Source organism: Callithrix jacchus, chromosome 5 (assembly GCF_049354715.1).
Source record: "Callithrix jacchus isolate 240 chromosome 5, calJac240_pri, whole genome shotgun sequence".
NCBI lineage: Eukaryota > Metazoa > Chordata > Mammalia > Primates > Cebidae > Callithrix > Callithrix jacchus.
This window is the reverse complement of record NC_133506.1, coordinates 121,869,462-122,002,219: the sequence shown is the minus strand read 5'-3', so window position 1 is coordinate 122,002,219 and position 132,758 is coordinate 121,869,462. Positions and strand designations below refer to the sequence as shown.

At 46.1% G+C, this 132,758-nt stretch overlaps 2 protein-coding genes and 3 pseudogenes across 15 annotated transcripts; all 5 read right to left on the bottom strand.

Annotated features, from left to right (window-relative positions):
- Positions 1-25,174: 25,174 nt before the first annotated feature.
- On the bottom strand, positions 25,175-26,723 carry LOC100390011 (17-beta-hydroxysteroid dehydrogenase type 1-like; annotated as a pseudogene). Its single transcript, XR_013535961.1, has 3 exons — positions 26,327-26,723; positions 25,602-25,779; positions 25,175-25,515 (listed from the first exon to the last, which is right to left on the bottom strand). The product of XR_013535961.1 is annotated as a 17-beta-hydroxysteroid dehydrogenase type 1-like (transcript).
- Positions 26,528-27,207, bottom strand: LOC108591843 (17-beta-hydroxysteroid dehydrogenase type 1 pseudogene; annotated as a pseudogene).
- Positions 27,208-30,446: 3,239 nt separating this feature from the next.
- NAGLU (N-acetyl-alpha-glucosaminidase) lies at positions 30,447-38,912 on the bottom strand (the record flags this gene model as incomplete). The annotated part of the gene is given in 7 exon segments (XM_035297958.2): positions 30,447-31,451; positions 31,453-31,852; positions 33,719-33,975; positions 36,287-36,372; positions 36,549-36,695; positions 37,297-37,444; positions 38,188-38,912. Coding segments are annotated over 7 exon segments (2,553 nt in total), but the record flags the coding sequence as incomplete, so codon positions are not given.
- An 8,383-nt stretch (positions 38,913-47,295) lies between these two features.
- ATP6V0A1 (ATPase H+ transporting V0 subunit a1) lies at positions 47,296-117,988 on the bottom strand. 12 transcript variants are annotated; one of them, XM_035301572.3, is made up of 23 exons: positions 117,549-117,988; positions 115,273-115,436; positions 105,511-105,589; positions 102,821-102,918; positions 101,087-101,215; positions 94,107-94,210; positions 93,712-93,838; positions 91,287-91,369; positions 88,926-89,019; positions 84,287-84,499; positions 80,803-80,953; positions 76,872-77,011; positions 75,850-76,004; positions 75,026-75,116; positions 71,917-72,035; positions 69,735-69,951; positions 69,347-69,454; positions 67,835-67,909; positions 63,062-63,169; positions 61,647-61,664; positions 56,010-56,127; positions 55,534-55,705; positions 47,296-48,824 (listed from the first exon to the last, which is right to left on the bottom strand). In XM_035301572.3, the coding sequence occupies exons 2-23, from the start codon at positions 115,387-115,389 to the stop codon at positions 48,731-48,733; spliced, it is 2,610 nt and encodes an 869-aa protein (XP_035157463.1). In that variant the 5' UTR covers positions 115,390-115,436; positions 117,549-117,988; the 3' UTR covers positions 47,296-48,730. The 12 variants fall into 12 exon arrangements, with proteins under 12 accessions (XP_035157463.1, XP_054112352.1, XP_035157462.1 ...); XM_054256377.2 differs by having other exon boundaries at positions 94,107-94,189; XM_035301571.3 differs by having other exon boundaries at positions 117,932-117,988.
- Positions 117,989-125,105: 7,117 nt separating this feature from the next.
- Positions 125,106-125,869, bottom strand: LOC100411778 (small ribosomal subunit protein eS6 pseudogene; annotated as a pseudogene). Its single transcript, XR_008481659.2, has one exon. The product of XR_008481659.2 is annotated as a small ribosomal subunit protein eS6 pseudogene (transcript).
- Between the last annotated feature and the right edge of the window lie 6,889 nt (positions 125,870-132,758).

Here is a 132,758-nt window from a genome sequence, read left to right as displayed (position 1 = left end):
TGGCCTGGAACTCCTGATCTCAAGTGATCTGCCCACCTCGGCCTCCCAAAAAGTGCTGAGATTACAGGCGTGAGTCACTGTGGCCAGAAGGTACATTATTAAATTGGCTGCTGCTAAATGTGGCTGACATTCAATCCTGGGGACTGTCCTCCAACAAATCACCTCATCTGCATGTTAGGATAGTCATTCTAGAGTAAGAAGCAGGAAAGACGCCATCCCAAGCTCCCTTCCCCGATTGGTCAAAGCTTTGCCTCATGGTATGCTAACACCCCCTGCGGTGGCACAGGCTTGCACAGGTGCCAGGCTGGGTCCTGCTCTGTTCTATGTCAACGGGGAAGCCCTAGGAGTGGGATGGAAGTGATAATGCAGACCCATGGCAAGACAGGGTGTGGCCACGCCAGCTTGGAGTTGTTTGACGTTTACGCAGAGGTGACAGTTGGAAAAGTAACAGATGAGGCTGAAAATACCTGAGGGGATTCATAAGAGGTATTGATGTATCATCTGTACAGTAATCGGAACTGTCATTCCAAAGAATGCAGTAGCCAGAAACAACAGTAAGACCTCGTGTCTTTCAGAGAACAACTGAACCATGATGTGTGTTTAAGAGTGTTTGCAGCAGCACTGCTTGTAATAGGGAAAAAAAATCAAAATCAAAATCAAAATCACGAACGGGAAAAACCATTCAAACAATGGGACCTGGTTAATAAGTGATGGTATTTAATACACCAAAGAATCTAAGCCTTCAGTGAAAAGAAGGATGGGCTGGGCGCAGTGGCTTACACCTGTAATTCCAGTACTTTGGGAGGCCGAGGCAGGTGGATCGTGAGGTCAGGAGTTCAAGACCAATCTGGCCAAGATGGTGAATCCCGTCTCTACCAAATATACACAAATTAGCTGGGCGTGGTGGCGCATGCACCTGTAATCCCAGCTACTCATGCGGCTGAGGCAGGAGAATCACTTGAACCCAGGAAGCAGAGATTGCAGTGAGCCGAGATCATGCCACTGCACTCCAGCCTGGTGACAGAGTGAGATTCTGTCTCAAAAAAAATAATATAATAAAATAATAAATAAAAATAAAAAATTTAAAACTATAAAACCTGGAAACTACCATTCAGTCATTAGGGGACTAGTGAATAAATAGTGGTATTTAATACATTAAAAATTTTGGCCAGGCATGGTGGCTCTTGCCTATAATCCCAGCACTTTGGGAGGCTGAGGAGGGCAGATCACTTGAGGTCAGGGGTTTGAGACCAGCCTGGCCAACAGGCAAAATCCTGTCTCTACTAAAAATACAAAAATCAGCTAAGTGTGGCAGTATACACCTGTAGTCCCAGATACTCAGGAGGCTGAGGGAGGAGAATTATCTGAGCCCAGGAGGCGGAGGTTGCAGTGAGCCAAGATCATGCCACTGTACGTCAGCCTGGGTGACAGAGGCAGACTTTGTCTCAAAAAAAAAAAAAATATGTTGGGTGCGGTGGCTCACGACTATAATCCCAGTACTTTGGGAGGCCGAGGCGGGTGGATTGCTTGAGGTCAGGAGTTCGAGACCAGCCTGGCCAACGTGGTGAAACCCCATCTTTAGGAAGACTGTACAAGGAGCTTTGGAAACATTGCCCAAGATATATTAAATGAAAAAAGCAAAGTACAGAGCGATGCTTTTGTGTTCAGTTTTGGAGATTGACACATGTGGGCATGCTAGAACATTAGGGGCTAAACAGCAACAGAAAACTAAGATTGTAAATGGCTTAAACAATCAAATTTTCTGGTCTCTTAGAACTTATAGGATCAAAAGTGAGGTGGGTTCCAGGCCAGGGGTTACTAGTGGCTCCAGGAAGCCATCAAGAAACAAGATCTTGGCCTTTGTTCCACTGTTCTCCACATTACGGCTCCTAAGACAGGGCTCCTTGGTCATGGGATGGCCTCCAGTAGTGCCTGGAGCTACGTGCTTCCATATTAATATGCAGCAGGAAGGAGAGAAGAGCTAGCTCCCTAATCATAGAACAGAAACCCTTCCTCTGGGTTTGATTGGGCCAACATAGAGTCTAACAGAAGTCAAACCTGTGGTTGAAGGTAGGATCCCACTACTTGTGAGAGGAAAAAGAACACTCGGTGGGCAATCAGAAGAATCTACTATGGTACGTTCCTAAAATTTTTCTGTAAAAGATATTTAAGAACTTGGGCTGGGGGCGATGGCTCACACTTGTAATCCCAGCACTTTGGGAGGCTGAGACGGGCAGATCACCTGAGATCAGGAGTTTGAGATCAGCCTGACCAACAGTGAAACCCTACCTCTACGAAAAATACAAAAATTAGGGAGCTGCAGTAGCTCAGGCCTGTGTTCTGGCACTTGAGGAGGCAAGGCTACGTGTTCGAGGCCAGCCTGGGCAACATAAAAACCTCTCATCCATTAAAAAAAAAAAACAAAAGAAATTTTAAAAACCACATTAGCTGGCATAGTGGCAGACACCTGTAGTCCCAGCTACTTGGGAGGCTAAAGCAGGGGAATCACTTGAACCTGGGAGGCAGAGGTTGCAGTGAGCCAAGATTGCGCCATTGCACTCCAGCCTGGGCGACAGTGTGAGACTCCATCTCAAAAAAAAAATTGCGAAGGGGATTAAAGAAAATGTGTGCAGGTAAGAATCGGTGTGCAGTTTTATGAAGATTAGAATTAGAGCTATGTAATAAATGAGTTTATTCAGTAAGTTCAGTATTTTAGCCTCGGCTGCATAACAAACTATCCCAACAACTTATTGTTTTAACTACAATTTCTTATTTCCCATTTGACCGTTGACTGAGAAGTTCTTTTGCTGGTCTGGCCTGGGCTCACTCACCATTACGTTCAGCTGCAGGTCAGTTTGGGACCAAGGTCAGGTTGATGGCTAGATAGTGGGCCTCCCTCCGTGTGGCCTTTCCAGCAAGATGGCCTAGACAGGGTTCCAGGAGGACTAGCCCATTCAGAGGCACTTGTCCAGTTTCTGCTGGAACTACACTTGCTATTGTCCCATGGGCCAAGCAAGTCACATGGCCAAGCCCAGAGTCACCATGAGGGGGGATTACACCAAAGCATGAATATTAAGAGGTGTGATGCACGCGGCGGGGCGGGGGTGGGCGTTATTATTTGTTATTACTATTACTATTATAACTATTCCTACAACTACACTCTAGGTAAAGAACAACGTCTTCAAATAAAGGAGACACTCAGTTTTGAGAGACATTTTCTTTTCTTTTCTTTTTTGTTTTGAGACAGAGTCTTGCTCTGTTGCCCAGGCTGGAGTGCAGTGGCACGATCTCAGCTCACTGCAATTTTCACCTCCCAGGTTTAAGCAATTCTATGCCTCAGCCTCCCGAGTAGCTGGGATTACAGGCACCCACCACTATGCCCGGCTAATTTTTGTGTTTTTAGTAGAGATGGGGTTTCACTATATTGGCCAGGCTGGTCTCAAACTCCTGACCTTGTGATCCACTCACCTCAGCCTCCCAAAGTGCTGGGATTACAGGCGTGAGCCATCACGCCTGACCTTGAGAGTAATTTTCAAAACCCCAAATTATATACTCTTGTGTTATTGTTAGACACAAGCTCTGTTCAGACAACATAATTTAACCTGTGTGATAAACAAATATTTGGCGTAATGAGGAACTGAAAGCAAATTTACACAATAAATATCGAAAGAAAAAATATTAATGTAAATATTAAAACAGGCTGGGCCTGGGCAACAGAGGGAGACTCCATCTCAAAACAAATAAACAAAAGCAAAAGCAAAAACAAACAAACAAAAAAAACCCAGTCTGGGTGCAGTAGCTCATGCCTGTAATCCCAGCACTTTGGGAGGTCGAGGTGGGAGGATCGTTTGAGTTCAGGAGTTCAAGACCAGCCTGGCCAACATGGTGAAACCTCGTTTCTACTAAAAATACAAAAATTATCTGGGCATGCTGGCAGGTACCCATAATCCCAGCTACGCGAGAGGCTGAGGTGGGAGAATTGCTTAAGTCCAGGAGGCGGAGGTTGCAGTGAGCCATGACACACCACTGCACTCCAGCTTGGGCAAGAAGAGTGAGACTCTGTCTCGAATAAATAAATAAGTATTAAAACCACACCAAATCCAGTGTCTCACAGGGGAACAGCTATGACTTCACGATATTCTAGCCCAAAGTCCTACTTTCTCTTCTTTGTTGCTGCCAAGTTGATAGTTTCCTAGATGAACAGTGTGGAAAATTGGGCTGAACAGCTCATCAGATTTCACTCGATATGAACAGCCAATCTGAATTAATCAGATCTAAACTCATCACTCCCTGTGTTTCTTTGATTCCCCTCCAAGAGTACAGTGAAGGAGAAAAAGTGAGAACTAAGTTATTTAGCTAATTCATTTTAAGAAGTGTGGGCAAACATCTATACGATATATGTTGTCAGGAAACAGACGAGGCATATGATAGTCCTTTCCCTCAACAAGCAAACAGTCCAGCGAGAACTAGGCTTAATGCTAACTGGCCGTGGTGGCTCACACCTGTAATCCCAGCACTCTGGGAGGCCAAGGTGGGCAGATCACCTCAGATCAGGAGTTCGAGACCAGCCTGACCAACATGGTGAAACTCCAACTCTACTAAAATACAAAAAGTAGCCGTACGTGGTGACATGCGACTATATTCCCAGCTACTTGGGAGGCTGAGGCAGAAGACTTGCTTGAGCCCGAGAGGCAGAGGTGAGCTGAGATCACACCACTGCACTCCAGCCTGGTCAACAGAGCTAGACTCCGTCTCTAAAAAAATTTTAAAAGAGCTAGACTTAATGTCAACAGGCCAGGCACTGTTAGGTGCTGATGTGGAGAAAAGGGAGGGAAGGGGAGGAGGTGCTGTGGCTCACACCTGTAATCCTAGCACTTTGGGAGACTGAAGCAGGAAGATCGCTTGAGGTCAGGAGTTCAAGACCAGACTGGACACTATAATGAGATCCCATCTCTACAAAAAATTAAAAATAAAAATTTTGATGGGGCACAGTGGCTCACGCCTGTAAACTCAGCACTTTGGGAGGCTGAGGCGGGAAGATCATGTGGTCAAGAGATAGAGACTATCCTGGGCAACATGGTAAAACCTCGTCTCTATTAAAAATACAAAAATTAGCCGGGCATGGTGGTGTATGCCTGTAGTCCCAGCTCAGGAGGCTGAGGTAGGAGAATCGCTTGAACCCAGGAGGTGGATGTTGCAGTGAGCCAAGATTGTGCCACTGCACTTCAGCCTGGGGACAGAGCAAGACTCCATCTCAAAAAATAAATAAAAATAAAAATATTAGCCAGGTGTGATGGCATGCACCTATAGTCCCAGCAACTTAGGAAGCTGAGGCAGGAGGGCTGCTTGAGCCAAGGAGTCTGAGGTTGCAGTGAGCCGTGATGGCACCACTGCACTCCAGCCTGGGCCACAGAGTGAGACCCCATCACTAAAAAATAAAAAATACATCATGCCAACCGACACTTGAGAGACTGGCAGATGTTGGAAGGATAATAGGAGCAAGTCTGAATTATGAAAAATCAAAATGTGAAAGTAAGATGAGGAAGTAGAGATTAAAAAGATATGCGGGATAGAAGGGGAGAGAGTCCAGGTGCAGCAAGAGCGCAGCTGTCTCCTGGTAACTGATGCAGAGACTGAGTGGGCAGGGAGGCAAGGAGCTTCCGTTCCAGGCTTCCATTTCCAGACTCCCTGGAAGTCTGCTTCCTGCAAACCCTGCCTCCCTTAAAGCCTCATCAGCCTGCTTCATGCATCCTCTCCCCTCATTCCAAAGAGTTGGAGACCTTCTTTTCCTTACAAAAAACTAAATAAAAGCTCTTCAAGATAGTGCCATAGGTTGAATACCAGCCCCCCCCCCCAACAAATTTACATCCACCCAGAACCTCAGAATGTGACCTAAGGTCAGATTGGATCAGGGTGGGCCCTAAATCTCATAACTTGTGTCCTTAAAAGAATAGGTGAGGATGCACAGAGACTCCAAAGAGGCACAGGTAGAAGGCCATGAGAAGCCAGAGGCAGAGACTGGAGCAATGCAGCCACAAGCCAAGGAGTGTTGGGGCCACTGGAAGCTAGAAGAGACAAGGAAGGATCTTCCCCTGGAGCCTTCAGAGGGAGCATGGCCCTGCCGACACCTTGGACTTTGACCTCCAGACCTGTAAGAGGATAAATTTCTGTTGTTTTTATTTTTATTTGTTTATCTTTTGAGACAGGCTAGCTCTGTTGCCCACGCTGTAGTGCAGTGGTTCGATCTCAGCTCACTGCAAACCCCGCCTCCCGGGTTCAAGCTATTCTCCCGCCTCATCCTCCTGAGTAGTGGGGATTATAGACGCGTGCCACCACACCCAACTCATTTTTTGTATTTTTAGTAGAGATAGGGTTTCACCATGTTGGCCAAGCTGGTCTTGAACTCCAGACCTCAAATGATCCATCCACCTCAGCCTCCCAAAGTTCTGGGATTACAGGTGTGCGCTGCCACACCCAGCCCAATTTCTGTTGTTTTTAAGTCACCAAGTTTGTGGGCATTTGTTACGGTAGTCCTGGGAAATGAATTCAGTTCACCTGTGCTGAAACCGGAATGCAGCTCTCTTTTCAGTTGAGCTCTTTGACCACAAGAACACAATTCATCCAGGTTCTAAGGCCTGGTTCAAAAAGTCTACACGTGAATTAAGGGGTCACATAGCAGGTTTGTAAGTTTGAAAAAGCACTGCCCTGATGACCCAGAAACTCTGGTTTAAAAAATAAAAAATCAAGGCTGGGCACAGTGGCTCACACCTGTAATCCCAGCACTTTGGGAGGCCAAGGTGGTCGGATCACCTGAGGTCGGAGTTTGAGACTAGACTGACCAACATGGAGAAATCCCGTTTCTACTAAAAGCACAAAATTAGCCAGGCGTAGTGGCACAAGCCTTTAATCCCAGCTACTTGGGAGGATGAGGCAGAATTGCTTGAACCCAGAAGGCGGAAGCTGCAGTGAGTTGAGATGGTTCCATTGCACTCCAGCCTGGGCAACAAGAGCAAAACTCCGCCTCAAAAAAAAAAAATCAAGGGTCCCCAGTAATTTGGTAACTTGTTCAGAGAATTCTGAGTCTTAGAACTAGGAAGGCAGATGACCTAGTTCAGCCCTTGCCTAACACAGTAGATATAAATTCAGTCTCCCATGCTTAGTTCAGAAATCATCCTACAACTTGATTTTTGTTCTAAGTCAAATGACATCCTATTAGGCCTGTACTACTTTACAAAGTAAATGAGAAATTTCAAGATGGATTACTCCTGGGGATGCTCTCCCTCTTGTCTGGTTCCTGTAAGAATTTAAGCTTGCTCAATTCAAAAACCAGCCTGTAATCCCAGCACTTTGGGAGGCCAAGGTGGGCGGATCACCTGAGGTCTGAAGTTCAAGACCAGCCTGGCCCACATAGTGAAACCCCGTCTCTACTAAAAATATGAAAATTATCCTAGTGCGATGGCGCGTGCCTGTAGTCCCAGCTACTCAGGAGGCTGAGGCAGGAAAATCACTTGAATCCCAGGAGACAGAGGCTACAGTGAGTCAAGATTGCACCACTGCACTCTAGCCTGGGCGACAGAGCAAGACTCAAAAATAAACAAAAACAAAAACCAGGAAGGGGCCCAGCCTTCAGGCTGCAGGGGCACAGGCAAGCCCTTGGGGGTCTGTCAGAAGTGGGTGGCTCCAGCCTCTCTTTGCCAAACCTGGTGTTCGCTTTGGAGGGGCTCACGTTCATCCACCCTGTCTGAAGCTGTGCCACCGCCTCTCTGAACTTAGGGACTGTGTGGAAGGGCAGCACACATCCCTGATGACCCACAGAGTGTACCGGCACCAACTCCTTCCCCAGGCTTGGAGAGTAAGTGATTCCCTCCTTTCCAATGGAGTTCTGCCCTTCTCTTTCCAGCCTCGCACTACATCTGCCTCCATTAATCAATTGCTCATTTCACACAAATCCAGGGGCAGAAGTCAGAGTCTCCCCATAACTTCACCTCTCTGCCCGTACCATCTAGCTCTTTAAGAAAGGGCAATGGGAGGCTGGGCGTGGTGGCTCACACCTGTAATCTATGCACTTTGGAGGCCAAGGTGGGCAGATCACCTGAGATTGGGAGTTCAAGACCAGCCTGACCAACATGGTGAAACCCGTCTTTAAAAAAAAAAAAGTAAAAAGTTAAAAAAAAAAAGGGCGAGGGGGCACAGAAACATAAAGACTTCTTGGAATGAAAGAGGGAAAAATATCCGTTTGTTTTATTTTACTTTTTTTGAGACAGAGTCTTGCTCTATTGCCCAGGCTAGAGTGTAGTGGTGTGATCTTGGCTCACTGCAACCTCTGCCTACCTGGTTCAAGCAATTCTCCCGCCTCAGCCTCCCGAGTAGCTGTAACTTCAGGTGTGCACACTCAGCTAATTTTTGTATTTTTAGTAGAGATGGACCAGACTGGTCTCAAACTCCTGATCTTGGGTGATCTGCCTGCCTTGGCCTCCCAAAGTGCTGGGATTACAGGCATGAGCCACTGCACCCGGCCTAAAAAAATACCTGTTTTATTCATTTGTTTTTGAGCCATCCATAATAGTAGGAATGCCAAACACACAGCTCAATGAATCATGTTCCACTTTATTCGATGGAAGGTTCCTGAGGTCCTGGTTCTCTGTACCGGTTCTTTCTTGGATGCATTGACACACAATGGCCTCATCGCGGTTCCTTTTGCCTGTGAGGGCGTTAGATGTTTTCTTGCTCAAAGTAACTGGAAATACTCTAGGACTTAACTTTTGAAAACGACAGAGTGGCTTGGTGCATCTGAAAGAAGGAAGTGAAGACGGCTCCCAGCAATTCTCTTCATTTAAATTCATTTGGGGTAGCAGAGCTGAATGATTCTGTTCCAAACACCAGGATTCCAAGGAAATAGCTTTGACAGTTGGTTCATCCCTTCACCAGCAAAACAGGTAGTTCATCAACATACACGTTTCAGCATGATCCCAGCTCAGAATACGCAGCATGTGAAGCAAGTCCAGCAAGTGCTGGTGTAACTACTATAACCAATAGCAGTCTTTGTGGGATTTTGTGAGACAGGGTCACACTCTGTTACCCAGGTTGGAGTGCAGTGGCGTGATCTCGGCTCACCGAAACCTCTGCTTCCAGGGTTCAAGCTCTTCTCATTCCTCAGCTTTCCAAGTAACTGAGATTATAGGTACATACCACCACGCCCAGCTGTTTTTTTTGTTGTTGTTGCTGTTGTTTTGTTTTGTTTTTCGAGACAGAGTTCCGCTCTTACTGCCCAGGCTGGAGAGCAATGGCACCATCTTGGCTCGTTGCAACCTCCGCCTCCCAGGTTCAAGTGATTCTCCTGCCTCAGCCTCCTGAGTAGCTGGGATTACAGACCCATGCCACCACATCCATCTAATTTTGTATTTTTAGTAGAGACGGGGTTTCACCATGTTGGCCAGGGTGGTCTCGAACTCCTGATCTTGTGATTCACCCGCCCCGGCCTCCCAAAGTGCTGGGAATACAGGAGTGAGCCACCAAACCCAGCTCAGATACAGAGTTTTAATCTAGATGGAAAATGCTTTCATAGAAGGAGCACTTGACTGTAATACTGGCCAATGTTTTCCTCCACATGAAACACTTGCCATAAACATTCACAAATAGCAGGGGAATTTAAAAACCAGGAAGGAAATGAGTGATAATTGTCTCATGGGAAGGAACATAACTTCCTTACAAAGACATGAATGTTTAGTACTCACTTGTATCACATCCAACCTCTGCCTGGCAACTGAGTTTGCTTAGAACCATGTCAAGTACTGAACAATTTCCTGGAATATATCATCAAGAGTTCAATAGTAACTGGAGTTTAGCCAACTTCTTTCAACAATGCAGTGTATCTCAAAAACTACAACATAATTAAACATTTTAGTCAAATTCTGAAAAAAATGGTCCAGTCCAAAAATGAAGTTAAATTCAAAATAAGAGGCTGGGCATGGTGACAGGTGCATGTAATCCCAGCTACTCAGACGGCTGAGGCAAGAGACTCACTTAACCCTGGGAGGTGGAGGTTGCAGTGAGCCTAGATCACACCATTGCACTCCAGCCTGGGCGACTCAGTCTCAATAAATAAATAAACAAATAAATAAAAATGTGCACTTCCATTGGCCAAGGTCCTCATCCTGCTCTACTTCATTGACTTTCATTACTTACCTGGTCCCTGGAGGCATGTACACATTTGTCACCCTTGGGGCTCAACGAGATTGTTTTTAGTACATTTATTTGACATTAGTGCTTGTATTATTTCATTTCACGTAAGTGTTCTATTTTCCTAACTAGATTGAAATAAGCCGCCAGGCGCGGTGGCTCATGCCTGTAATGCCAGCACTTTGGGAGGCTGGGGCGAACAGATCACCTGAGGTCAGGAGTTGGAGACCAGCCTGATCAACATGGTGAAACCCCATCTCTACTAAAAATACAAAAATTACCTGGGCATGGTGGCACGCACCTGTAGTCCCAGGTACTCTGGAGGCTGAGACCGGGGAATCACTTGTTTTCAGTGTAGTGCTTAATTTGACTTTCTACTGTCTGGGCTATTTCAAAATTTTGTAGGATCAGAGATTCGTTTACAGATTTTTGTCCACCAGAGATGCAAATAATTCTTATGTGACAAAACAGATAACCTTAAGACATAACAGAATATGGCTCTGTTGGACTTTGATTTTTACAAATTTTTATTTTTATGTTTTAATGCCTCCTCTAATAGAGCCAGTCCAGGACTTCGACTTTTCTTTTTTTTTTTTTTTTGAGACGGAGTTTCGCTCTTGTTACCCGGACTGGAGTGCAATAGTGCGATCTCAGCTCATTGCACCCTCCGCCTCCTGGGTTCAGGCAATTCTCCTGCCTCGGCCTCCTGGGTAGCTGGGATTACAGGCATGCGCCACCATGGCCAGCTAATTTTTTGTTTTTTTAGTAGAGACGGATTTCACCATCGGATGGTCTTGATCTCTTGACCTCGTGATCCACCGACCTCGGCCTCCCAAAATGCTGGGATTACAGGCGTGAGCCACCGCGCCCAGCCTGGACTTTGACTTTTTAAATCAAACTAGCAATCTATTCTCATATAAGAAGCCTAGCTTCTCAAATACTCTTTGAACTAATTTTGACTTTTTTTTTTTTTTTTTTGAGACGGAGTCTCATTCTGTTGCCGAGGCTGGAGTGCAATGGTGTGATCTCAGCTCACTGCAACCTCCATTTCCCGGGTTCAAGTGATTCTCTTGCCTTAGCCTCCTGAGTACCTGGGACTACAGGTGACTGCCACCACACCCTGCTAAATTTTTATTTTTAGTAGAGATGGGGTTTCACCATGTTGGCCAGGCTGGTCTCAAACTCCCGACCTCAAGTGATCCGCCCACCTCCGTCTCCCAAAGTGCTGGCATTACAGGCATGAGCCACTGCACCTGGCCCCATAATCTAAATTTTAGAGGAAGAATTTATTTCCACACTCTGACTGTAATCTCTAAGTAATGACAGCAGAATAAAATCCCATTATCCTTTGCATTCCAAAAGGTGAAGGAGATGTGGTCATATATAGCAGTTCCATTAAGCAGGAACACTGAAATGTCTGCACTGCATCCTATATACAATGGAAAGCAATGGGGCAGCACCAGGAAACCAGCTGTTTAGTATTCTGTAGTGAGGGGCTGTTGTGCATTCAGTAGTAGCAGACATGATGTGCATTTTAAGAAGCATTTTGTTCCTTTATTTATTTATTTTTGAGATGGAGTCTCGCTCTGTCTCACAGGCTGGAGTGCAGTTGTGCAATCTCGGTTCATTGCAACCTCCACCTCCTGAGTTTAAGCGATTCTCCTGCCTCAGCCTCCCGAGTAGCTGGGATTACAGGGACGCAGCACCATGCTAATTTTTGTATTTTTAATAGAGACAGGGTTTCACCATGTTGGCCAGGATGGTCTCAAACTCCTGACCTCAGGTGATCTGCCCACCTCAGCCTCCCGAAAGTAGTGGGATTACAGGCATGAGCCACCATGTTTGCCCTGTCACTCTTTTTTTTTTTTTTTTTTTTTTTTACAAGATGGGGTTTCACCATGATGGCCAGGCTGGTCTTGAACTCCTGACCTCAGGTGATCGACCCACCTCGGCCTCCCAAAGTGCTAGGATTACAGGCATGAGCCATCGCACCTGGCCTGGCCCGTTGCTCTTTCTGGAAGGTGAGTTAGCTCTTTTAAAGTTACTTAATTCTTAAAATCCTCAAAAATTCTAAATGAATCTAATGCTAAAACTTGATCAAGTAAAATTAGTCTACATCATGTTTCTTTAATCTTTTTTAGTTTCTGTACTTGCAAATGACATTTAAGCATTGAAAAAAGAAAAACATTACGAAACCAGAAAGTTTTCTTTCATAGTCAAGAAAAATGTCCAAAGTTGAAGTTAAGGTAAGAAATTGAAGGGGGTACTAAATTTAGAGGTGTTAGATTTCTTAAAGACAAAGATGATTTTTACTACAGAGTTGGTACTCGTCGCACATTAAATAGGGCTGTGTATATGGCATACAAAACAATTAAGAAAAGGAGGTTCTGTGACAACTTCCTTCCTCCTAGCAGATAAAACTGTCCTTGTTGAGAGCATTCTTTTTTGAAATGGAATCTCACTCTGTCACCCAGGCTGGAGTGCAGTGGCGCAATCTCAGCTCACCTCAACCTCTGCCTTCCGGGTTCAAGTGATTCTCCTGCCTCAGCCTCTCGAGTAACAGGGACTACAGACTCACATACCACCGCGCCAGGTTAATTCTTGTATTTTTAGTAGAGATGGGGTTTCATCATGTTGGGCAGGCTGATCTCAAGCTCCTGACCTCAGGTGATCCACCCGCCTGGCCTCCCAAAATGTTGGAATTACAGGCGTGAGCCACCACACTGGGCCGGGAACATTATTTTTACACCCTAGTTTCAGAAGAAGAGTTGGCCCAGATGTGCTTTTGTGGATACATAAATAATGTATGTTTGTTTAGCTATTTTTATTATTCATACCGAATAATCCCTTCTTATTTGTATCCAGTGATGTCAAATGAGCTTTCGATTTTTTGGTTTTAAAATCCTAACAAGTTTCAGACCCGAGACCACCACCTATTGAGAACATAGGAGGGCCATCTTTTTTTTGTTTGTTTTTTGAAATGGAGTTTCATCCTTGTTGCCCAGGCTGGAATGCAATGGCGTGGTTTTGGTTTATCACAACCTCCACCTCCCGGGTTCAAGTGATTCTCCTGTCTCAGCCTCCTGAGTAGCTGGATTACAGGCACCTGCCACTACGCCCAGCTAATTTTGGTATTTTTAGTGGAGATAGGGCTTAACTGCGTAGGCCAAGCTGATCTTGAACTCCTGACCTCAGGTGATCCGCCTTCCAAAGTGCTGGGATTACAGGTGTGAGTCACAAGGCTGGCCAAAAGAACCATCTTTAATAATAATTGCTCGACTGGGGCTCAGGCACGATACACACCCAACAGGGCTGAAATGACTTAATAACGCTGGTCATGAGTAATGCCTACTCTGTTGGTTCTTACTCTCCTTGGCAGTAGGTGCAAGAGGATAGGAGGTTTTGAGGAATTATCTTTACAGTTAGTGGAATAAAATTTAAAACAGTAAGGTAGGGTACAGTGGCTCATGCCTGTAATCCCAGCTCTTTGGGAAGCAAAGACAGGTGGATTGCTTAAGCCCAGGAGTTTAAGATCAGCCTGGGCAAAAGGATGAGATGCTGTCTCTACAAAAAGTTACACAAACAAGAAAAAAAACGAGCCAGGTGTGATGGCATGCACCTGAAGTTATAGTTACTCAGAAGGCTAAGGCAGGAGCATCACATGAGACCAGGAATTCGAGGCTTCAGTGAGCAATGAGCACTCCAGCCTGGGCGATAGAGCAACCTGTCTCTAAAATAATAATAATCAGCTGGGCACAGTGACTCATGCCTGTAATTCCAGCACTTTGGGAGGCTGAAGTGGGTAGATCACCTGAGGTCAATAGTTCTAGACCAGCCTGGCCAATATGGTAAAACCCTGTCCGTCTCTACTAAAAATACAAAAATTAGCTGGGCATGGTGGCATATGCATGTAGTCCCAGCTACTTGGGAGGCTAAGACAGGAGAATCGCTTGAACCCAGGAGGCGGAGGTTGCAGTGAGCCAAGATCACACCACTGCACTCCAGCCTGGGCAACAGAGCAAGACTCCGTCTCAAAAATATATATATAAAATAATAATTAACATCATCATAAAATAGTAACAACTTTACCAGGAATTGTCCCTGCCTGGTCTACCACATCACTCCCTGGCGCATATATATCCTTTTGGGTGCCTTGTTCCGTCATCCAACTGGGAGTGCAGTGGCATAATCCTGGCTCACTGCAGCCTTGACCTCCTGGTTTTAAGTAGTCCTTCTGCCTCATTTTTAAATTTTGAAGAGAGGAGATCTCTCTATGTTGCCAGGCTGGTCTCAAATTCCTGGGAGCAAGCAATCCACCCACCTCAGCCACCCAAAGTAATGGAATTACAGGCATGGCCACCATGCCCAGCACTCTCTGCCTTTTAAATAAGTGCTATAGTGAGATGTAATTCACATGCTATGTCACACTCTTCTTTTTTCTTTTTGGAGACTCTCTTGCGCAGGCTGGAGTGCAGTGGTGCAATCATAGCTCACTGCAGCCTCAAATTCCTGGGCTCAAGGAATCCTCTCTCCTTGGCCTCCCAAAGTACTGGGATTACAAATGTGGGCCACCACACCTGGCTTCCATGTCACTCTTTTTAAGTGTCTAACTCCGTGTTTTACTGTATATTTATAAAGTTGTGCAGCCAACCCCATTATCTAATTCTAGAACATTTTCATCATCTCAAAAAGAAACCCTGTACTGATTAGCAGTTACTCCCCATTTCTCCCTTTCCTTCCCCTTAGCAACTACTAGTCTACTTTCTATATCTATGGGTTTACCTATTCTGGGTATTTCACACAATATGTGATCTGTTGTGTCTGGCTTCTCTCAGATTAATTTTTTTTTTTTTTGAGACAGGGTCTGGCTCTGATGCCCAGCAGGCTGAAGTGCAGTGACATGATCTCAGCTCACTGCAACCTCCACCTTCTGGGCTCAAGCCATCCTCCTACCTTAGCCTCTCCAGTAGCTGGGACTACAGGTGCATGCCACCACACCCAGCTAATTTATTTTTTTTTTTTGAGATGGAGTTTCGCTCTTGTTGCCCAGGCTGGAGTGCAATGGCGTGATCTCAGCTCACTGCAACCTCCACCTTCCGGGTTCAAGTGATTCTCCTGCCTCAGTCTCCCTAGTAGCTGGGATTACAGGTGCATGCCACCACATCTGTTAATTTTGTATTTTTAGTAGAGAGGTGGTTTCACCGTGTTGGTCAGGTTGGTCTTGAACTCCTGACCTCAGATGATCCACCTGCCTCAGCCTCCAAAACTTCTGGGATTACAGACATGAGCCACCACACTGGGCCTAATTTTTGTATTTTTTGCAGAGACAGGGCTTCACCATATTGCCCAGCCTGGTTTCAAATTCCTGGATTCAAGCGATCTGCTTGCCTCAGCCTCCCAAAGTGTTGGGATTACAGGTTTGAGCCACCGCACCCGGACCTAGCTTATATTTTTAAGGTTCGCCTTGGAATTGTGGCTTGAGTGAGGAGCAAAAATAATGAGAGAATTTTACTGGTGCTCTAGAATATGCAAACATTTTACAAATTTGATGCCAAAAGCCAGCTATGAAAAAATAACTTATGCCTACTAACAAAATAAGTGAGCTTTGGCAGAGGCCAAAGAAGGGTCACAGAGAACATCTCACTAAAGGGCAAAAGGGAATGAATGGGGTTTATTCTGAGGAAACGGAAGATGATATTGTTAAATAATGAATGAATATTTCTAATCTAGTATTTTTTTATTTTGTCATTTTTTAAAAATTTTATTTTAAAATAGAGACAAGGGCCGGGCACGGTGGCTCACCTGTAATCCCAACACTGGGATGCTGAGATGGGAGGATCATTTGAGGTCAGGAGTTCAAGACCAGCCTGACCAACAAGGTGAAACCCTGTCTCTACTAAAAATATGAAAAAATTAGCCAGGCATAGTGGCGCATGTCTGCAATCCTAGCTACTCAGAGGCTAGGACAGGAGAATCATTTGAACCCAGGAGGCAGAGGTTGCAGTGAGCCAAAATCACACCATTGCACTCCAGCTGGGGCAACACAGTGAGACTCCATCCATCTCAAAGAATAAAATAGAGACAAGGTCATACCATGTTGCCCAGACTGGTCTTGAACCCCTGGTCTCAAGCGATTTTCCTGCCTTAGCCTCCCAAAGTGTTGAGATTACAGGTGTGAGCCAACATGCCAAGCCTAATCTAGTATTTTGAATCTCTATTACATGCAGCCAAACTGTTATCTAAATTAACAGAATTCTCAAACTTCTGTCTCCAGCCCAGACCTTTCTTCTGAGCTCTTATACTCAATTCTACACTGGATAACTCAACCTAAGACGTCCTCTAGTTACCTCGGATGCAAGTCCAAACCTGAATTCCCCATCTTTTCCCACAAACCCGTTTCTCCTCTGGTGTTCCCATCATTCATCCTAGTGCTCATATCGGAAAGCTGGAAGTCCTCTTTGGCCACTCCTGTTACTCTGCATTCAACAAATCACTTTTCTCAAGTACATCCCTCCTCTTTGCTACCTCCATGTTCAAGCCACCACCCTCTCTCTTCTGAATTATTATAAAAGCTTCCTAAATCATCACATGTGCCCCATCCAACTCATTCTGCAGGGCACTCTGGATCACCCTTTGGAAATGCAACTCTGGTCATGGCACTTAAATCTGGGAGGTGGAGGTTGCAGTGAGCCAAGATCGCGCCACTGCACTCCAGCCTGGTGATAGAGTGAGACTCTGTCTCAAAAAAATAAATTAATTAAATAAAATAAATTTTTTTTTGTTTTAAACACGTGTTTAAGAAAATAACCAGACATGCTGTAAGCGAAGTGAAAATTTAACGGTAAATTATTTTAGAGACAGAGTCTCATTCTATCACCAGGCTGGAGTGCAGTGGCCTGATTTTGGCTCATGCAACCTCTGCCTGCTGGGTTCAAGCAATTCTCCTGCCTCAGCCTCCCCAGTAGCTGGGATTACAAGTGTGTGCCACCACACCCAGCTAATTTTTGTTTGTTTGTTTTTTACTAGAGATGGGGTTTCACCATGTTGGCCAGGCTGGTCTCAAACTCCTGACCTCAGGTGATCCACCCGTCTTGGCCCCTCAAAGTGCTGGGATTACAGGCATGAGCCACTATGCTGGCCCAAGGGTGAATTTTTAGTGTGTGCTGGGAGTGCCCCCTCCCTGTGTTCTGGAAGGCTCATATTTTTAAACAAGGTCCATACACCCCTCCAAGGGTCCTACCATCAGGCAGAGGGTCAACCCAGTGTTTGTTGAGCCCCATGGGAATAGAATCCATCTCAGCTTCCCGCTGGGCCTGCTTGAGTTCCCACCTTTCTTTGGCCAAGGCACTTTGCATCATTGCTGCTTGGGAGAGGGAGCCATCTGGGTTCTGATACAACAGAAGAAAAATCAACATGAATTAAATGTCCAAGAAATAAAAATGTAGATGTTAAGCCCCTGTAACCTAAAACATGAGACCACACCTGGAATAAAGTTCCTACCAATGTAACAGACTATATGAAAGAAATGGATAAACTGTAGCATATTCAGACAAAATGAACAAGGACAATGATAAATCATTGAAGGAATTGGATGTTTAGTTTCAAGATGAGATAGGAATGATGTGCTACCTTTAAATGTATGAAGGACATAAGAAAGGGATCAGAATTTTCCTATATGACCCCGGGATCCAAAATCAAGACCAATGTGGACGCTTTAGTGAGCAAGGTTTTGGGTTAGCCTAAAGAAGAACTAGTGATCAGATCCATCTAATGATGAAATGTACCTCCTGAAGGGCTGGTGAATTCCCTGTCACTAACAATGTCATGAAGCTATGAGATGACCACGTAAGAAGAACACTGCAGAAGAATTATATGCATGGATTATAAGCATTACATATATGTGGGCCTGGAGACCTTTAATATACCCTTTTTCATATCTAAAATTTTTACTGTTCTATGGATTCGAGTTCACATTCCCCTCGCAGCTCTGCCCTCCCCAACACCCAATGCTACAGCTTTCTATGGTGGCCATGCCCAACCGCTCAAGGTAAATCCTTCAAAATTGCCTTTCAATCTGTAACATTCAAGCCCTAAGGAACCCAGGCAAAGGCAAGGATGGTAGATTAAGCATTCTGTCTATCTCTGCTTCCACCCCAAACACACATAGGAGCACAAAATAATTAAACAGGCAAAAGCAATAAAGCCAACCCAACCTCGATTTAAAACAAAACTATTCTAGACCCTGGCTGATAGCCAATAAGACTTTCTGTGGCCCAAGTTCTACTTACACAGATCTAATAACCTAACCTGTTACTTTAGAAAAAGCAGTCCACTTGACATTTCCAGGTTAAAAGTCCAGCAATTCTCACCTTGACGATTTTAATGGGCTGATGTCCATGCTTTGCTTAGTGTGCCCTCTCAGGAATGGAGGCTCTTCTTCAACCAATTCAATCTCAAGGTCCTCATCTAAAAGTTCCCCAAAAGAAGAATTAGTCATAAAGAAGAGGGAATAACAATTTTCATCAAAACAATTAATTTCCATAGGCACCAGCAATCTTTATCAGTAATAGCTTCCCCTCGTGGGGCACAATGGCTCATGCCTGCAATCTCAGCACTTTGGGAGGCCAAGGCAGGAAGATCACTTGAGGTCAAAAGTTTGAGACCAGCCTGGCCAACATAGTGAAACCCCGTATCTACTAAAAATCCAGAAATTATCCAGGCTTGGGAGCAGGCACCTATAGTCCCAGGAGGCTGAGGCGGGAGAATAGCTTGAACCTGGGAGGCAGAGGTTGCACTGAGCTGAGATCAAGCCACTGCACTCCAGCCTGGGTAACAGAGTGAGACTCTGTCTTAAAAAAAAAAAAAAGTCTGGGTGCCATGGCTCACGCCTGTAATCCCAGCACTTTGGGAGGCCAAGGAGGATGGATCACGAGGTCAGGATTCGAGACCAGCCAGACCAACATGGTGAAACCTGTCTCTACTAAAAATATAAAAATAAGCCGAGCATGGTGACATGTGTCTGTAATCACAGCTACTCAGGAGGTTGAGGCAGGAGAATCACTTGAACCTGGGAGGCGGAGGTTGCAGTGAGCCTAGATCACGCCACTGCATTCCAACCTGGATGACAGAGCAAGACTCCATCTCAAAAACAAACAAAAATGCTGGGCGTGGTGGCTCTTACCTGTAATCCCAGCACTTTGGGAGGCCAAGGCGGGTGGATAACCTGAAGTCAGGAGTTCCAGACCAGCCTGGCCAACATGGTGAAACCCCATCTCTACTAAAAATACAAAAAAATTAGCCGGGCATGGTGGCGGGTGCCCGCAATCCCAGCTACTCAGGAGGCTGAGGCAGGAGGATCACTTGAATCCAGGAGGCAGAGGTTGCAGTGAGCCAAGACCGCGCCACTGTACTCTAACCTGGGCAACAAGAATAAAACTCCATCTCAAAAAGAAAGCTTCCTGGGTCCAAAAAAACAGCAATGCAAGTAAAACTCCAACCCAAGTGACTATTCCCCCCACCACCAGCCATTTCTAGGGCATTTGTGCTCCAGGCCAAGAATTGATCATCCCTACTTTCTTTCTTTCTTTTTCTTTTTCTTTTTTTTTTGAGACAGAGATTCACACTTGTTGCCCAGGCTGGAGTGCAATAGAGCGATCTTGGCTCACCACAACCTCTGCCTCCTGAATTCAAGCAATTCTTCTGCTTCAGCCCTCAAGTAGCTGGGATTACAGGCATGTGCTACCATGCTTGGCTAATTTTGTATTTTTTTTTTAGTAGAGACAGGGTTTCTCCATGTTGGTCAGGCTGGTCTTGAACTCCCGACCTCAGGTGATTCACCCACCTTGGCCTCCCAAAGTGCTGGGATTACAGGTGTAAACCACTGCACCCAGCCCAGACCTACTTTCAAAAGAAGTTAAGCCTGTGATAAAATGCTCTCCTGACATTCTAAATGGTACCAAGGCATTTGCCATTCAACTTCATTATGGAATAATCCTTAACCCATAATAAATTTGCAAAAAATTAGTTGGACAATTGAACAACACCAAATGGAATTTGCTTAAGTTTACAGCAAAAGTATAAATGGTACAGAAACCAATAGCAAACAATTTGGAACTGCCCAGCAAACACACACATTTCTTACTACCCAGTAATTAAAAAAAAAAAAAAAAAAAAAAGACAGGGTTTTGCTCTGTTGCCCAGGCTACAGCACAGTGGCATAATAGCTCACTGTGCCTTTGACCTTCCAGGCTCAAGCAATCCTCTCTCTTCAGCCTCTCTAGTAGCTGGGAGTACAGGCACATATCACTACACCTGGCTAATGTTTTATTATTATTATTTTTGTAAAGATAGGGCCTAGCTATGTTGCCAGGGCTGGTCTCAAACTTCTAGGCTCAAGCAATCCTGTCATCTCAGCTTCCCAAAGTGCTAGGATTACAGGAGTGAGCCATGACACTTGGCCTTGCCAGAATTCTACGTATTTCGCAAAAAAAGGACATTTTGCACATAAGCACTAAGAGACAATATACCAATTTCAAAATACTATTATTCACAAAGATTAACAAAAAAAAAAAAAACAAGAAACAACCCATATGTCTACCAAAAGTAAAATGGATAAATTATAGATAATTTATGTATAAAAACACTCTGTAACAATGGAAATGAGTGAAATACCAATAACAGATAAATATCAAAAATATATGTCAAAAAAAAGAAATATGAGTTAAGTTCAAAAATAGACCACACAACATAATGTTTAGGGATAGATACGTAGATGGTTAAACTCTAAAGAAAAGCAAGGGAGCGATTAACACAAATTTGGAATGGTGGTCACTCCGAGGAGGGAGAAAGAAGATCTAAGCAGACGGGAGCATGGAGGGGCTTCAGAGGTGCTTCCAAAATTCTACTTCTTAAGCTGGTGATGGGTTCATAGGTGCTCACTATTATAATATAAATTACAGAATTCTATTGTAAGATTTCACAATTTCAAAAAAGTCATTATGGGCTGAGTTAAAAGTTGTTACCAGGGCAAGTCAGAGGTTACCTAGGTGAATGCAGGGTTTTCAGAATAATTACTAAGAATATGAGATCAAATTTACTCTCAAAAATACAATTTTAACTTTTTATATCCTGAAAGCATTTTGTTTGTTTTTGTTTTGAGACAGAGTCTCGCTCTGTCACCCAGGTTGGAGTGCAGTGGTGCGATCTCGGCTCACTGCAACCTCCATCTCCCAGGTTCAAGCAATTCTCCTGCCTCAGCCTTCTGAGTAGCTGGGATTACAGGCATCCAGCACCACGTCCAGCTAATTTTTGTATTTTTAGTAGAGACAGGGTTTCAGCATGTTGGCCAGACTGGTTTCAAACTCCTGACCTCAGGTGATCTGCCCGCCTCGGCCTCCCAATGTGCTGAGAGTACAGGCGTGAGCCACCGTGCCTGGCCCTGAGAGCTTAGTATAAGCAACAAATATAATAATATATAAGTATTTGTTAGAAAAATGAATTTCTTGCTTCTATTGTGGTGAGATCTTTTTTTTTTTTTTGAGAGATGAGTAGTGAGACCCAAAGAACAAATGATTAATAGCCACTAAGCTACAAGCAAATCACAAAATACAATGGCTCAACTTACCAATTATCTTTCTCAATCCAATTGACTAGTTACCTTCTTCATCATCCACCTTAGGGAGAATGCCAGTCTCTTCATTGAAGTCTGGAAACTCTTCCTTGGAAAGGACATTGGCAGTGATCATCTAGCCAAAGAAGAGAAGGCAGCATTTGTAATCTGCTAAGATCAAAACTTTTTTCATTGTTTTTGGTTTTGTTTTTTTGAAATAGGCTCTTGCTCTGTCACCTACTTTGAAGTGCCGTGGCCTGATCAAAGCTCACTGCAGCTGTAATCCCAGGTACTCAGGAGGCTGAGGTAGGAGAATCATTTGAACCCGTGAGATGAAGGTTGCGGTGAGCAGAGATCACACCATTGCCCTCCAGCCTGTACAACAAGAATGAAAGTCCCTTTCAAAAAAAAAAAAAAGGCCAGGCGCAGTGGCTTACATCTGTAATCCCAACACTTTTGGGAAGCTGAGGCGGGTGGATCACGAAGTCAAGAGATCGAGACCATCCTGGTCAACATGGTGAAACCCCGTCTCTACTGAAAATACAAAAAATTAGCTGGGCATGGTGGCGGGTGCCTGTAATCCCAGCTACTCAGGAGGCTGAGGCAGGAGAATTGCTTGAACCCAGGAGGCGGAAGTTGCGGTGAGCCGAGATCGCACCATTGCACTCCAGCCTGGGTAACAAGAGCAAAACTCCGTCTCAAAAAAAAAAAAACACCTCAGCCTCTATGAGAATAATAATTACGTATTTCATCTTTGTACCCACACTACGTAGGCAAATTCTGTGGCACACAAGCGGAACACAAACACTGAAATTATAATGAAGCATCATTTCTGGTAGTAAATGAAGAGTTTTAGTTACCAGAACAAAAATTAAATCTGTTGTCTGTGCAGTGCTCAAAACTGAACACTACCCTCTGAAGCCTCCAGGAGAAAAAGTTGTTCACCTCTGCTCTGAAATATTCTGTAGCCAAATCCATATAAGACAAAAATCCACTAAGATATAAAATGTCTACTACAATGTAATCGTGTGCACAAGGCCATGACCTAAAATGGCGATGACCACAGCCAAGTAACTGACAGGTCCAAGCCTGAGATCTCAGCCAGACACTCAAAGGAAACAAGCCCCGTTTCCTTGGAGACATTTTCTAAAACTATAGGAATTAAAAGCAAAAATTAGGACATATTCACAATAACTACCATCCCCTCCCTCAAAATAATTTGTTGTATAGACACTGAAGATTAAAAACTATAAGACTGGATATAAAAACTGAGTCTTTCAATAAAAACAGGAATTATGCTGGGAGCGGTGGCTCACGCCTGTAATCCCAGCACTCTGGGAGGCGGAGGCAGGTAGATCACCTGAGGTCAGGTGTTTGAGACCAGCCTGACCAACGGTAAAACCCCATCTCTACTCGAAACAAACAAACAAAAAAAAGTAGCTGGGCATGGTGGTGCATGCCTGTAGCCACAGGTACTCGGGAGGCTGAGGCAGGAGAATTACCTGAACCCTGGAGGCAGAGGTTGCAGTGAGCTGAGACTGCGCCATTGCACTCCAGCCTGGGCAACAAGGGTGACACTGTCTCAAAAAAAAAAAAAAAAAAGAGAAATGAGATAAATTAACCCAACACTCATCATTTCACTTGAAAATACAATAGTTCCCCCTTATCCGAGATGAATTTATTCTCAGACCCACCAGTGGGTGTACTGAAGCCATGGATAATAGCAAACCTGATACATACGATGTTTTGTCCTCTACATACATACCCATGGGAAAGCTGAGTTTATAAACTAGGCACAAAGATTAGTAACAGAGCCGTTATAACACACTGTAGTACAAGTGATATAAACAGCCTCCTGTACTGTCACTCTTAGTGTGCGGTACCACGGGTAGCCCTCACTGCACAACAATCGCACCATTTGCCGACACTCCCGAATCATTGTTAGCTTGTCTTCTCCTCCCTTGTTTTCTTCTTTCTGTTCAATGCTGCTGATTATTCTCAAGGAGGCTCTTCTGGCTCCAGTCATATTCTTATATGCAACAGATAGGAGGTTTCTTTCTTCAACTGTCCCTGCTGGACAGTTGTGATGTCCCTTCACATCCATCCCTGCTACCTTCTTCACTGACTCCACCACTTCTAGATGGGAAAAGGAAAGTCAGACCTTAGAAGTCTGAAGTTTTGTTAACATATCCTTTCAAAGTAGGTTTTTTTGTCAAGCTACTGGAAAAAAAATTAACAAAAATAATTTCATAATCATCAAAACTAACATGTGTAACAAACCAAAAACATGTAAAAGAAACTAGGAGTCAATACAGAGAATCCAGAATGTAAGCTCTATGGAATCAGGAAGACTTCATACACTACCTCATGCAATTCACTGTGGTCTGAAAGCACCTCTCATTACATAAGGAAATTAGGTACACCTAACCATTTTCCAGCAAAATAAATAAGCTGCCAATTTAAGAGGAAGACTAAGAACTTGCAGGTTCTAAAACGTATTGCTTACAAATAAATGCAAAAACAGTATTTCAAAACGAAAAAAGCGAGAGCAAGGCAAATTCATTCATACAGCAAAAATATACAGAAAATATGATCAGCCACAAACACAAACTGGATGTTTTCTGTCCTTCCTCCTATGAAGTTCCTTCATTGGTGACTTCTGATGACTCCTATTTGTTACCACTAGGTGGCAAGCAAAGAAAGGGTCCCAGAAAAGCCACGGAATATATAACAAGCATAGAGAAATACAGTTAATACAACAGCATGTCAATGCAAAGAGCCACAAACACTACAAGAAATAGAAACTGAATAAATAAATAAAAACTGTATTTTTGATGCCGTTATTGCCACATGGCTCGCCAACATTACCCATCTTTAACTCTGTGGTGATTGAGACTCGAGACTGCATTTTAGGCCAGGAGTGCTCATACTTGTAATCCTAGCACTTTGGGAAGTGAGACAGGAGAATCACTTGAGTGCAGGGGTTCAAGACCAGCCTGGGCAACAGAGTGAGACCCTATCTCTAAAAAATAAAAGTAGAGGCTAGGTACAGTGGTTCACACCTGTAACCCCAGCGCTTTGGGGGGCTGAAGTGGACAGATCAGGTAAGGACATCGAGACCACCCTGGTCAACACGGAGAAACCCCGTCTATACTGAAAATACAAAAATTAGCTGAGCGTGGTGGCACATGCCTGTAATCCCAGCTACTTGGGAGGCTGAGACAGAATTGCTTGAACCAGGGAGGCGGGGATTGCAGTGAGTTGAGATCACACCACTGCACTCCAGCTTGGGTCACAGAACAAGACTCCTTCTAAAATAAAATAAAATAAAATAAAATAGGCCAGGCACAGTGCCTCATGCCTGTAATCCCAGCACTCTGGGAGGCCGAGGCAGGCGGATCAAGAGGTCAGGAGATCAAGAACATTCTCCTCCCTCAGCCTCCTGAGTAGCTGGGATTACAGGCATGCACCACCATGCCCAAAGGAGGGCGCAAGACAGCGGCTGAGGGAGCCTCTACTGCGGGGCGGCCAGAGGATCGCCGAGCTCATGGTCCCCCACCCCACCGGCCCCGGCCCTGGCCTCGGTCTCTGCGGGCTCTTTGGGGAACACATTGCGGTGCATGGCGGCGACGTAACTGGTGCTGCTGGGGTCGTCCAGGCTCATCTGCTGCAGAGGCAGGAAGCGCTCGGTATGAAGGCTTCTGGGCGCGCAGAGCGGTGAGGAAGACCTGAGGCGGCGGGAAGGGAGCTCTGGCCCTGGCTGCACACGGGAGGACGCACCGTCCCGGTTCCCGGAGTCCGGCCCTGCGCTCACCTCCACCACCTCCTCCGGGTGCTGCGCGGCCTCGCGGAAGATCTCTCTGTTGTGCTGGAGGAATTGGTGGAAGAGGCGGCGGGTCCGGGTGTCCGTGCGGTCCAGCATCCAGCCGGGGCCGCCCAACACCTTCTGCATGAAGGGCGTGTGCACTGGGCCGCACTTGATCAGGCTCAAGCTGTCGGCCAGAGAGCGGCAAGTGGGCAGGGGCGGACGCGAGCCAGGCGCCAGCCCCAGCCCCAGCCCCGGCCCCAGCCCGGTCCGGTGCCCAGCCCCATTCATAGCCCGGACCCCGACCCCGCCGCCGAGCAGCACCGCTGCACCGCAAAGCGAGGCAGAAAGCGCGCTGGGAATAACCAGAGCATTTGAAAAGTGGTTTCCTGCCCAAGCAGCCCTCCTACATCCATCTGAGCCTGCGAGGGAGCCCTGGTGTCAGGATTTGACTCTGGCGGAGTCCCTGGTCACTGTGTGACCTCGGGGCGGTGACCTAACCTCTCTGGGCCCACGCTTCCGCATGACAATACCCACACTTCAGCAGCCAGGTCAGCAGATGGCACAACGCATGCCATGCGCCCAACCCAAGTGCCGGCACACAGCAAATGTGAACCGGGCAGGGAGGGTCGGGGATATCGCCCCAGAGTGGCTCCCGCAAGACGGGGTGCTTGGAGTCTCTAGGTCAGAGTTCAGAGGGTTCGCAGGGCGAGGGGAAGGGGATGTTTACTCACTGGACCCCAAAGGGCGGCAGCAGAACTGCCAGACTCTCGCATAAGCCTTCCAGCGCAAACTTGCTGGCGCAGTAAACGTCATCGAAGGGCAGACCTTGGTGGTGGGAGGAGACGAGGTTCCCGAGGCTCGGCGACCAGGGGGCCATCCCCGGGCAGACGGTGCCCCTCCAAGCTGACTGCCCCTCCCCGTGGAGCCTGCCTTTAAGGCTCAGCTCCACACTCGAAGAATCTGGAGCTGCGGCCCTGTCCCTGCCACTCACCCATCAGTCCTCCCATGCTCCCGGTCACCAACACGCGCCCCGAACCGCACCGCTTCATCTCTGGCAGGAAAGCCTGCAGCATCTGCACCTTCCCTGCCACGTTCACATCCAGCACAGAGCCCATGGCGTCCTTCCCCAGCGCCTCCAGCGGCCCCAGCAGGTCCTGGCCCGCGTTACACACTGTGGGGACTGAGGCTGGAGCAGCCTCAGCATCACCCTCAGCCCCGCCTGTGCCCTCGTGCTCCCTGGGCCTCGGGACTTGGTGGTTTGAACACAGGGTAAAGAAGGCTCCTAGGAGCCCAAGTGTTTCTGGAGGCTCACCTAGTATGTCCACGCGGCCCTCGGTCACGCATGCCTGGGCATCGGCCACAGATTTTGAGTCCCTTACGTCCAGCTGCAACGTCTCCAGGGAGTTCTGAGGGCACCCCTGGGCGCTGGCTGCCTCCCACAGCTGGCCCTGTGTTTTTAGGTCCCTCATGGTGGCATACACCGGAGATTAGGGCAGAGGAGGAAGATCTGACTTCTCTTCTGGCCTCCAAGGGCTCCTCCCTTTTTTGTTTTCTTTTGTTTTTTTGAGACCGAGTTTCACCCTTTTTGCCCAGGCTGGAGCGCAGTGGCGCGATCTCGGCTTACTGCAACCTCCACCCTCCCAGGTTCAAGCGATTCTCCTGCCTCTGCCTCCCAAGTAGTTGGGACTACAAGTGTGCACCACCATGCCCAGCTAATTTTAGTATTTTTAGTAGAAATGCATTTCACCATGTTGGCTACAATATTCTCCAGCTCTTGACCTCATGATCTGCCCACTTTGGCCTCCCAATGTACTGGGCTTATAGGCGTGAACCACCACACCCAGCCGGCTCCTCCCTTACCTCCATCCCTGTCCCTACCTATCTATACCTATGAAGTTATGTGATGGGTCCAATGCCAGGCTGGAGTGCACTGGTGCGATCTCACCAAGTGCAGGCTGATGCCGGAGGAACAGCTGGTGATGAGCACCACGGTGTGGACCATGGTGAGACTGTGGGGAGAGGCTGGGGCTCTGTGCTGGAAAGGAGGGGGTGGTCTCATGGGTCTGCTCCGCCCCACCCCGCTCACGGGCCCCCACCTCTTGTTGTGTCTCCCACACAATCTCAAGGATAAGCCCTCCTGCGGGTCCCTGGCCTGCTCTCCCCACCCTGTTCTGAGTCAAAACAGACAAGAGCCCACTGCTTGGAACACCAAACTGTCCTGGTTGCTGCTCAGAGGGAGGGAAGGCTTTACAAGCAGGTGTGGGTTCCCATGTGGGCACGGACTGGCGCCCTGGGCAGATTCCCCTGGGCATGCCTCTGGGCCACAAGAGCAATGACAGTGACCGGAGTTTGCTGCAGAGGCTGTGAAAGGAAAGGCGGGGGTCGGGCGCAGTGGCTCACGCTGTAATCCCAGCACTTTGGGAGGCCGAGGCGGGTGAATCACAAAGTCAAGAGATCGAGACCATCCTGGTCAACATGGTGAAACCCCGTCTCTACTAAAAATACAAAAAATTAGCTGGGCACAGTGGCGCACGCCTGTAATCCCAGCTACTCAGGAGGCTGAGGCAGGAGAATTGCCTGAACCCAGGAGGCGGAGGTTGCAGTGAGCCAAGATCGTGCCATTGTACTCCAGCCTGGGTAACAAGAGCAAAACTCCATCTCAAAAAAAAAAGAAAGGAAAGGCATTGGGAGGTTGGAGTTGATTGTATATATGTTGGTTTTGTCCACAGTTCCTAGCTCATAACTCACATGACCACAGTCACAATCTTTCACTGTAATCTTGGGGCGCCTCAGGACTCAGAAAATAGCCTCTCCTCTTCTGACCTTCTCGTGTCCTCTTTTCACCTGCCCAAGGCAGGACTCTAATCTGATGTGGGTTGTAGGATCCTCATTCCAGAGTGGGTCCTTGCCCCACACCATGGAGAAAGGAATGCTGCACAAAGGCTGGAAGAATCTGGACCGGCCTTGCTGGGCTTAGATCAGACACTTTTTGTCCAAACACATTTTCACAGTTGTCCATGCTTCAATCACGAAGCCAACGAAGTTCTCCATAAAGGCCCAAAGGACAGGCTTCGGGGAGCTTCTGGGAGCCGAAGGTGTGGAGGCTGAGGGGAAGGTGAAGAACTCATCTGTGTGCCCAGAGGGTGATGTAACCCTAGCTCTATGGAGACAGAAGCTCCAGCTGTGGACCTTTCCAGGCCCCCCGTCTGCATCTCTTCATATGGCTGTTTCCTTTTCTTTTTTTTGAGATGAAGTCTCACTCTGTCACCCAGGCTGGAGTGCAGTGGTACAATCTCAGCTCACTGCAACCTCAGCCTCCTGGGTTCAAGCAATTCTCCTGCCTCAGCCTCCCGAGTAGCTGGGACTACAGGCGCGCACCACCACACCCAGATAATTTTTGTATTTTTAAAAGCAACGGGGTTTCCATGTTGGCCAGGATGGTCTTGATCTCTTGACCTCATGATCCACCCAACTCGGCTTCCCAAAGTGCTGGGATTATAGGCATGAGCCACTACACCCAGCCCATATGGCTGTTTATTTCTATACTTTAAAATATCCTTCAAGGCTGGGTGGCTCATGCCTGTAATCTCAGCACTTTTGGAGGCTGAGGCAAGGGAACTGCTAGAGCCCAGGAGTTCAAGACCAGCCAGGGCAACAGAGGGAACCCACATCTCTGCAAAAAATACAAAAAAATTAGCTGGGCATGGTGGTGTGTGCCTGGAGTCCCAGCTACTGGGAGGGTGGGGTGCTGAGGCCAGGGGGTGGAGGGGAAATCGAGGGTGTAGTGAGTGGAGAGCTTGCCACTGTACTCACTCTGGTTGACAGAGCATAACCCTGTCTCAAAAAAAAAAAAAAAAAAATTTTTTTTTAAATAAAGAAAAAAAAATTCTTCCCTAATAAACCAGTACACATAATAATGGTTTTCCTGTGTTTTGTGGGCCACTGTAGCAAATTAGTTAAATCCAAAGAGTGGAAGGGGGCCATGGAAACTCCAACTTGAAGCCACTCCATCAGAAGTTTCAGGGACCAGGACTTGTGACTGATGGGGAATGAGGGGGTGGTCTCATGGGTCTGCGCCCTAACTCTGTGGAATCTGACGTTGTCTTTGGTAAATTACATTGGAACTGAATTGAAGGACACCCAGCTGATGTCCACTGCTTGGTGCATGGGGACAATCCGCCAAATATTTCATCACATAGGTCTTCTGTGTTGGTGACCGTTGTTGTGGCATGACAGCAAAGAAAAAACAAAACACAGTTTGAAAAAAGGTTTTCCTGCTAGTCATGGTGGCTCACGCTTGTAATCCCAGCACTTTGGGAGGCCGAGTCAGGTGGATCATTTGAGGTCAGGAGTTCAAGACCATCCTGGCCAACATGGTAAAACCCCATCTCTATAAAAAATACAAAAATTAGCTGGGCATGGTGGTGGACACTTGTAATCCCAGCTATGTGGAAGGTTGAGGCAGGAGAATCGCTTGAACCCAGGAGGCAGAGGTTGCAGTAAGCTGAGATTGCTCCACTGAACTCTAGCCTGGGTGACAGAGCAAGACTCTGTCTCAGGGAAGAAAAAAAACATTTGCCGGGTGTGGCGATGCATACCTATAGTCCCAGCTACCCAGGAGTCTGAGGCCCAGGAATTACTTGAACCCAGGAGGCAGACATTGCTGTGCCAAGATGGTGCCATTGTACTCCAGCCTGGGCAACAGAGCAAGACTATTTCAAAAAAAAGGGGGGGTGGTGGCATGAGGCAAGGATGGGAGAACAGGTCCACCCCAGGGGCCATGCTATAGCCCTGAGTCCTCCCAAGCGTGGCAGCAGTGACCTCATTCTGGCAGACCCAGTAACTCATCAGTTTAAGTGGATAGAAAACAGTACTTTAATCCCACACTTTGGGTGGTGGTGAAGGGCAGCTCACTTCCCTCCAATTCCCCCGAGGCCAGACCCCACCAGCAGGCCGTGGGGCCTCCTCCCAGGCCTGGGATACCCTGTGATGCTTGTCCAACTCCAGGCCCTGGAAACCTGCCCTGGCCTGGAGTTAGCAGAAAGCAAGGCCCAGGGGTGGCGAATCTATCCCCAAGAGCCAGCCACCCACCGGGGGTAATATTTGAGGAAGATCTTCTTGGCCAGGTCCACAGTGTCTCCTCGCGGCTGGCTGGGATACCTCTGCTTGCTGAGGACAAAGGCCTGCTCCAGTTGGAAGACATTTTTGTCAAACTGGTGCTGTTGGAAAGGGATGCCCTGGGCCACACTGGCAGCCAGCGCCTCCAGGAAGAGGCGCCGGCGAGGGGCGTAGTAGTGGGCCACCAGCCCCGCCAGCTGCTTGTTGGCGTAGTCCAGGATGTTGCCTTCTGGCCCCCATAGGGTCAGCTGATAGCGGCTGTTCTGCTCATAGAAATCAGCCTCGGCCTCACTGACCGCCACAGCTCTGGCCTGTTCCAGCCAGCTGCCCAGCAAGAAGTGGCTGTCACTAGCCAGTACCTCATCCAGCGCCGGCAGCAGCTCATAGGCCAGAATGCCTCCAGCCCTCAATAGGGAACCCAGCTCCTTGCTCAGGTAGGCGCTCCTCGCCTCCTCGTAGTACAAGCTGACCAGCTCCTGCACCACCTGCCGAGTGACATCCAGCAGGTCGTAGCGGAAGGTGGGGCTGGCAGCCAGGGTGGCAGCAGCTGAGAACAGCAGCCGCCAAGCCTCAAACACATCAGATTGGTTGTACCAGATGGTGGTATTCATCTGTAGGGATGGCCGCCTGACCAGCGGGCTGTGATTGTGGCCCCTGCAGGCCTCCCCAGAGCAATTGTAGACACTCCTGAGTAGGAGCCTCCACGCTGCCCCTGTGTCCGGGTGAGAGACCCCATACCCAGGCCACCAAATCTGGCACTGGGTCCTTTCACCAGCTCAGCTCAGCCATGAGGGAATAGACCACTTAGTTCTGGCTGATGCCCTCGGGGGCCATGCCGGTGCCTACCATGGTGGAGTTGGGGAAGAGGCGGGCAGCTTCTGGGCCTCGGTTCATGGCCTCCAGGGCTCCAAACAGACCATGGTTGCCCCCGAAGTTGTGCAGCATGCACCAGATGAAGGGCTGGCCCTGGAAGGAGGCGGTGCGGATGTATACAGGCTGACTCTCAGCAAACAGGTCCAGAACCAGGAGGCAGCCATGGGGCGCAGACCCCAGCACAGCCCTGACCTGGGCAGGCCCCCAGAACTGGGGCTGGTACTGGAAAAGCCAGCCTTGGAGCAGCCACACAGCATCTGTATCCACTGTGCTCAGGCGGTGGGGGGACACAGAAGAGGAGTGATGAGAGGAAAGGGGCCAGCAAATGTTCACCCTACTCTATAGACAACTCTGTCTATCCAGGGGCATGCCTTCCCATGAGCCCCACCAGCGGGACGCTCCGTCCCACATATGCTGCCCCATCCCCATCTCTTCCCCCTGAAAATTTCAGGACAGGGTTCAGCAAGCTTCAGGGAACATCAGAGTTACTCCTTCCCTTCCTTCCCTTCCCTTCCTTCCTTCCTTCCATTTAGAGACGGAGCCTTGCTGCAGCCTAGGTTGGAGTGCAATGGTGACCTCAGCTCACTGCAACCTCTGCCTCCCAGGTCTGGGTTAAACAATTCTCCTGCCTCAGGTCCGAGTAGCTGGGATTACAGGTGCTCATGACCATGCCCAGGTAATTATTGTATTTTTAGTAGAGACAGGGTTTCACCATGTTGGCAAAAGTGGCCTTGAACTCCTAACCTCGTGATCTGCTCACCTCAGCCTCCCAAAGTGCTGGGATTACAGGCGTGAGCCACTGTGCCTAACCTATATTTTAATTTTTTTTAGATGGAGTTTCGCTCTTGTTGCCCAGGCTGGAGTGCAATGGCGTGATCTCCACTCACTGCAAACTCCACCTCCCAGGTTCAGGGGATTCTCCTGCCTCAGCCTCCAGAATAGCTGGGATTACAGGCATGTGCCACCATGATTGGCTAATTTTATATTTTTAGTAGAGACGGGGTTACTCCATGTTGGTCAGGCTGGTCTCAAACTCCCGATGTCAGGTGTTCTACCCACCTTGGCCTCCCAAAATACTGGGATTACAGGCATGAGCCACCGCATCCAGCCCAGGGCTCCTTAAAACATGGAGCTTTCTGGCCAGGTGCAGTGGCTCACGTCTGTAATCCCAGCACTTTGGGAGGCCAAGATGGGCAGACCATCTGAGGTCAGGAGTTTGAGACCAGCCTGGCCAACATGGTGAAACCCCATCTCTACTGAAAATACAAAAATTAGCCGGGTATGGTGGCACGTACCTGTAATCCCAGCTACTTGGGGGGCTGAGGCAGGAGAATCGCTTGAACCCGGGAGGCGGAGGTTGTGAAGAGCCAAGATGATGCCACTGCACTCCAGCCTGGGTTACAGAGCGAGACTGTCTCAAAAACAAAACAAAACAAAACAAAATGGAGCTTCTGCTTCAGGTCTGGGGAAGGGCCCGAGAATTTGCAGTCTCACAGCTCGGGGTGCTGCTGCTGCTGGTTTTGGGTCACACCTGGAGCAGCGCTGCTCAAGAAAGGCTGAGCTGGTCTGTTCCCTTCCTGGCCAACACAGAGGCCTCTCCACTAACTCACTCCTGACTTGGGTGCCCTCTGCTCCTCCTTGTAAGTGGCGGAAGCAGCCCTGGCCTCACGGTTTTGTAGCAGGATGGGCACTTACCGCCTTGAGGCATATCCGCTCACCTCCTGCCGGCAGTGCCGACCTCAGCGACCACGCGAAGACCAAACAAAACCCTTGTTCCTAGCTAGACCTTAGTGGCCTTCACTCTGGGCCAGGCGTTAGTCTACCTATGAGGTAGTCCCATTTTACAGGGGAAGCAACTGAGACAATGGAAGGGAGGTCATGAGTCATAAGCCACACGTCCAGGAAACAAGAGTGCCATGTGTGACCCAGGTTGTTGGCCTCCAGAGCTCACCTCTCAACCACAGTGGGATTCACTGAGATGACACGTACATACAAGCACTCAGTAAACTGTAAAGTGCTGTGTGTTACGGCGAGGCATTATTCCAGTCCCTCTGCCCAACCCCTACTGACATCTGCTACCCCCTTCTTTACGAGGGTCTGGGAGGCTCTCCCTCCTCCCGCAGGCACTGTACCTGCAATCATGGCCTCATAGACGGCAGCAGTGGCTGCAGCAAGGTAGGAGGGCTCCGAGGAGGGCGGCTGCATCTCGTTGAAAGTGTCGGCCCCATAGATATGATCCGTGCCAAACTCTTTAGTCAGCTCTCGCAGGAAGAGGCTCCCGAGGATGGGGAATATGGGGTCTTCTGGAGCCAGAAGAAAGGAGCAGGAGTAGGAGCAGTTGAAGTGTCCCCAACTGCCCATCTGGGTGACACTGACCCGAGGGAACACCCTAGTGGGGAGCAAAAGCTCAGACATTTCAGGGAAGCGCCATTGTATTCATCTTGGCTCATGACCCTCACCAGCCTCACCAACTCATCCACAGCTCCCAGGGCACACCTGGTTTCTCTCATCTCTATGGCTTTGTACAGGCTGTGCTCTCTGCATAGCCCTTTCCTCTCCCTCCCTGGCCACCTTCTCTGGAAAACTTTCACTATCTCTCCCCTTCCTATGGCCTGAATCATCTAACACTCCTCTTTCGTTTCTTTTTCTCTCTCTCCCCCTCCCTCCTTCCCTTTTTTCCTTCCTTCTTTCCTTTCTTTCTCTCTTTCCCTCCCTCCTTTTTCTTTCTCTCTTTTTTTAAATTATAGTTGAAGTCCTCAGATACATGTGCAGAATGTGCAGGTTTGGTGCATAGGTATACATGTGCCATGGTGATTTGCTGCACCCATCATCCCATCATCTAACTTTTTAGCCCCGTATGCATTTGGTATTTGTTCTAATGTTCTCCCTCCCCTCAGCCCCCATCCATGACAGGCCCTGGTGTGTGATGTTCCCCTCCCTGTGTCCATGTGTTCTCATTGTTCAATTCCCACTTATGAGAACATGCAGTGTTTAATTTTCTTTTAATTAGGAGTCTTGCTCTGTCACCCAGGCTGGAGTCAGTGGCACGATCTCAGTTCACTGTAACCTCTGCCTCCTGGCTTCAAGCAATTCTCCTGCCTCAGCCTCCCAAGTAGCTGGAATTACAGGCACCTGCCACCAAGCCCAGCTAATTTTTGTATTTTTAGTAGAGATAGGGTTTTGCCATGTTGGCCAGGCTGGTCTCGAACTCCTGACCTCAAATGATCCACTGCCTCAGCCTCCCAAAGTGCTAGGGTTACAGGTGTGAGCCACCATGCCCAGCCAAGCAACGCTCCTTTTGCAAGACTGGGCTCTGCCCTGAGCCCTTCCTGCCCCTCTCTCCTGGCTGAGGAGATAGGAACCCACATATATTCCTGTCTCTGACACTGCATTGTACCCCTCAGCCAACATCTCTCTCCTATTGGGGGTAATGCCTTAGGCACAGTTCTTGCCGCCTCCCAGGGCCCAGCACAGAGCCAGGTCTGGCAGCCCCAAACAGCTGGAGAAAGTTCACTGAATGAATGAGTGAGTTTCCTGCCACCTGATGATGGCAGCGAATAGGCAGGCAGGGAGGTCAGTGGCAGGCATGAAGTCCTGTGAGAGTGTGGGAGCCAGACACGGGTAGGTGCAAAGGAGGTCATGGGGGACACCAGCAAGACTTCCTGAAGGAGGGGAGGTCTCAGGTGGGCCTTGAAGACTTTTCCCAATGACATGAGAGAGGATGGCTGGGTAGCACAGAGGAGCAGGAGGGACAGGGAACACTGGAGCCCCCACTGCTGCCACTCATAAGGGCTGTTTTTTGTTTGTTTGTTTTTGTTTTGTTTTTTAACGGAGCCTCTATTGCCCAGGCTGGAGTGCAATGGCACGATCTTGGCTCACTGCAATCCCTGCCTCCTGGGTTCAAGCAATTCTCCTGCCTCAGCCTCCCGAGTAGCTGGGATTACAGGCATGTACAACCACACCCAGCTAATTTTGGTATTTTTAATAGGGACGGGTTTTCACTATGTTGGCTGGGCTGGTCTTGAACTCCTGACCTTGTGAGCTACCCGCCTCGACCTACCAAAGTGCTGGGATTACAGGTGTGAGCCACTGTGCCCTGCAGGGCTGCCATGTGCTAGCACTCTGTGCAACGTCAACAGATAGATCAAGAGATAATTATAAACCCTACAGCAAAGTAAGGGAGAGATCCCATTTTACAAGTAAGGAAACTGAGGCACAGAGTAGTCATGTCATCTGCCCAAAGTCACACAGCTACTTAGTAGCAGAGCCAGAAATTAAACCCAGGCTTACATCCAGAGCTTAAGTTTGTTTGTTTCTTTTTTTTTTTTGAGTTGGAGTTTCACTCTTGTTGCCCAGGCTGGAGTGCATTGGCACGTTCTCGACTCACTGCAGCATCTGCCTCCCGGGTTCAAGCAATTCTTTTGCCTCAGCCTCCCAAGTAGCTGGGATTACAGATGCACGCCACCACACCCGGCTAACTTTTATATTTTTAGTAGAGATGGGGTTTCACCATGTTTGCCAGGCTGGGTCTCAAACTCATGACCTCAGGTGATCCACCCATCTCAGCCTCCCAGAGTGCTGGGATTATAGGCGTGAGCCACCATGCCCAGCCCAGAGCTTCAGTTTTTAAGTCCTATTCTTAAGTCATGTTCTAGAGGGGAATAAAATTTCCTAAGTGGAGGGGGTGAGGAGAACCTCACCTGGTGATAGCCTTGGGAACATGCCCCAAGAACATGGGTAGCACTGGGACCATGCCGAAGGAGCGCATCCGGTCTAGGATCCAGTGCTGGAGGAACAGAAGGGCGGGTGGTGAGCATGGCCACTTCTGTCCTAAGGGGAAGCCCTTATCACCCAGGACACACAGAGTCCCCTGGCTCAGTGAAGAGCCCCACGGCCAGCTAAATACCACCCTCCCTGGGCCATCTGTCACTGATTCCACCCCTTCCCTTTTCCGTACTTTACCTGCAGGTAAAGCTGCTTGATGTGCCAGGCGTGGGGCAAGGGGGCATCCCAGGTGTGCAGATTGCCCATATGCCCCCAGGCCAGGAAGGCAGGACCAGTAAAGAACTCATCAATCTCTGCCTGGGTCAGGCCCAAAGCCAGGTACACCTGAGGAGGAAAGGGATCCCCCACACATAGAAATATATTCATCTGCATCCATTGATTCATTCATTCAACAACCATTCACTCATTGCGTCTCTGTGCTGGGCGCTAAGGCTACTGAGACAAAATCTGACCCCTGCCAGCAAGGAGCCCACAGCCCAGGGAAAGAGACCTGTGAGTAGGTGAGTTCACTGTGCCACCTTTGTCGCATGAGTGAGGAGATGGGGCACAAAGGGGCTTTCCTCCAAGAGGAAGTCCTTAGAAGGCTTCATGGAGCCAGGGTGCCAGATGGAAGGGTAGGACGGCTGTGTGAAGAGCTTAAGCAGTGCCTGGAGCAGCTGGTGTAAAACAGAGGCTTCCAGGGAGGCAGATCTAGTGCTGCCCCTGAGTTGGATCCAAGGGACCCGGTGATTAGCCACATAGGGGAGATGAGGGGAAGGAGCCCCACTTGTCAAACTGGAAGCCTCAGTTTTTAGGAGGCTGGAGCCATGGTGCAAGCTGTAAGCACTTCTGGAGACACACTGTGCCCGTGCTGAGGGGCACGTGAAGGCACCTAGGGAGGCTCCTGCCAGGGCAGGAGGCTGGGGAGGGGACAGTGGGCAAGCACCCGCTGCCAGATGGCCTCCTGGCCACTCCAGGCCAGCGCCGGGTTGATCCCATTCAGCGCCATCCAGTCTATCTCTCGCTCCCAGTGGGCCCAGTCCCACCACACGAAGGAGTAGCTTTGCGTGCACACATTCTGGTAATAGCGGTACCTGCGGGCAGTGTCATGAGCTGGGGAGCATCCCACTCTGGAGGGTCCACGGCCCTGGGACAACTCTCCTATCCCCCACTTGGAGGTGAGGAGAGGGGCTCCAAATACGGCCCTACTGCTTCAGGCTGGGGCCCACCCCAGGTGGAGCTGGGACCAGGTACCTGGGCTGGGCTTCTGAGGCACTCGCCCCTGTACTCCCCCAAGGCCCTCGAGCCTGGCAGGTATTTGGGTGGCATATTCCATTTTCATGCCACACTGCCAGAGACCCTCCTCTGTACGGTGTTTTCCTGGAACAGGGGTCCCAGCCCCCACAGTCTAACAGGTGGGCAGGGGGGGGACAGCTGTGTGAACAGATCACTCCATAGTGTGGCAGGAGCTGGAACACTGGCCTGTGCGGGGGGGGGGGGGGGGGACACGTCCTTCCTCAGTTCGCAGGTTCAAAGAGATGGGGGAGGAAGGGAAGAAAATTCACACATCACCAATTGTGCACCACAAATTCTACGCCCATCATCGTGCAAATCCTCACAATAACACTGCACGGTAGGCGTCTTCTTTCCGTTTTGCAGGTGGGCCCGCCGAGGCTCTGAGAGGCAGAGTGGCTGGCTCAAGGTCACACAGCTGCTGGGGGCGGCGATGCTGGGCCTTCCTGCCAGCGCTCCCCGCTCAGCCTCCCGGTTGCGGTGGGAGCGGCTCAGGGAGCGGGTGGGCGCCTCGGGCGGACGCGGGGGAGCTGCGGGGCGGTACCTGTTGGGCGTGGCCTCGATCAACTCCCCAGGCACGGCGGACAGTGGCCGCGGCAGGCGCAGCTGAGAGCCAGACCAGGCCACGTGGCAGCCACAGAAGTCGCGCAGGTAGCCGTGCAGGCCCGCGGCGGCCGCCACGCCCGTGGAGCCGCGCACTCGCACCCGCGCCGCGCCGCCGCCGCTCAGGCTGTAGGTGTCCAAGCCCGGCTCGGCCGCCAGAGCGCGCTCCACTGACACCGAGAAGTTTGCCGCGGGGCCGGGCCCCAGCAGACGGGCCACGAGCGCCCGCAAGGCGGCCGCCTCCCCGGCCTCGTCGCCTGCCGCGCCCCCGGCCCCAGCCAGGAGCAGGACCCCTACCGCCACGGCCACCACTTCCACGGCCTCAGCCCGGCGGGGGCTCGTGACTGCCAGGGGGCGGAGCGGCCCCCGTCCAATCAGCTGCGGGCCTCCGGCCACGTGGACCCGAAGGCCAAGCCCGGCCTCGGGACCGGAAGTCTCGGCTTCCGGGTCCCAGGCAGAGCCCTTGAGGGTGTCTAGTGACCGCACCCGGTGGGGAGCGCGTGATCCCGGCAACTCGAAGTGTCCAGAGCCTAAAGGGACCCGCTGGCCCTCACAGAACGCCTTTAGATAAAACGCGCTTTCACACGCAAATAACTTCCATCCATCCAACAGTCTAATAAATACACTTTGGAGTTTATTTTCTTTTTTTTTTTTTTTTTTTTTTTTTGGAGTTTATTTTCTATCAGGTGACGTAGCTACTGCCCTACTGATGAACGAACGAGATAGACGGTCCCTACCGTCCCTGTCAGGGGATGACCTAGAAACCGAAGGATCTCCATCATAGTTGGGATGCTGCCAAGAAGTGCAAGGATAGGCTTCCAAAGGAAGTGAATTTTAATCTGAAACTCAAGGATGAATAGGAATTGGCTAGAAGAGGGAAAGGAAGAGCCTTCCAGACAGAATAGACGCATCTATGAAGGCCCTGGGAGGGCAGAGAGCTTGCAGATTTGAGGAAGTAACGGGCTAGGAAGTTGGAGGAGGGAACGGGGCCATGTGAGCCCAGGCTGGCCATGGAGCAGGGCTGGTAGGCACGTTAGGGGCTGTCCATTGGCAGCAGCAGCAACATGACAGGAGCTGTCATTTTGTCAGAAGTTTCCAACCAAAGCGAGTCCATTTTGAACAGGGGCTGGGTAAAATGAGGCTGAGACCTGCTGGGTTGCATTCCCAGGAGGTTAGGCCTTCTTCGTCACAGGATGAGGCGGGAGCTCAGCACAAGGTACAAAGTCACAAGGCCCCGCTGATAGAATGCAGCGGCCGGGCGCGGGGGCTCACGCCCGTAATGCCAACATTTTGGAAGGCCGAGGCAGGTGGATCACCTGAGGTCAGGAGTTCAAGACCAGCCTGACCAACATGGAGAAACCCGGTCTCAGCTAAAAATACAAAATTAGTCAGGCATGGTGGCGAATGCCTGTAGTCCCAGCTACTCCGGAGGCTGAGACTGGAGAATCACTTGAACCCCGGAGGCAGAGGTTGCGGTGAGCACAGATTGCACCATTGCATGTAGTCTGGGCAACAAGAGCAAAACTCAGTCTTAAAAAACAAAACAAAACAAAAGATGCAGCAAAGAAACCAGTCAAAACCTGCTAAACCCAAGAGAATCAGGAAGGTGACCTCTGGTTGTCCTCACTCACAGCTCATTATACGCTAATTATGATGCATTAAACATGCTAAAGACACTCCCAGCAGTGCCAGGCAGCTTACAAATGCCATGGCAATGTCCAGAAGTTTCCCTATATGGTCCAAAAGTGGAGGGACCCTCAGTTGGGGGGAGAATCCCTGCCCCTTTTCTGGAAAACTCATGGATGACCCACCCCTTGTTTATCATATACTCAAGGAATAACCATAAAAATAGCCAACCAGCAGTCCATACCGCTGCTCTGCTCATGGAGTTACCATTCTTTTGTTTCTTTACTTCTCTAATAAACTTGCTTTCACTTTATGAACTCGCCCTGAGTTCTTTCTTGCTTGAGATCCAACAACACTCTTGCCGGGTGACGTGTCAGAGCTCTCGCACGGAGAAGTGGTCGACTCAAGGGTTGGTAAAAATAATTTACCACTGGTTGGGTGTAATCCCTAGCACTTTGGGAGGCTGTAATCCTAGCACTTTGGCAGGCTGAGGCGTGTGGATCACCTCACCTGATGTCTGGAGTTGGAGACCAGCCTGGCTAACATGGTGAAACCCTGTCTCTACTAAAAATACAAAAATTAGCTGGGCCTGGTGGGGTACCCCTGTAATCCCAGCCACTCAGGAAGCTGAGGCAGGAGAATTGCTTGAACCCAGGAGACAGAGGTTGCAATGAGCCATTACACTCCAGCCTGGGCAACAAGAGCGAAACTCAGTCTCAAAAAAAAAAAAAGAGTATGTATGGACCTTAAGGCGGAGACTTAGGGTTGTAAAATGAGTTTCAGCATGGCATAAATGCATAGAAACTTTACGTTGTGAGGGCAGAGCCCTCAGGAATGAGATTGGTGCCTTTATAAGGGAGGCCAAAGAGAAGCCCCTACCCACTTCTACCTTGTGAAACCACAGTGAGAAGGCACAGCTTATTAAGCAGGAAGTGAGCCCTCACCAGACACTGATTCTATAAGCACCTTGATCTTGGACTTCCCAGCCTCCAGAACTGTGAGAAATAAAATTTTTCGTATTTAAAAAAATGTATAGAAATTTTAGTTAGTTATAAATGTTAAAAGAGGCCTGGAATCAGATGCTGACTTTAAATACTAGGGAAGTTTGATTTTTTTTTTTCTTTTGAGAGTCTCCCTCTGTCATCCAAGCTGCAGTGCAGTGGCCTGATCTCAGCTCACTGAAACCTCTGCCTCCGGGTTCAAGCAATTCTGTCTCAGCCTCTTGAATAGCTGGGATTACAGGCACGCACCATCACACCTGGCTAATTTTTGTAGAAACGGGGGTTTCATCCTGTTGGCCAGGCTGGTCTCGAACTTTGACCTCAAGTGATCCACCTGCCTTGGCCTCCCAAAGTGCTGGGATTACAGGTGTGAGCCACCATGCCAGGCCTTATTTCTAAATTCCCCAGACAAGGAGTTTTGCCTCCCAATGGCCTGATGGTCAACGGGTGTGGTCTTTTCGCCTTAGATTGCTCCTTATCTAAATTGCTCAGATAAGAACTTTTCATCTGGGGAGGGTGTGATTTTTGCTCTCCTCACATTTGGGTCTGGACTAGGACTCCTTTCCAGTAATAATTTTACAGATTGGGAAACAGAGCCAAAGGAAGGAAGTGACTTGGGCAAGATTAGTAACTAGTTAGCAAGGAGAGCAGCTCTGTGCTATATCCGGGAACTCTTAACTCCCAGAGCAGGGTTCTTGCTGCTCTTCTCCAAACAATGCAATTTATCGGGTTGCCTATCTGATCAGGGAGTGCTTGAGTAAGGCTGCTTGGGTGCTGGGAGAGTCTTTAGAAGGACTGCACTAGGTGTGTTAGATGTGATGGCTCACACCTGTAATCACAGCACTTAGGGAGGCGGAGGCGGGTGGAGCGCTTGAGTCCAGGCGTTCAAGACCAAGCAAAAACCCTGTCTGGCCGAGCGTGGTGGCTCATGCCTGTAATCCAAGCACTTTGGAGGCCAAGGTGGGCGGCTCACCTGAGGTCGGGAGTTCAAGACCAGTCTGACCAACATGGTGAAACCCCGTCTTAAAAAACAAAAACAAAAACAAAACCCTGTCTCTGCAAAAATTATTTGGGTGCAGTGGCCTGTGTTTGCGGTCCCAGTTAGTTATTCAGGAGGCTGAGGCGGGAGGATGGCTTGAGCCCAGAAGTTTGAGGCTGCAGTGAGGCATGATCATACCACCCCACTCCAGACCAGGCAACAGAGTGAGACCCTGACTCAAAAAAAAAAAAAAAAAAAAAAATCTAGCCCATTGTGGTGGCCCCTGATCATAAGAAGTTGAGGCAGGCAGATCACTTGAGTCTAGGAGTCCAAGACCAGCCTGGGAACATGGCAAAACCCCTTCTCTACAAATAATACCAAGATCAGCCTGGCATGGTGACATGTGTCTGTGATCCCAGCTACTTGGGAGGTTGAGCAGGGAGGATCGCTTGAGCCTGGGAGGTCAAGGCTGCAGTGAGCTCAGATGGCACCACAGCACTCCAGGCCAGGCAACAGAGCAAGAGAACACATTATCATGTTCGTTTGTTTTATTTTTAAGGTTCTGTAAACAGTGGTTGTGGGAGAGAGGGGAAGATTCAGGGACACTGAGTGAAATGCTTTTTTTTTTTTTTTTGAGATGAAGTCTCTTTCTGTCACCCGGCTAATTTTTTGTATTTTTAGTAGAGACAGGGTTTCACTATGTTGGCCAGGCTGGTCTCAAAACTCCTGACCTCATGGTTTACCCGCCTCAGCCTTCCAAAGTACTGGGATTAAAAGCATGAACCACCACACCCAGCCTGATCCTTTACCATGTGACACAACTCATTACTTTTCCTGTAGTGTGTGTGAAGCAAGCTGGCTGGGCTCTCTGCGTGCTCTCCAGCTCATCTCATCTTTTGCTCCTGGCTAGCTTACTCCTCTGTTCATGCACTCCAGAATACCCTAGGATGCCTTCGTCTCTGCCCTTCTAATGCAGTTGCCTGCCTATTACACAGCCCAGCTCAGATCCCAGCCTACCTTGCCAAAGAAGGAATGAGTCCTTCCCTATCTGGCCACCAGGGAGCAGCCCTCACCTAGGACATGGCTTGGGTAGGCTGAGTAGTGGAGGAGGCAGGCCACTTGGATCTGAACTCTGAGGCCGCCAGCTGAATTTGAGCTCCAATGCCCCTTCCACCCAAGCTTCCTGGGATAGAAAGAAGTGCAGTCCCATCCAGTGAAGGTGGTGATAGACTTTGTTCTCTATCTCTACAAAGGTTGGGACTCACCAGGCCAAGGATACCCAGGCCACCCTCTCCCACAGTTCTAGGACCTCAAGATGAGGGGCATTTCCTGGACAGGGGCACAGACTCAACAGATATCTGGGGTCCTGGGGTTCCACAAAAAGGGGATCAGGGTAAAGGGCACATTCCTTAAAAGCAGGAGCAAATGGCCAGGCGCAGTGGCTCACACCTGTAATCCCAGCACTTTGGGAGGCTGAGGCGGATGGATCACCTGAGGTGAGGAGTTCAAGACCAGCCTGGCCAACATGGCGAAACCCCGTCTCTACTAAAAATACAAAAAATTAGCCGGGCATGGTGGTGGGCCCCTGTAATCCCAGCAACTTGGAAGGCTGAACAGGAAAATTGTCTGAACCCAGGAGGCAGAGGTTGCAGTGAGCCGAGATCATGCCATTGTACTCCAGACTGGGCACCAAGAGCAAAACTCCAACTCAAAAAAAAAAAAAAAAAGTCAGGACCAAATGGATATAGCCATCCTTTTCCACATCCACTACCACAGGGCTCTGGGACTTCCTGCACACTCCACAGCTCAGCCAGGTCAGCCCAACTTTAGCTGAAGTTAAAGGAGCTAGAAGGAGCCCAAGGCCACTAGATTCTGAGAACTTAGTCTAGCGAAGGACTCAGTGGCCCTGCTTCCTCCCAGTTTGTCAGACACGGGAGAAATTTCTTCCCAAGGAAGCCCTATGCCACTCCCATTTTATTGAGATTATATACCATAAAATGTACCAATGTAAGGCTGGGGCCTGGTGCTATAATCTCAGCACTTTGGGAAGCTGAGGCAGGTGGATCACCTGAGGTCAGAAGTTCGAAACCAGGCTGGCCAACATAGGGAAACCCTGTCTCTACTAAAAATACAAAAATTAGCTGGATGTGGAGGCACGTGCCTGTAATCCCAGCTACTTGGGAGGCTGAGGCAGAAAAATCACTTGAACCCAGGAGGCAGAGGTTGCAGTGAGCCAAAATTGCACCACTGCACTCCAGCCTGGGAAACAAGAGTGAAACTCCATCTCAGGAAAAAAAAAATTAGCCTGGTGTGGTGGTGTGCACGCCTGTAACCACAGCACTTGGGAGGCTGAGGTAGGAGAATCCTTTGAACTGGGGAGTCAGAGGTTGCAGTGAGCCAAGATGGCGCCACTGCACTCCAGCCTGGGCGACAGAGCAAGATTCCAACTCAAAAAGCAGTTTACCAACATAAAGTGTACAATTCAATGGGTTTTAGTATATTCACATAATTGTGCAGCCATCACCAGCCTAACTTTACACTTTCATCAAAGAAACCCCATACCCCTTAGGAGTCACTCCACTGTAACTCTCTCCCCTAGTCCCATCCAGCATCCAGCCCCTGGCATCCATGAAATCTTTGCCTCTATGGGTTTGTCCATTCTGGAGATTCCACACAAATGGAATCACAAAGTAGGTGGTCTTCTGTGGCTGGTTTTGAGGTCCACTCATGTTGTAGCATGTATCAGTACCTCATTCCTGTTTATTGTAGAATAATATCCACCATGCCTAGCCTGCCTTTTATTTATCCCTTTATCAGCTGGTAGACATTAGTCTGTTTCCATTTTGAGGCTCTTATGAATAATGCTGCTATGAACATTTGTGTACAGGTTTTTGTGTGCATGCTTTGATTTTTCTTGGATAGATTAAATAAAGTGTAGCTGGGTGTGGTGGTGCGTGCCTGTAGTATCAGCTATTCAGGAGGCTGAGGCTGGAGAATCTCTTGAGCCCAGGAGTTCTAGGCTGTAGTGTGCTATGCCAATCGGGTGTCCACACTAAGTTCAACATCAATATGGTGACCTCCCAGGAGCGGGGGAAAACTCCCGTGCTGATCAGTAGTGGGATCGCACCTGTGAATAGCCACTGCACTCCAGCCTGGGCAACATAGTGAGACCCCGTCTTTTTTTAAAAAAAGAAAGTGTAATTGCTGGATCTTAGGTTAATTCTGTTTAGTATTTGTTTTTGAGATGGAGTCTCACTCTGTTGCCAGGCTGGAGTACAGTGGTACGATCTTAGCTCACTGCAACCTCCACCTCCCGGGTTCAAGCAATTCTCCTACCTTAGCCTCCTGAGTAGCTGGGATTATAGGCACCTGCCACTGTACCCAGCCAATTTTTGTATTTTTAGTAAAGATAGGGATTCACTATTTTGGCCAGGCTTGTCTTGAACTCCTGATCTCATGATCCACCCAGCTCAGCCTCCCAAAGTGCTAGGATTACAGAAGTGAGCCACTGCACCTGGCCAATTCCGTTTAATATTTTGAGGAACTGCCAGACTGCTTTCCAAAGCAGCTACACCATTTTACATTCCCACTAGCGGTGAATTGGGATTCCAATTTCTTCTTGTGAACACTTGTAATTTTCTTATTACTGCCTTTTTAGTGGGTGTGATGTCTTATTCTGGCTTTTATTTGCATTTATGTAATGACTAATGGTGTCGAGCATCTTTTCGTCGCTTTATCAGCCATCATATAGCTTACTTGGAGAAATGCTTATTCAAACCCTTTGTCCATTTAAAAACAGTTGCTTTTATTATCGGGTGTAAGTTACTTATGTGTTCTAGAGACAAGTCTCTTATTAATATATGATCTACGAGTATTTTCTTCTATGTGAGGGTTGTCTTCTCAGTTTCTTGATTCTGATCACTGAAGCAAAAAAGCCTTTTTTTTTTTTTGAGATGGAGTTTTGCTCTTCTCACCCAGGCTGGAGTGCAATCACATGACCTCAGCTCACTGCAACCTCTGCCTCCCAAGTTCAAGTGATTCTCCTGCCTCAGCCTCTGGAGTAGCTGGGACTACAGATGCCTGCCACCACACCTTGTTAATTTTTTTTAGTAGAGATGGGGTTTCACCATGTTCGCTAGGCTGGTCTTGAACTCCTGACCTCAGGTAATCCCCCTGCCTCAGCCTCCCACAGTGCTAGGATTATAGGTGTGAGCCACTGTGCCTGGCGAAGCACAACAGCTTTTCATTTTGCTGAAACCTATGTTATCTATGTATTTTTTATTCCTTATCGCTTGTGCTTTGGGTGTCACATCTAGAAATCATTCGCTAACTCAGGACTAGGAAGATGTACTCCTATGGTTCCCCCTAGGAGTTTTATAGTTTTTGCTTACATTTTAGGTCTAGAATCCACTTTGAGTTAATTTTTGCATATGGTGGGGGTAGTGGCCCAAATTCGTTCCTCTACATGTGGAAACCCCATTGTACCAGTGTCATTTGTTGAAAAAGAGAGCTCTTTCCTCATTGAATCATCTTGATCCCTTTGTCAAAAATCAAGTGACCATAAATGTTAGAATTTATTCCTGGACTCTCAATTAGAATCCACTGATCCTAAATATCTATTCTTATGAGGCCTTCCCTTCCCACCAAGCAGAAACTGAGAGCTCATTGACCAGAGTTTCTACTCGATACCTTATCTTTGAGGAGCTGGGTAGGGTGGGCACCTCAGGGCTGACTCCAGGGACAGGTAGCACTGTTAGGGAGGAGGGAGGGCTTTAGGCTAGGCTGGAACATGGAATGAACAGGGGGCAGTGGTAGTCAGCCTGCCCAGGTCAGGGCCCCTGCCCTGAGGCCCCTGGAGGGAGGAGTGAAGAGGGAGGGCATGGAAAATGCAGTGTTTCACTAGGCAGTATGAGGGGGAGGGGCCTCCTGCCCAGCCTGCTGTCCTGGATGGTCTGCCAGCTCTTCACCTGCTGCCTACCAATTCCAGCACCCCACACTCTGCAGCTGCCCAGAGGAACCCATGTGGAGACTCCACTTACACTAAGGCCAGGGGTGTCAAGACTCAAAATAGCCAGGCCACTGGGCCCTGGAGGGCACACTTGGAGAAGAGGAAGAAGTGTGGGGAGATATCCAATGGCCCCTGCCCCCATGCTGTCTGGATGTGCAGTGAGTGAAGGGCAGATGAACATGGGCCACCCAGTCCCCTCCTCCCACAGGTAGTGTTTGCAGAACTGCCTCGGCTCCTGAAAGTAGGAAACTTGGATCAAGGTGAGAATTTCCCAAACTAATTGCCAACACAGGCAGCTATGGCCTTTGACAGAAGGAAAAGCTACAATGCTGGAGGAGGGAGGACCCCTAACAATGAAGGTTAGGGGTCCAGATGGGCTCAAGATGGCTGAGCCTGGAACACAGGGGCTATGGGCACAGCGACAGGCAGCCTCTCTGGGGGAGTCAAACACATTTTATTCAACACAGGAAATGTCTCAATAGGAGGGCTTTGGGCAGAGTTCCCTGAACTCTGCTTCAAACCCCACTTGAAACAGAGTAAAGATCACCATGAAAACCCGGGATAATACGAGGGTAGGGGGCGGCACAAGGTCAGGCCAGGTCATGGTGGGCCAGCATTCAGTGAAGCTGGGGCAGCCAAGCCTGGGAGAGAGGCCAGGACTCCAGGTAGCACACTCAGAAAAGCCAGGGTGGGAGGAGGGCACTGGCTGGGCCCACTCAGGGAATTCTTTCTACCACTGAAAGCGGTGGGGATTAACTTAGCCAGGGCAGCCAGGGCTGCCATGCCAGCGCATGATTAGAAGGTTTGGGGTGACAGGGAGGAGGCCCCTCGGCTGGGCTCTGCAGCCCTCACAGCCACATGCACGGCAGCCCTGCCAATGGCTTCCAATCAGCTAACCATCAGTGACACTAACCTTCCCTGCCCAGGACACCCCTCCTGAGACCTGGGGCCAGTGTGGAGGTGAGGAGGGACACTGGGACACAGAGGCAGGCAGACTGCAGGCAGAACTGAGAGGACCCCAGTCCCATACTGGAGACATGATGATTGGGGGTGGGGAAGGTCTCAGGTTCTCCACCAGGAAGAGCCTGCACCCTCTGCTCAAGGCTGTGCCTGTGGGCAGGGACCCTGCAAGGCCTGGGAAGAAGCCAGCCCGGGGGAGGGAAGCCCTGTGCACTGCAAAGCAGACAGCCTCTGCTCCAGGCACTCCTGGCTGTGCCATATACTGCAGCAGAGAGGAGAGGGTGGGAGTGCAGGGTGGGGTCAGGAAGATGGTGTGGACCTGGGGATGACAGGAAGAAGCCACTCTTGATGGCCCATTTGGGTCCAGCTGAATGCCTGATAAACAAGCACTAGAGCGGGTTGGGCAAAGGACATAAATATCATCTTCCTGGACCCACCCCTGCTAACCCACGAGAGGGATGTGTTACCAGTGTCCCCTTCTAGGGGAGAACCTGTATTGCTCCCTGCACTACTCCTGCTAGAAACTACTGTTGCAGGTGCAGGGAACTCAAAGTCTAGATGTGAATGGCATGGGTGCTGTTTCCATCCACATACTCAGATGAAAGGGCTTCAGGATTGCATGGGAATGCACAGACACTCACCACCAGGAGGCGGGAGGGGCTCTCTGGCTGGGTGGAAGCTAAGAGGGCAAGGCTGGTGCCCAGTGGGTACGAGTGACAGCCAGCAAACCGCTGCACTACACACAAATCTGGGGGTGCTGGAGACCCAGGGAGGACTCCTCTATCTAAATGACTCACAGATGGGGTGATACCAATGTCCTGGTGCCTGCGGATCACAAGCAACGGGCAGAGGAGCTCACTGTGGGGGGAGGCAGGGTGGGCAGTGTGGGGCACATGGCCCTCACAGGGGCTCACTCTTCAAACTTCCCTTCCCGAATATGCTCGAAGGAGAAGGGTAGGAACTTGAAACCGGTCCCACTGTAGAATTTATTCTGGAACTCAACCCTGGAGAAAGAGACAAAGAAAGTTGTCATTCAATAGGAACCTTGTGAAACTTTTTGGGACTTCACAGTTGGGCCAGAAAGATGCCCTGTGCCCACCTCACCCCATGCCTCCTTTCCCTGGGGGAGCTGGATAAAGCCCAAACTACAGAGCTCCCCCTTTTATTTTAATTATTTTATTTATTTTTATTTTTTAAAAAAGACGAGGTGTTTTACCATGTTGATCAGGCTGGTCTTGAACTCCCGACCTCAGGTGATCCACCCGCGTTGGCCTCCAAAGTACTTGGATTACAGGTGTGAGCCACCACGCCCAGCCCATAGCTAACCCCCTCCTTTTTCTTTTTCTGAGACGGAGTTTCGCTGTTGTTACCCAGGCTGGAGTACAATGGCGTGATCTTGGCTCACCGCAACCTCCGCCTCCTGGGTTCAAGCAATTCTCCTGCCTCAGCCTCCCGAGTAGCTGGGACTACAGGTGCGCACCACCATGCCCAACTAATTTTTGCGTTTTTAGTAGAGACGGGGTTTCACCATGTTGACCAGGATGGTCTTGATCTCTTGACCTCGCGATCCACCCGCCTCGGCCTCCCAAAGTGCTGGGATTATAGGCGTGAGCCACTGCGCCCGGCCCCCAGAGCTCCCCCTTTTAAGGCCTGGGACTCGCCTCAGCAAGAGTTTGACGTACAGAGGAAGGGATTTGCCCTCAGTTTCCAATCTCGCTCTGTCCTGCCAGGCAGTGTGTTCATACACAACTCTCTGTAGAGACGCACGTGCGGAAGTTCAGTTAGCTTGAGCCTAACATTGTTAATGAAGAAGTGGCCCCAACGCCCCCTCCTGGTGGGAGCTAACACAGCCCACCTCTAAGGGAAACCCCTCCAGGGGCCCTGGGCAAGCACGTCTGTTTGCTTGTTATTTTTCCTGGGGGGCAGCTAGAAGGGCGAGTTTGGAGTGAGCGTTTAAGGATTTCCATTTTAGGAAGGAAATTCCCAGGAAAGAGGGGGAGTTAGGAGGGGAAGTCTTCTCAAAGCAATGGCAAAAATATTCTCCAACCACAAAAACATCTGAGAAAGGATTCTCTTGGGGACTAAGAAGAAAAAGCCTGAACTCCCTTCCCAGCAGGTCAATATCCATGCCTGATGGTCTCTATGGGGCTCTTTTGCACTCAGAGGGCGGGAGGAAGGCTGTCACATAAGCAGAGCGAGGCTGCCTTGCTGTGTTTCCTCCTGCAAACTCACCCTGGACAGCTGCCCAGCAACCAAACCACACCAAATAAGGGCAGAAAAATGCATGATTCAGAGGATAAAAAGGCCAAGGAGAGCTGCCCTGAGGAATAGTTTCCACATGGTGCTGTGTGACCCTGGAAGCACTGGGCCCCTGTAGGAACAGGCAGGAGTGGGTGCTGGGGCAGGCTCCCCCAAGGTGACGGGTCACATGCAGGGTGAGGGCTTCCAGGAGCTTTAAAGCTTCAGGAACCTTCTAGTTGCCTCACTTAGCCATTAGCCTTCAGCCTTCAAATGGGGCTTCCTCTCTCCACACCAAAAAGGCTGGAATTAGAGAACAGGGGCTGGGAGGTGGCTGGGGCCCAAAGGCTGCAGGGCTGCTTGCCAGTGGCGCTGGGAGTGCCTCAGAGGCCCCTTCACTGGGGTGCAGGCTGAGGACTGAGTGGCAGAGCTGCCAGCTACACCCCCTTGGAGAAGAGCACAACAGAATTTTCTAAGTAGGAGTAAGAGAAGGAGGCTTTCTGCCCCATCAACCCCACATTCCACAGGGGTGGGCCAAGGTCCTCCAGGGAAAACAGAACTCAGGAGGGGGAGGCCACAGAGCTTCCAACTGACGTTAGCCCAGGGTTCTTGCAGGGGCAATTCCAAGCCAGGACCCGGATCCACCCACATCCTAACACCCCACCAAAAGTACTTCTCCAAGTTCCAGCTACTGAGACCACTTGTGAGGGAATGCAGTGGGTTCCTAGCAGTAGGTTCCTGCTTCTCACCACTTCTGTTAGGTTTGAATTCTTCATGTTGAGTAGACTGTGTTCCCATATGGCAATGGTTATTTCAGAACAGCTGAAAAGAGATTTACATGTCCCCTTTTCATTCAACAATACATAGCCAGAGAGTGGACCAGTCACCTGAGGGTCCCAGGCCATGATCTAGGAGTGAATGTCAGCTTTGGGAGGGTAGGCTGACCCCCAAATCAGTGAGGTGTCCAGAATTCTGACCTCCTGCCTGGCTAATCACAAAACCTTGCTAATCTCCAAACTGGGCAAATGGAGCAGTGGCTTTGTTTTCAGATGCCTATGGGGGCACTGCCCTTTTCTTAGCACCCCTCCAGTCAACCTTATCTACCCATGGGGCCCAGCAACAAGGAAGAATGATATATGCCTGGGAGGGGCACATCGTACTGTATGAGCAGAAAGGTGGCCCCCCTGACACACTGCCCAATACTGCCCCTCCACCAGCTGCTGCTTTAGAGACTTAGGGTGGCCAGAACTGGGACATCTTGGGTCTGTCTTGGTGTCAGCCTGACTTCACCTCCTTTCCTGGTCACCCTCACCCCAACCACCCAGCACAAAGCTGGAAAGCAATTTCCCCGCCCATCTCCCCACCCTCTCCCCCTGAGCCAGGGAAATGTGTACTTCCTGAGAAAGTACAAACATGAAGTTCCCTGGGGCAAGGAGGGCCCCACCTGCCATCCTAAGTTCTTCCTTGATGGGCCTCTCCACTGCTCTGCTCAAGGAGCCTCCAAGGTCTCCCCACGCCCAAAGCCACTGAAATGCACCTCTACAATTCAACAGCTGTGAGGAGGGCCTCAGGAAGCCAGATGGGTGTTTCTATCATCCCTTCCAGCTCCAGCACTTGGCAAAGGGCACCTGGTGACTCAGAGGGATTAACTGGGGCCAGAAGACATCATTCCTGCCACGTAACAGGAACCCTTGTTTCCTCGAGTGGGTGAAGGAGGAAGGAGTCCTGGGGCCACTTCCCTTTCCTGGTGGGGGTTGTGACTGAGGGCAGGCAGTCTGGAAAGACAATTCTGGGCTGAGCTGTTCTCTAGCCTGTTCTGCCACTCTCTGTGCAGTTCAGGGCCCAGAACACACATTTGTGTGATGGCCCGAGTATGAGGACAATGACGGCAGCCTGGAACTAAATTTCAAGACTTCCCTCAACTCCTCCGTGCTGTCATGCCTCGGCAACACTGCATTCCTAACAAGAAAGTGGTCCCTGATTCTGTCCCCTTAATCACCAATCTGTGTGGGTACAGGTGGGTGTACATCTACGTGTATGTGGAATCCACTATGTAAGGAGAGACCAGATTCCTTGGAAGGTAGGCCCTGGGGGCAACAGTTCTGCATAAAAATCAGTTTGATGTTTACAGTGATAACTACAATTAAATCCCTGTCTCATGCCTTCTCTGAGGAAGAAAAGAGTCTAATTATGGTAGGTAGGAAGCCAAGCTTACATTTTTATGAGGGAGTAAGAGAGCGAAAACTCAGGAGACAGAATCAGCAGATCAATACATTAACCTGCTCATTGTTTCCAAACATCACCCCTGCTTCCTATGACACTGCATGAATCTCAAACTAGTGGTTTATATGTTATCAAATCAAATGTTTTTCTTATTGTCCTCACTGAAGAGACACAGAACTTGTATAATGGAGCAGCCCTTAAGTCTGGAAACAGCAGGGATAGAGTGGGAGCTATGAAGATGCCTAGGCCGGATGCCAGGAAGAATGGTAGCACCATCCCTGCAGCCAGGTAAGCAGGCCCAGAGGCTCCACCCCTGTTAAGAGGGCCACTGGGAAGATCCAGGCATCCTGGACACACTGCCACATTTTGCCAGGAGGGGGCGCACAGGCACTAATTTAATTCACTCCTGTTTTAGTGGTTGGGGAGGCATCCCATTTGTGTCACAGGGACAGCCCTCGAAAGACAGGATTCTGGAATTTGCATAAAGGAGGTCTGCACTGCTTTTTCCTCTCCTGCCCAGTACACCTATTACCAAAAATAAAACAAAATAAACAACTACAAGTACGACATATATGACAAGCCTGTTCCTTGCAAACAGCAACTGAGGGCATTCTGATGGTATCCTCTGCCTCCTTTTGGGGTCTCCTCTCACTCTAGATAGGCTAAAAGCAGTTTCTCTATGGAGGACCCCAGGCAGATACCCTCTCTCTAGGGCATCCCCCACCTCTTTTTTTTTTTTTTTTTTTTTTTTTGAGATGGAGTCTCGCTCTTTCAGGCTGGAGTACAGTGGTGCAATCTCAGCTCACGGCAACCTCCATCTCCTGGGCTAAATCAATTCTCCTGCTTCAGCCTCCTGAGTAGCTGAGATTACAGGCACGTGCCACCACACCTAGTTAACATTTGCATTTTTAGTAGAGATGGGGTTTCACCATGTTGGCCAGGCTGGTCTTGAACTCCTGACCTCAGGTGATCCACCTGCCTCAGCCTCCCAAAATGCTGGGATTACAGGTGTGAGCCACCACACTTGGCAAGGGCATCTCACTTTTAAGTAGAGCAGCCACGACCCACCCTGGAGCACCTGCTTTTGCTGTGGCAGCACTTGGTGTATTACTTCCTACGTGCTCAAGGTCACCTTGTCAGTGAGTGCTCTGCCAAGGTCTCCTGCCTGGCATGACAGAGCTGGAATTCCAACCCAGGTCACCTGATTCAGAGTCCTACTCTCCTGCCACTCATCACTTCCTCAGGCCTGTTCAGGAGGACATGGGAAGACATGGGGAGGCCACAAGTGAGTGTGAGGAGGAAGCAACCCTCTGGCAACAAAACGAGGCTCCAGCCCAGGCGACCTTGCTCTGCAACAGTGCCTTGCTCCCGCCCTGCCCAGGGAGTAGGTGACTGGCTACCCCCAGGGGCTGGAATCAAGGTGAGGTGGTCACTGTTCCCTCAAACCCAGGGCTCAAAGGACAGGAGTGAAAAGAAAAGGAAGGAGGCCAAAGGGCAATCAAAAGTGAGTCCCTGCAGGCTCCTTCCTCAGAGGTTCCTGTGCACCAAGGAGGGCTGAGGAAGGGTGTTTGGTGGGGTAAGCTGATAAGCTGAGAACATGGGGGCCAGCCAGATGAGCTGGGCAGGGAGGAGGGAGGCCAGGAGGGAGAGAGCCAGGCCGGGGAAACCACATCTATTGACGCAGCAGGGCTTTTGAAGAGGAGTACATCCCAGCCACGTCTTGCTCTTCCAGGCCTTGCTCTCCGCCCATCATTCAGAAAAAACCACAGCTGAATCTTTGAGGAGGCTCAGGGGTCACCCAGCCATAAGAAAAATCAAAGATTAAGGGGTAGTGGGGAAGGAGTTTCTCAGGTTCCAGATGCTGGATTTTCTTCAGGTTTGGAGAATGAAGAGAGACATTCATAGTCCTCTTCTGGCCTTGAGATCATGAATACCACAGAGCATCTCAAGGGGCCTCTGAGGCAGCGCCAGTGAATTAGACCCCTATGCTTGTAAAACAGGAGGGGTGTGTGAGTGCTTCTCTGGGGAGAGGGGCCAGAACTTCCAGACAGGGGTTTGAGACCCCAAAAAACAGAATCACAACATGAAGAAGGAAATAGAGACCCAAAGAAGTGGAGTCTGAGGTAGAACAGCCACAGAAAATACAGGCTGCCCCAGTTTTTAGTATAAGCATATCCCATGCACATTTGGAAAATACTCATACTAAAAAAATTATTTGTTTATGTGAAATACACACTGTATTTTTTTTTGAGACAAAAGACTTGCTCTGTTGCCCAGGCTGGAGTGCAGTGGCACAATCTCAGCTCACTGCAACTTCTACCTCCAGGGTTCAAGTGATTCTCCTGCCTCAGTTTCCGGAGTAGCTGGGATTACAGGTAGGTGCCATCACACCCGGCTAATTTTTGTATTTTTAGTAGAGACAGGGTTTCACCACATTGGCGAGGCTGGTCTTGAATTCCTGACCTCAGATGATTCACCTGCCTCAGCCTCCCAAAGTGCTAGGATTACAGGTGTGAGCCACCACACCCGGCCACACTGTATTTTTATGTACTAAATATGGCAACCCTGATTTGAGGTGGTCATAGCCTCAACCACACCCCTGCTCTCCCAGTCCCAGAGGCTGAACTCATGATCTCTCCACACACAGTCATTAAGAGTCACAGCTCCGTTAAAGAAAACAGACAGAACCACCCCAAACCTGCCCTTCTGAAGAAACTGCATGCATGTACTGCCCTCCATCCTATGGAGCCAGGAATCCCCCTGGCCCACAATGGAGCTGCCAAGGGTCCAACTCAATGATGCCTGGCACAATGACAGAACATGGAGGACAAAGCTGGGGTGCAGGGTGCTCTAGTCTTTCCTGCACTTAACATCCATTTCAGAGCTGCTTCCACTGTTCTAAAGACAGGAGAGTTATGTGCCCAGAGAGAAAACCAGAAACTCTAAGACCCCAGCAGCGCTTCTAAGCCAAAGTCAGGAGCAGTAGGGACAGCAAAAGGCAGGGAGCGGGACCTGGCACCACTTACCAGCAACCTCTCCCTAGAGTCTAGTAAAGGCTGAGCTGTGCTTTACTATGGCCATTTTCTGAAACTCAGTGGCAAAGCTGGTGCTGGGGTGTCCTGGGGTAAAGCTAGTACCGGCCAGCTCATGTTCTTGCACAGAGCTGCACAGCTGTGTGGGAGAAAAGCTGCCCTCTCGCCACAGCTAAAGACACATCAACCCCCATGCCCGCCCTGCCTCACTGCCTCTCACCAGTGTAAGCGCAGTGCATGGAGAAAGGCCGAGAGGCCCTCCATGATCAGGAGGATGGCCACAGTCAGGGTGGCAAAGGCGGCGAAGATGAAGAACAGCGCCAAACCTCCCGCCAAGCTCTTCACGCTCAGGCCGATGTGGATCACCATGGTCCAGAGCACCTCAGACAGCTCTGGGGAATGAGAGACACAAAATCCAGTGTGGTTTGGCAAGAGGCAGCTAGGGGTCATGAACTTTGCTCTGCCATCCCCCCTCTAGGGTTCCCCGGATGCTGGCCTCCCACTACCTTAGTGGGAACCCTGTGCAGAGCTAACCTGGCACAAGTGCCGAGCCTCCTATCTGTACTCATTCTCCTTGGGTTCAGGAACCTGAATAATTCCAGAACCTTTGTGTAATTTCCATTCTACTTTAGCCCCCAAGCTGAGAGCGCACCCACAGAGGGGAAACGAGTTCTGGAGCCTGGAGGGGGTACTCACGCGCGTGAGCGAGGCTGAGGGCCCAGAGCCGCAGGTAGGAGGCGGTGTTGGAGATGCAGCCCAGGCAGTACTCGATGGTATGGATGGCCTGGTGGACCATGGTGTCCCCAAAGTCAAACTGTCATGGGAGGAAACCAAAGAAGATATAAGGCTAGGAGGGGAACGTGCAGGCATTCTAAGTTGTAGCTACTTGGCACCTTGAACCTGGGCCAGGGCAGGGGACTGCACTTCCCATGGTTGGCACCTCAACTTTGGAGGGGCCAGAAGCACCCCGTGAAGCTCAGGTGGTGATTTCGCTAACACCTTCCCCAGAAATCCTGGCTGGCTTAGCCCTCACCTGGGACACCTCCATTCCCCTCAATACACTACATTTTAAGAACTACATCTTAGTAAGATTCTCTTCAACACATTTGTTTTTCTCCTTCTTGGGCTCTGTGCTCCAGAGGGGAGTGTGTGCTGAGTTGACAGCACTCCATTTGGGAAAGTGACTGCATCTGGGACCCTAAGGACCTGCGGAAGCCTGGCCTAGCTGATTCTCACCTTCTAGGCTATTGAGGAAAGCATCCCTGCTCAGAATAAGCGATGGAGGGCAGGAAGAGACTTTCCCCAGACTGTGCTTCAGGAGATGGCTCTCAACCTGGGCACTGCCCTGAGAAGACTGGGCCTCTACAGCCACTGTACTTACTCTTTCTACAGCCTTTTGGGAGCAAAATAACCTCCTTTTTCTTTCGTGACTTCTAAAGAGATTACATGGCGAACATTTTTCCCCTACATGATTTCACCACCACGCACAGGGAAATCCTGACAAAGTTTATGGATTTCCACATGGGTTAAGGGCAGACAGCACATCGCCAGTTTCTTGTTTTTGTTTTCGTCAAGCTCCCTTTCTCCCAGTTTTCAATACCAAGAATTATTTTCAGAATAAAGGAATGGGCTGGAACAAGCTCTAGGGAGTATACTTTTAGGACTGCTCCAAGCACAGTCAGGGGTGAACGTGGGCTTCTGAATTTGGTATATTCTGGAAGCCCCAGGTACTTTCCCTGGGCCTCTCACATTGTCAGGCTGACCAAAGACCAGGAGGCACTTCCTTACGGGGCTCCCCACAGAGCCCAGACCAGAATCCTCTGAGCGTTCAGACACTCCTACAGGCTCAGCGGCCTCCCCATCACCCTGTGCCCTCAGGTCAGGGTCTATTTTTCACCGAAGTTCCTTTCAAAACCCACGGGATTCCACTCCAAAAGGACACCAGAAATGCCTTGGGAAATCACGAGAACATGGGGACAGGAGAAAGTGGCTCAGCTGGTAAAGCCACAAGGGCTCAGGCCACAGGGGTGCAGCCATCGGGGAGGGAGCTGGCTCCACCATGCCATCTCTGGGCAAACATCTGCTTTCCCTCACTTCTTCGGACACCTAGCCTATTTCTGGGCTTTTCTTCTGGAACAGGCTCTTCAAGCTTCCTTACCCTGAAAACTAGGGTAATCCTGGTTCCCCAAGTTCCCTAAATCCCCATACTGTGGTTAAGAGCTCTTTCCTGCCGGGCACAGTGGCTCAAGCCTGTAATCCCAGCACTTTGGAAGGCCGAGGCGGGTGGATCACAAGATCAAGAGATCGAGACCATCCTGGTCAACATGGTGAAACCCTGTCTCTACTAAAAATACAAAAATTAGTTGGGCATGGTGACGCGTGCCTGTAAATCCCAGCTACTCGGGAGGCTGAGGCAGGAGAATTGCCTGAACCCAGGAGGCAGAGGTTGCGGTGAGCTGAGATCACGCCATTGCACTCCAGCCTGGGTAACGAGAGCGAAACTCTGTCTCAAAAAACTAACAAACAAACAACAAAAAAAAAGAGCTCTTTACTACCACTGCTGGCTGCCACCTGAGAGCCCACATTGAGAGGAAGAAGTCCATGGCTCCCAGGAGTGCTGATCTCTAGTCCTATGTGCTAGAGGCAGTGACCACGGGACTCCCTTAGGCCAATCCCTTTCAGTGTTTTCATTCCATCTCAAGTTTCTCCCATGGAAAAAAGTACAGGACAGGCGAGAAGCCTCGCTTCCAGGCCTTACCCTGGCCTTCTATCCTTCATTCCCAGCTTCCTGCAGGTGTTCTTAGGAGAGGCAAGGATTGCATAAGAAATCCAGCCTAGCACGTGTGAGTCTGCCACTCAGCATATGACCAGTATAAATCAGCTATGACTGACCATGAATTGCTGCAGGGTCCCTGTCCACATCCTCTGCCTCAGTTTCCTCCCTTCCCAGCCAGTCCTTACCCTACTGCACCTTCACTCCTCCACAAAATGGCTCTACTTAGCAAGGTCACCCTGACCTCCCAGTTGTTACACCTAACAGATGTTCTGTGTCCTTGTTTGTGCCCTTTCAGTGTCTGTCACTACGGCCTCTTTTTTTTTTTTTTTTAGGCAGAGTCTTACTCTGTCACCCAGGATGGAGTGCAGTGGTGCTAACCTGGCTCACCGCAACCTCCACCTCTTGGGTTTAAGTGATTCTCCTGCCTCAGCCTTCCAAGTAATTGGGACTACAGGCACATGCCACTATGCCCAGCTAATTTTTGTATTTTTAGTAGAGATAGGATTTCTCTATGTTTAGCCAGGCTAGCCTTGAACTCCTGACCTCAGGTGATCCACCCACCTCGGCCTCCCAAAGTGCTGGGATTATAGACATGAGCTACCACACCTGGCCACTTCCTCCTCCTTGTAACACCTGCTTCCCCTTGGTTTTCCTCCTACCTCTCTGGACAGTTCTTTTTAGTCTCCATCAAGGTTCTTCTTTTTTTTTTTCTTTTTTGAGACAGGGTCTCACTCTGTCACCCAGACTGCAGGGCAGTCGCACAATCTCAGCTCACCGCAATCTCTGCCTCCCAGGAGAATTAAGCGATTCTTCTCCCTCAGCCTCCCAAGTAGCTAGGATTACAGACATGTGCCACTACCGCCTGGCTAATTTTTGTATTTTTAGTAGAGACGGGTTTCACTATGTTGGCCCAGCTGGTCTCAAACTACTGGGCTCAAGCGATCCGCCCGCCTTGGCCTCCCAAAGTGCTGGGATTACAGGCATGAGCCACTGCACCCAGCCAAGGTTCTTCCTTAAACACGGATGTTCTCTGGAGTTTCAGCTTCAACCCTTGCACCTTTCTTGTGGGACTGCCATTCAGGGCTTCAAGGGCCACCCCTAGAAGTGACTCCAATCTCTCCATCTCTGCCTTGCCTACATCCAGCAAGCTATACTCCTTCTCCTGGAGAACCACAGGCTCTCCATGCTCAACAAAGTAACTGCTATCCTCTGGCAGTCAATCTCAACCCTTCTCTTACTCCTTACCTTTATTAAGGCACTGGGACCTATATCTTGTACTTCTTTACTATTTCACATTGGTTCCTTCTTTTCCAACTCAACCTTAATTCACTTCAGGCTCCCTATTCTGTCCTGAATCACATCAGATGAGGTGGAGTCTGCGCCTCCTGACTGTGCCCCTCTCCAACCCATTATACCCTACAACATGGTCACTGGGAGTATTTCCTCAACACACCGGGGCTGTGTCACCACCAGCTTCACTGCCCTCTCTCGGATGGCTCCTTGCTATCCAAATGAGGCAAAAACTACCACAGCTGGTTTCTGCCAACTTCCAGTCTCACCTGTCCCCAATTCCCCATTCCTGCCTCTGCTCCAGCCAAGCTGAATACTTGCTAGTTTCCCACACATGATGGGCCTGCAGGTCTTTTGCCTTTGTGAAGCTGCATATGCTGGTGGGTCTGTACTCCTCCTACAGGGCCTCCTGCTTGACCAGAGTAACTTCCTTAGGGAATACTTCCAGGGGCTCTTGTTCCACCTCACCCCAGTGTTGGTCAGCTGCCCTCCTTCTGTACTCCTCTAGCATCTGGGGCACACTTCTATCACAGTACCTGTCACTCAGACTGTCTCTGCAATTTGGGCAGTCCTTGAAGGCAAGAACTACGTTTTTCTTCTCTGTTTCTGCAGCACTGTACAAAGTGCTGGACACATAGAGGGTGAATGAGTGTATAGATGGGTGGTATGAATGTACCTCCTGAGCAGACAGTGGGGAGAGGTGCCACTGACCCTTGCTGACTTGCTGAGTGGTCCTATTTCCCAGACAACCAGCTGGCCTGGCTCTGGTTTACAGCTGGACTGAGTCTCCGCTAGGGAGAGGTGCTAATGCTGCCACTGGGCTGGAGCAAGGGCCTGCATGGGACAAATACATTTCACAGCCAAGCAAAATGGGGAAGTTCTACAAGTAGGCTGAACTTTTTTCTAGGAACCTGTTTTGTTTAAAATTGTTAGATAACTGTCACGGGTATATAAATTTGGCTGTAGAGAACGAGACTGTTTATGTGCCTGATAAAGATACAATATTTAGACTACTTGGGTAGCCAAGGGTAGCTGAATCCGAGTGAGCTGGGTGGCCAGAAACTGCAGAGGCTGAATTAGTCTATGTTGTTAGATGTCCAACCTCCTGGGACATGGCTACAAATGAGAACATTGGTATACAACAGTTGGTCACATCATCCTGACAATGCGGGTGCTCGGCTGCTGTTGAAGGTAGTGAGCCTAGGAGAAGGTTGGGCTCCTCACTAACATGGAGCACACCCCACCCATCCCGCCAGGTAGCTCAGCCAGGGACTGCACAGATGAGCAGTCCAGGAACACAGACACTCCTTGATGCCAGCAAAGGAGCCTCTCCAGACTTCAGGGAGACCAGACCCTGCCTGTGCTTACACAGAACAGCAAAGTCTTTCTCATTCCCATCCCACTGCCCCACTAGAGAGGGCCAGAAAGTCAGGAAGGGAAAGGTATAGTTCTTGGGTCTAGGCATTTTATAGAGAAGTGTTGGGGGAAGATGCAAACAGTGCAGCAAGGCCTTTAAAAAACCCAGTTTAAAAAGTGTGTGTTGCTAAGTGAATTACTGCTGAGCCAGAGATGTGGCCTGAACCTTTAGCCATCTTGCTTTCCAGTCTCCCTTATTCTCTATGTGTGGCTGATGTAATAGGAACTCCTTTCACACAGATGGTTTATTTCCTTTGGGATGCATCTGGAAGGCAAAGCCTCCTTTTGAAAACTGTCTCCCTCTCACCTGGGTCACGTGGAGGTAGAGCTGACCCAGAGAAAGGTCCAACGCTCCTAAGGTGAAGCAACATCAAGCTGAGGAGGGCAGCAGGAAGAGGCTGGCTGCATCTCAGACAGGGAGAAACGGTAAGCTTTGCTCATAAGCACTCGGAGGAGCAGGGAGGAAATGGCTACTCCCGGTGGTTGGGAGAGCAACCACAACATCACAGGAGAGGAAGGCAGAGGCCAAGGGGCCTTAACCCCCAAGAGGAGTCACTTCAAGAATGCCAGGGCAGACATTACTTGTAGCTCCTTTCAAAGCCATTCTCAGAGGTATTAGATCAGCAAAGTCAATGAAACAAAGACAGAGGTGACCGACATGAGATGCAATTAATGGAGATGAGCTTTTTAGAACAGACGTTCATGAACTGGTTAGAAATGGCTAGTGAGATGCAGGATGCACAGGAGTCACGTGTGTGGCTCCAGGGTGAGGCAGGGTCAGCAGAGTGATCACAAGGATGGGAAGAGAGAAGCCCAGATAAACACGAAGGCAATGCCAGCTTTCATCTTACCACTTCGTCCTCGGTAGGCTTGAAAACACAAATTTACACTTAGTGGGGAGCCACGCCACACACAAGGTCACAAGTTAGAAGCACAAGGCTACTGAATGCTTCTTGGGGAGGACTGTTCATGTTAAGTGGGCTAGCATATTCGAGGCAGGCCTCTTCAGCATACACACAAAGTGAAATCAGCAGGAATTTAGAGCATTAAAATATGTTTTGTTGTTGTTGTTGTTTTGAAATGAAGTCTCACTCTGTAGCCCAGGCTGGAGTGCAATGGCACGATCTCGGCTCATTGCAACCTCTGCCTCCAGAGTCCAGGTTCAAGCAATTCTCCTACATCAGCCTCCCAAGTAGCTGAGATTACAGGCATGAACCACCATGCCCAGCTAATTTTTCTATTTTTTAGTAGAGACGGGAGATGTTGGCCAGTCTGGTCTTGAACTCTCCTGACCTCATGATCTGCCCGCCCTGGTCTCCCAAAGTGTTGGGATTACAGGCATGAGCCACTGCGCCCGGCCCAAGATGCATATATATATATATTTCTTAAGACGGGGTTTCACCATGTTGGTCAGGCTGGTCTTGAACTCCCGACCTCAGGTGATCCGTCCGCCTTGGCCTCTAAAGTGCTTGGATTACAGGCATGAGCCACCACGCCCGGCCCAAGATACACATTTTTTAAAGGCATCCCTAACCCTTGTGATTTCTTTTTTAAAAAATCATATAGAGTGAAAGTGGTCAGACAGACTGAAAAGTCCAACTTGGGTCCTCAACTCCTATTCTACTTGCTTTAAAAAGAACATAATGAGTAGATGAGCTTTAATAGTTGAGTGCAGAGGCTTTGTACTACAAGGGGTCAGGCAAGGAGAGTAGGCTTGGAGGTGGTATCTTACGAAAAAGTCTAGCTTGGCCTAATTCTCTCTCTCCCTGTGAAAGGTAGGTAAATGACACCAAAAAGGCTCAAACAAAGTATCTGCAGCAAGAACACATCAGTGGGCTAGGACTTCAAAAGTACCAGTGATTACAGCTGGTCAGTAATGTACTGGAATGATCCTTGGAAGGGTCAACAGATGAAGAAGCTGTGCAAAGTGACCTGTGTTTCAGGTCATAAGAGCTGGGATGCTGAGGCCTGCTCCGCCTCAGGCGAGAAAGCAGTCAGTAATGGAGACCTGCATACAGAGCACTGCAGGAAAAACCTGGAATTCAAGACAGGAGCAAAACTACTGCAGGCTCTGGGGGCAACAGCTGGAGCTTAGGGCAGGGCCCACTGTAAAAAGCTGTGGTGCCCTAAGAGGTCCAGAAGGCAGGCTGGGTATTAATTAGTATTTTTATTTTTCAAGGAGAAGACTAGAGTGAGGCTTCCTAGGTACATAAGACCAGGGCTGACCGAGGTGGAAGGAGAGGAGGCCCACACCACAGGATCTTACCTCATCTGCGTCCTCTGAGTGGGTGGAGAGCTGGTCATGCTGAATAATCTCAGCATCCTCCTCTGTTGGTCCGTTGCCCACCCTGATCCCACCAAAGTTGAGAGTTCCCTACACAGATGAACAGAAAGAGCAGAATTTGCCTGGGCTTTCATATGACATTCTGTGAGGTGGGAAGGGCGATGGTTAGTAACACAAACCTTAGAAAAGTATATAGTCTAAGAACAAAAACAAAACCCACTGATTCAACAGCTAAGTAAAATCAGACAAGCGTTCCACCCCAACCACCACCTCCCCAGCCTCAGCCCGACCTATAATTACCTTACACTGCTTCAGAGGAAATATGCAGTTCTGTTTGCTATGCCAAGAGGCACTAGCCTCACCTGGGTCAACGCTAATTGAGAATCCCAATTTAATGAAAACCTTGCTACGAACAGATTCTCATATCAAGTGCAGCTCTATCTGTAAAGGCTGCAAGAGCCTAAGCTTTCCTGGAACTAACAATTAGACTTTCTAAGAGGAAGGGGGTCCAAATGACATGGTGACTGTACCCTAGTCTGGTAAGTTTTTAACAGGAGTCTAAGAATTCCAGCAACATCTTCCAGAAATATACCATGTCTCTGCCCAGGAACAAAGACCTTCCAAGGTCACAGAAGAAAAAAAAGTTTAATGTACATTCACTTGTGGCTAGAAAGTACTGAGTTTTAAAAAAGGAGGGGGCTCCTTTCCTTCAGTCCAGGGCTCTGGAATGTTAAAACAATGATTCCACAGGCATGTGGGCAGATCCTGATGGGGCATTTGCTTCTTCTGAGTTCACAGGTACAGTCTTTGGTAGAGTCTCCAAAAGTAGAATTTTAAAGTCAACTTGTTTTTAAAAATCTTGAGTTTTTCCAAACTTAAGGCAAAAAAGACTCTTTGGGAACAAAAACCAGGGAGAAATGGGTTAAGTCTCACAGATCCCAATTAGAGCTAACCTACCATGGCACAAAAAAGAATTTAAACAGCAGCCCCTAGAATCACTTCATATGGTTTCTATCCAGAGGGCCAAATAAGGCAAGAGCTCGAGGGCAGCTCTCCAGCAACCTGGCGTTCAGGCAGCAGTACGAGTGGTGAGCAGAGGGCCTGTGAAGGTGCCTTGCACTCCTCATCCTTAGCTCCACCTTCTGGTGTGCACTTTTTGCCACAGCTCTCGTCACAGTTTAATGCCCAGCTCAGATCTATGTTTGTACAAATCCTCCCTCCTCCTCTAGCAGTGGTTCTTACACACTGGTCAGAGAACCAGCTGCATTAGAATGACACCAAAAGCTGCATTTTAAATAGAAATCCTCGCCGGGCGCGGTGGCTCACACCAGTAATCCCAGCACTTTGGGAGGCCGAGGCAGGTGGATCACGAAGTCAAGAGATCGAGACCATCCTGGTCAACAAGGTGAAACCCCGTCTCTACTAAAAATATAAAAATTAGCTGGGCATGGTGGTGCGCGCCTACAGTCCCAGCTACTCGGGAGGCTGAGGCAGGAGAATTGCCTGAACCCAGGAGGCAGAGGTTGGGGTGAGCCGAGATCCTGCCATTGCACTCCAGTCTGGGTAACAATAGCGAAACTCCGTCTCAAAAAAAAAAAAAGAAAAGAAATAAATAAATAAATAGAAATCCTCAAATACTACTCCCAGAAATTACAAATTTAATAGCTAGGATAGAACCAGCTACATTAGAATCACACCAAAAGCTGCATTTTAAATAGAAATCCTCAAACATTACTCCCAGAAATTGGGGTGGGGCCCAATAAATCTGTATTTTAAAAATATTTTCCCAAGTGCAAACTGTATCATCATCGTAAAGGGGTTATCAAAATTTAAAATGCATGAACACTTTGAGATTCAGCAATCCCACTGCTAGAACATATAGGCTTGCAAAACTTTGGTAAGATATATGGACAAGGGGCTGGGCGTGGGGGCTTATGCTTGTTATCCCAGCATTCTGGGAGGCTGAGTCAGGCAAATCACCTGAGGTCAAAAGTTCATGACCAGCCCGACCAACATGGCAAAACCTGGTCTCTACTAAAAATACAAAAATTAGAGCCAGGCGGGGTGGTTCACGCCTGTAATCCCAGCACTTTGGGAGGCCGAGGTGGGTGGATCAAATGGTCAGGAGTTTGAGACCAGCCTGGCCAAATGGTGAAACCTTGACTCTACTAAAAATACAAAAATTAGCTGGGCGTGGTGGCAGATGCCTGTAGTCCCAGCTACTAGGGAGACTAGGGCAGGAGAACCACTTGAACCCGGGCAGCGGAGGTTGCAGTGAGCCATGATCACACCACTACACTCCAGTCTGGGCAATAAGAGTGAAACTCTTTCTCAAAAAAAAAAAAAAATTAGTCAGGTGTGGTGGTGGGCACCTGTAATCCCAACTACTCTGGAGGCTGAGGCAGGAGAATCACTGAAACCCAGAGGTGGAGGTTGCAGTGAGCTGAGATTGCGCCACTGTACTCCAGCTTGGGTGACAGAGACTCTGTCTCAAAAAAGAAAAAGGACCAGGATAGTCTCTGCACTGTTGTTTGTGACAGTGAAGAACTGGAAACAACCAACACATCCATCAAAGAGAGAATGACTTTAGCATATCCAGTGGAATAGCCTATGGAATACTAGGCTACTATAAAAAAGAGTGATTATCGCTGTGAAACAATCTTCAAAATACACTAACTTTTAAAGAATGTAATAGAGAGGCAGAAAAGTGCCACAGTTTAAAACACAATTTATCATGTGTCTTTCTGCACAAGCATAGAGCGCACACACACCTATCAATAGAAGATGGGCAGGTATCTGTCAAGAGGGAAGCCCCCTACATGTTAACAATGCCCCCTGGAGAGGATGTGGGGGCAGGAGGTTTTCTTCCTAGTTAGCGCTACATGCATTCTCTAGGCAAGTGCACCTATTGCTTGATTTATTTATTTTTATGTAAGTAGAGGATTGTCAGGGCCATGAAATTATGGGCCACTTTTACTTCTTTTTCCACTTACTTGTTTTAATACCCTAAGAAACAAATTCAAAGTCTGCCAGGTGGCTCTGATGTGCAGTGAGACTTGTGAGCTACTGGAGCCTGGACACCTCCAGGCCATGCACATATTCCACCTGGCAACCCTCCGAAGGTAGATGGAAAATACAGTGAAGGGCACAGGAGGGAACTCCTGCATATCCTGGGCTGGGCTATGGGATACAGGAGGAAGGCTTCAAGGTTCAAGGCTCCCAAAGTAGAAAGCCATTTCTGAAGCTTTCTCCAACTAGCAGATAAACTGAGGGACAGATAGGTTAAGTCTCCCAGCCACACACTAACAAGGATCCCTTCAGAACACAGGAATGAGAGTTACAGGAAGGGGAATGAGAGACACATGTCAGCAGAAAAAAGAAAATAAAAATTAAACTGTGATATTTCACTCACAGACAACCAAGGGGACAAAGAACAGAACAAAACCAGATCACTGGTCATATCCTCAGCCCTCTGGGGTCAAAAATCCAGAGTCTTTCTTGTAGAATGATCATCCTGATGCCTTCAGGCTGCTCTCCAGAAACAAATGTTTGGCTAAAGAATCAGTGGGATAAGAAGACCCTATGAATGTGCAGATTTCCAGACAGGGGGCTTTTAACTTGGAATTTATCACAAGAGGTTACCAGACTCAAATGCATTAAGATCTTCTCAGAAGTACATCTTACGTAGGCTAAGACTAGCAGAAAGAAGAGTATGTGAAAGAGATGTTGACAATAGGTAGTATGAGTTCTAAAGATTTTTAAAATTTCTCATAGGGAAGTCCCTACTTAAAAATATCTTGTAAGCAGCAAGAATAAAATTTTTTCTGACCCAAAATTTCATCCCTGTTAGACTAGTTTCAGAAGGATGACCATAAGAAGTTTTCCAAGTTTAAAATGATCAGAAACACTTAATGAAGGAAACGGTAATCCATCTAAATCTTTCATTTTATTTTAAGGAGCATATGCTGCTAGCACATAGAAGTAGTAAGTAATCACTAATGGTGAGACTTTTACAGATTCATTCATAACTTATGGTATTTGTGCATTATAAGATTTTGGTTAAAAGATGTTTTTAAGGACAAATATTCCAAGTGCTGTTACTGAATCTTGAATTAGTATCAGAAGAGGGAAGGATCATGACAGATCACTTTGATTATGACACCCAATGACAGTACACAGAACACATCAGAGAGTGGAGACCTCACTGGGACAGCTGAGGACATGTGAGGTCCTTCTGAGTCTCTCACAAAAAAGTAAACATGTATAAACTTTCACTTTTAAAAAAGAAGGTAAGTTACTACTAAAAAAGATCAAATGTTCAAGCATCGCTCTAAAGTAGAACTCAAAAGTGCAGGAAAATCAATTCAAGAATCACAGAGATATTCTCCTTCTATGCTGAAAAACCATCCAATACATGGTCACAAAACACAGACATGAAAGTGGGTGAGTCCAAGAGCCGCCATCTTGGATTAAGATGACGAGACTCAGAAGGGTACAACAGCCACTTTGTTCCCATGGACATGCCTGTACTTACATATTTGAATAGAAACTTAGTAGACCAATGCTAAAGATGATACCAGAATCTATTCTTAAGAGGTGGAAATCTTTTCTGTCATTGTCTCAGTGAGTAACAAGGACATATTTCCCAAGAGCACACATGTCCCATGCTCTCAATACAGTTAAAAAGAATCCTGCTGTACTGTTTGCCACCTCTTTAAACGAAATGTGATGGTTTGTTGGTTTTAATTCACTCACTGTTGCAGCCGCTGCTGCCTCTAGTCCCTGTTGGCTCGGGGTTGGGCTGACTGGGGCCTCCACAGGTTGCCCTTCCTGATAGTGAATGGAAGAAAAGAGGAAGGGGAAAGAAAACAAAAGAGGGAGGGAGTGAAGGGGGAGACGAATGGAGGGTACATGGAAGGATGAAGATGGTCAGAAAAGGGAGAAGGAGGGTCTTGTAACTCAGCTGCTCTCCAACAGGAGTCATCATCTAACAGCCGTTTAAGAGTCATGCAACAAGATCATTTGGGTTTTCTCAGGCAGTGTAAAGTAAGTGTTCCTGGATAGCCAGAAATTACACATGATACTGAACATATGGCAAATTTGTGTGTGTGTGTGTGTATAATTCATATACACACAGACATTAAGTAAACACATGTATGTATGCTGCTTTAAAAAAAATCAACGAGCTTTAAATCAAACCTTTTTCCCGGATGTTTTGGTCAATGAAAATATCAGTCTCATTTGAAAAGAAAATGTCTCAATGTCAGTCCTGTGGGTTGCCTAGGCAAATCAAATGAGTGAGTTCACCTGTCTGCAGCTCTTGCAGCCTTGCTTGGCTTTGGCTGATGCTACATCTAGACAGGCCTACATTTTGCTGAGCACAGCGTGAGCAAAGCATGACCAGGAAAGGTAAAAATGTGTGACTTCTCTCTACCACAGCTACTCAAAGCTGAATCTCGATATATCTGAGCAGCAAATACATTTCTCTGACTTGGCAGGCCCAGTGCTCGTGCTGGGACATAAGACAAATACGTTTTTTTGTTTGTTTTTGAGGCAGAGTCTTGCTCTTGTCCCCCAGGCTATAGTGAAGTGGGACACTCTCAACTGACTGCAACCTCTGTCTCCCAGGTTCAAGTGATCCTTCCACTTCAGCCTCCTAAGTAGCTGGGACTACAGATGCAAGCCAGCATAAATGGCTAATTTTTGTATTTTTAGTAAAGACGGGGTTTCACCATGTTGGCCAGGCTGGTTTCAAACTTCTGGCCTCAAGTGATCCACCCACCTCAGCCTCCTGAAGTGCTTAAGTGCTGGGATTACAGGCATGAGCCACCGCACCCAGCCACAAATGCATTTTAAGAGTATACCAGATTTGTGGCTGGGTGCGGTGGCTCATGCCTATAGTCCCAGCACTTTAGGAGGTGGAGGTGGGCAGATCACGAGGTCAGGAGTTCAATACCAGCCTGGCCAACATGGTGAAACCCCATCTTTACCAAAAATACAAAAATTAGCTGAGTGTGGTGGTGGCAGCTACTTGGGAGGCTGAAGCAGCAGAATTGCTTGAACCCAGGAGGCGGAGGTTGCAGTGAGCCAGGATCGTGCCACTGTACCCCAGGCTGGGCAACAGAGGAAGACTCAGTCTCAAAAAAAAAAAACAAAAACAAAACAGAGTATACAGATTTGTGCACAATTAATTATATCCACTGGGGAACTGCCTTGATCTTGAAAAATAAAAAGTCTAGTAACTTTTAGCAGTAGAAATACACTTACCAAATGCTTCCTTCTCAAATATTGACGGCGAAGGACCAGTGGTTTAAACAGCAGCATCCAAGGTACACACAGTAGGGCAACCACTACCAGGAAACACTGAATTCCTTTCTGCAGAGTAAGAAGAAGGAAAAGGTCCATCATATAAAAGTCTACTGATCACATATGCAGTTTCCAGTTTCCAAATCTGGCACAAATTTTCCCCAACAGTATTTTCTTACTGATCTATGAATAACACTAAACAGTTTCTCAAAATAATTAGCACATTTTGTAACAAAGCCCTAGAATTGTTCCATAGAAGGGCAGTTACAAATTTTTTAGGGTCAGAGAAACATCTGTTGTCCTGATCAAAGACAATCATCTCAGACAGCCCGCCTCTGTGCTGACATACCTGTCCAGAATACAACATTGAATAACCAGACTCTGGGTAGGAAAAGAGGAACATGTTTATGAAATGAATCAGAAGGCTTGGTGCATTCTCAGATGTATGAGCATCATAGGCCGTCCACTTATAAAAAATAAGGATAACCAAATAGCCAAATAAAGAAGTCATGAAGATTATTTCAGGAATAAATCCAAAGTAGATATTCAGGGGCTTCTTGAAATAGCTAAAAAGGAGAGAGAAAAAACTGTTAAGGGTAAATAGGCCTAGGGCCACTCCTACACTGAATCGAGTATCCACTAGATTTTTCTACTTAGTACTCCCTCAATTCTGTCTTTATCACTTTAAGAAGCAGCAACCAGAAGTTGGAGGCAACAGAGACAATGCACGATTAACTATCATGGTCAAATTTCTGAACCTTGGTTTTGTTTTGTTGTTGCTTTTTTTTGAGACAGAGTCTCACTCTGAGACCCAGGCTGTAGTACAGTGGTGTATTCTTGACTCATTGCAGCCTCAACCTCCCTGGGCTTAGGTGATCCTCTTACCTCAGCCTCCCAAGTAGCTGGGACTACAGACATGCACCACCACACCCAGCTCATATTGTTTCGTAGAGACGGGGTTTTGCTATGCTGGCCAGGCTGGTCTCAAAGTCTTGACCTCAGGTGATCTGCCCGCTTCGGCCTCCCAAAGTGCCAGGATGACAGGCATGAGCCATTGTGCCTGGCCTCAAATTTCTGAACCTTAAACGTCTTCAATACCATCCCCACCATTCTCCCCATGAGAAAGAGATGGAAAAATCTAGTACATTGTAAGACCACAGTTCATAATCTTTTTTTTTTTGTAGAGATGGGGTCTCTTGTGTTACCCAGGCATGTCTTGAACTCCTGGGCTCAAGTGATCTTCCCACCTTGGCCTCCCGAAGTGCTGGGATTATAGACATGAACCACTACGTCTGGTCCACAGCTCATAATTTTATATCAGTTGCACATCAATGGAAGAAAAAGAACTCACTTATTTTGATGAAAATTGCTCAAGTTTTTTTCAAGGATCTTTACTGGAACAGTAAATTGTTAAAAAACTAATGTTAAGCCTCATTTAAGACCATGAATTTTTTTTTTTTTTTTGAGATGGAGTTTCACCCAGGCTGCTGTGCAGGGGTGTGATCTAGGCTCACTGCAATCTCTGTCTCCTGGGTTCAAGCAATTCTCCTGCCTCAGCCCCCCGAGTAGTTGGGATTATGGGTGCCTGCCACCACGCTCAGGTAATTTTTTCTATTTTTAGTAGAGACAGAGTTTCACCATGTTGGCCCGGCTGGTCTCAAATTTGTGACCTCAAGTGATCCACCCACCTCAGCCTCCCAGAGTGATGGGGTTACAGGTATAAGTCACTGCACCCAGCCAGATCATGAAATTTTATTTTATTTTATTTTATTATTATTATTTTTTTGAGACGGAGTTTTGCTCTTGTTACCCAGGCTGGAGTGCAGTGGCGCGATCTCGGCTCACCGCAACCTCTGTCTCCTGGGTTCAGGCAATTCTCCTGCTTCAGCCTCCTGAATAGCTGGGATTACAGGCATACGCCACCATGCCCAGCTAATTTTTTGTATTTTTAGTAGAGACAGGGTTTCACCATGTTGACCAGGATGGTCTCGATCTCTTGACCTCGTGATCCACCCACCTCGGCCTCCCAAAGTGCTGGGATTACAGGCTTGAGCCACCACGCCCGGCCCCGAATTTTTTTTTTTAATTTTTTAATTTTTTTTTTCAGATGGAGTCTTGCTCTGTCACCCAGGCTGGAGTGCAGTGGCGCCATCTTGGCTCACTGCAACCTTTGCCTCCCAGGTTCAAGTGATTCTCTTGCCTCAGCCTCCCAAGTAGCTGGGATTACAGGCATGTGCCACCACACCAGCTGATTTTTGTATTTTTAGTAGAGAGGGGGTTTCACCATGTTGGCCAGGCTGGTTTTGAACTCCTGAGCTCAAGTAAACCACCCGACTTGGCCTCCCAAAGTGCTGGGATTACAGGCATGAGCCACCATGCCCAGCCAGACCATTAAATTTTTAGAAAAGCACTTCTATAATGTAGAATGAGGTTCTATGTTATGAATCCCTCCCCAAAGATGTCAGGATTTCTTTAGGTAAATGCATTCTCTAAACTACACACATTCTTATGACAGAAATGGAACAACTCACATGTGGTTGAATAGGCTCAGGCTGACTCCAAACAGCATATGGATGATACCAAGGATAACAGACATCTTCATCTTAAAAGAGTTCAAGAAGGTCAGTTTATTGGTAGCAATGTTCCAAATCTGTCATAATCCAAGAAAACGAAAAGGCATTATAAAGAATTCTCAGAGAGAAAAATATTCCTCTGTTTAAAAATTATTTATTAATCATTATTATTTATTATGGAAAATTCTAAACACATACTTAAACAGACAGAAAGGTAGAACAAACTCCTATGCACCTATCACTCTGCTTCAAGAATTTTTTTTTTTTTTTAAATCTTGCTTTTGAGGAGAATGCTTCAAAAATTACTATCACCTTTGGACTTGGGAAACAAGATTATTGCCACTCACTCATCTCCATGGTATTGTGAAGCAAAGTCCAGATATCTTGTCATTTTACCTGTAAATATTTCAGCTGTCAAAAAGGAAAAGACTTACTTGATTGATTGACTGAGATGAAGTTTCGCTTTTTTTTTTTTAAAGACAGGATTTCACCATGTTGGCCAGGCTGGTTTTGAACTCCTGACCTCAGGTGATCCACCCGCCTCGGCCTCCCAAAGTGCTGAGATTACAGGTGTGAGCCACCACGCCTCGCGGAAGTTTCACTCATTTTGTTCAGGCCTGGAGTGCAGTGTTCGTGATCTTGCCTCACTGCAACCTCCACCTCCCAAGTTTAAGCAATTCTCCTGCCTTGGCCTCCCAAGTAGCTGAGATTATAGGCGCATGCCACCACGCCCAGCTAATTTTGTATTTTTAGTAGAGACGGTATTTCACCATGTTAGCCAGGCTGGTCTCAAATTCCTGACCTCAGGTCCGGCCTGAGGCCTGCCTCAGCCTCCCAAAGTGCTGGGATTACAGGTTTGAGCCACTGCACCCAGCCTTATAGACTTTTTTTGAGATGGAGTCTTACTCTGTTGCCTAGGCTGGAGTGCAGTGGTGCCATCTCAGCTCACTGCAACCTCTGCCTCTGGGGCTCAAGCAATTCTCCTGCCTCAACCTCCTGAGTAGTTGGGACTACAGGTGCATGCCACTACACCCAGCTAATTTTTTGTATTTTTAGTAGTGATGGGGTTTCACAGTGTTAGCCAGGAAGGTCTCAATCTCCTGACCTCGTGATCCACCTGCCTTGGCCTCCCAAAGTGCTGGGATTACAGGTGTGAGCCACCATGCCCAGCCAGGACTTATTTTTAAAACTTGACCACAATATTGTCATCATACCTAAATGCATTAACAATGATTCTTTAATATCACAAAACAGTCGATATTCAAAGTTCTCTGATTACGTCCAGACCTTTTTTAAAAAAAAAAAAACAATTTATTCAAAGTAGGGTCTAGATAAGATCGTAATTTTTTTTTTTTTTTTTTTTTGAGACAGAGTCTCTTGCTCTGTTGCGATGGCTGGAGTGCAGTGGCACAATGTTGGCTCACTGCAACCTCCACCTCCCAGGTTCAAGTGACTCTCCTGCCCCAGCCTCCTGTGTAGCTGGGACTACAGGCATGCACCACCACACGGGGTTTTGCTATGTTGCCCAGGCTGGTCTGGAATTCCTGACCTCAAGTGATCTGCCCACCTTGGCCTCCCAAAGTGCTGGGATTACAGGTGCGAGCCACCGCACCCAGCCTATACATTATGATTGTAGACATCTCTCTTGAGTCTCTAAACTATAAGTTATCCTTCCATCTTTCCTTTTCTATCCCTTACAAAGTATCTTTTGAATAAATTGGGTTGTTCATCTTAAATATTTTCCCACAGTCTACATTTTGCTAATTGTAGCCCTGTGGTGCTGTCGTTCCATCTATTTTTTTGAGATGAAGTCTCGCTATATCCCCCAGGCTGGAGTGCAGTGGCACGATCTGGGCTCACTGCAATCTCTTCCTCCCAGGTTCAAGCAATTCTCCTGCCTCAGCCTCCTGAGTAGCTGGGATTACAGGCGCGCACCACCATGCCCAGCTAATTTTTGTATTTTTAGTAGAGACAGGGTTTCACCTTGTTGACCAGGATGGTCTTGATCTCTTGACCTCGTGATCCACCCGCCTCATCCTCCCAAAGTGCTGGGATTACAGGCTTGAGCCACCGCGCCTGGCCCAATTTATGTATTTTTAATAGAGATAAGGTTTCACCATGTTGGCCAGGCTGGAGTCGAACTCCTGACCTCAAGCGATCTGGCTATCTCTGCATCCCAAAGGGCTGGGATTCCAGGTGTGCCCACCTCACCAATCCTGTATTATTTTTACTTTTTCTCAGCAACCAGATGCCCTGTATTAAATTCTTGCTGCCATTCCATTTTTACAGCACACAATAAAAAAGATTTGATCATCCTTCATTTGCCTAAGTATTTGAAAAACAAAATTAATTCTGCAATAAGTTTTTATAAGTTTATAAATATAAGAATGCAAGTCTAAAATCCACAGAAAAAAGATATTTCTGCTGTGTTAAAATATCTGCTAAAAACAACAACAACAACAAACTAATCAGAAATAAATTAAGAACTGGGAAAGAGTCTTGAAAATCAATCTTCCCAGAGTCAATATTATTAACCACATCAGAAATAAGCAGTGCAGGGAAAAGTATGCAGCTCCTCAAGGCACTTGGGTATCATGACTTAGAAGTCCTCTGAAGACATACGTCAAGGTTTCCCAAAAATACATTAACGAAAACCCACCTATTTTTGTTTGTTTTTCTGTTCGTTTGTTTTGAGATGGAGTCTTGCTCTGTCACCCAGGCTGGAGTGCAGTGGTGTGATCTCCGCTCACTGCAACCTCCACCTCCTGGGTTCAAGAGATTCTACTGCCTTAGTCTCCAGGGTAGCTGGGACTACAGGCATGTGCCACCACGCCCAGCTAATTTTTGTATTTTTAGCAGAGACACGGTTTCACTATGTTGGCCAGGCTGGTCTCAAACTCCTGACCTCAGATGATCCAATCTCCTCAGCTTCCCAAAGTGCTAGAATTACAGGCATGAGCCACCGTGTCCAACAAAAGCCCACGTAACTATTTATCTTCACTCTAATTTTCTCGCTTCAGCGTTACCGTTAAAAAATTTGAGCTTAGCATATAGGAAGTCCTCTTACTGGATCAATGCCAAAAGGGTATGGTCCACCAAACACTCCAGGGAGGGCTGGGTTCAGCTGTAGAACAGGGTTCCCTCGAAGTGTCTCTTCCCTACCATGACAGGGAAAAAGTCACATTTATTTTCTAACAAGAGAAGGAAACAACAGGGGTCCAGAAATTGACCCCAAAATAAATTAGTATAGCTATCTTGTCTCTTCAATAAAATGGAAGGGGGAAAAATAAAGAGGAGAGACTAGCAGCTGAGATTGAGGGATCCAAAATGATAAAAAGAAAAACACACAAACACAATTAAGTAGGGAACTGGAGAATCTGCTTTCATTTTCAAACAAAGAAACAAAAAAATCATTCCTAGTCTTAGTTCCTTCACACTTGCTGAACAAATCACAAAGCACCTCACGGTGCAGAGCATAAATGAGGAGACACTGTCCCCACTTCCCCTTTTTTTTTTTTTTTTTTTGAGATGGAGTTTCGCTCTTGTTACCCAGGCTGGAGTGCAATGGCGCAATCTCGGCTCACAGCAACCTCCACCTCCTGGCTTCAGGCAATTCTCCTGCCTCAGCCTCCTGAATAGCTGGGATTACAGGCCCAGCTAATTTTTTGTATTTTTAGTAGAGACGGGGTTTCACCATGTTGACCAGGATGGTCTCGATCTCTTGACCTCGTGATCCACCTGCCTCGGCCTCCCAAAGTGCTGGGATTACAGGCGTGAGCCACCGCGTCCAGCGTTCCCACTTCCTAAAGTGTCAGTTTACCATTTATCTTAAAAATCAGGGCTGAACATGAAAGACATGAGCTTTGAATTTTAGCTTCTTCTGCAACTTACGTCCAATTATAAGTAAACATCGGCCGTACACTCCAGGATGACCCAAAGATATTAAGAGACTTGGAAAAGCAATCATTGTAGATGAGGCCAGTGTACATGGAGAACACACCCATCAACAGAATAATGTATCGACCACTGAACACAGTGCTAAACATCTGGGAACCAGAAGAAAGAAGTAATGAGAATGTACTCACTGCAGATCACATTGTGACATTATTCAGAACATGCCAGCCCCTTTCTCTGGCACTACTTTACCCCATCCTGGTTCAGAGAGCTTGAAATAAAGACCAAATACAATGCTAATGAGATAGCCACTTTCACAGTACATGGCCTCTTTATTTTTTTATTTTTATTTTTATTCATTTTTTTTTTGAGACGGAGTTTCGCTGTTGTTACCCAGACTGGAGTGCAATAGCACAATCTCGGCTCACCGCAACCTCCGCCTCCTGGATTCAAACAATTCTCCTGCCTCAGCCTCCTGAGTAGCTGGGACTACAGGCACACGCCACCATGCCCAGTTAATTTTTAGTAGAGACAGGGTTTCACCTTGTTGACCAGGATGGTCTCGATCTCTTGACCTCGTGATCCACCCGCCTTGGCCTCCCAAAGTGCTGGGATTATGGCGTGAGCCACTGCGCCCGGCCCTTTTTTTTTTTTTTTTTTTTTGAGACAGAGTCTTGCTCTGTCACCAGGCTGGAGTGTGCAGTGGTGCAATCTCGGCTCACTGCAACCTCTGCCTCCTGGTTCAAGCAATTCTCCTGCCTCAGCCTCCCAAGTAGCTGGGACTACAGGCATGCGCCACCATGCCCAGCTAATTTTTCTATTTTAGTAAAGTCAGGGTTTCACCATGTTGGCCAGGATGGTCTTGATCTCTTGACTGCGTGATCCATCCGCCTCGGCCTCCCAAAGTGCTGGCATTACAGGCGTGAGCCAGCGTGCCAGGCCCAGATCATAACATTCACAATGAATGCTTGGGAAATTATAAATTTCAGTTTAAGTTGCAGATGTAACTTAAACATTACCTCATTCTCATTCTTCTGGGAAAGGATCCGGCTCTCCCTCAATACCATCCACACAGCAAAAAGGGTCATTAAAATGCCATGACCAAAGTCTCCAAACATCACAGCAAATAGAAAAGGGAAAGTGATAATCGTATATGGAGCTATAAAGAAACCAAAAAAAGGAAAATACAAAGTACATAAAACTATAGCAATTCCACAAAGATCACATTCTTTTCCATACTCTTTTTTTTTTTTTTAAAAGAGTCTCGCTCTGTCAGCCAGGCTGGAGGGCACTGGCACAATCTTGGATTACTGCAACCTCCACCTCCCAGGTTCAAGTGATTTTCCTGCTTCAGCCTCCTGAGTAGCTGGGATTACAGGTGCCCACCCCCACGCCCAGCTAATTTTTGTATTTTTAGTAGAAATGGGGTTTCACCATGTTGGTCAGGGTGGTGTCAAACTGCTGATCTCATGATCTACCCGCCTTGGCCTCCCAAAGTGCTGGGATTACAAGCATGAGCCACTGTACCTGGACTTCCATACTCTTCTTTTTTTTTTTTTTTTTTTTTTGAGACAGAGTCTTGCTCTGTCACCAGGCTGGAGTGCAGTGGCTCAATCTCAGATCACTGTAGCCTCTGCCTCCTGGGTTCAAGTGATTCTCCTGCCTCAGCCTCCTGAGTAGCTGGGACTATAGGCGTGTCCCACCATACGCAGCTAATTTTTGTATTTTTTTACATGGTGAGACAGGGTCTTGATCTCTTGACCTCATGATCTGTCCACTTCAGCCTCCCAAAGTGCTGGGATTATAGGCATGAGCCACTGCACCCGGACCCCATACTCTTAAGATCAATATAAGGTGACTTATTCCCCAGCTGTCAGACAGATAAAACTCTCAGAGAAAATCTTTCATAGTAGAATCAACACATCCTCACAAACTGGCTAATGATATTTGTACTATTAATAACTTTTTTTTTTTTGAGATGGGGTTTCACCATGTTGGCCAGGCTGGTTTCAAACTCCTAACCTCAGGTGATCCGCCCACCTTGGCCTCCCAAAGTGCTGGGATTACAGGTGTGAGCCAGCACACCCAGCCAATAACCTTTTTTTTAAAAGAGAGATGGGGTCTTGCTCTGCCAGCCAGGCTGGAGTGCAGTGGTGCCATGATAGCTCACTGCAGCCTGGAACCCCTGGACTCAAGTTGTACTCCCACCTCAGCCTCCCAAATAGCTGGGACTACAGGTATGTGCCGCCATGCCCGGTTAATTTTTTTTTAATTACTAATAACTTAACTTTTTTTAAGCTGGAATCTCACAATTTTGCCCAAGCTATTCCTGAACTCCTGGCCTTGAGCAATCCTTCATACTCAGCCTCCTGAGTATCAGAGATTACAGGCATGAGCCACTGTGCCTGGCAGCTCTGATAACATTTAAACAAAAAAGAACAGAGGAAATAAAGGTGTAACCCTGGCAACACTGATTTGTTCTTTGATTCTCTTCTATCTCGTGAGAGACTGTTCCCAGGACAGGCCAGCTGTCTTTTCTTTGTGCAGCAACCATGTCTTAGCGGTATAAAGCTAAATATCAGATAACGTACAGATGGAGAAAGCCCACAGCAAAGCAGTTATTGTGTCCAGCTCCAGATGAAAATGAATCCTCACACTCTTGATTTAATAATTAGCTCTCCAAATATAGGCGAAATCTGTACTGTGCCTAAAATGGCCAATACTTGCTACATTTTATCTGTCTAATATTGGAACAGGGAAGCAAAACAAAAAAGCCCTTTAAAAGTATCAGACATTTGGCCGGGTACGGTGACTCAAGCTTGTAATCCCAGCACTTTGGGAGGCCGAGGCAGGTGGATCACGAGGTCAAGAGATCGAGACCATCCTGGTCAACATGGTGAAACCCCGTCTCTACTAAAAATACCAAAAAAAATTAGCTGGGCATGGTGGTGCGTGCCTGTAATCCCAGGTACTCAGGAGGCTGAGGCAGGAGAATTGCCTGAACCCAGGAGGCGGAGGTTTTTTTGAAACTCCGTCTCAAAAAAAAAAAAAAAAATCAGACATCTTAGAAGGAACATTTTGCTTAAAGCAGCCCCTGCAAATGATTTGCTAGTGAAGTCCAGGTGGTTTTATGGCTGTGAGAGCACATTTAAGGGTCCAGTCTGGGACAGGCGCAGTGGTTCACACCTGTAATCCCAGCACTTTGGGAGGCAAAGGCGGGTGGATCATGAGATCAGGAGATCGAGAACAGCCCGGCCAACATGGTGAAACTTCATCTCTACTAAAATACAAAAAAATTAGCCAAGCATGATTGTGCAGGCCTGTAGTCCCAGCTACTCAGGAGGCTGAGGTAGAATTGCTTGAATCCGGGAGGCAGAGGTTGCACTGAGCTGACATTGCACCACTGCACTCCAGTCTGGCAACAGACCAAGACGCCGTCTCAAAAAAAAAAAAAAAAAAATCCAGTCTGATGTTTGTTTTTTTTTTTGAGACATAGTCTTGTTCTGTCACCCAGGCTGGAGTATAGTGGCACAATTTTGGCTCCCTGCAACCTTTTGCCTCCTGGATTCAAGCAATTCTCCTGCCTCAGCCTCCTAAGTAGCTGGGATTACAGGCGCGCACCACTACGCCTGGCTAATTTTTTTGTATTTTTAGTAGAGATGGGGTTTCACCATGTTGGCCAGGCTGGTCTCGAACTTCTGACCTCAAGTGATCCTCCCATCTTGTCCTCCCAAAGTGTTGGGAATTCAGGCATGAACCACCGTTCCCGGCCAATGAATTCTTAAAGGAACCCTACCTGAGAGTAAACCTGCTCTTTACATTAAATGGACACCTTTTTTTCTTTTCTTTTTTTTTTTTTTTTTAAGACAGTCTAATCTGTTGCCAGGCTGGAGTGAGTATCACAATCTTGGTTCACTACAACCTCTGCCTCCTGGATTCAAGTGATTCTCATGCCTCAGCCTCCTGAGTAGCTGGGACTACAGGTGCGCGCCACCATGCCCAGCTAAATTTTGTATTTCTAGTAGAGATGGGGTTTTGCCATGTTGGCCAGGCTGGTCTCGAACTCCTGACCTCATGTGATCCACATGCCTCAGCCTCTCAAAGTGCTGGGATTACAGGCATGAGCCACCACGCCCTGCCAGAATGGGCACGTCTTCACAGGAAGTACACAAGAGCTGAGGTGTCAACATGTTTTATTTATTTTTTAATAGAGATGGGGTCTCACTATGTTGCCCAGACTGATCTTGAAATCCTGGGCTCAAGCAATCCTCCCATCTCAGCCTCTAAAAGTGCTCGGATTAACATCTTTAATTTTAAATCAGTTGTTCAACAGCATTTAAAGTGAGGCATTAGAAGAAACAATGAACAAAAAGGCCAGGCATAGTGGCTCATACCTGTAATCCCAGCACTTGGGGAGGCTGAAGCAGGAAGCTTGCTTGAGCCAGGAGCTCAAGACTAGCTTGGACAACATGACAATACCCCATCTCTAAAAAAAATTTAAAATTATCAGCCTGGGCAACATAGTGAAACCACATCTCTAAAAAAATTTTAAAAATTAGCCAGGCATGGTAACACACACACCTGTTGTCCCCAGCTACTCCAGAGGTTGAGGGAGGAGGATCACTTGAGCCCAAGAGGTTGAGGCTGCTGTGGGCCATGACTGCACCACTGCACTACAGCCTGGGTAACAGAATGAGACCCAGTCTCAAAAAAGAAATCATACAATAAAAAATAAAAAATTAGCCAGGTGTGGTGGTGTGTGCTTGTGGTCCTAGCCATTCAAGAGGCTGAAGTGGGAGGATCCCTTGAGGCCAGAAGTTTGAGACTACAGTGAACTACAATCATGCCGTTGCACTTCAGCCTGGGCAACAGAGGAACACTCTGTCTCAAAACAAACCAAGCCAACCAAACAAAAACACTAGAGAAAAATGACAACAAGCTTTCTTTTACCTGGATTTATCTCTCGGTAAGTTCCAATTCCATAAGCATCTACTATGTTCTGAAAGCCATAGGTAAACTTGTTGGTTTTGTTATAGGTTGGGGGAGTCTGGTTCGTCTGCATCCTGTTCAGAATGGAAGGTACAGTGGAACCACTGTGTTCCTGAAAAACATTAGCACATATATCAAAATTAGGTTATCCTCCTAATTGTGGTGGTGGTGGTTACACAGCTGTATATTTCTCAAAACTCATCAAGTGGTACACATAAAATATATGTATTTTCTTTTGTGTAAATTGTATCTCAATAAAGCCAGTAAAAAATAAAACTAGATTGTCTTTCCCAGCCTTTGAAAAAACTGGGACAAGGCATAACATTTACAGTTGAAGATTTCTATTAGATCCTGTGAAATAGATCCTTAATATGAAAAAAATTTAACTTTAAATATGTCACCAGAGAAAACGTGGAACTGCCTATGTATCAACTTTTTGTGAAACTTACTATCTCTGTTTCACAGAGAAAGCAAAGAAGTGTGTTCTCTGCCTCTCCCTCACCACCTTAACTTCCTAATCCCTTGCAGTCTGGCTGAGCATGCTTATGCAAAGTGACTGGTTCCTGACCAAAGGGCTTCTCTCCCCTGGCATGGCCCCTACACGTTGGAGATCTTTGGTGAGTCTTTATTCCTTAGGAATTCTCCTGCTCACTAACCATTCCTTCTCTCTCTTTGCTGGTTGTATCTGTTTTGCCTAATAGCAATGCCGGCCTCCAACCTTTCTCTCTCTTTGACCTCCCTCTTGGAGGTCTCATTCGCTTCCATCGTCATCGTCATGACTCCCATTTCCTTAGCTTTGTCCCCTTGTCTGCTTGACATTGCGACATGGACCTCAATGTGACTGCAACTGAACTTACCATCTTTCCCCAATCAATAACTCTTGCTGAACATTTACTTCCAACAATGGAACCCTAATTCTCCTGGCCACTCAGCTTTGATGTCTCAAAAAGATGTTTAAATCTCTCCTTGTATTTCTCCTGCACCTTGCTAGGAGCCATGTGTCCCTATTGATTTTTTCTACAAAACACCTCACAAATTCATCACTGTTTTTTTTTTTTTTTGGAGACGGAGTTTCGCTCTTGTTAGCCAGGCTGGAGTGCAATGGTGCGATCTCGGCTCACCGAAACCTCCGCCTCCTAGGTTCAGGCAATTCTCCTGCCTCAGCCTCCTGAGTACCTGGGATTACAGGCACACGCCACCATGCCCAGCTAATTTTTTGTATTTTTAGTAGAGGTGGGGTTTCACAATGTTGACCAGGATGGTCTCACTCTCTTGACCTCATGATCCACCCGCCTCGGCCTCCCAAAGTGCTGGGATTACAGGCTTGAGCTACCGCGCCCGGCCATCACTGGTTTTTTTTTCCACTGTCAAGTCCTACCTGGGAATACTTATTATTTACTACTCTATGTCTACAATAGCCTCCTAACTGAACCCCTACCTACAGAATCTCTTCACTCCTCAATCGAACCTAGATACTATCAGCAAATTACTCTTTTAAAACTGCTTTGGGCCAGGTGCAGTGACTCACACCTGTAATCCCTGCACTTTGGGAGGCTGAGGTGGATGGATAACCTGAGGTCAGAAGTTTGAGACCAGCCTGGCCAACATGATGAAACCCCATCTCTACTAAAAATATAAAATATGAGCTGGGCATGGTGGTGCATGCCTGTAATCCCAGCTACTCAGGAGACTGAGGTAGGAGAATCGCTTGAACCCTACTCAGGAGGCGGAGGTTGCAGTGAGCCAAGATTGCACCACTGCACTCCAACTGGGCAACAAGAGCAAAACTCTGTCTCAAAAAAAAAAAAAAAAATGCTTTGATTGGCTGGGCATGGTGACTCATTTTTTTTCATTTTTCTTTTTTTTTTTGAGACAGGGTCTTGCCCAGGTTGGAGTGGCAGTGGCACAACCTCAGCTCACTGCAACCTCTGCCTCCTGGGTCCAAACAATTCTCCTGCCTTAGCCTCCCGAGTAGCTGGGATTACAGGCACCCACCACTACACCTGTCCAATTTTCTGTATTTTTAGTAGAGATGGGGTTTCTCCATGTTGGCCAGGCAGGTTCAAACTCCTGACCTCAAGTGATGTACCCGCCTGAGCCTCCCAAAGTGCTGGATTACAGGCGTGAGCCACCATGCCTTGCCCCAATATGTTGGAAGGCCGAGGCAGGCAGATCACTCGAGTCCAGGAATTTGAGATCAGCCTGGGCAACATGGCAAAACCCCGTCTCTACAGAAAAGCTGGGCATGATGGCAGACACACGTAGTCCCTGCTATAAGGAGCCCGAAGTGGGAGGGCTGCTTAAGCCCAGGAGTTGGAAGCTGCAGTGAGCTAAGATAGCACCACTGCACTCCAGCCTGGGTAACAGAGCAAGACCCTGTCTCAGAAACAAAATAAAAAATTGGCCGGGCACGGTGGCTCACGCCTGTAATCCCAGCATTTTGGGAGGCCAAGGCGGGCAGATCACAAGGTCAAGAGATCGAGACCATTCTGGCCATGATGAAACCCCATCTCTACTAAAAATACAAAAATTAGCTGGGCATGGTGGCACCCGCCTGTAGTCCCAGCTACTCGGGAGGCTAAGCAGAAGAATTGCTTGAACCCAAGTGGAGGTTGCAGTGAGCCGAGACTGCCCACTGCACTCCAGCCTGGCGACAGAGTAAGACTCCGTCTCAAAAAAAAAAAAAATTTAAGAAACCACCTAAACTGCTTTGATTATGTTCTTTCACTGCTAAAGAACCTCCAATGTCTCTCAATTCCCTCTGGAATAAAATTTGAATCTTCTAAGTTATTATAAAATGAACCGTTCACAATTAGGTGCCAAACTACCTGATGCAGACAGGTAGTTCTCCTCTTTCAGCTAACCCATTATAAATCCTGTTCTTGCCCAAACTTGCGTGGTTTAACTGTACTTCCTGCCTTTGTTTTCGTCTCTTCATTCCGCAGTCTTACCAACATCTCACCATTCTTCAAAGCCCTGATCAAATGCCACCTTCTTAAAGCTTTTTCCAACTCCACAGTTGGAACACTCCTAATAAACTGTAAGATACTTGAGGGCATGTTTAGAACAACTCTGTACTTCTCCAGGCACTTACAGCAGTTCTGTGGTAGTTGTTCTAATTAACTACTAAAGAGAAGCAGTCACATACAGAGAGTACATCAGGAAACCAATGCTCTGGCCATAAGCGACCCTGAAGAATCATGGGCATATGACCAAATTATTTCAGCTCTCTGAACTGCAGTCTCCACATATCCAAAATAAAGATTTGCTATGCTGATATAATATATATATGATATCCTAGGCTATGTATGAAACGTACTGTCAAGTTAAAAGCCAAATATATTAAAGAACCCTGATGTTGAAATGCCATAGAAATGAAATGGTTACTATTGATGGGAACCTCCCTTCCTGGCCACGAGCTGCATTGCTAGCTTTGGGGACTCACCGTGCCCCTTCTGAGTGCAAACTGGATGGAGTCAAGGTCGGTGACAGGGCACCAGACCTCTGCAATCAAGCATTTCTGAGTCACATCTATGTTGCACAGGTTCAGGGTATGGTAAATGGCCTTCATCTTCCGCACTTTGATGAACCAGACACGGATGTTCTTAGCAGCCGCCTGCAGAACCCTCTGGCGGTGATCCTCCGTTTGATTCAGAACCTGCGGGGAGAAAAGAAACCAGGGAGGATCCTTCTAACACCAGTTTTAGATCTTAGGATATAAATGGCAAAAAGGCATAGCTTTCTGAAAAGAGGTGCCAGGGAATTGTCTTTTTTTTCCTCTGGCTAGAATGATTTCTTTTTTCCAAATTACAAGAAATTAGAGTGCTAGTTACCAACATTCACTTTAATTTAGCTTCAAGCTGAAAAGAAACCCGAGAAAATAGTTTTTTAGCCTTTTTGTATACGTTCAATCTTACCACCAATCCAAGGTACAACAAACGTAGGTCACTGCCTTTAACTTGGCTCATTAAAGAGCAATTACTTTCTATGTGGGGACTATAACTTAGACTTGAAGAGATAGGCATCACAAGCCCAGGCGCTGACAAATGAACAAATCTACACTTAAGAACAGAAGCTGGCCGGGCATGGTGGCTCACATCTGCAATCCCAGCCCTTTGGGAGGCTGAGGCGGACAGATCACCTGAGATCAGGAGCTCGAGACCAACCTGGCCAACATGGTGAAACCCCGTCTCTACTAAAAATACAAAAATTAGTTGGGCGTGGTAGCATGCGCTTGTAATCCTAGCTACTTCGGAGGTTGAGGCAGGAGAATCGCTTGAACTCAGGAGGTGGAGGTTGCAGTGGGCCGAGATTGTGCTACTGCACTCCATCCAACCTGGCAACAGAGTGAGATTCCGTCTCAAAAAAAAAAAAGGAACAGAAGCACTGACCACCACCACCTACCTACACTGGGAACGTGGGCCAGGAAACGCCATGGGATCAAGAGGGCCTGTGATCTTTACAGGGGGTGTGGAATGTCACATACCACTGCCATCATGAAGGCAGCTAAGGTGTTACCTTTGTCAAGCTTCTCAGAGGAATCACATTGCCAAGAGTAGGGTGGAAGGAAGGTACAGGAACATTTTACATTCCATTGGCTTACTATGAAATATTTTATTTAAGTGATTTATTTATTTATTTATTATTTAGAGATGGAATCTCACTCTATCACCTCCGCCTCCCGAGTTCAAGCAATTCTCCTGAGTAGCTGGGATTACAGGTGCGCGCCACCATGCCTGGTTTATTGTTGTATTTTTAGTAGAGATGGGGTTTCACCACATTGGTCAGGCTGGTCTCAAACTCCTGACCTCTGCTCTGCCTGCCTCAGCCTCCCAAAGTGCTGGGGTTACAGGTATGAGCCACCACACCTGGCCCATATTTTTAATAGCGTAAGTGTGGCTAAGCCTGTTGCTTCCAATTGGAAGAAATTAGGCAAGCAACCCAAAGCAGAAGTCTCTATCATAGACAGTTCTTCAAGTTAGTTCAGAACAAAGTTCAAAACAAAGCAGTAACTACTCCCTGAAAAATTGTCTTGGGCAGAAGAAGTTGTCTTCCATAAGGAGGTTTGTTTTGTTTTGCTTTTTTTAAAAAAATAATGGCTGAGAAAATACCGAATACCTATTTGTTAAAAAGAAAAGAAAAGGGCCAGGTGCAGTGGCTCAAGCCTGTAATCCCAACACTTTGGGAGGCCGAGGTGGGCGGATCACAAGGTCAAGAGATCGAGACCATCCTGGCCAACATGGTGAAACCCCATCTCTACTAAAAAAAAAAAAAAATACAAAAATTAGCTGGGCATGGTGGTGCGTGCCTGTAGTCCCAGCTACCCAGGAGGCTGAGGCAGAATTGCCTGAACCCAGGAGGCGGAGGTTGAGGTGAGCCGAGATCGCGCCATTGCACAGCCTGGGTAACAAGAGCAAAACTCCATCTCAAAAAAAAAAGAAAAGTCATGACATGCTAGGGAAACACATCACTTGAAGATAGATACTTTCTTTCCTTCTGGTTGTTGAGTATTTCACAATTACTATTACTTGCTCCTATAATCCCAGCACTTTGGGAGGCCAAGGCAGGAGGACTGCTTGAGGCCATGAGTTCCAGATCAGCTTGGGCAATATAGTGAGACCCTATCTCTACAAAAAACATACCAAAAAATAATTAGCTGAGCACGGCAGCATGCATCTGTAGGCCCAGCTACTTGGGAGGCTGAGACAGAAAGACTGCTTGAGCCTAGAAGGTCAAGGCTGCAGTGAGCCAAGATCGTGCCACTGCACTCCAGCCAGGGTGACAGAGTGAGATCTGTCTTAAAATAAAATAAAATAAAATAAAAAACTGGCTGGGCGAGGTGGCTCATGCCTGTAATCCTAGCACTTTGGAAGGCTCAGGTGGGCGGATCACCTGAGGTCAGGAGTTCAAGACCAGCCTGACCAACATGGAGAAACCCCATCTACTAAAAATACAAAATTAGCTGGGTGTGGTGGCACATGCCTGTAATTCTAGCTAGTCGGGAGGCTGAGGCAGAAAAATCACTTGAAACCGGGAGGCGGAGGTTGCAGGAGCCCAGATCGTACCATCGCACTCTGGCCTGGGCAGCAAGAGAGAAACTCCATCTCAAAAAAACAAAAAAAAAAACAAAAAAAACTTCTTCTGGAAGGATGCTAAATAAACTAGCAAGCAATGTTCTATTTGCTTTTCTCTTTCCTCATACTACTCCTTGGTATTCAATCCCTTTTTAAACTCTCAGTTCCTACAGCTAGATTTTTAAAAAATCAAATTCTGATCAGTTATAATGACTATTGCACATGCTCTTTAAATCTACCCATAGGCCTGGAAGGAGATTAAGGCAGCCTTAGAACCCAGAATGTACTAGTATAGCCTATCACTCATTCACCAGCAGTTCTAAAACTCTCTCTCTCTCTCTGGTTATACAGGTAAGTGTATCTCAAAGGACCTGGCAATAGGTCAGGTTGATGGGTCATATATGATGGGGGTCAGTGAGAGTTGAAATGGAAGTTACAGGATGGGCATGATGGCTCATACCTGTAATCCCAGCCCTTTGGAAGGGCAAGGCAGGGAGATCACCTGAGGTCAGGAGTTTGAGACCAGCCTGGCCAACATAGCAAAACCCCCTCTCTACTAAAAACAAAAAATAGCCAGTTGTGGTGGTGGGTACCTATATTCCCAGCTACTTGGAAGGCTGAGGCAGGAGAATCACTTGAACCTAGGAGGCAAGGCTGCAGTGAGCCGAGATCATGCCAATGCACTCCAGCCTGAGTGACAGAGCAAGACTCCATCTCAAAAAAAAAAAAAAAGAAGAAGAAAAAAGAAATGGAAGTTACAACATATCTCTGACAATTCTGCCACTGCCAAAAGGAACTGCCTTTGGGATTAAGGCAGTTTTATGTTTATATTAAGGTAATATTATGTTTATTAATATTCTAAGGGGGCAATCATCACTTTCATTCTTTCAAAAGGAACAAAGCCCCATTCACCAGCCTTTCTTTCCATATGTACACATAGTTCACAACTCCTCCCTCAGAGCCCTGTGATAACCATGGTATGCATAAACCACTCTTACTATAATTTGGCAAAATTCAAACAGTCTCTTCTTGGGTACAAGAGTCACACCAGGGCTCTTTGGCTAGACTGTGTGGTTAAGATCAAAGGTGACCACAAGGATGCATGCCAAGTTATTGGGATTGGCTGCCTCAGTAGGCAGGGCATGTGGGAGAGGGCAGAACTAACTTCTAGTGTATGTCTAAATTGTCTGAAGTATATGTTTCTTAACTAAGCATACTTTTAAGAAATTATTATTATAAAAAATATTTCAGACTTGGCTGAGCACAGTGGCTCACACCTGTAATCCCAGAACCTCGGGAGGCTGAGGCAGGTGGATCACTTGAGGTCAGGAGTTTGAGACCAGCCTGGCCAACACAGTGAAACCCCATCTCTACTAAAAATACAAAACTTAGCCGGGAGTGGTGGTACATGCCCATAATCCCAGCTGCTCGGGAGGATGAGGCAGGAGAATCGCTTGAACCTGGGAGGCAGAGGCTGCAGTGAGCCAAGAGCGCGCCATTGCACCCCAGTCTGGGCAAAAGAGCGAGATTCCATCTCAAAAAAATAAATAAAATTACAAAAATTAGTCGGGCATGGTGGCACGTGCCTGTAATCCCAGCTACTCAGGAAGCTGAGGCAGGAGGATCACTTGAGCCTAGGAGGCAGAGGTTCCAGTGAACTGAGATAGCACCATGGCATTCCAGCCTAGGCAACAGAGTGAGACTCTGTCTCAAAAAAATAAAAATAAAAAAACTCAGACTCCTGAGGTGGAGAGGAATTGAATACGCTAGGCAATGATGATTTTAGATGCTTAGCATTCCTGTCTCGTTTGAGGATGGCTAATGCTATTTTTAACTGTTATTCCCTGAGACTTTCTCAGCTCCCAGAAAGACATATTACCCATGGACATTTCTTTTTTAGTATCTTGGTTTGCTATAGGTGCCTTATAGACTATCAGTGTTTCAAGGAGGGAGAATGGTCTTGTATTCCAATATTCCCCAAAAACAAACTTCCTCCAGCCTTTTGTGTACCATTTGGAGATCATCAATCCTGGTATTCACTCCAGAAGCCATTTCCTTCCTCTCCTGTGGTGTCTCAGGACAGGGATAGAGTGAGGCTCGGAACCTGGAATGTACAGACACAGCCTTAGGATCATCAAAGTTTCTTAATTTATCCAATTTAAATAATCTCAGAAAGTAATCCTAATGTACCAGAAGGACCAAAACAGGATTAGGTCACATGGATGTATTAAGTCAATACTATTTTTTTTTTAGATGGGGTTTCACTCTGTCACCCAGGCTGGAATGAAGTGGCATGATCTCGGCTCACTGCAACCTCCACCCCTCAGGTTCAAGTGATTCTCCTACCTCAGCCTCCCGAGTAGCAGGGATCATAGGCACCTGCTACCATACCTCACTAATTTTTGTATTTTTAGTAGAGAAGGGGTTTCACCATGCTGGCCAGGCTGGTCTCAAACTCCTGACCTCAGGTGATCCACCCACCTTTGCCTCCCAAAGTGCTAGGATTACAGGCATGAGCCATTGCGCCCAGCTTAAGTCAACACTATTTATGTGAAATGACCTGCAGACAGAGCAATTATACATCTGAACTATCTTGACATTCTTTGTAGCTATGAAATTTCTTTGAAATTAAAAAAAAAGGCAAATAATATTGTAAATTAAAAATGGCATGGAAAAAATTCTGTCCCTAGGCCAGGTGTGGTGGCTCATGCCTGTAATCCCAGCACTTTGAGAAACTGAGGCAGGTGGATTGCTCGAGTCTAGGAGTTCAAGGCCAGCCTGGGCAACATGGTGAAATGTCATCTCCACAAAAAAATACAAAAATTAGTCAGGCATGGTGGCACGTGCCTGTAGTCCCAGCTACTTGTGAGGCTGAGGTGTGAGAATCAACTGAGCTCAGGAAGTCAAGGCTGCAGTGAGCTGTGATCATGCCACTGCACTTTAGCCTGGGCAATCGAGTGAGGCGCTGACTCAAGAAAAAAAAGCTAGGCACAGTGGCTCATGCCTGTAATCCCAGCACTTTGGGAGGTGAGGCGGGCAGATCACTTGAGATTAGGAGTTTAAGACCAGCCTGGCCAGCATGGCAGAACCTCATCTCTACTAAAAATAAAAAAATTAGCCGGGTGTGGTGGCATGCACCTGTAGTTCCAGCTTCTTGGGAGGCTGAGGCAGGAGAATCACTTGAACCCTGGAGATGAAGGTTGCAGCAAGCTACGATTGTGCCATTGCATTCCAGCCTGGGTGACAGCACAAGACTCAAAAAAAAAAAATCTGTTCCTAAGGCAGGATTCCAGGAAATTTAAGGACATAGCATCTATGCTAAGTATGGAGACTCACTGTCCCAGAATAATATGGCATTTATAAACCATGAGTCCTTAGAGTTATTTTTTTCCCAAGTTAAGGAAATTGTGGTTCTTTTTTTTTAGTTTTTAATAGAGATGAGTCTCGCTAAGTTGGCCAGGCTGGTCTTCAAATCCTGAGGTCAAGCAATCCTCCTGCCTCAGCCTCCCCAAGTGTTGGGATTACAGCCATGAGCCATTGTGTCAGGCCAAAATTGTGATTCTGATGGTATTTTTCAAAATGAATTTAGGAGTGGTGGCTCACGCCTGTAATCCCAACACTCTGGGAGGCCGAGGTGGGAGGATCACCTGAGGTCAGGAGTTCGAGACCAGCCTGGCCAATATGGTGAAACTCCATCTCTACTAAAAATACCAAAAAAAAAAAATTAGCTGGGTGTGGTGGTACACGCCTGTAATCCCAACTACTTGGGAGGCTAAGCCAGGAGAATCACTTAAACCTGGGAGACAGAGGTTGCAGTTCGCTGAGATCACACCATTGCACTCCAACCTGGGTGACAGAGTGAGACTCGGCTGCGCCAAAAAAAAAAAAAAGAATTTAGGCCGGCTGCAGTGGTTCACGCCTGTAATCCCAGCACTTTGGGAGGTTGAGGTGGGCAGATCCCTTAAGTCCAGGAGTTCCAGTTCAGCCTGGGCAACATGGTAAAACCCTGTCTCTACGAAGAATACAAAAAATTAGCCAGGTATGGTGGAGCACGCCTGTAGTCCCAGCTACTCTAGAGGCTGAGGCAGAAGGATCCCTTGAGTCCGGGAAGTCAAAGCTGCAGTGAGCTGTGATCACGCCACTGCACTGCAGCCTGGGTGACAGAGTGAGATCCCCCACCTGAACAACAAAAATAAAAATGAATTTAGGCTATTTCTAATTGATTAAAATATCCCCTAACAGTATTAAGAGATATATTTACTGTGTCAAGGTAGACTAAAAAGGATTTATCTTTCACTATTCTGAACTTTAAGATGTTGAGTAGGTGGGCGGCATGGCTGTGCACGCCTGGTAGAGGCATGCCTCTCTTACCCTTCACAGATTTTCTTGACTCTGTTTTTCAGCTGATCGCCTTGGAAGAAAATGATAAACACAGACTTGTGCACGTAGTCACCCTAGGCCCCAGAATAAAAAAACAAGAGTTCAGACTTCTATATCTGGATAAAAACCTCTTAACCAACTTTTCTGGTGATGTAAGAACAACAGGCATCCTTTAAGGACACGGCAATCTTACACTTTCACCACTCCCCTCACTCCATTTCCTGAGCTTCACCACAAGAACATCTCTGCCTTATAATCTCTAATCCGCAATCATCTGTTTTTTTTTTTTTTACTCAACCAGGAGCTTGAAGCTAAGATGATGCTCCCCTTAGTACTGTGTAGACTTTTTTTTACCAATTCACCTTTAAATCTTATTTTGCCTGAATGACAAAAGTATAGGAAAGAAAAGAGAAGGAAGCCATTTCTGTCTGTTCTGGAACTTAGAAATTCTTAGGTAACAGGTGTTAATAACTACAAGGAACTGAGTCCCTGGGAGGAATGCTGGTGTAGAATCTCACAATTCAAGCTAGTCTGGACTTTATAGGGCAGGGAGGAAGGCAGTCCATTCCAAATACCAAGTTTATACCTAAAGTATGATGCAAGAACTGGAAGGAAAGATCAGAAAAAAAGGTATACGGGGTATTAACCAGAACTGTCTCTGGTTGCCTGTATTTTCTCATAGACACAGCAGGTACAGCTTTTATAATAACAGACAAAACTTTAGAAGGATAAAAGGAGAGGAGGAGTGAAGAAAATTAGGTTCAAGAGTCTTAAATCCCTAAATTCTCCGGGCTAAACTAGAACCCATTCTTTGTGCAGCTGCTCTGTTACAGATAACCAGGGTCCCCTTCGGGGGATTTGATAAAATAACCTTTCTGTTGCCAAGAGGAAACTTGACTGAATATTCCTAAAAACAGTTCCTCATTAGTGTGACTACAGATTACGATGTTTCCACAACCTGATGGCCTTTGGCAAGATTGTGAAACTACTAAGGCAGGGGATTCACCTGAAGTGTCACCACACTCCTCCACGGCATGGAGGATAAAAGCCATGCTGCTGCACAGCCCACCCATCTGGGAAATCTTACAATTCAATCTCTCTTCTTAGGTAAAGAATACTAATTTAAGAAATTCACAAAATAATTTAGAACAGAAAAACTAACTTCAGGTTTCTAAATAATACTAGTACAAAAGCAAAGTAAAATTTTTGTAGTACATTTAATCTTTACTTGTACTCCCTGAAATCAGGACTTACCATACCTAAATGCAGGTTCAGACGATAAACTCTGTCCCATTATGGCAAATGCCAGGATGTTAAACTGTTTCTACTTCCTGAAGTACTGGCTGGGGAAGATAATCCCGTTTTGTGCAATATCTATTCTTTAACTAAGTTTCTAATCCTTCCAACAAACAAAAGACAAAAAAACTTTACTAAGTAAAATTTCATCAGCTTATAAAATCACAGTTTAGAAAATCTCTCTTTTTTTTTTTTTTGAGACAGAGTCTCACTCTGTTGCCCAGGCTGGAGTGCACTGAAGTGATCTCAACTCATTGCAACCTCCACCTCCCATGTTCAAGCGATTCTCCTGCCTCAGCCTCCTGAGTAGCTGGGCCACCATGCCCAGCTAATTTTTGTATTTTTAGTAGACATGGGGTTTCACCATGTTGGTCAGGCTGGTGTTGAACTGTCTGACCTCGTGATCCACCCGCCTTGGCTTCCCAAAGCGCTGGGATTACAGGCACTGAGTCACCGTGCCCGGCCTTTCTTTCTCTTTTTATACATGAATATTACCAAATTTGGGGCCGGGCATGGTAGCTCACACCTATAATCCCAACACTTTAGGAGGCCAAGGCGGGCAGATCACTTGAGGTCAGAAGTTCAAGACCAGCCTGGGCAAGATGGTAAAACCCTGTCTCTACTGAAAATACAGAAAAAGTGAGCTGGGCATGGTGGAGCACACCTGCAATCCCAACTACTCAGGAGTTGAGGCAGGAGAATCACTTGAATCCAGGAAGCAGGTGTTGCAGTGAGCTGAGATCGTGCCACTGCACTCCAGTATGGGCAACAGAGTGAGACTCCATCTCAAAAAAAAAAAAAAAAAAAAGAAGACCAAATTTGGAAGAGATGTCTTGCTTTAATTCTCTTGCAAATAAGTGCGAATAAAAATTTCCAATCAGAATAACATCTACATGGGTAAAGCTTGAAAATATTTATATGTCATATACACATCATATATCCATGTGTACATATGACAGGAATTAACTTAGAGGAAGTACTTCAAATTCTCCAATTAGAGCAGAGTTAAAGATAATGGCTACTCTGTGGAAGGGGTGAATTCAGGTGGCCCCATGCTGCGTTTCTGCTCTCGGCTCCCTTTACAAGACCTACTCCACAGGATGCAATCTCCTTGTCTTACAGTCACAGGATCCTCCAGGGGGTTCTCGATTTCAGCCTGTCGCAGGAACACATTTCCCCGGCACACTCTCCAAAGCATGCGCTCAAAAGTAGGGATGCGCTCCCGGTTAATGACACCAGCCACGAAGCTGTGGGGAGAAGAGGCAGACTGGAAACTCTATTCCATGTCATGGGATGGAAGGTTTTAAGACAAAGTCTTATTCCCAGCCTCACTTCTGGACCCAGCAGACAGCTAACAAAGCAACTCAGGCACGAATCCAGAGTCACAGTCTTAACAGGAGTATCTCAGAAGAGGCCATATCCTGATAGCAAGTGAATCCCCAATCTCACTGCTCTTCTGAAAAGCAGAGATGAACATGGCCCCACTGAATACAGAAAGGTTGACATGGCACTTACCCAAGTCTTAAAGGCGTGCCTCTTCCCATCTCACTTGGCTCCAAGAGGGATGAGGACTCTTCCAACAGGTCTGGATCCGCCATCTGCTGATGATGCAATTCAGCCTGAATTCACAAATCAATTAATATCTAATGAAAATAGTTAGTGGCATGCAGGGAACGAGGAACCAGGAGACAGGTTCAGAAAATAAGGATGAAAAAGAAAGCAAACCACCAAAAGACAAGATATACCCACAAAAAGACAAGAATAGGGGATGAAAACAAAGAAAATAAATTTGAAGTAAAGAAAGTATAATTGCCCCAGTAAAGCATCTGGGGAAATGGTTTTAGAAATAAGAAATTTTAAAAAAAACCATTAAATGATGATGACATGTATAAATCTGTTACTTGGTGGAAGCCATTTTCTCTCCTGTTTCTCTGAATGAACCATGAAAGTACCAGGATATACCTCTGCATGTAGATAGGAAGCTAAAACATCTCTCCCTTCTGTGCAATAATGAAGAGGCTCTGCAGATACTCTCAACATTTAATTTCTAGGTAGCTACAAACTAGAATTTTCCCTGTGTGAGAATGTGAAAGACAGAGGCTCTCTTTCCAATGAAGAAGCAAGGCACTGGCACTGTCTTTGAATACTGTGTAGTCTGGTGAAAAATCAGAATGGGCAGCTCCAGATACCTAAGTTTCCAGTCGCTTTAAAATTCAGAACATGAGAACTTTCATCATGGCCACTTATAGAATGATCCAAGCCACGGGATTTAAAAAGTATTTATGTCTTCAAAAGGATAAGAAGCATAATAGCTGGGCAGGCCTGAGCCTCCACTGCATCCATAAAGGGAAGAAAAAGTAAAAACATATCTGAATGTCCTATTTTCCATGTAGCAATTTCCTAAATAAGTTCACATATGCTTTACAGGTGTAGGATTCTTGAGAACACAGCTCAAGAATCAAGTAAAGTGAAGAAAAAGCAAGAGCTTTTCTTGAGCTCGTGGGCTGGTTTAATTGGTGAGATTTAAAATGATTTCCACCATGACAGTTTATACAATGAAATGAAGGAAAAGAAGGATCTTGCCACACACGGGTCTACATTTCTAGCCTCTCTCTACCCAACTCATCCTACCATCCTTTACTCCCATTAGAAAGGAGAAGCTGCTCCAAATGAACAAAACAAAACAAAATAAAAACAATCCAATCAACTTCTCCACTGCCTCATCTCCCCAACTTGAAATATCCAGGCACTACCTGTTTGACCAAAAACTAGAAGTAAGCCAGAACAATCATCTTCTTCAAGAGCACAACAAAACAAAAAGTCAGAAGAGTTTTTCTCTATCATTTTCATTCCAAATTTCAATTTGATTCTATTCCTGTCAGCCACACTATTAAAATGTGGCACAGGGACCATCACTTGATAAAGTAATAGGATCATAAACGTAGCAAAAAAGGGAAAACTGTATAAACCAGATGATAAGCCTGAAGGCCTAAAAAATTGAAAGCAGGCCAGGCGCGGTGGCTCAAGCCTGTAATCCCAGCACTTTGGGAGGCCGAGGTGGGTGCATCACAAGGTCAAGAGATCGAGACCATCCTGGTCAACATGGTGAAACCCCGTCTCTACTAAAAAAAAAAAAAATACAAAAATTATCTGGGCATGGTGGTGCATGCCTGTAGTCCCAGCTACCCAGGAGGCTGAGGCAGGAGAATTGCCTGAACCCAGGAGGCGGAGGTTGCAGTGAACTGAGATTGCACCATTGCACTACAGCCTGGGTAACAAGAGGGAAACTCCATCTCAAAAAAATTGAAAGCAATTGTTTTGGGAAGTAACGATCAATACCAGAAGAGCAGAGAAATACTGTAATGAGATTGGAAAAATTTAAGATGAGATCATGGAGACACTGGTTACCACTTGCTGTTACATGGAAGTTGAGGAGTTTTTTTGTTGTTTGTTTGTTTGTTTCTAATTGGAATCAAATCAGCTGACTGCAAGCAACTTGTTCTCAGGATCCTGATGATTACAGCATTTCAACTTATTCTAGGGATATCCCTTGGCAAAAACCAGTGAGCCTGACTGCTACTCACAAGATTCCATCCTGCTTGCCTGCATGTTTGACAAGACCTGGTTTAAGTCAACCCTAAATATCAAACTCAGTGCAAACACATGTGCTGTAAAGTGTACAACCGATGGAACAGCAAACAGCACTTAGCAACTAGACCACTACAAATACTCTATCTAGGACCCTCTGAGAATAAAAAACGAAAGAATTAAAATTCAACATAAACTTGCATTTGAATTGCTAATTTCACCACTTCATACTTAAGAATTCTGTCTTAGAGAGAAAAATTACAAATTTTTAAATAAAAGTATGCCTGGTAGGAAACTGGGATGACTAGAACCACTCACTAACTGAAGGCCTTTAAAGCAATATCTAAAACCATGTTGTTGACAGTATCTAAATCTTAGAGCAGGAGTGTCTGATCTTTTGGCTTCCCTGGGCCACACTGGAACAAGAATTGTTTTGAGCCACACATAAAATATACTAACACTAATGATAACTAATGAGCTGAAAAAAAAAATTGCAAAAAAAGTCTCATAATGTTTTGAGAAAGTTTACGCATTTGTGTTGGGCCACATTCAAAGCTGTCTTGGGCCACATTCAAAGCTGTCTTGGGCCACATGAGGCCTGAGGGCCATGGGCTAGACAAGCTTATCTTAAGGGTATCTGGGTCCTCTAACAACAACATTGCAAATGTTCCTTGTCATTACTTGCTATGCCCTCTGGTTTAGCCCTTTCTCCATTTAGATACTGAAAACTATGCCTTACAAAAAGGAAGTAGCAGTTTCTATAGCAATGAAGTATAAATAGCGCACCCAGTTCAAGCCATGTCAATTACCAAGAACAAACAATTACTGCCATCTACATCAAGAAAAAAAATTATAGTTCATCACTTAAGATATTCACCCAAGCTCCAAAGGAAATGGTAGATGGGAAAGAAAATAAAGAAAGCAGATGGATGGAAAACTGAGAAGGAAAGGAAAGCAGGGATCTGCATGCCATTAACCATTACTTTTCCAGTCTTCTTTATGTTCTCATATGTTATGGTGCTTATGGTAAAAGATGCAGAGAAATCTCTCCAGCTCTTACAGTTCTTCATAAGCAAGAAGACTGAGAAAAGGATAATCATTAATAACTCATTTTAAATGCCCTAGATAAGAAATGACTAAGTCAAATTTGTAATCATCTTTAATCATAAGAATATTCAATGTTTATTTTTCCCCTTATACACACTCTGCCAATCATATATGCCTAAATATAGAATCATTTTCCAATGTAGGCATTTTATGCTAACTCATTACTGTGAATTACTGATTGCAGTCACCAAATTATAAAAAAAGAGTTTAAAACTGGTAGTGTTTTAGGCCCTTTGCAAATATTATTATTTCAGACATGGAAGAAAATCTCATGAAAAATCCTGTTTCCAACATTTGAGGGTCCCAAGTGTCCTATATTTTGCATTATTTGAAGTGCGCTTGAATGTGCAGATGCAAAGTTGTGGCACTGACACCTGAGCCTTCTGCCAGGCAGCAGCAGGGCAAGGTCTATGGAAAGGGACCTGGGTGAGGCTGTGAGCTAGTGCAAGAACAGGCAAGGTACAGAGGTTTTTGCCAACAGACTTCTTGCACTGCAGTGAGGCTGCTCGGAATGAAAGGGGAATTGATGACAAAAGCAGTGTGAGAATCTCTCTCAGTCACTGTCTTGTGCTCTAAGTATTTCCAGATATTGGGAAAAATAAAATAAAATAGGAGGGGGAAAACAATATACCATGAATAGGGACCACAGATCATGAAGACTTAGAGTCTGCCTTCCCAAGATAAGCATTTAGTGTTTTGACTTATCAATCCTCAAAAAATAAAATTCCAAAATCTATAACTTATGATTTAAAACTATTTTTCCAAGTGGTTTCTCTTATTTTCATTAGGAAAGTAACAGTTTAAATAATTATTTCCCTTAAGGGAATCCATCTATCAGTCTTTATTCAGAATTTCTCCAAAAATGAACCATAATAGGAAGCCGGTTCTCATTCTTAAACTTAGGAGGTCTTGAAAGACATTTTCATATAAGATAGCAGCAATACCTCAGCAGTAAACTAAAGAGTATATCAAAATGGAAAAAAAATGGGGACAAGGAGGGTAAAAGAATTAAGTTCCAAATAATGCTAAAAAGTAGCTGAGCTCTATGAGGCCAGGTTTACATCAGATCTGTGGGTAGCAGCTTGGACATGTTTAGAAAACCACACATCTGTGAACACACAAAAGCTTCATGTTCTGAAGTGTTTCTTAATATGACTGAATGATACATTCCTTGAACACAGGGACCATGTCTTACTCATCTTGTCTCACAATGAGTAAATGCTCATTATATGCTCAGTGAATTAGTGATCAAGAATACAGTAATGTCTGGGTAGTGAGCATACTGGAATTGCAGGTTCATTAAAAACATATGGCTTAAGTGGCCATGCCTATTGCAAAAGACCTTAAACACTTAGAAAGAGTTAATCACACTGTCCCACACCCTCTAATGTGATGCCATTAGAGACTGGCAAAAGAAGTTAGCACTAGTCTCAAAATTCTCAACTCCATGAGCAAGCTGAATATTTGTGCTTTCTGATTCTTGGAAGGACCAGGCAATTAAATTCATATGAGTTTTTCCCCCTTCCCTTGCCCCAGCAAATCCTTTTAATTAAATGGCTTCTCTGAGTCAAATCCTTAAATAAGTGAGGAATGTATCACCTCCTCAGCAGACTTTCTCTAGCCCAGCAGTTTTCAAACTAGCATGCCTCAGGATCACCTGGTTAAAACAAATTGCTAGGCCTAACACCTACAGTTTCTGATTTAGTAGGTCTAGGGTGGAGACTGCCAATTCATACTTCTGACAAGATTATAGGTGAGGCTGCTGTTGTTGGTTGAAAACCAATTCTCCAGCCTAGAGAATTATGGATAACTACTATAACATTGGATATTTAAAAAAATGAAAAAAGAAAAAAAAGAATTATGGATAACTGATCTCCCCTCAAATGATAAAAATTTCTGAGGTGAGGCAGTTAAAAACAATTTTTAAAAAATAAAGAAAAAAAATAAATTTAAAGTAAAACTGAGAACACAGCAGATGCTAACTAAAATAGGCCCCTACCAGGCACAGCGGTTCACACCTGTAATCCCAGAACTTTAGGAGGCAGAAGTGGGTGGATCACTTGAGGCCAGGAGTTCAAGATCAGCCTGGCCAACATGGTGAAACCCTGTGTCTACTGAAAACACAAAAATTAGCCAGAGGTGGTGGTGAGCACCTGCAATCCCAGCTACTCAGGAGGCTGAGGCAGGAGAATTGCCTGAGCTTGGGAGGTGGGGGTTGCAGTGAGCTGAGATCACACAACACTGCACTCCAGCCTGGGCAACAGAGCGAGACTCTGTCTCCAAAAAAAAAAAGGCCCTCCATATTTAAAAGCTTTGCCAAGTTGTCCTGCTGAGCAAAGGAATTAAAGAACTAGAGGAAGGCACATTGAACATTGACTGTAACAATCCCTAAAGTGTCTAATATTGTCAATCTGGTGGCAAAGACATCTGTCAAGAAGACAATTACCGTACTTTAGGCCATCAGAGAAACCACATCCCAGTTGAAAGCTAAGACTCCTCCCCAGGCTGAGTTAGGAGAAGAGAGCCTTCTATAAGCCTTGCTTCAGATCCTTTCCATGGGGTCACCTCAGCACAGTCATCTGGACTAAGTGACCTACATTTTTTTTTGAGACACTCTCACTCTGTCGCCCAGTTAGAATAAAGTGGCTTAATCTCAGCTCACTGCAATCTCTGCCTCCCCGGCTCAAGCAATCCCCTACCTCAGGCTCCCAAGTAGCTGGAACTACAGGCGTGTGCAACGATGCCTGCCTAATTTTTGTATTTTTTGTAGAAATGGGGTTTCAGCATGTTGCCCAGGCTTATCTTGAACTCCTGGGCTCAAGTGATCTGCCCTCTTCAGCCTCCCAAAGTGCTGGGATTGCAGGCACGAGCCACCATGCCCAGCCAAGTCATCCACATTTTTTTTTGAGACAGAGTATTAGTCTGTCACCCAGCCTGGAGTTCAGTGGAGCAATCTCGGCTCACTGCAACCTCCACCTCCTGGGTTCAAATGATTTTCCTGCCTCAGCCTCCTGAGTAGCTGGGATTACAGGTACCCACAACTTCACCTGGCTAGTTTTTGTATTTTTAGTAGAGACAGAGTTTCACCATGTTGTCCAGGTTGGTCTCGAACTTCTGTTCTCAGGTGATCCGCCTGCCTCAGCCTCTGAAAGTGCTGGGATTATAGGCGTGAGCCACCATGCCTGGCCTCATCTACATGTTGAACCCAGGAACTTATTAACATTTTTCCCTCTAAGGTAATGCATCTAAGTTTATGTGATAATGAAGGAGTTTCAAATAAGCATCCTACCAATATTTCCCATATAGTACAATGAAAGACTCTTGAAAAATTAGTGTGACGTGTGCTATCTAAAGTACGGAAAAATGTGCTCGAAGGTTTATAAGCAGACATAGAGAATAAAATAAAAATTTGATGACAAAAGGTTTGGTGATTAAACCTTTGTTCTAATTTTGTCTATAACCAAATGTTTGTTTCTTCAGCTTTGACCTTAAGCATATACTTACCTTGTAAGTATAAATGTAACGTAAAAATTTACACTATGTTTATACAACTGCTTCAGGATTCCTTTCCTCATCTTGAGATGAAAAATTGAAGAAAATGTGAAAAAATATAAAACCATGGCTGGCTGTGTACTGCATGAAAAATGGAACATAATCTCATATTTCTTCAACTAAAACAGGGTGCAAAAATGGCATTGCTTCCAAACTAGCAAATTAAAATAATTACTGGAATAAAAATATGGCCCACTGTGTGAGTATAATATCAGCTGCTCAAATACTAAAAGAAACAATAGTCTGACCTCATCAAAAAATTGCTGAGTTTTGCGCAGTATAAATTTTAATTCAGTCAGTTCCAGGAAGTTTCTCTTCAGAGCTTCCTGGTTGGTGTTGATTTCCTTCAGTTCATTTTCAATCTTCTCAAAATTGGCCTAGAAAAAAAAAAAGAAAGTAGATTAAGCTAAACTCAATGCTTGTTCTGAAAGACATTAAATAAATTCATCCCACAGAACTGTTGCCAAGCTGATAGTTAAAAGAGATCTTGCACTTGCCTAGCAAATACTATTATTTTACTAGAGCAATTTTATTTGTTCTTTTTTTTTTTGAGACAGTTTCATTCTTGCTGCCCAGGCTGGAGTGCAATGGCACGATCTCAGCTCACCGCAACCTCCGTCTCCTGGGTTCAAGCTGTTTCCCTGCCTCAGCCTCCCAAGTAGCTGTGATTACAGGCATGTGTCATCATGCCCAGATAATTTTTTGTATTTTTAGTAGAGACAGGGTTTCTCCATGTTGGTCAGTCTGGTCTCTAACTCCTGACTTCAGGTGATCTGCCTGCCTCAGCCTCCCAAAGTGCTGGGATTACAGGCATGAGCCACTGTGCCCAGCCATCCATTTTCTTTATGAAATTTTTTTGGCTTAAAATAATATTCCCCTTTGGGAGGCTCAGGCGGGTGGATCACGAGGTCAAGAGATCGAGACCATCCTTGTCAACATGGTGAAACCTCGTCTCTACTAAAAATACAAAAAAAAATTAGGTGGACATGCTGGCGTGTGCCTGTAATCCCAGCTACTTAGGAGGCTGAGGCAGGAGAATTGCCTGAACCCAGGAGGCAGAGGTTTCGGTGAACGAGATCGCGCCATTGCACTCCAGCCTGGGTAACAAGAGCGAAACTCCGTCTCGAAAAAAACTAATAATAATAATATTCCCTGGGCTGAGGCGGGTAGATCACTTGAGGTCAAGAGTTCAAGACCTGCCTGACCAACATAGTGAAACCCTGTCTCTACTAAAAATACAAAATTAGTTGGGTGTGGTGGCATGCACCTGTAGTCCCAGCTATTCAGGAGGCTGAGGCAGGAGAATTGCTTGAACCTGGGAGGAAGAGGCTGCAGTGAGCTGAGATCAAACTACTGCACTCCAGCCTGGCACATGGCGACAGAGTGAGACTCTGTCTCAAAAAAAAAAAAAGTTGATCTCATAGCAGTACAAGGTAGAATGACAGATACCAGAGGCTATGAAGGGTGTGTGGATTTTTAGGGGGATGAAGAAAGGTTGGTTAATGTGGACGAACATACAGCTAGATAGAAGGCATAAGTTCTAATGCTCAATAGCAGAGTAGGATGCCTGTAGTTAACAGCAATGTATGTTTCAAAATAGCTGGAAGAGAGGAATTGAAATGTTCCCAACACATACAAATGATAAATACTCAAGGTGATGGATACTCCAAATACCCCCACTTGATCACTACACATTCTATGTATATACAAAAAATCACATGTATACCATAAATGTATACAAATATTACCCATCAATAAAAAAGAGGGGAAATTCATTTGAATTCCACCTATAAGAAACTTACAATCAGTAGATAATGTTGACAAAGTTAGCAAGAATTACTCTACTCTCCACCTACTAAGGAAAGTAATTTCTACATTTAAGTAGAAAGAAACTTTTCTGGTTTTCTCAGAACTGTTTACCTCTTCTGTCTTGAAAGTATGAAATTAAAATATTTTAAATAAAAAAAGAAAGAACTGTTTACCTCTAAGTCAATCATGTCCCGGGGGAAGGGAACCTCTGGGTTTTCACCGGTGTCCATAATTGGAATGTTAGCTTTTCTTATCTCTTTCTCAACAAATCCTAAAATGACAGAATCAAAACATTCATGTCTAATTGCACATGCTTGAAATTGCTTTTTTTTTTTTGATATGGAGTTTCACTCTTGTTGCCCAGGCTGGGCAAAGGCGCAATCTCAGCTCACTGAAACCTCTACCTCCCGGGTTCAAGCAATTCTTCAGCCTCAGCCTCCCAAGCAGCTGAGATTACAGGCATGTGCCACCATGCCCAGCTAATTGTATATTATTATTATTTTTTTTTTGGGGGGGGGGGACAGAGTCTCGCTCTTTTGCCAGGCACCAGGCTGGAGTACACTGGCACAATCTCAGCTCACTTCGATCTCCGCCTCCTGAGTTCAAGCAATTAATTCTCCTGCCTCAGCCTCCTGAATAGCTGGGACTACAGGTACACACCACCACGCCCAGCTAATTTTTGTATTTTTAGTAGAGATGGGGTTTCACTATGTTGGCCAGGATGGTCTCAATCTCTTGACCTCATGATCTGCCTGCCTCAGCCTCTCAAAGTGCTGGGATTACAGGTGTGAGCCACTGCACCCGGCGTGATTTTGTATTTTGTATTTTTTTTTTTTTTTCTGAGACGGAGTTTCGCTCTTGTTCCCCAGGCTGGAGTGCAATGGCGCAATCTCGGCTCACCGCAACCTCCACCCCCTGGTTTCAGGCAATTCTCCTGCCTCAGCCTTCTGAGTAGCTGGGATTACAGGCACGCGCCACCGTGCCCAGCTAATTTTTTGTAATTTTTAGTAGAGACGGGGTTTCACCATGTTGACCAGGATGGTCTCAATCTGTTGACCTCGTGATCCACCCGCCTCGGCCTCCCAAAGTGCTGGAATTACAGGCTTGAGCCACCGCGCCCGGCCGATTTTGTATTTTTAATAGAGATGGGGGCTCACCATGTTGGTCAGGCTGGTCTCAAACTCCTTACCTCAGGTGATCCACCCGACTCGGGCCCCCAAAGTGCTGGATTACAGGCGTTAAGCCACCACACCCAGCCTGAAATTGTCATTATTTAAGGAAAACAATCAACATCTAAAGCCTGGCTACAAAATGTCTTATTCAAAAAAGATACTTTTATATTAATATATTCATATACACATAAAATATATTCTTTTAATATAAAAGTAGCACCTTTTTTCTACAACTCCCTCTTTCTCTGACCTCACATTCTCTTAAAAATACTCCAAAGGCCTTCTTTCCTTCTACAGGTCTTAACACTGGCCTTCAAGGCTGCACCTCTTCTCCCTATGCAACTGCCACTCTGAAGTATGACAGTTATAATTATAGATCTCATTGGCAAAGCAGAGTTATGGAAGAAGAATATAATGCAATAGAATATCTAACACTTCACACACTAGTGAGACAACCGCAGATCTAAAGGGGTTCATTAAATTTGAAAACAATCAGATCAGTTTTTTTTCTTTTTTTACTTTTATTTTTTTTAATTTGTTTATTTATTTCTGCGCCTGCCCCTACTTTTTTTTTTTTTAAGAGACGGAGTCTTGCTCTGTTGCCCAGGCTGAAGTGCTGTGGTGCAATCTTGGCTCACTGCAGCCTCCACCACCTGGGTTCAAGCAATTCTCCTGCCTCAGCCTCCTGAGTAGCTGGGATTATAGACATTCGTTACCATGTCTGGCTAATTTTGTATTTTTAGTAGAGATGGGGTTCCACCATATTGGCCAGGCTGGTCTTGAACTCCCAACCTCAAGTGATCCACCTGCCTCAGCCTCCCAAAGTACTGGGATTACAAGCGTGAGCCACCACACCTGGCCAATCAGTTTTAAGCATAAAAAATAAAAATAAAAAAGTAGAACTTGTAATAAGAAAAGTGTTTCAGGTAACAACTACAACTTCTTTTAGAATGGCAATCAAATTCACTTATCAGGTAACCATAAGCTGGCTTAGTAGAGTGGCAAGATCATGAATTTCAGAGCCAGACGGAACAACAGGGCTTCAAATATGGATTCCATCATAACTGTTTATGTCCTAGGGCAAGTCATAAGCTTCTCTGATCTTTAGTTCCCTCCATTATTAAATGAGGTAACACCCATCTTGAAAGAATGTTATGGGGAATGAAGAAAATAACATATGAGCAACTCAGCCCCCAACAGAACTTTAGTACATGTTAGTTTCCTCCCTCATAAATAGCTCAAATTAAAAGGTGGCTCTGCTGACAAAAACTGATGGTGGACTGGGTCCTATTTCTCAGAATTCTATAATGTAGTTCTGTTATTTAAAACTCACAAGGACGGGTGCAGTGACTCACGCCTGTAACCCCAGCACTTTGAGAGGCTGAGACAGGCGGATCATGAGGTCAAGTGATCAAGACCATCCTGGCCAACATGGTGAAACCCCGTTCTCTACTAAAAATACAAAAATTAGCTGGGCATGGTGGCACGTGCCTGTAGTTCCAGCTACTCAGGAGGCTGAGACAGGAGAATTGTTTGAGCCTGGGAGTCAGAGGTTGTAGTGAGCCAAGATCATGCCACTGCACTCTGGCCTGGTGATAGAGCAAGACTCCATCTCAAAAATAAATAAATAAATAAAATCTAAGACAAATGATTCATTAAAGGTACACTACACATGACCAAAATGCACATACGAAGCTTTCGATCCATTTCTTCACATCTTCTAACTTCATTCACAAATTTCCTTTGGAAAACATTCACATCTGGATTTAACTGAAAAATAAAAACACAATAACAAACATTGAAACACTGGATTTATTTCTTCTGTTTCTCAAACAACACATTCTGCAAAGTGAAAAACTAATTTTGTGTCAATGCATGGATGCAACACTAATAAAAACTGTCTATAGATCCAAAAAAAAATTGCTTAATGACCATTCACACCAGCTAAGAGTAAAAACTTCCTCCCTTGTTGCTGTGACATTACTGGAATGGAGGCAAATTAGGTAAAGCATGATGGTACAAAATGTTCTTCCTAGGCCAAAAGTCTCAGTGAGCTTCCTTCCCACCACTTAAAATGTGGGCAATGAATATCACAGAAGCTCTCTCTGGTTTTCCTTCTCTTTTTTTCCAAGGAGAAGAGGAACTTCTCTTGTTTTTCTGTACCAAGGCCTTCACCTCCTCAATGACAGGCTTGGTTTATTCATTCATATGCCAATACACCACAGGTAATTTTCTTTTTTTCTTTTTTTGAGATGGAGTCTCACAGTGTCGCCAGGCTGGAGTGCAGTGGCATGATCTTGGCTCACTCTGCCTCCCATGTTCAGGCAATTCTCCTGTTTCAGCCTCTGGAGTAGCTGGGACTACAGGCACACGCCAACATGCCCAACTAATTATGCACATTTTTAGTAGAGACAGGGTTTCACCATGTTGGCCAGGATGGTCTCAATCTTTTGACCTCGTGATTCGCCCGCCTCGGCTCCCAAAGTGCTGGGATTACAGACGTAAGCCACTGTGCCTGGCACCACAAGTAATTTTCAAAGTAATATGACAGATGTTCTAGAATATAAAAAACAAGTTCCTACTCACTAAAAAGGTTGCAATCTGTTGGCACAGTGGCTTACACCTGTAATCCCAGCCCTTTGGGAGGCCAAGGCGAGTGGGTAGCCTGAGGTCAGCAGTTTGAGACCAGCCTGGCCAACATGATGAAACCTTGTCTCTACTAAAAATGCAAAAAATTAGCTGCGCGTGATGGCAGGTGCCTATAGTATCAGCTACTAGGGAGGCTGAGATAGGAGAACTGCTTGAACACGGGAGACAAAGGTTGCAGTGAGCCGAGATCAGGCCACTGTACTCCTGCCTGGGCAACAGAGAGAGACTCCATCTCAAAAAAAAAGCTTGCAATCCAGCCAGGCACAGTGGCCCACGCTTGTACTCCCAGCACTTCCGGAGGCTGAGGTGTGTGGATCACCTGAGGTTAGGCATTCAAGACCAGCCTGGCCAACATGACAAAACCCCATCTCTACTAAAAATACAAAATGAACCGGGTGTGGTAGTAGCATGCACCTATAATCCCAGCTACTTCAGAGACTGAGGCAGGAGAATCGCTTGAACTCAGGAGGCGGAAGTTGCAGTAAGCCAAGATCACGCCACTGCACTCCAGCCTGGGCAACTAAGCAAGACTCTTGTCTAAAAAAAAAAAAAAAAAAAAATGGCTGGGCGAGGTGGTTCACGCCTGTAACCCTAGCACTTTGGGAGGCTGAAGCAGGAGGACTGCCTGAGCTCAGGAGTCTGAGACCAGCCTGGGCAACATGGTGAAACCCTGTCTCTACTAAAAATACAAAAAATTAGCCAGGCATAGTGGTACAGGCCTGTAATCCCAACTACTCAGGAGGCTGAGGCAGGAGAATCAATTGAACCTGGGAGGCAGAGGTTGTAGTGAGCCGAGATTGTGCCAATGCACTCCAGCCTGGGCAAGAGAGAAAGACTATGTCTCAAAAATAAATAAATTAATTAATTAAATAACTTGTAATCTAATAGAGAAGATGAACCCAACCAATAAAATAGTATATGATAAGAGACAAAGAAGGCCATTACATACTGGTAAAAGGATCGATAAAACAAGAAGAGCTAACGATCCTAAACATATATGGACCCAATGCAGGAGCACCCAGATACATAAGGCAAGTTCTTAATGACTTACAAAGAGACTTAGACTCCCACACAATAATAGTGGGAGACTTTAACACTCCACTGTCAATATTAGACAGATCAACCAGACAGAAAATCAACAAGGATATCCAGGGCTTGAACTCAGACCTGGAGCAAGCAAACCTGATAGACATTTACAGAACTCTCCACCCCAAATCCACAGAATATACATTCTTCTCAGCACCACATCACACCTACTCTAAAATTGACCACATAATTGGAAGTAAAGCACTGCTCAACAAATGCAAAACAAAACAACTGAAATCATAACAAACAGCCTCTCAGACCATAGTGCAATCAAGTTAGAACTCAGAATACAGAAACCAACCCAGAACCGCACAGCTTCATGGAAACTGAACAACTGGCTCTTGAATGTTGACTGGGTAAACAATGAAATGAAGTCAGAAATAAAGAAGTTCTTCGAAACCAATGAGAACGAAGACACAACATGCCAGAACCTCTGGGACACATTTAAAGCAGTCTCTAGAGGAAAGTATATAGCAATAAGTGCCCATATGAGGAGAATGGAGAGATCCAAAATTGACACCCTATCGTCAAAATTGAAAGAGCTAGAGGAGCAAGATCAAAATAACTCAAAACCCAGCAGAAGACAAGAAATAACTAAGATCAGAGCTGAACTGAAGGAGATTGAGATACGAAAAACCCTTCAAAAAATCAATAAATCCAAGAGCTGGTTTTTTGAAAAGATCAACAAAATAGACAGACCACTAGCCAGATTGATTAAAAAGAAAAGAGAGAACAACCAAATACATGCAATAAAAAATGATAAAGGGGAAATCACCACAGATTCCACAGAAATTCAAACCATCATCAGAGAATATTACAAACAACTCTATGCACATAAACTAGTAAACTTGGAAGAAATGGATAAATTCCTGGACTCCTGTGTCCTCCCAAGCCTAAACCAGGAGGAAGCTGAAACTATGAATAGACCAATAACAAGGGCAGAAGTCGAGGCAGCAATTAAGAGCCTATCACACGAAAAAAAGCCCAGGTCCAGATGGGTTCACAGCCGAATTCTACCAGACACACAAAGAGGAGCTGGTACCATTCCTTCTAAAACTATTTCAAACAATCCAAAAAGAGGGAATACTTCCCAAATCATTTTACGAGACCAACATCATCCTGATACCAAAACCCGGCAGAGACCCAACAAGAAAAGAAAACTTCAGGCCAATATCCATGATGAACATAGATGCAAAAATCTTCAATAAAATATTCGCAAGCCGAATGCAACAGCAAATCAAAAAACTTATTCACCATGATCAAGTAGGATTCATCCCCGGGATGCAAGGCTGGTTCAACATACGCAAGTCTATAAACGTAATTCACCACATAAACAGAACCAAAAACAAAAACCACATGATTATCTCAATTGACGCAGAGAAGGCATTTGACAAAATTCAACAGCCCTTTATGCTAAAAACCCTCAATAAACTCGGTATCGATGGAACGTATCTCAAAGTAATAAAAGCTATTTATGACAAACCAACAGCCAATATCATACTGAATGGGCAAAAGCTGGAAGCATTCCCTTTGAAATCTGGCACTAGACAAGGATGCCCTCTTTCACCACTCCTATTCAATATAGTTCTGGAAGTTCTAGCCAGAGCAATCAGGCAAGAAAAAGAAATAAAGGGTATTCAAATAGGAAAGGTGGAAGCCAAATTGTCTCTATTTGCAGACGACATGATAGTATACCTAGAAGACCCCATCACCTCAGCCCAAAAACTCCTGAAACTGATAAGCAACTTCAGCAAAGTCTCAGGATATAAAATCAATGTGCAAAAATGACAAACATTCCTATACACCAATAACAGACTTAAAGAAAGCCAAATCAAGAACGAACTGCCATTCACAGTTGCCACAAAAAGAATAAAATACCTTGGAATACAACTCACAAGGAACGTAAGGGACCTCTTCAAGGAGAACTACAAACCACTGCTCAACGAAATCAGAGAGGACACAAACAGATGGAGAAACATTCCATGTTCATGGTTAGGAAGAATTAATATCGTGAAAATGGCTATACTGCCCAAAGTAATTTACAGAATCAATGCTATACCCATCAAGCTACCATTGACTTTCTTCACAGAACTGGAAAAAACCACCATGAACTGCATATGGAACCAAAAGAGAGCCTGCATAGCCAAGTCAATTCTAAGCATAAAGAACACAGCGGGGGGCATCACACTACCGAATTTCAAACTATACTACAAGGCTACAGTAATCAAAACAGCATGGTACTGGTACCAAAACAGAGATATAGACCAATGGAACAAAACAGAGGCACCGGAGGCAACACAACATATCTACAACTATACAATCTTTGATAAACCTGACAAAAACAAGCAAGGGGGAAAGGATTCCCTGTTTAACAAATGGTGTTGGGAAAACTGGCTAGCCATGTGCAGAAAGCAGAAACTGGACCCCTTCCTGACACCTTACACTAAAATTAACTCCAGATGGATTAAAGACTTAAACATAAGACCTGGCACCATAAAAACCCTAGAAGGAAATCTAGGCAAAACTATCCAGGACATAGGAGTAGGCAAGGACTTTATGAACAAAACACCAAAAGCATTGGCAACAAAAGCCAAAATAGACAAATGGGACCTAATGAAACTCCACAGCTTCTGCACGGCAAAAGAAACAGTCACTAGAGTGGATCAGCAACCAACAGAATGGGAAAAAATTTTTGCAGTCTACCCATCTGACAAAGGGCTGATATCCAGAATTTACAAAGAACTCAAACGGATTTACAGAAAAAAAACAAACAAGCCCATTCAAAAGTGGGCAAAGGATATGAACAGACACTTTACGAAAGAAGACATATATGGGGCCAACAATCGTATGAAAAAATGCTCATCGTCAATGGTCATCAGAGAGATGCAAATCAAAACCACATTGAGATACCATCTCACGCCAGTTAGAATGGCGATCATTAAAAAATCTGGAGACAACAGATGCTGGAGAGGATGTGGAGAAAAAGGAACACTTTTACACTGTTGGTGGGAGTGTTAGTTCAACCATTGTGGAAGACAGTGTGGCGATTCCTCAAGGCCTTAGAAATAGAAATTCCATTTGACCCAGCAATCCCATTACTGGGTATATATCCAAAAGACTATAAATCGTTCTACTATAAGGACACATGTACACGAATGTTCATTGCAGCACTGTTTACAATAGCAAAGACCTGGAATCAACCAAAATGCCCATTGATAATAGACTGGATTGGAAAAATGTGGCACATATACACCATGGAATATTATACAGCAATCAGAAATGATGAGTTTGTGTCGTTTGTAGGGACATGGATGAATCTGGAGAACGTCATCCTCAGCAAACTGACACAAGAACAGAAAATGAAACACCACATATTCTCACTCATAGGTGGGTGATGAAAAATGAGAGCACATGGACACAGAAAGGGGAGTACTAAACAGTGGGGTCTATCTGGGGGAAAAGTGGAGGGCCAGTGGGAGGGGGAGGTGGGGAGGGATAGCCTGGGGAGAAATGCCAAATGTGGGTGAAGGGGAGAAGGAAAGAAAAGCACACTGCCATGTGTGTTCCTACGCAACTGTCTTACATGCTCTGCTCATGTTCCCCAAAAACTAAAATCCAATAAAAAATTAAAAAAATAAAATATAAAAAAAAAAATAGTATATGATAAATTCTATAAAAGTAACATAAATAAAGAACTATATTTACTCAACATTTATGAAGCACCAAATATGTGTCAGACACTGAACTAGGCACTGGAGAAAATACAAAGAGTAAGCTACGTCCTCAATTTGAAAAGTTGAACAACACAATTTATGAGCTTAATCACATATATGTGTTTATATATTATATGCATACACACATAGAAACATAAAAACACACACATACATATCCATGCATTCAACAGTTCTCTCTTCAAGAACTCAATATATTAATATTAAAGGGAATCTAAGGCAAAAATGTTTATTAAAGAGAATCATTAATAATAACAAGCTATGTCTCAGTCTTCAACTCCACAGAGGAGAGAGATGCAAACCAATTATTACAATTTGTTGTGATAAATGCTATCGGGAAAGAAGTAGAAGATTTGGAAAACTGTTGGCAGTTTCTTACAAAGTTAAACATATACCTTCCCACCCCTGACTGAGCATTCCACTACTCAGTTACCGTTGACCCTTGAACAATGTAGTTTGAACTGTGCTGATCCTTTTATACACAGATTTTCTTCCAAGTTGGCCACCCTAAGACAGTAAGACCAACCCCTCCCCTTCCTCCTCCTCAGCCTACTCAACATAAAGACAGTAAGGATAAAGAGTTTCATGATGATCCACTTCCAGTAAATATAGTTTATCTTCCTATGATTTTCTTTTTTCTTTTTTGAGAAGGAGTTTTGCTCTTGTTACCCAGGCTGGAGTGCAAATAGCACGATCTCAGCTCACCGCAACTTCCGCCTCCTGGGTTCAGGCAATTTTCCTGCCTCAGCCTCCTGATTAGCTGGGATTACAGGCACGCGCCACCATGCCCAGCTAATTTTTTTGTGTTTTTAATAGAGACGGGGTTTCACCATGTTGACCAGGATGGTCTCGATCTCTTGACCTCGTGATCCACCCACCTCGGCCTCCCAAAATGCTGGGATTACAGGCATGAGCCACCGCGCCCGGCCCGATTTTCTTAACAGTATTTTCTTTTCTCTAGCTTACTTTACTATAAGAATACAGTATACAATACATATACAAAATATGTATTAATTGACTGCTTATGATATTGTTAGGGCTTCTGGTCAAAAGCAGGCTATCAGTGGTTAAGTTTTGGAGGAGTCAAAGTTGTATGCAGATTTTTTAACTGCACGGGGGGGCGGGGATCAGCTAACCCCTGCATTTTCAAGGGACAACTGTATTTGCTTAAGAAAAATCAAAACTTGGCCGGGCGCAGTGGCTCATGCCTGTAATCCCAGCACTGTGGGAGGCCGAGGTGGGTGGATCCCGAGGTCAAGAGATCAAGACCATCCTGGTCAACATGGTGAAACCCCGCCTCTACTAAAAATACAAAAAATTAGCTGTGCATGGCGGCACGTGCCTGTAATCCAAGCTACCCAGGAGGCTGAGGCAGGGGAATTGCTTGAACCAGGAAGGTGGAGGTTGCAGTGAGCCAAGATCACACCACTGCACTCCAGCCTGGGTGACAGAGTGAGACTTTGTCAGTTTCAGTGTTGGTCAGGCTGGTCTCAAACTCCTGACCTCAGGTGACAGAGAGAGACTCCATCTCAAAAACAAAACAAAAAAAAGAATTTGCAATATATGAGTCAGGCCGGGCGTGGTAGCTCACACCTATAATCCCAGCACTTTGGGAGGCCGAGGCGGGTGGTTCACGAGGTCAAGAGATCGAGACCATCCTGGTCAACAAGGTGAAACCCCGTCTCTACTAAAAATACAAAAATTAGCTGGGCATGGTGGTGCGCGCCTGTAGTCCCAGCTACTCGGGAGGTTGAGGCAGGAGAATTGCTTGAATCCAGAAGGCGGAGGTTGTGGTGAGCTGAGATCATGCCATTGCACTCCAGTCTGGGTAACAACAGCAAAACTCCATCTCAAAAAAATAAAATAAAACAAAATAAAAAATATATATATATATGAGTCATTTACATATATGTCAAGAACAGGAAAAACTAATCCTATGATGATGGAAATCAAAACAGAGTCTACCTATGAAGGGTAGCAACTAGCAGTAAACACAAGATACTTTTCTGGACTGATGAAAATGTTCAGGCCGGGTGCGTTGGCTCACACCTGTAATCCTAGCACTTTGGGAAGCCAAGAAGGGTGGATCACCTGAGGTCAGGAGTTCAATACTAGCCTGGGCAACACAATGAAACCCCATCACTACTAAAATACAAAAAATTAGCCAGACATGGTGGCCATCACCCTATAGTCCCAGCTTCTCAGGAGACTGAGGCAGGAGAATTGCTTGAACTCAGGAGGCAGAGGTTGCAGTGAGCTGAGATTGCACCACCACAGTCCAGCCTGGGCAACCGAGTAAGATTCCGTCTCCAAAACAAAAAAAAGTTCTGTATCCTGATTGGGGTGCTGGTTACAGATGTGCATAAAGTTATCAATTCAGCAAATTGTTCTATTAAGATGTGTACATTTCAGCTAAGCAGTGGCTCACACCAGTAATCCCAGCACTTTGGGAGGCTGAGGCAGGAAGACTGCTTGAGTCCAGGAGTTCAAGACCAACCTGGGCAAAATGATGAGACCCCATCTCTTTTTTTTTCTTAATGTTATAAATTTTATTATTAAAAAAAAAAAAAAAAAAACCCACAAAAATTAACAGAAGTAGAAGAAAACAAAAAATCTGTTGGCTGGCATGGTGGCTCACACCTGTAATCCCAGCACTTTGGGAGGCTGAGGCAGGTGGATCACCTGAGGTCAGGAGTTCAAGACCTGCCTGACCAACATTGTGAAACCCCGTCTCTACTAAAAATACAAAAATTAGCTGGGCATGGTGGTGCTCACCTGTAGTCCCAGCTACTCGGGAGGCTGAGGCAGGAGAATCACTTAAACACCACTGTACTCCAGCCTGAGCAACAGAGCACGTCTCAAAAAGAAAAGCAACAACAACAACAATAAACCCACACATAGAAGTAATAAAAGCAACAACAACAAAAAATCACTGTACGGGTTATTTCTGGGGTGGAAGAAAGAGGACTGGCAAGGAGGAAGGATGCACAGGAGGTTTCAATTATATATGGAATGTTTCCCTCTTAAGTAGATAGAATTTTTTGTATTTTTTGTAGAGATAGGGTTTCACCATGTTGGTGAGGCTGATCTCAAACTCCTGACCTCGTGATCTGCCTGCCTCGGCCTCGTAAAATGCTGGGATTACAGGCATGAGCCACTGCGCCCGCCCTAGATTGTTCATATTCTTTAGATAGCCTCTCCAAGTGCCCAGTATAATATTCCAAAATAATGAATATTCAGTATATGCTTATTTATATACTATATATCTATAGCTGGATATGTCAAATTTTGATTTTTTTTAAAATGTCTTACTGGATGGAAAAACTACTATATATACACATATATATGTACGGTTTTTTTTTTGAGACAAAGTTTCACTCTTGTTGCCCAGGCTACAGAGCAATGGCACGATCTCAGCTCACTGCACCATCTGTCTCCCGGTTCAAGCGATTCTCCTGTCTCAGCCTCCCAGGTAGCTGGGATTACAAGTGCCCACCACCACCCCCAGTTAATTTTTCGTATTTTTACTAGAGACGGGGTTTCACCATGTTAGCCAGGCTAGTCTCAAACTCCTGACCTCAGATGATCCGCCTGCCTCGGCCTCCCAAAGTGCTGGGATTACAGGTATGAGCCACCACACCCAGCTAATATATATTTTTAAATATCCTGCTATAGGTGTTAAAGAGCCCCCCCAAAAAAGTGAAAGCCCTAATCGAGTTAGTTTGGTAACCTCTCCCTGCATCCCAAACAATTACCGGGAGAATACTTAGGGTTGTCCTCAAAGTGGGAGCTAGCAAAAGCATAGAAGGACTGGCACAAACATTCTCACCTCTAGAAAGACAACTCAAAATATGCATTCTGCCAAAAGGAAGCCAGTGCTATAATGTTATTTTTGCAAATAAAAAACAAAACATTCATCACAAGGCATCTGACCATGTTAACAACAGAGTTCAGCAGTAATCAAGTCGCAGCCCCACAACTACTTACATCACGAAACTGAACCTTTCCGAGTTCTCCTAATTCACTGACGCAACAATAAGCAGCTTCTGACTGTAGAAAAAGCTGGGCCAGTGTCATTTCTTCACTCCGGAAAAGCTCCCCCATGGTGGCAGAAAGTACCAGTCAACTGAGTACCTGGATTTCTCTCCAACCTGAAGTAAGGAGAAAAATGACATAACCCTGGAAATTACCAAGAGGGCTAAAGAGCAAATGACACCCCACTAAGGCTCTTGCATTTACATTTCTTCCACCCCATGAGGACAGGTCAACAACTGTTTTGATATCCTGCCTAGAAAGATGGAAAGGAGAAACTGCAAAGGCAGTTCCTGAATCCTGTCCCACAGAGTGCCAGATGAAAAGTCACTTTAGGCCGGGAGCGGTGGCTCACGCCTGTAATCCCAGCACTTTGGGAGGCCAAGGCGGGTGGATCACAAGGTCAAGAGATCGAGACCACCCTGGTCAACATGATGAAACCCCGTCTCTACTAAAAATACAAAAAAAAAATTAGCTGGGCATGGTGGCGCATGCCTGTAATCCCAGCTACTCAGGAGGCTGAGGCAGGAGAATTGCCTGAACTCAGGTGGCAGAGGTTGTGGTGAGCCGATCGTGCCATTGCACTCCAGCCTGGGTAACAAGAGCAAAACTCCGTCTCAAAAAAAAAAAAGAATAGAAAAGAAAAGTCACTTCAGGGGCTGGGCATGGTGGCTCACGCCTATAATCTCCTCGGGTGGATCACGAGGTCAAGAGATGGAGACCATCCTGACCAACATGGTGAAACCCCGTCTCTACTAAAAATATAAAAATGAGCTGGGCATGGTGGCACATGCCTGTAGTCCCAGCTACTCAGGAGGCTGAGGCAGGAGAATTGCTTAAACCCAGGAGGTAGAGGTTGCAGTGAGCTGAGATCACTGGCGCCTGGCAACGGAACAAGACTCTGTCTCAAAAAAAAAAAAAAAAAAAGAAAAAGAAAAGTCACTTCAGTTGCAGTCAACATCAGGATCAAGTGACAATATTTTGGGCAACTCAATAGGTAAGAATGTACCCAGATTAAAGACAGGAACTGGGAATCCCAAACCACTCTTTAAATATCCAGGACACAGTACTGAGGCAGTGACTTCCACAATGTTCAATCTGTTTTTGCTACTGCAGGAAACAAACAGAAGAGGCCTTGATTACCCTCTCATTAAGATGTCTGCCTTGTAACTGTCGTTCCCCCTTCTACTGACAATGCGCATTTCTAAAAGCCTAAAGTTCTGGCACTATCCTAAAGCTATGGCTACACTAAAGGGTTTAATCTTCCAGATTTCTCAGAAAACAGTATTTCCTCCCTTAGGAATTCAAACAAATTACCGTTATCTGGAAAAAGCAACCAGCTTGCATATTAAGCTCAGTTTCAAATCAAGCATGGCAGGAACACATTGATAATGACAAAGCAGTTTTATTAAAGCCACAGAGAATAAGCCTTCCACCTCTGCAGCCTTCTGTTTTCATCCCTACCTTCAAGATTAATTACATTCTTCCATCTGTCAAATCTCATGAGCCAATAAAGGTTTCGTTTTTAGGGCTGTCTTAGGGTTGCCAAGTATGAGACAACTGGCGCTCTCAGTGGTCCTGAAACTGCAATTATTTATTCACGATCAGCTAACGTAGGGCACAACCCATCCAGTACCCAAACTTCGCAAAATGTACAGTATTTTTAGTGTCATAAGGGCATCTATACTGAGTACTGACAGATGAGTCTGACATCAAAGGAAGATTTACTCTTCTGGAAGGCTGGGAAACAATTTGAGAAATCTGAACGAACAAACCTTTGTGCATTTGATGTTCAAGACAACATCACACGCTCAGACATAAGCAAAAATTTCTGAAGAGAGTATGCAGGTTGACTTTAAGATTTTGTACACCTGAATCATCCAAATCAGCTGTTACCAGCACCACCCTTCGACAAACAGAGATTCTACAACCTCTAACATATAAAATTAGGCCTGATCAGCATAGTTCCGAGGCTGCGGATAATGATAACCTCCAACGAGGCGCCTCCCTTCTCCTGCTCTTTAATGATTACAGGTCTCCCAAGAATATCTCTTTAGCAATGGAGGCTAACAGAAGACTAATTAGGCCAAAGTAGTTCTGGACGATCACAAAACAAAATACGAAGAAAGAGCAAGTCTGCAAAAGATAGGTCCAACTACAACGCCCCTGCGCCCTGCCTCGCAGAATCTCACTCCAGTCATCCGGTCTTCGCCTCCTCCCAGGGTATTCACCTGCTTCATTTCCTGTCTACCCAATGAGCAGGAATTCTCTGGACCGAGGCATATCTACCTCGGGATGGGAAAAAAGGAAAGGAAAGCCTCCAAACTGAGAGACACTTTAAGAAGCCTTCTAAATTCTTCTGCCTATCCAATAACCTCCGGTTCCTCCGCCGACCTCTTGAAACAGGGAAGGGATTCAGGGCTTCCAAAGGACAGTGAGCCTCCGGTTCCTAAGGACAGAGGAGGGGTGCCCGAGGAGGGGACGAACCCCCATTTTATCTCGAAGACTTAAGGTCCCTGCTAATTCCTTTGACAATTAAGAGGGCTCTTGGAAGAATTTCCTATGTCCATCGAGGGCCGCTCCCTGTCGCGCTGTATCTACAGTCCCCGCTCACCTCCCACCGCCGCCGCCACAGCAGCCGCCGCAGCAAAGCCCGCAGTCTCCGCAGCTCAGGGAGCAGCGCTTCGACGCGCGTGCGTCCGCAAAGCCCCGCCCCTGCGCCGCCGCCGGCCCCCGCCCCCGTAATGACCTCATCTCAGTTGGCCAATGGAGCGCGGCCTCGCCTGGGCTGCCGCAGTGCAGAGTCACGGGGGTCGCAGGCGAGACCCAGCGGGCTGACGCCATCTTGGTTTCTGTGCGGTGTCCCCAGGCTGTGGAGGGTTAGCGGTTTGGCGGGTTGACGGGTGGGGCTGGAGGTGCACGTTCTCGAGGCCTTAAGTTCCTGAGCCTCCCTGAATCCTTTTTCCTTACCCCTTAAACTGGGCAAGGTTGTCTTTTCTCTTTATTTTCATATTCAAAGAATTAATTAACACACACAGACACACACCCCAAAAATTAATGTCCTCTCTTTCTTTTCTTTTATTTTCTTTTTTTTGAGACCAAGTCTCGCCCTGTCGCCCAGGCTGGAGTGCAGTGGCGCGATGGCTCACTGCAGCCTCTGCCTCTCGGGTTCAGGCGATTCTCCTGCCTCAACCTCCAGAATAGCTGAGATTACAGGTACGCACCACGCAGCCCGGCTATTTTCTTTCTTTTTTTTTTTTTCAAGAGACAGGGTTTCACCATATTGGTCAGGCTGGTCTCGAACTCCTGATCTCAAGCGATCCACCCGCCTGGGCCTCCCAAAGTGCTGAGATTACAGGCAAGAGCCCCCATGGCCTGCCCGCCCAGTTATTTTTGTATTTTTAGTAGAGATGGGGTTTCGCCATGTTGCCCAGGCTGTTCTCAGACTCCTGGCCTCAGGTGGTCCACCCACCTCGGCCTCCCAAAGTGCTGGGATTACAGGTGAGAGCCATTGCGGCCGGCCTTCTCTTTATTTTCATATCCAAAGAATTAATGTCTTCTCTCTTTATTTTTATATCTAAAGAATTCACACACATACCACCCTTTCTCTTTTCCCTTACTTTACAGATGAGAACATTTAAGTCACAGACTAGGAAGTGGCTGGCTTTAGATCCTGTAGTAGAGTCTTTACTGGACTCTCATTCGCCTAAGTTTGGAAAACCTCTTTTTCAATGGTACATGGTTCATGCCTTCCAGCAACTTCCCTCTCGGAGTCTATTTTTCTCTATTTAACAGGAAAAACTTCATCAGATCATATGTTGTGAAAATAAATTTCAGTCTTGTTTGGTAGATTGATGTGGGCTCATTTGACCACTTAGGAGTTTTGAATTCCTAAAATTTATTTTAAAAACATTTTTTATGTCTTGTACTCACTTGTAAATTAAAGATTTTAAAACATTTTTAAACGCAAAAGTTATGCCTATTATTTTTAAAATGCTGTTATCAAATATTGATATGGATTCCCTTTTCTTGCCCTTTTTAAGAGGGGTAGGGATCTCAGGTCATTTGTGATTACCAGAATCGTATCAGGAAAAACTCAGAAAACCGGTTAGTCTCCGTGGGTGGTAGAACCCTATTGAAATTCAAGTGCAATGAGGGAGATAATCCAGGTAAAAACTTGTTGCTTATAATTTTGTCTGCTTGACAAAACATCATCAAACCTGCTTTAGCAGCCTAAACAAAATAGTAAGGGGCAAAAATGGACTTTTTATTTGAATTTATTATCTTATATTGTAAGTGAAGATACAACTTGACTTTGATACAATCTTCTTAAAACACAGTCTTGGAGAGACCCATACCCTGCTTATCCCTGCTCCCTAGCTGTCAACCCTTCTGGCAAGACAGACAGGGACCCACATTTGAAAGCCTGCCAAGTTAGAGAAAACTATTACACAATGTCATTTCCTTCCTCTGAAACTTAAAAAAAAAAATTAACCTCAGTCAGCTGCTTGCTAACCACAATTCTTCATACTCCACCTTTAAGATAGCCTTTCCTCTGGACTTACTTCAATTCCCTTGAACTCTTTTCATAGCTTCTTTGAAAGGGTACGCTCTCAGAACCCCTATTCTGTTTGCTTTCATCTCCTGCCATCAGTCTTTCCCCAGCGTTCTATTTATTTTCCCTCCATGCTCTCTTCCCTGATTGTCTTGCCTTTGATCAAGCTTAAATGTTTATGTGTAGGACTCATATCTGTTTTTCCACCTGACTTCCTTCTCCAAGGCTCAGAGATGAAATTTCATACTGCCTGCTGGATAGTGCCTTTTAAGCAGCAGATGCTTGCTGGGGGCCTACTGTGTGCCAGAAAGGGGTAGTAGGTGCTGGGGATAGGAAAATGAAACAGACATGCTTCTTATCCTAGAGTAACTCATGGTTCAGTAAGAAACTGCCCAAATGGCAAGACAGAGCGGAGCCCAATGATTAATACTTAACTATGTGCCAGGCACTTTTTTACATGCTTGGTAAATATGATCTCATTTAATCCTCACATCACCACTAGGGGCAGTTACTATTATTATTCCCATTTAACAGATGATATGGTAAAGCTGAGGCATATGTCTGATAAGACCAAATTTAAAATGCTGTTGACCACACCTACAGCCCTAGAAGACATGAGCAATTCCATATGAGGCTTGGCCAGTGACACAGTTCTGAATATCTAAACCGAGCTATTCCCTAGCATTTGTGAAAATAGCTAAAAAACAGTTACAAAGATTAGTTATTCACTACCACAAGAAGGAGAGAACAGAGCTAGGGATCTAACTGATAGAGTCTCAAACAGTTGTGAGAATTGTCACTGTAGGGAAATGATTAAATGTGTTTTTTTCTCTTTAATTTTTAGTTTGAATGAATGCATGTCAATTGTCCAAATTTCCACCAATGAAGAATCAGCTATGTTAGCTTATCCCACTTAGATTCCTAGTGTTTTGAAATACATCTCTGCTCAAGTGTCTTCTCCATAGGCTTCAAGTATTTGTCTCCTAGAGCTGCCACACAAATAGCAACAACCTGGGTAGCATTTAATACAACAGAAATCAGATGAGGCGCGGTGGCTCACACCTGTAATTTTACCACTTTGGGTGGCCGAGATGGGCATATCACCTGAGGTCAAGAGTTTGAGACCAGACTGGGGAAACCCTGTCTCTACTGAAAGTACAAAAATTAGCAGGATGTGGTAGTGGGCACCTATAATCCCAGCTACTTGGGAGGCTGAGGCAGGAGAATCACTGGAATCCAGGGGGCAGAGGTAGCAGTAAGCCAAGATTGTGCCACTTCATTCCAACCTGGATGAAAGAGCAAAACTCAGTCTCAAAAAAAAAAAAAAAGAAAGAAAAAAGAAATCGGGCAGCGGGAGGTGGCTCAAGCCTGTTATCTCAGCACTTTGGGAGGCCAAGGCAGGAGGATAGCTTGAGCCCAGGAGTTTGAGACCAGCCTGGGCAACACAGCAAGACCCTCATCTGTACAAAAATAAAAAATTAGCTGGATTAATTTTTTAGCACATGCCTGTAGACTCAGCCACTCACGAGGCTGAAGTGGGAGGACGGTTTGAGCCTGAGCCAGGGTGGTCAATGCTGCAGTGAGCCGTGATTGAGCCATTGCATTCCAGCCTGAGTGACAGAGTGAGATCCTGTCTCAAAAAAACAAAAACAAAGAAATGTATTCTCTCACAGTTCTGGAGGCTAGAAGTCTGAAATCAAGGTGTCTGCAGACTGTGATATCTCCAAACGTTCTGGAAAATAATCCTTTCTTCCTTCTTCCTGGCTTCTGGTAGTTGCCAGAAATCCTTGGTGTTCCTTGGCTTATAGATGCATCACTTCAGTTGCTGCCTCCAACTCCATCTTCACATGGTATTCTTTCCTCTATATGTCTCTTTTTTTTTTTTTTTTTTTTTGAGATAGAGTCTTGTTCTGTTGCACCGACGACTACAGTGGTACAATCTCAATTCACTGCAACCTCCACCTCCCAGGTTCAAGCAATTCTCCTGCTTCAGCCTCCTGAGTAGCTGGGATTATAGGTGTGCACCACCACACCCAGCTAATCTTTGTATTTTCAGTAGAGACAGGGGTTTGTCATGCTGCTCAGGCTGGTCTCCAACTCCTGACCTCAAGTGATCCGCCCGCCTCAACCTCCCAAAGTGCTGGGATTACAGGCATGAGCCACTGTGCCTGGCCTCCTATATGTGTCTCTGTAAGCAAATTCTCCTCTTCTTACAGGGATACAAGCCATTAAATTAGGCACTACTTAATCCAATCTGATCCCATCTTAACTTGGTATCTGCAAATATCCTATTTCCAAATAAGGCCACATTCACAGGTTCCCCATTATACATTAATTTTTTTTTTTTTTTTTGAGATGGAGGGAGTCTTACTCTGTCATCCAGGTTGGAGTGCAGTGGTGCAATCTCGGCTCCCTATAACCTCCACCTCCTGGGTTCAAGCAATTCTCCTGCCTCAACCTCCGGAGTAGCTAGGATTACAGAACCTGCCACCATGTCTGGCTCATTTTTTTGTATTTTTAGTAGAAATGGGGTTTCACCATGTTGGCTAGGCTGGTCTTGAATTCCTGACCTCAAGTGATTTTCCCGCCTTGGCCTCCCAAAGTGCTAGGGTTACAGGTAGGAGCCACTGCTCCCAGCCTATACATGAATTTTGGGAAGACTCTATTCAACTGAGTACACTTCCCTTACCAATTTTGGGAAGAAAATTTTGTTCTGCATAATTTTCCAACTATTTACTTACAAGTGGTTGGCAGCTATAGGGGCCCCTTGGCCCTCTAAAGGTTCACTGAAAAATCAACTTTCACTGGGCTCAGTGGCTTATGCCTGTAACTCCAGCACTTTGGGTGGCTGAGGCGGACAGATCACTTGAGGTCAGGAGTTCAAGACCAGCCTGGCCAACATGGTGAAACCCTGTCTCTACTAAAATTATAAAAATTATCCCGGCATGGTGGCACACACCTATAATCTAAGCTACTCAGGAGGCTGAGGCAGGAGAACTGCTCAAACCTGGGAGGCAGAGATTGCCATGAGCAAAGATTGTGTGACTCTGTCTCAAAAACAAAATCCACTTGCAAAAGGTGGATTAAGCATACAAATTTATTCAACGTGTATACAGGGGAGCCTTCCGAATCAAAATCCAGGTGGGGCTCAGTGGCTCATGCCTGTAATCCCAGCATTTTGGAAGGCTCAGGTGAGTGGATCACCCGAGGTCAGGAGTTCAAGACCAGCCTGGCCAACAAGGTGAAAACTCATCTCTATTAAAAATACAAAAATTGGCTGGGCGCTGTGGCTCACACCTGTAATCCTAGCACTTTGGAAGGCCGAGGCGGGTGGATCACCTGAGGTCAGGAGTTCAAGACCAGCCTGGCCATCATGGTGAAACCCCCATCTTGAAAAAAAAAAAAATTAATTCAGTGAAAAGTACTCGAAGACATAAACAACAACAAAAAGAATTAGCTGGGCGTGGTGGCACACACCTGTAATCCCATTTACTTGGGAGACTGAGGAGGGAGAATCCATTGAACCTAGGAGGCAGAGGCTGCAGTGAACCGAGATCACACCACTGCACTCCAGCCTGGGCAACAGAGTAAGACTCCGTCTCAAAAAAAAAAAAGAAGAATCAAGACCCAGAGATACATGGGAAATTGTCTATTTTTATGCTTAGGTTTAGCAAAGTATGGAAGCATGTAGAAATATAATTGAACAAAAAGGGCATCATCCAGTGCTAATGTACTAAGTGGGGAAACCCAGCAAGGCCTGCCTGTCTAGATTCTTCTTGGCTTCTCTGAGCATGCATTCCTTCCTTCTGGGTATAAGGCAGGACCTTCTCTACAATCAGGGGTCTTATGACTTACAGTTAAACAACGTAGGCAGATAATTTATTTACGGACAGTGCTTACACAGAAAGGTGGAGGAAAGTTTGAGTACTATTTTTAGGTTTTATGGCTGGCTTTGGGAAAAGGGGGTTCTGGTTTCTGTGAGCCACCTTAGGGAGGAAGGATTCTAGTTTCCATGGCTACTCTCAGGGGAGAATGGAACTAAGAGAAGGGAGGGCAGGAGAAGGTTGGAGAAACTTTTGCTTCTGAGACTGTAATTTTGGGGTATTGTTTTCTGAGCCCTAACACAGCAAAAGATCGAATTTTGATTTTAAATTTTACTTCTGGTTATATTCTTTGACATGACAATAGATCATCGGTTGTGTCTAGTCAAATAATTTTAAACATATTTTCCCTTTTTTTGAAATGGAGTCTCTTGATCTGTCGCCCAAGCTAGAGTGCAGTGGCACGATCTCAGCTTACTGCAACCTTCACTTCCCAGGTTCGATTCTCCTGCCTCAGCCTCCATAGTAGCTGGGATTACAGATGCGTGCCACCACGCCCAGCTAATTATTGTATTTTCTAGTAGAGATGGCGTTTCACAATGTTGGCCAGGGTGGTTTCAAACTCCTGACCTCAAGTGATCCACCTGCCTTGGCCTCCCAAAGTGCTGGGATTACAGTTGTAAGCCACCACACCTGGCATCTACTTTCCTTTTTGCAACCAGAATTCCATTTACAAAGTTTTCTTTTTATGTGAAAATGAATTCTGATTCTTAAACTGTTCTACCAAAAATCTGATTTGAGTGTTCATTAAGAGAATTCTACTACTACAATCTTTAGGTGACCTGTTGATTAGTAGTTTGTTTCCATAGAAGTAGTCCCTTTTACAACTTCACTCTGAGTTCCTTAAAACACTTCTGCTTTTACTTTCAAAGCCTGTGAGTGTTTAAGATAAAGGCCTGTCCCAGCTACTCAGGAGGCTGAGGCAGGAGAATTGCTTGAACCCAGGAGGCAGAGGTTGCAGTGAGCCAAGATAGTGCCATTGCACTCCAGTCTGGGTAAGAACAGCGAAACTCCGTCTCAAAAAAAAAGATAAAGGCCTGTTTAGTAAAAGTAAAAACCTCTTCCTAAGAGATCTTGAGGCTTCCTCTGAAGCTCTGCTAATGATTGCATGGACAAGGAGATATGAATAAGCCTAAGGCATGTGACATTTTATGCAACCCTCATGACTCCTGTGACAGACACATGAGGCAATGAGCCTCCTAACTTGTGGAAGCTAAGAATGCTATGGAAAGAGACTTTTTAAGGAAAGGAAATGTGGAAAACATGAGAAATCTTGGGATGGGAACGAGGGAAAGGACTGAGTGACACAAGGCCGAGAAACGTCTGTGACTTTTTTTTTTTTTTTTTTGAGTCTAATATTATTTATTTGTTACTCAAAAAATCTTATTTCTGACTGGATTCAGACTTAGAAGTAGAAGCTCGCAGAGACGAAAGTCTGCGTCTCTTCGCAATTTGTTCCTGGCGCTTCTCTGTAGCCTCCTTCATTCTCTTGGCCAAAAGTTTAGCATATTCTGCGGCCTCTTCCTTGTTTTTCTTAGTACGCTGCTTCTTCAGAGCAATACGCCGCCGTTTGTGCTGCAGGACACGTGGAGTAACAAGACGCTGAATCTTGGGTGCTTTGGTCCTAGGTTTCTTACAACATATTGGCGGACGTCATCTTCTTTAGAGAGATTGAAAAGTTTGCGGATTCTGCTAGCTCTTTTAGGCCCCAGGCGACGAGGCACGGTGGTATCAGTTAGTCCAGGAATATCCTTCTCTCCTTTTTTTACAATAACCAAGTTGAGAACGCTCAGATTAGCATCCACAATGCAACCACGAACTGATTTTCTCTTTCTTTCTCCAGTTCTCCTTGGTCTGTAACAGGAATGCCCCTTACTCAGTAGCAGGCGGACACGGCCATGGGTCAAGACACCCTGCTTCATAGGGAAACCTTGTTTGTCATTCCCACCACTGATTCGGACCACATAACCCTTCCATTCTTCACCCAGAGCGTCAGCGGCAACTTCTGTCGCCATACGCTTCTCATAAAAAGTACGAAGTTTGCGTTCATCATCCACTTCAATGAGTTTCTGGCAGCCAGTGGCTGGGAAGGAGATGTTCAGCTTCATCTTGAAACAGCTATGCGCCTTCGACTTTTTTATTTTATTTTATTTTAAGACAGAGTCTTGGTCTGTCGCCAGGCATCAGGCTGGAGTGCAGGGGAGTGATCTCGGCTCACCACAACCTCCACCTCCTGGGTTCAAGCAATTCTCCTGCCACAGCCTCCCAAGTAGCTGGGACTACAGGCGCACGCCACCACACCCAGCTAATGTTTGTATTTTTTAGTAGAGACGGGGTTTCAATATGTTGGCCAGGATGGTCTCTTGATAGAGATGAGATCTTGCTATGTTGCCAGACTGATCTCAAACTCCTGGGCTCAAGTGATCCTTCTTCATCTTCTTCTTTTTTTTTTTTTTTTTTTTTGTAAAGATGGGGTTTCACCATGATGGCCAGGCTGGTCTTGAACTCCTGACCTCAGGTGATCCACCCACCTCAGCCTCACAAAGTGCTAGGATTACAGGCATGAGCCACCATGCCCGGCTCCTTCTTGAACCTCTTGAGACAGAGTCTTACTCTGTTGCCCAGGTTGGAGTGCAGTGGTGTGATCTCGGCTCACTGCAAAGTGTTGGGGTTACAGGTATGAGCTACCACACCTGGCCTCATCTCTACCAAAAAAATTTTTTTTCTTTTTTTCAATTTATATATATGTATATATATATATAATTTAAAAATATATATGTATATATATATTTTTTTTTAATTAATTTTTTATTGGATTATAGGTTTTGGGGTACATGAGCAGAGCATGCAAGACAGTTGCATAGGTACACACATGGCAGTGTGCTTTGCTTTTCTTCTCCCCTTCACCCACATTTGGCATTTCTCCCCAGGCTATCCCTCCCCACCTCCCCCTCCCACAGGCCCTCCCCTTTTCCCCCCAATAGACCCCAGTGTTTAGTACTCCCCTTTCTGTGTCCATGTGTTCTCATTTTTCATCACCCACCTATGAGTGAGAATATGTGGTGTTTCATTTTCTGTTCTTGTGTCAGTTTGCTGAGGATGATGTTATATATATTTTTTTTAAGAGATGGGGTCTCGCTATGTTGCCCAGGCTGGAGTGCAGTGGCTAGTCACAGGCATGATCCCACTACTGATTAGCACAGGAGTTTTGACCTGCTCTGTTTCCGACCTGGGCCGGTTTACCCCTCAGGCAACCTGGTGGTCCCCGGTCCCAGGAGTTCACCATATTGATGTCGAACTTAGTGTGGACACCAGATCGGCATAGCGCACTACAGCCTAGAACTCCTGGGCTCAAGCGATCCTCCAGCCTCAGCCTCCCGAGTAGCTGGGACTACAGGCATGCGCCACCGCACCAGGCCAAAAACAACATTTTTTTAACTAGCCAGGAGTGGTGGCAGTAGTCCCACTACTACAATGTGTGTCTGTAGTCCCAACTACTTGGGAAATTGAGGTGGAAGGATTACTTGAGCCCAGGAGTCTGAAGCTGTAGTGAGCTACGATCATGCCACTGCACTCCAGCCTTGAAGCCAGACTCTGTTGCTAAAGACAAATAAATAAATAAAAGGCTTAAGTCTGCCATTTTATTTTTTGTTTTCTGCTTGTGCCTCTTGTTGTCCCTGTGTTTTCTGGCTTACTGTGGTCTACTTATACCTTTTTTTTAATCCTATTTTAATTTTCCCATAGTGTTTTTGAGTGTATCTCTTTGTATAGATTTTTTAAGTGTTTGTAATGGGTTTTACATTATGTATACATAAATTATCACGGTCAACTGGTGTCAACACTTTTATCAGCTTGAGTGAAGTACAAAACTTTCACCTCCACTTCAGTCTTTTTACAACATAATTGTCTTAAATATTTCCTCAACATACTTTGCAAACCACATTGGTTAATGTCATACAGTCTGCTTCAACCATCAAATGTAGTTGAGAACACTCAAGAGGAGAAGTGTTATAGACTGCATTGTGTCTTCCCAAATTCATATGTTGAACCCCTAGCCCCTACTGTGACTGTACATTGGAGATAGGGCCTTTAAAAATGTAATTAAGATTAAATGACGGCCAGGCGCAGTGGCTCATGCCTGTAATACCGTCCCTTTGGGAGGCCACAGTGGGCAGATCATTTGAAGTCAGGAGTTCAAAACCAGCCTGACCAACATGGTGAAATCCTGTCTCCACTAAAAATACAGAAAATATTAGCCAGGAGTGGTGGCACACACCTGTAATCCCAGCTACTCGGGAGGCTGAGCAGGACAATTGCTTGAACCCAGGAGGTGGAGGATGCAGCAAGCTGAAATTACACTATTGCACTTCAGCCTGGGCAACAAAGTGAGACTCCATCTCAAAAAAAATTAAATAAATAAAGATTAAATAAGGCCATAAATGTGGGATGCTAATCAATAGGAATTATTGAATTATCCCCTTTTTTTGTGGGGGGATAGAGTCTCGCTCTGTCGCCCAGGCTGGAGTTCAGTGGGGAGATCTAAATTCACTGCAAACTCCATCTCCTGGGTTCAAGCAATACTAGTGCCTGAGCCTCCTGAGTAGCTGAGACTACAGGCGTGTGCCACCACACCCAGCTAATTTTTGTATTTATTTATTTTTTTAAGTAGATACAGAGGTTCCAACATGTTGGCCAGGCCAGTCTCAGACCTGACCTCAAGCGATTCTCCTGCCTCAACATTCCAAAGTGCTGGGTTACAGGGGTGAGCCACCACACCTGGCCAGGAATGGTGTCCTTTTAAGAAGAGGAAAAGGCAGGGTGCAGTGGCTCATGCCTGTAATCCCAGCACTTTGGGAGGCCAAGGCAGGTAGATCACAAGGCCAGGAGTTCAAGACCAGCCTGGCCAAGATGGTGAGACCTCGTCTCTACTAAAAATACAAAAATTAGCCAGGCACAGTGGTGGGCACCTGTAATTTCAGCTACTTGGGAGGCTGAGGCAGGAGAATCACTTGAACCCAGCTGGCAGAGGTTGCAGTGAGCTGAGATAGCGCTGCTGCACTCCAGCCTGGGTGATAGAGTAAGACTCTTGTCTCAAAAAAAAAAGAAGAGGAGAGTGGGCACTAAGAATGGGCACACACAGACAAAAGGACATGGGAGGACACAGCAAGAAGGTGGCAATCTACAGGCGAAAATAAGACGCCTCGGGAGAAACCAAGCCTACCAATACCTTGGTCTTAGACTTCCAGCCTCCAGAACTGTGAGAAAACAAATTCTGTTGGTTAAGTCACCCAGTTTGTGGTATTTTGTTACGGAAATCCTAGGTGACTAATACAAGAAGGAAAGTATATTATAACTACTCATGTATTTGTTTTCCATGGTTTTTTTTCATCCTTGATGTTCCAAGGTTTCTTCTTTTATTATTTCCCTTTCTTTTCAAGAATGTCCTTTAGCTTTTTTTTTTATTTGAGATGGAGTCTTGCTCTGTCACCCAGGCTGGATTGCAGTGGTATGATCTCCACTTACTGCAACCTCCACCTCCCGAGTTCAAGCAGTTCTCCTGCCTCAGCGTCCAGAGTAGCTGGGACTACTGGTGTGTGCTACCACACCTGGCTAATTTTTGCATTTTTAGTAGAGACTGGGTTTTGCCATGTTGGCCAGACTGGCCTCAAACTCCTGACCTCATGATCCGCCCGCCTTGGCCTCCCAAAGTGCTGCGATTATAGGCATGTGCCACCGTGCCCAGCCACAACAGGATACTTCAAGCTTAGCTTATACTGTCCCTGTTCCAGCCCTAAAGCCATCCATTTCTCTAAGAAGCTGTTTCTTTGTTGTAAAGAATAATATTTAGAAACCAAGATCTGAGTACCAAGCCTGCTCATTTTTACATTGTGTTATTGCTTTGAAGTCTTCAACACACAGAGGCCAAACCTCTATCTCTCTCTACAGATGTATATGAAATTTGGGTTTATACTGATGCCTCTAACTCCAGTTTCACCCATCAAGACTTCTTTGTATTCCCTCATTCATATTTATATCTACTTTTTCCCACAGTGAGAACTCTAGTTTCCACCTTCTTATTTATGTCATTGCTTAATTCTACAATATGCACAATATAATTTCATAATTGCTATTCCCATGTCACCCTGAAAAACCAAGCTATTAAAAAGAATAGCTTTTCTTTGCATCTTTTTTTCCCTCTAGAAATTTTTTTCCCTCCAGAAATTTCCTTGTAGTTTTTTCTTCCCCTCTAGACTGAAAAAATATAGCCAAAATAATTTGTTCAAAAGGTACTTGGAAGGGCTCTTTTTCTTCTCCTTCAGTATGGTTTTGTTGTTCGTTTGTAACATGGGTTAATTTCTGTCTTCATTCAGTTTAGGGTCTCCTCCAATCTTGGTGATTTCATTTATTGAATTTATCATTTTATTTCCAAATATTCTATTTTTAGGCCAGGCATGGTGGCTCACACCTGTAACCCCAGCAATTTGGGAGGCTGCATCAGGAAGAACACTTGAGCTCAAGATTAAAAAGGAAAGAAAAGAAAAGAAAAAAAATACATATATACATATATACATATATATAGAGAGAGAGAGTTCTATTTTCAAAACTGCTGAATCTTTCCATTGTAATAGCTTTATTGAGATATAATTAATATACCATACAACTCACCCATTTAAAGTATACAAGTCAACATTTTTTAATATTCACAGAATTGTGCAACCATAGCCACAATTAATTTTAAAACATTCTACTCAGACACAATGGCTCATGACTGTAATCCCAGCACCTTAGGAAGCCAACTCAGGCAGATCACCTGAGGTCAGGAGTTTAGGACCAGCTTGGCAAACATGATGAAACCCCATCTCTACAAAAATGCAAAAATTAGCCCAGCATGGTGGTACATGCCTGTAATCCCAGCTACTAAGAGGCTGAGACAGGAGAATCGAATGAACCCAGGAGCTAGAGGTTGCAGTGAGCCGAGATTATACCATTGCACCTCAGCCTGGGTGACAGAGTGGGACTCCATCTTAAACAAAGAAAAAAAAAAAGAAGAAAAGAAATCTCAGCAGAGAAGAAAAAAATGTTAAAAAAAAAAATTTGTGAATAGAAATTGACATTTTGGAAATAAAAATTTCAGACTATTAAAATATCAAATAAAGTATTACAGTTATTTTATAATCTGTCTAGCAGATTTTCCAGTTTTTAACAGAAAACTCTCCAAAATATTTTTTTTTAAAGTAGGCTGGGCATAGTGGCTCACACTTGTAATCCCAACAGCTGGGGAGGCCAAGGCAGGATTGCTTGAGCCCAAGAATTTGAGACCAGCCTGGGAGATCCTGTCTCTACAAAAAAAGATCCTGTCTCTAAAAAAAAAAACTCACAAAAAATTAGTCACGTAAGGTGGCGTCTACCTGTAGTCCTAGCTAACTGGAAGGCTGAGGTGGGAGGATTGCTGAGCCAAGGAGGTTGAGGTTGCAGAGAGCCATGTTCATGCCACAGCATTCCAGCCTGGACCACAAAGGGAGACTTTGTCTCAAAAAAATAAATAAAGGCCAGATTGCAGTGGCTCATACCTGTAATCCCAGCACTATGGAAGGCCAAGGAGGGCGGATCACTTAAGGTCAGAAGTTTGAGACCAGCCTGGCTAACATGGTAAAACCCCCATCTCTACTAAAAATTAGCTGGGCATGATGGCGCACACCTGTAATCCCAGCTACTCAGGAGACGGAGGCAGGAGAATTGCTTGAACCTGGGAGGCAGAGGTTGTAGTCAGTTGAGATTGTGCCACTGCACTCCAGCCTGGGGGACAGAGTGAGACTCCTTCCAAATAAATAAATAAATAAATAAATAAATAAGGCCAGGTGAGGTGGTTCACGTCTGTATTCCCAGCACTTTCAGAGGCTGAGGCAGAAGGATCACTTGAGCCCTGGGGTTTTATTTTTTGTTTTAATTTAATTTAATTATTTTTGAGATGAAGTCTCCTCTATTGCCCAGGCTGGAGTGCAGTGGTGCCATCTGGGCTCACTGCAACCTTCGCCTCCTGGGTTCAAGGGGTTCTGTTATCTCAGCCTCCTCAATAGCTGGGACTGCAGGTGTGCACTGTCACACTTGGCTAATTTCTGTATTTTGAGTAGAGATGAGGTTTTGCCAATGTTACCCAGGCTGGTCTCAAACTCCTGGCCTTAAGTGATCTGCCCACCTCAGCCTCCCAAAGTGCTGGGATTACAGGCTTGAGCCACCTGGCCTGAGCCCAGAGGTTCTAGAGCAGCCTGAGCAACATGGCAAAATCCCATCTCCACCAAAAAAAAAAAAAAAATACACATATATATATGTATATTTGTGTACACACACACACACACACACACACACACACACACAATTAGCCGGGGGGGTGGCACTTGCCTATAATCCCAGCTACTTGGGAGGCCGAGGTGGGAGAATCACTTGAAACTGGAATGAGGAGTTTGCAGTGAATCAAGATCTTGCCACTACATTCCAGCCTGGACAACACAGCAAGACTCCATCTCAAAAAAAAAAAGGTAACTTGACACTGGAAAAGTCTTGCAGATACCACCTTAACCTAGTGGTCAAGGTTAACATCAGTAGTAATGGGGAAATCAAAATTGTGTACCACCTGATAGGATGCAGTGAGAGAGAGCACAGCGTCCCTTTCATGCTATTCCTGCAAAGATAAATACATATCCTAAATCTAATCGTCAGGAAACGTAAGACAAGACCAAACTGAGCAACATTTTGCAGATTAACTGTCTTCTGACCGTTAAAAGTGTCAAGGTTATGAAAGCCAAAGAAAGAATGAGGAACTATTATTCCCCTGACTGAAGGAGACTAAATGTTTGCAGTAACTGCTAAGTGTTATCTCAAATTGGATCATTATGCATAAAAGACATTACTGGGACAAATGGTGAAATTTGTTCAGCTGCTGGGGATTAGTTACTTTCTTGAAATTGATGATTGTATTATGGTTAAGAAATGTATGTTGTCTATGT

What these genes read in the sequence shown, in the direction of transcription:
- ATP6V0A1 (XM_035301572.3), bottom strand. Translation starts at nt 115,389, where the DNA reads ATGGGGGAGCTTTTCCGGAGTGAAGAAATGACACTGGCCCAGCTTTTT. An exon ending in AGAAATGGATCGAAAGCTTC is followed by an intron (nt 102,919 to 105,510) that starts GTATGTGCATTT and finishes CTGTCATTTTAG; the next exon opens with GATTTGTTGAGAAAGAGATA. An exon ending in TTGCACTCAGAAGGGGCACG is followed by an intron (nt 80,954 to 84,286) that starts GTGAGTCCCCAA and finishes AATGTTTTTCAG; the next exon opens with GAACACAGTGGTTCCACTGT.